At 41.3% G+C, this 125,580-nt stretch overlaps 1 protein-coding gene, 1 long non-coding RNA gene and 1 other non-coding gene across 11 annotated transcripts; 2 read left to right on the top strand and 1 right to left on the bottom strand.

The window, feature by feature from the left end:
• Positions 1–10,766: 10,766 nt before the first annotated feature.
• Positions 10,767–16,706, bottom strand: LOC144610670 (uncharacterized). The gene is made up of 3 exons (XR_013549443.1): positions 16,570–16,706; positions 11,946–11,977; positions 10,767–11,159 (listed from the first exon to the last, which is right to left on the bottom strand). It is a non-coding gene; the product is annotated as an uncharacterized LOC144610670 (long non-coding RNA).
• On the top strand, positions 12,101–12,174 carry trnai-aau (transfer RNA isoleucine (anticodon AAU)). Its single transcript has one exon. It is a non-coding gene; the product is annotated as a tRNA-Ile (tRNA).
• Positions 16,707–16,865: 159 nt separating the features above from the next.
• On the top strand, positions 16,866–104,442 carry LOC144608045 (cAMP-responsive element modulator-like). 9 transcript variants are annotated; one of them, XM_078425305.1, is made up of 10 exons: positions 16,866–16,966; positions 61,436–61,591; positions 62,879–62,953; positions 63,121–63,247; positions 69,393–69,539; positions 76,004–76,104; positions 81,835–81,977; positions 82,366–82,554; positions 98,418–98,574; positions 101,554–102,102. In XM_078425305.1, exons 3-10 carry the CDS (start codon positions 62,940–62,942, stop codon positions 101,696–101,698), a joined length of 1,023 nt encoding a protein of 340 aa, XP_078281431.1. In that variant the 5' UTR covers positions 16,866–16,966; positions 61,436–61,591; positions 62,879–62,939; the 3' UTR covers positions 101,699–102,102. The 9 variants fall into 9 exon arrangements, with proteins under 9 accessions (XP_078281431.1, XP_078281460.1, XP_078281414.1 ...); XM_078425334.1 differs by having other exon boundaries at positions 16,875–16,997; positions 101,962–104,442; XM_078425288.1 differs by having other exon boundaries at positions 16,875–16,997.
• The last annotated feature ends 21,138 nt before the right edge of the window (positions 104,443–125,580 follow it).

Here is a 125,580-nt window from a genome sequence, read left to right as displayed (position 1 = left end):
AATCTCGGGAGACTCATGATTGTTATTAGTTCGATTCAACGCAGGACAGGATTGATTTTTTAAAAAATGTTCTAGATTTGAATATCACTGATGAGGCCGCCATTTATTTCCCATCCCAAAATGTCTTTGAGAAAATGGCGATGACACTTTTTGTACTGCTGTTCTCCAGGTGATGGTGCTCCCACTGTGCCATTGGCTTGTGAATTTTCAAATTTAGACCCATTGACAAAGGGACAATGAGATATTTCCAAACTGGGTAATTTGGAGAGAAACCTGCTGGTGGTGGTCTCATGCAACTCATGCCTTTGTCGTTCTGCAGGATAGAGATCATGGGTTTATGTTTTAAAGTTTCAATGAGTCAGATTCCCCAGAAAATGCTGAGCAAGAGTGTCTTCATTTATATGCAATTGCTTAGAGTCATAGAGTAATATAGAAAGGAAACAGGCCCTTTGGCCCAACTCATCCATGCTGACCAAGATACCCATCTAACCTAGTCCCATTTGCCTTTGTTTGACCCATATCCCTCAAAATCCTTCATGTCCATGTACCTATCCAAATGTCTTTTAAATGTTGCTGTTGTACCTACCTTGACTCAACCATATTCTCTGGCAGTTTGTTCCATAGTTTCCCAAAGTTCTGACAATTTTTATTATGATTTTTAACTCCTAACAATTCTTTCACTGTTTATTAATATCAGAAGTTTCTGTCGGCTTTGATAGGCAAGTCCTTCTTTGTGAGCTATCCTTAACATGCCTTGTTTCCACTCCAGTTCTGTGGGTTCTGAAGTAGCAATGAGACAAATGTGAAAGCCACAGACTCAAGTTGGGCAGATTGTGCTTGACAGGACAGATATGTTGGAGGTGGTAAATTCCTTCGTACTATTTACATTGGGCTTTTGTGGGATCCTGATGAAGAAACTCAATGCCATCCAAAGGTTCCTTCTCCAGTATGAGTGGTCACAGGCTGGTTAGTATCACAAGTATGTGGAATGTTTTGAAGGCTTTGAAAACATTCCTGACTTTTTTTTCTCCCCCTCTGAACTCTAATACAGAACATGGAACAGACTGTTTGTTTCGAAAACAAAGAACTGCAGATGCTAGTTTATACCAAAGATAGGCACAAAGTGCTAGAGTAACTTAGCGGGTCAGGCAACATCTCCGGAGATAAAGGACAGGCCACATTTTGGGTCAGGACACTTCTTCAGACTGAAAGTAAGGGGTGGGAAGAGCTGGAGGCGAGAAAAGACCAGGACAAATCAGGACCTGCAACAAATGACCTTGGGCAGGATGGTGCGCTGTTAGGCCCTTACCTCACCTTACCTCCTTCCTCCACCCTGGTCTTTTAACCAGTTCCAACGTTCACCACATTATATCCCTCTTGAGATCACACCTTCACTAGCCAACACTTGGCCTACCAGCGCACCACGCTGCCTGAGGACATGGTCTTTTCTCACCTCCAACTTTTTCCTCACAATCCCCTACCATCCACTTTCAGTCTGAAGAAGTTTCCCAACCCGAAACATCACCTATCCTTTCCTCCAGAGATGCTGCCTGACCCGCCGAATTACTCCAACACTTTGTGCTGGGAATGTTTGTTTTGAGAGTCTGGTGTCAGATGCCCAAAAAATGTCTTACCCTTTGGAGCTATCTGATTGCAATTCAGGCCTCATGGTTGGGAGTTTGGACTGTTCGTCCTGACCATGGACTGGAAGGTTTTAATGAGTGTGTTAGTGGCATCTCTTCAGTGCTTTGAGGTACCAGCTATAGATGGTCTATGTTTCAGAATCAGACAGGAGGATCACACGTACCTGATAAACAATGGGTTTTGTGCCAGATTTGAAGTCTTGATCTCTCATTTTCTCCAGATGTGCTGCGATTTGACTGCTGAATTGTTTTTTTGTAACCATGTGGGCATTTAGTTGATTTTGTGCATCTGTGGAGAGTGATTAAGGTAACTTTGGCACTGACTGGAAACTTAGGGTCTCTGCTTTCATTTGAATAACCAATTCTCTCTTCCTCTATTACTCAAAAGTCCTTATTTAATATGATTATCTTCGCTCTTGTGTTTTATGTCTATATTTAAAAAGCCAATCTGCCCTTCCATTTTCAATCAACTATGCACTTATACCCATATATGTCTATAACTTGTGCTCTTTTTAGGTGCTCCCTTGATTATATTGTCTGCCATTCTTCCAACCGAAATATGCCCATCACTTTTTTCAGCATTGAATTTCATCTTCCAACAATCCTGCCCACCTGCCTCTCTCTCTTTGAAGTTGATTACTATTCTCCTCTCATCCATTTTATCAAGTTGAGAGGTAACAGGATATAAATTGAATGTTAAATGAAACCTCATAATTGTAATGGAGTATCATTCCAAATGTATGTTATCAAGTCTCTCCAAAGGAGCCTGAATCCATCACAATATACAAACAAGGAATTGCAGAAGAGTGCCGACCCAAACATTACCTATCCATATTTCTCCAGAGATCCTGCCTGACCTGCTGAGTTAATCCAGCACTTGGTGTCCTTTATAAAAAATCCATCACATCTCACTCAGAAGTGCTACTGTTGGAGCTTGTGGCAATAGCGCCTCTGCGTATTTTAGCAAAAACATATTTGAAAAATTAATGAAATGGCAGATTGTTCAGTTACATTTAAAGGAATGTAATGACAGTACATATTTTAGCAACACTTTTTCATGGAACAGCTGCATTCAAGGATGAATGCTTTATGAGATGGGGCTGATTTGTGAAAAAAAAGCATGCTACTTGGTTAACCAGAATGAGGTTGAAACTCAAGTCACAATTTCTGTGGATTTGCTGCATTCCTCTTTGGATTCTAGCCTTTCATAGCATTGCTTTCCACATCTACCTCCCTTATCCTTCTATAGAATTACAACCAAGAGACGGTGGAGAATTAAATTGCAGTAAATATAACTTAGCTTCTCTTTCCTCTTAGAATCTGCAGTAAAACACAAAGTGCTGAAGTTCATAAGTTCTAGGAGTAGAATTAGGCCATTCAGCCCATCAAGTCTACTCCACCATTCAATCATGGCTGATCTATCTTTCCCACTCAACACCATTCTCCTGCCTTCACCCCATAACCCCTAACATCCTTACTAATCAAGAATCTGTCAATCTCCACCTTAAAAATATCCATTGACTTTTCCTCAATGTCAGGGATTCGTGGCAATATCAACTGTAAGACTGATGAAGGACCTGGGGATCAGCGGACGGGCCCAGCGCCAGGCTATCAAGGAAACATTCGGGGTGGCAGAGCGGAATAGCCAATGGCTCTGGCTGAAGAAGAAAGACCCCATCTGGTCTCCCAAATAAACAGATGCAGAGGGGTGTGGTTCTGGGACACCAGAACGCACCGCTGAGCCTACTGGAAACGTCGTGGGCCCAGTCAGCGAAATGTTGATGAAAGTAGGTGCCCACTTGATAACCCCAATGACGTGTCTGCCCAGCCTTTCTCAACATTGGAGGAGCATAGGTGAGTGCATAAGCCTCCCATCACCACCGGGAGCAAGTTGACATTTGGCACTTTGGATTTTAACATCACGTCCTGTGTATTTGAAAACCTCCACAGCTGTCTGTGGCAATACATTCCACAGATTCACAACACTGACTAAATAAATTATTTCTCATCCCCTTTCTAAAAGGAACATCCTTTTGTTCTGAGGCTATGACCTCTGGTCCTAGACTCTCCAACTAGTGGAAACACCTTCTCCACATTCACTCTATCCAGGCATTTCACTATTCGGTAAGTTTCAATGAGGGCCCCCCTTATCCTTCTAAACTCCAGCGAGTACAGGCCCAGTGCTTTCAAAAGATCATTGTTTGTTAACCCGATCATTCCTGGGATCATTCTCATAAACCTGTGGATGGTGAATCTCTGGAATTCTCTATCCTGAATGTTTGAGGAAAAAGTTTAAAAAGTTGCAAACTAGATTTTTTCATATAATTTTTATTACAAGAAGATCACTAAAGTTTAAAATTAACATTTCTTAATTAAATTAGGCGGTCAGGCTATAACAACATATAGGACGCCGATTCGTCATAGACACCAATAGCACAGATGATATGCGTATTGGCACCTTATTTGTCCGTACAAAGAGCACAGTGTGCAGCCCTGATCCCCCGCTTTCTTTGAAGACTGCAATTTAAAGCCCTTGATAAGTTTGTCAGACGCTTGCCAGTTTCTAAATTTAACACAGCACAATGATTGCTATTTTTAGTCACCCCGGTGCTGCACGGCTTGAAGCACCATTTAGTACTGCACTCGTCCATAGGTGAAGCTTATTCTCATTGTGTCTACCATGCCTGGAGCTTTCCACAGTAATGTTGACTGCTGATTTGAGAAATAGATTACCACTTGTTGGATACACCAGATGTAATTCTTGCATAACATAATTAATTGCAAACTTTTGTCAGTGTACGATAAATAGCACAATTCCTAATATGTTAATTATAGTTTTTAAATCAAAAACGACCTTTGATTATTTAAACACTGTGAACAAATTCTCCATCTCCCAAGTCCTTGAACATGCTATAGTCTCCCAAATTTGTATCCATCTTTATTAAAATTTCTTGTTTGAATCTCTGAAAACGGATTTCTGTCGTGTAACGGTGCCATGACTGCTCAAAGTCCCTCACAATTTCTTTACTTGGGCTACAATTTCGGACCAGAACTTTGCTTGCCACTTGTAGCTACGACCACACTGTGTGTCACTTAGAAACATAGGTACACTTGCAGAACCTGCGATCAATTTTGCAAGACCGACTAGATAGAAGACTATAAACCACTTACCAATAATCACAGTGAAGCCTGCCTGGGGTTCAAGCAGAAGATAAAGAAGGAATGGATAACTGAAGACACATGGCAAACCATTAAAAATAGGAGAAAATTAAAGAAGCAAATAAATGAAACAAAATCCAAACGGCTGCAAGAAAGATACAAGATGCAATATCAAGAAGCAAACAAAGCAGTTCAGAGGAAAGCTAGAGCTGACAAACGGGCGTTCTGCCAATCAAGCAGAAGATGCAAATAAGAAAGGAGAGCAAGGGAAGGTCTACAAGATAACCAAAATAATCTGTGGCAAACATCGTTGAACCACTGAGACACCAATTGTTGACAAAAAGGGCCGATTCCTAACAACAGAAACAGAACAAGAAGCCCGCTGGGTGAAACACTTTAATGAAGTATTGAACAGAACACCGCCCATAATAGAGGCTAACACCCAACAAGCAGAGGATGACCTAGATATTAGCACTGAATCACCAACTAAGGAGGAAATTGTTATAGCCATTAAGTCCCTCAAAAGTGGAAAAGCCCCTGGCCAAGATAACCTCAATGCAGAACTGTTTAAGGCGGACCCAGAACTTGCAGCCACTTTTTGTACCAAGTATTTGTACCACTTTTCACAGCTATTTGGGAAAGAAAAGAGATACCTAATGACTAGTCAGAAGGAGTCATCATTAGGATACCAAAGAAAGGCAACTTAAGAGAGTGTAACAATTGGAGAGGGATCACTCTTCTATCAATTCCAAGCAAGATTCTGGCAAAGATTATAATACAACGTACCTCAGAAGCAGTAGACAAACAGCTCAGGAAAGAGCAGGCAGGATTTTGTGGTGGGAGGGGATGCATTGACCAGATATTTGCCGTGCGTAACATTATAGAACAGTGCCCAGAGTGGCAGAGACTTGTTTGATGATTTCGAGAAAGCATTTGACAGCATCCACCGGGACAGTCTCTGGGGCATATTACGAATTTATGGGATCCCACAGCACATAGTCGAAGTAATTAAGAGCTTCTACGCCAACCTCTCTTGCAGAGCATGGAATAGTACCCACACATTCCAGGTGAAGACAGGAGTTCGACAAGGGTGTGTGATGTCAGCGCTACTCTTCAATATTGCTATTGACTGGGTGATGCGTCAGACAACCGAAGATCAAGCAAGAGGCATACGATGGACCCTCTTCTCAACATTGGAAGACCTTGATTTTGCTGATGACATAGCTCTGGAATCCCACACTCACAAACACATGCAGGAAAAAACATCCCGTCTTAGTGACTTTACACATCAAATTGGCTTGAAGATAAACCAGAAAAAATCTGAATTAATGACACTACAAATCCAAAACCCCTTACCAATCCAAGTGAATGGAAATGACCTTCCCATAACTGAGGAGTTTATTTATCTTGATAGTAAAGTCAGATACGATGGCGGAGCACAAAATGACATTACGAAACCGGCTAAACAAAGCTAGGAAAGTTTTCAGAATGCTAAACAATGTATGGAGATCCCAGCAATACAGCACCAAGACCAAGCTGAAGATATACGGGAGCTGTGTCCACTCCACCCTCTTATATGGCTCGGAATGCTGGAGAATGACAGCGAGTGACATCAACCAGCTGTCAGTCTTCCATACTAAGAACCTGAGAAGAATCCTTAGAATATTTTGGCCAAACACCATATCCAACCAAGATCACCTTGCTCAATGCCAGCAAGAAAGTATGGATATCATCATCATGAGAAAGCGCTGGAACTGGTGTGGCCATATACTGAGAAGAGAACCAGACAGCATCCCAAGAATAGCCCTGCACTGGACACCAGAAGGGAAAAGGAAAAGAGGGAGACCCAAAACCACATGGCGTCGAACTGTGGAGGAGGAAATGAAAACTATGGAATTGACTTGGGGTAATGTCCAGAAACTAGCCCAGAACAGACAGGAGTGGAGGACCTTCGTTGTTGCCCTACATGCCAGGAGGCATAATGGGCAGTAAATAAGTAAGTAAGACTAGATAGAAGACTATAAACCACTTACCAATAATCACATGCACGCTGCCAACATAACTTCTTTGATTCATTGATGATTGATGTGAAAACTCTTGGTGACGTTTCGCGTTCATATCCCTTTTTCAATAGGGTTGCATTGACTATTGACTATTGATTGTTACCTTAATCCTAATTCCAAAAGAGGTAACGTGTGAGAATAAATTAAGAACTTGAAGTATTTTCGAGCTTTTACAATACTGGCCATCTTCTGTCTTCATTTAATTATTTGAACAAAATTATTTTACCCTTTTGGCCATTATCTTAGGCAATTATATCTGTAATAAAATTCACTCCTCACTCCCGCTTTACTTTTATTCGGGCAGAGGGTGTGAGTTGCATTGTTAAATCTCGGGTGACCTGCATAATTGAATATAGGGAGCCAGTGTTGATGCAAGGCTAGGATATTCCCAGTATACTGCAGGTATATATTTCTTTTGGTTAGGAGACCAAAGTTAGAGACAATACTTTACTTGCAATCTCACTAAGACCCAACAAAATTGTTTAGTCTTTAACCTTATTCAAGCATCTTCTTGCAATTAATTCCACCATACTATTTGCCATCCTAGCTACCTGCAGTGCCTACATGTCAGGCTTCTGTGATATGCATACAGGACACTTAGGTTTCTTTGAATGTCAATATTTCCCAATCTTTTACAATCTATCGTTGCACATCGATGTTTCTACAGAAATTGAAAAGGCACCTTTTTCCACATTATACACTATCTGCTTTCTGTTTTTCCCACATTGTACTCTACCAGTGAGTGGGAATGGAGCGCAAAAATGGGGCCTGAGTGAATTTAAACAGAGATTGCAAACATCACCAGGTGAGCCTGACGTTGAACCATTAAAATTCCTGAATAGGATCCATTGATTCCTATTCTTTATTTGCTATTGGCTAACCACCTCTCAAATCACGCTGGTACATAATACCCAAATTTCATTAGTCCCTTTTTGTTTACCAATCTGCACTGTGGGATTTCATAAAAAGTTTTCAGAAAATCCAATATTGAAATCCAAAAAACCCACAAATATTGTAATTTCACTACTCCCCACCAAATCCTCAACAGTATCTTGACAAAAACTCTAGAATTTACTTGAATATAATTTATTTTTCATAAGTTTATTTTGCTCAATATTATCATTTTCATATTTTCATATCACAGCCTTTATTATCGGTTCAAGCATTGTCCCAAATGTCAATGTCTGGTTCAGAGATCAATAGTGCATTTCTCTCAATAGTGCATTTCTCTCAATAGTGCATTTCTCTCAATAGTGCATTTCTCTCTCAATAGTGCATTTCTCTCAATAGTGCATTTCTCTCTCTCTCTCTCTCTCTCTCTCTCTCTCTCTCTCTCTCTCTCTCTCTCTCTCTCTCTCTCTCTCTCTCTCTCTCTCTCTCTCTCTCTCTCTCTCTCTCTCTCTCTCTCTCTCTCTCTCTCTCCCTCCCTCCCTCTCCCTCCCTCTCCCTCCCTCTCTCTCTCTCTCCCTCCCTCGCTCCCTCTCCCCCTCCCCCTCACTCTCTCTCCCCCTCCCCCTCACTCTCTCTCTCTCCCTTTTCTTGAAATAATTGGGTCTTATTTGCTATCTTTCAATTCACAGTGAGTACACTCCAGGAAGTATAGAATTTTGGAAGATGCTAACTGCAGAATTCATTATTTACACAATTACCTCTGTCAAAGCTTTGTGAAATGAATTTTCAGGACTTTGGTATTTATCAGTTTTCGGTATCGTAAACTTATTTAGATTTTTTGTTTAAGCTTATGCTGTCATCTTTTATTTCCTGTTTGCATTTGGCACTAGTATATCTGGAAGTTTTTTCATGCCTTCTTTACTAAAGACAGACATGTTATTTGTTTAATAGCTCTGTAATTTCTTTATTCCCAGTGAAAATGATCCCTCCTCTGGACATCATCTCGACAAGCCCTTAAAGAATTTTTAATTTCAATACGTGCTCTTCAGAGCTCGTAGGCTAAGTTTGCTCAACTCCCCTCATTCAACCAACTTCACATATCATTCTGGTGAACCTTTCATTGTGTCCCTTCCATTGCGTGACACAGAGCTATATCAATTACCTGTTTGTTATCTAAACCAACTATTAACAAAAAATAGGCCAAATGGTCATCAAGCAAGCAGAGACAAATTAAATGAATAATTTGTTTACATGTCTGTAGGCTTGCAGTAAGAAATGAATGAGTTGACATGTGAATTCCACACCAGTACTGCAGATTTCAACAGAGTGGATTAGACTGTGAAGGCTGACTACTGTCAAGAGTTAATGCAAAGAATGGATGGAAGCAGTGCCCCAAGGAAGGCCGTGAAGATAGATTTGTGCACCATTCTGCCCTTTTCACCTGTTGTTATATTTTATTGTCATTTTTATCATCACCATATTGGTTCTGTGAGCTATATGTGAACAAGGAATTTCATTGCACTCTGGTGTATATGACAATAAACTAATCTAATACTATCCAACCCTCTCACCTTCTGAATTCATTTTCCAATGCAGGCCTCTTGAGACTCCCTAAATGTATTTGATCCACTTCACAAACAACACCAAAAACTGCTGAAACTTGAAGGTCTGGAATTCCATTTCTAACCATCTCTATCTTGCTATGTTTTTGAAGCTGCTTAATAACAAACTCTTTGCTGACATGCCCTAATCTTTTGGTGTATGGGTCAAATATGTTTAAAATATATTTTTAAATCAATACATATAAATGGAAGATGTTGTCATGTAGTCATTGTACCTTAGATCCAGTGCACCACTTTACCCATTTTGTATGAAGCTGTTGCAAATAAATCACTATATTTTAATTCACAATGTGCACAGCTCTGAAATGGTGAGCTCTTAAAAAGAGTGTGTTCCTTCGACCAGTCAAGGTTATTAAGCCAGTCAGAAATACCAAAGTTTTTCAGGAGTGTTGAGATTTTTGATGTTTTCACCCCTTCTAAATTATACTCCAATTATTCTGACCAATCTCATGAGCTCCAAATACCTCATGACCCTTCATCACTTGTTCCAGAATTCAGCACTTACCATTTCACCACATTCTCCAGATATTCAAGAGCCTAACGAGTCCCTGGGAAATAATGGCTGGATCACGTTCAATCTCACTCACTTCCCACAACTTTCACTACAACTACCGTGTCACCTGCAGAATGGGCAATGCTGCAGGCCCTCCACTTTGCAGCCCTTCCGTGAAGCACAGTGGTATACAAATTATGATCATGGTTCATTCAGTTGAGATGGCTCTGTCGCAGCATGCTGCTGTCAAAGGCAATTTTCAAAGACATTAAAAATCGGATGAAATTGAATGAAATCGGACAAAAATAGATGTGATTATAGTACAAATATTTTAAAGTAAGTTATTTTAAAATTATGCTGCTATTGAAGATTCATAACGTCTTGAAATAGAAAGGTAACAAAAATAAGTTAAATACAACTTTTCCCTGAACAATCAGTGACTCATTCACACAAAAGGTATCACAAAATGCTGGAGTAACTCAGCAGGTCAGGCAGCATCTTGGAGAGAAGGAATGGGTGACCATTCACACAAAGGAGTCTGATGAAGGGTTTCGGTCCAAAACGTGACCTATTCCTTCTCGCTAGAGATGCTGCCTGTCCCCCGAGTTACTCCAGCTATTTGTGTCTATTTTCGGTGTGAACCACCACCTGCAGTTCCTTCTTGCACACACTAAGGAGTTGATGCTTGTCAGCAGCCCATGCTTGGAATAAACCACAGGGGGGTCATTAGAAAGTGTATTCATCTTCTCAGCTCAAAGTACAATACAATACAATACAATACAATATATCTTTATTGTCATTGTACAGGGGTACATACAACGAGATTGGGAATGCGCCTCCCATACGATGCAATAATTTTATTAGCTAGTCAGTATTAATTTAAACAACCCAATGAAACAAATTGTAACAGTTTTAAAACAGAATAAAGTGCAAGTAGATCTGTGCCGGATCACTGTGCGATGTGACCATCCGGCTCAGCAGGACCGGTTCATGGCAGTAATGGCCCTGGGGATGAAGCTGTTCCTGAGTCTGGATGTGCGGGCGTAGAAGGCCTTGTATCGTCTGCCCGATGGTAGAAGTTCGAACAGACTGTTGCAGGGGTGTAAAGAGTCTTTGTGGATGCTGGTGGCTTTTCTGTGGCATCGTGTATTGTAGATGCCCTCCAAGGCTGGTAGCTGTGTCCCGATGGTCCTCTGAGCTCTATGGACGACCCTCTGAAGAGCTTTCCTCTCTGCCTCCGTGCAGCTGAGGTACCACACTCTAATCAGCTTCTCAAATGTTTCATTTGCTGGGAAGTTTGGAGAAGAAACATTCTCGATTTTGACACTTTGCTACTATATGTGTTGAATTACACGTTACTATGTACGAGCACGATGAATGAAAATAATGTCATTATACTGCAAATGTATTTCTTCTGTAGGTGTTTGTTGTGATATTGCTGGGACTACTTTGTTGTATCACAAGGTCTGCTTTGTTTGCCTGTGTAGTAATGTGTATATAAGAGGTTGGTGTGATTAGGTGGTCACTCTGGTTCCAGGTGGCCACGGAATAAACAGCTTGGAGTTAAGCTCCAGCATTGTAACCTTTCACACACGTGTACTCGTGGTCCGTCCAGGGTCATAACAAAGGTACAACAGATACCGGACCACGAAGTACAACAGTGTTAAGAATTGGATATCGTTTTGGGAAAAAAAAGCATTTCTTATAAAACTCAGACGGCTGCAATTCGGTATTTTTTGGGGGAAAAAAAGTTCTGAGGTCAGTATTGGTGCAAGTAGCAGAGAGTTGGTGCTTAACTTTAGATGTGTTCTGTACTTCTGTGTGCACAAAAACAGATGTTGAACAGTAGAGGGCACAATGTAGATCTGCTACTCACAAAGCAGCACACACACACTGCGTTCTGCAGCAACATTACATGCAATCAAATGGAGAGTCGTGCATATTGGAAATGAATTAAGCAGAAAATAACAATAGCATTTTAAATGCCCAATGTTTGCAAGATTACTATCAATGAAACTGTCTGGAATATGAACTGGCAATACAACAAGAGATAAATAGCGTGTACTTAGCTTACCGTGTACATCGTTACCAGCAGATGGAGAAAGTCTGGGAACCAAAAGAAAAAAATGTTTTATTCTAATTATTTTTCAGACCTTTGCAAAAATAAGTTTGCATCATACATGAACTGATTTGTATAAATTGATTCAGATTGAAACGCTCGCATGCATTGGCCGGTTAGCTCAGTTGGTTAGAGCGTGGTGCTAATAACGCCAAGGTCGCGGGTTCGATCCCCGTACGGGCCAATTTCATTTTTCTTACGAGTCATTCAACTGGGTCAACACACATTAATAAAGAATAAAACAGGGTAACATAAATAAAGAACTGCATATTCATATGCATATAGTCGTTTTTATTTTGCTGATAAGCAAAAAATCACCCGCCCTTTCCAGTCTTATATTTCAGATGAGTTTTTATTTTCCTCTTCTCGTAATTTCCTGGAATGCATATGGAGTATAATAAGGGGATGGAAATGCAGCCTTGTATTTAGTGATGAGAACTATTATGGAGGATGTTTTGTCACCTATCTTTTTACTGATTGTGATCTGTGGGTTAAAAACTCAAGGATCTAGTTGCAGAAGGGGTGCCAAGACATAGGTCCAGGAGTTTGGAGATGAGTTTGTTGGTCTGGCTTGGTGTCCTAGTTAAACTAGTAATCGAATTGCAGTGGATAAAGGCTGCCTGGGAGGATGGAGCTGATGTGTGCTTTGACCAACCTCTCAAAAGCACTTCATGACAGTGGATGTCACAGCCACCAGACATCCACCAACATTAACATAGTTTTATGATTACATCAAAGCAGATTTCTGCACTGCTCATTCAGTAAAAGATGCTTGAAAACTACACGATATTTGTTGTAATGTACATTGTGCAGCTCTGAAATGGTGAGCTAGTCTTAATGTACTGTTGAACTTTGGGAATTATCTCTGGAGTTTATGGTGATAGAAGAATCAAACCAAACCTATTCCTAATACTGATAATGCTACTAACGTACACATCTGCAGTGTTTCACTCGGATGATGCTTGAATTACAGAGTATGAGGTATAAGGGGAGAGGAATGCTGGAATCTGGAGCAACAAATAATCTGCTGGAAAAATTCAACACCCAAGCAACATCTGTGGAGGGAAATGGGCAGTCAATGTTTTGGGATGAGACCATTCATCTGCACTGGGAAAAGTCGAGATGAAGGGTCCTGACCTGAGCATCCACTGTCTATTTCCCTTTACAGCTGCTGCTCAGCCAAGTTCCTAAAGCAGATTGTTTGTTGCTCCAGGTGCAAGGGGAGGTTGGACAAACTTGCTTCAAATACCAACTAAATAGTTTGAACAGCAAACTACCTTGGTTCCACTAGCGACTTTGGGCTTTTGTTTTGTTTTGCACAATATTGTGTGTTTTTTTATTTAATGAGCTTTTATTTTGTTTATTATGTCATTTATTGAGTACTGTGTTTACAAACCTCGAGTGCTACTGCAATTAAGAATTTCATTGTTCTGTTTCGGTGCATATGCCAGTTAAACAGTCTTGCCTCTCTTGATTGTTTTTCATTTGGAGCATGACAGGCTGAGGAAGGGAACTGACAGAAATATATTAAATTATGTAAGTCATGGTTAGGTTTGATATTCAGAGTCTTTTTCCCAGGGTGGAAATATTAAATACTTGCGGGCAGATCTTTGTAATGAGAGGGAGGAAATTAAAAGAATTGAAAGGCAAATTTATTTCACAGGTGCCTAGAAGATACAAAGGGAGGTGGTGGCAGCAGGTACAACAGCAATTTTTAAGAGTAATTTAGGCAGGCACACGAACAGGGAGGGAATAGAGGGATAGTAGACCATTTGCAGGCGATGGAATTCGTTTAAATTGGCATTATGGTTGGCATAAACATTGTGAACCATAGGTATTTATTTCACAAAATGCTGGAGTAATTCAGCAGGTCAGGCAGCATCTCAGGAGAGAAGGAATGGGTGACGTTTCGGGTCGAGACCCTTCTTCTGACTGATGTCAGGTGGGCGGGACAAAGAAGGATATAGGTGGAGACAGGAAGATAGAGGGAGAACTGGGAAGGGGGAGGGGAAGAGAGGGACAGGGGAACTATCTAAAGTTGGAGAAGTCAATGTTCATACCGCTGGGCTGCAAGCTGCCCAAGCAAAATATGAGGTGCTGTTCCTCCAATTTCCGGTGGGCCTCACTATGGCACTGGAGGAGGCCCATGACAGAAAGGTCAGACTGGGAGTGGGAGTTGAAGTACTCAGCCACCGGGAGATCAAGTTGGTTGAGGCGGACTGATCCCCCTCCCCACTCCGTCCCCCCTCCTCCCTCCCTAGGAGATAGATTTAAACTTTAAAATGTGAATAACTTAAAAAATATAACACCAATTTCAATGAAACTTCTTCCATTGGCACCAAAGGGCCGACGGTGAATAAGGTTGGCCTACAATTGTTGCGCGATCGTGTACTGTTTTGGCTGTAGTTCAGGAACAGAGTATTAGTATATAGATATAGTAGCAATCACACATCTGTTCAAATGAGTAATGACTCAAACAATTAGATCAAATGAGCATCAACCTAGAGGGGCTTGGGTATCCTTTAAAGTTAAAACGTAAGTATAGCAAACATTTAGAAAGGCAAAACGTGTTTTGGGATAGGAGTTTTATTGTACAACAGATTCAACAAATTAAAAATGCGAAGTGGTTGGCCTAAAACATATAAAGATCTTAAGAAGACACAATAGCCTGCGGATGCAGGAATCTTGAGCAAAAAGCAAACTGCTGGAGGAATTCAGCATCTGCGGTGGCAAATTCAGGTCAGGACCTTTGATCAGACCTGAAACCCCGTCCTTCCATTTCCCTTCACAGATGCTACTTAACTGAGTTGCTCCAGCAGTGTTTTGTTCTTAAGATGATCTACACCCTCAGACCCTCTAAGCAGTCTCTTGGGATCAAGGATGACCGAGATTGTTCTGATTTTTGAGTTTGTTAGATGGCTAATGAGGCCAATGTAGGAACTACAGACTGTTTCAAAGATGAGGCAAACAGTAGGTTTGAACAGTTTGAAGAAGGGTCTCGATCCAAAATGTCATCTATTCCTTTTCTCCAGAGATGCTGCCTGACCCACTGAATTACTCCAACCTTTTGTGCCTGTCAAACAGTAGATAACATTGTTGACAGGGAGATGGTTTGTGAAGTGGTGTGCTTCTATTGCTGCTTATGGCAGGCCTCATGTTCAAATGCATGGCCTCTGGGTTGTCAGTACAATTATGACTTAAATGATTGCTTTGTTAGAAATCTGTAATAACTTCTGACAAAGGGCTTTTGGCATGACATGTTAACGGTGTTTCTCTTCCCATGGTTATTGGCTGACCTGCTAAACGTTTTTGATCCGCTTTCGAATAAGTGAAGCGAGTAGCTGCTCTCAGTTTGTATGGACCTTGAAGTGCAGGACGAAACAGAAATATAGAAACATCAGTTTATTTTTCCAAAACAAGCAAACATGGACCGAAAGCAGTGAAGCTGCAATTGTAATTAAACCAATCATGTTGGTAAAATTCAGCAATTGCAAGATCTTCATTAACACCAGTTTACCACGTGGAGGTGTCCACATTTCGCAGCGTGCCAATGTTGTGCGACATTCAATGTCACATTAAAAAATCCAGGACTCAACAAAGGGGAACTCAGCCTGTCAATTCAGTTGCAGATGAACCAGAACTTTTAACACCCCAACCACAATCTAACCCAGTAAACGCATGTCCCCTCATACAATGGAATTAAGGGCCTTCAATCATCTGTCACAGGGTTTTGCAAACGCCTATCTTTCTTGAACATCTCACACTGGGCGGGGAGGAAAAAATAAGTTTGCATCAATGTTATAACCAATTTTTTAAAAAACAGACGTTTCAAGCTCACATCCCACCACTTACTGACCACAGACGGACACTGAATAGATGGATAAGAGCTGTGATTGTTGCCCCCTGTTACGACAAGGGTGAGAGGGGATCTTTTTGTGTCCTATCTTCGGTTTGAACCAGCATCTGCAGTTCCTTCCTACACATTGTCAAATAAATGGACTTTGAAACGCAATTGACATATATATTTTTCTAAATCACAAAAACTTTTTTTTCGCTTTCTGTGCGCTCTCACTTCATCCTCAACCGCCCCACCCCTCATCATATCCTCTTTTTAAAAAAATAATCAAAATATAAACTTTATTCAAGTTTAAAAAAAAAGTACAATACAGGAACTGTGCAAAAAAAATAAAATCTTCTGACATTCTCGGCCGAGGCAATACATACGTTCGATTCGTCGTTATAATATGTGTAAGAAAATAACTGCAGATGCTGGTACAAATCGAAGGTATTTATTCACAAAATGCTGGAGTAACTCAGCAGGTCAGGCAGCATCTCAGGAGAGAAGGAATGGGTGACGTTTCGGGTCGAGACCCTTCTTCAATACAATACAATACAATATATCTTTATTGTCATTGTACAGGGGTACAACGAGATTGGGAATGCGCCTCCCATGATGCAATAAATTAATTAGCTGGTCAGTATTAATTTAAACAATCTAAATGAAACAAATTAGAACAGTTTTAAAGCAGAATAAAGACCCTTGTTCACACACGATTTTTACCCCCACACCCTGCCTTGCCTCCTTTTTATTTTTCTTGTTCTTCTGTCGTTATTGTCGTTGTTGTTGTTGTTACCCCTGCAGTGAAAACGGTGCCAAAGCAGGCGGCAAGAAATGAGATCCGGGCACGGGCGCAAGGGGAGGAGGAGGCGGAGTGGAAGCGAGAGCGCGGGGGCGGAGCGGGACCAATGGCGGGCGGGGAGCGTTTCGAAAGGCCGGGCCGTTGGGAGGCGGCGTCCAATGGGGCGTCGAGTTGCGGCGGCGGCGGCGGCGGGCGTCGGTGGCGGAAGGATCGCGGGTGCCTGCGCGCCGGGTGCTGCGGCCTCGCCTGGTTTGAGGGGACTGGAGGTGACGCTCTCAGTGCATATCTTTGACGTGGCGGCTACGTATCAGCACGGCCATCCACGCCTAGCGCACCGTAAGCAGTGACGAGTAAAACTACGTAAGTGGTAAGTGGAGTGAAAGAGAGAGAGTTGGAGAGAGGGAAAGGAGACGGAGGGAAAGAAAGAAAGAGAGAGGTCAATCGAGAGGCAATAACAGCACACGCACTACTGTGACTGCATGCACGTAGCATTAATGCAAAGAAGAGAAACACGAGCTGGGGAATAGAGAGGAACATAGACGGAGAGAGAGAGGAGGAGACGGTGACACTAACAGCACACACACACACTACATGCACGTAGCATCAATGCAAAGAAGAGACACACGAGCTGGGGAATAGAGAGGAACATATACGGAGAGAGAGGAGGAGACGGTGGCACTAACAACACATACACTACATGCACGTAGCATCAATGCAAAGAGAAACACGAGCTGGGGAATAGAGAGCAACATAGACGGAGAGAGAGAGGAGGAGACGGTGACACTAACAGCACACACACACACACACGCTGCAAAGACGATGAACCGACCAGAGCTGGGAATAGAGATAGGAGATGGAGGGAGAAGAAGTCAATTGAGAGGCGGTAGCAATAACAGTACACGCACGTTGCATTAATGCCAAAGACTTGAAACCGACCCGAGCTGGGAATTAGAGAGAGAAACTGCAAGAGAGAGAGAGAGAGTGGAAAAGACGTGAAGGAGGCACTGCTTCCTTTTTTTTGAGGGGGTTAATTTTAAGGGACTGGGATGAGGGCCGATCGGCTGGTGACGGGAGCAGAGTTTGTAGCCTTTGATTTTGTAGAGTCTGATCGAAGGAACCTGTACTTCAACCCACTCCCTCTCTGAAATGTAATTAAAATAAATAATAGCCAGTTTCAGATCTTTTAAGCGGCGGAGAGAGTAGGGTGGGGGTGACAGGCTGAGATGAAGTGTTATTTGGAGAGTCACTCTCTCTCTCTTTTCCCCCACCCTCACAAGTTAGTGCTGTTTTAAATCGTAAAATTGTTTGATTTGTGTTGATAAATTCAAAGAAACATATGTTCTCTCTGGTGTTTTATTATAGAGCAGGATTAATAACAAAGACTCCCCATCATCGCGGGAGCGGATTTGTCTTTCAGATGTTTTAAAAAAAAAACACATATAAAAATTGTCAGCTTTAATCTCTTGCTCGAAACCGCAAATTGCAAGCAAGACATTGCAAGTTGCATTCTGGCGTTTTTTAAATTCCTTAAATAGCCGGAGATAACGACAGCTCCGGAACGAAGACAAGGCGCACCCCGTGTGTTTTTTTGCAAGACCAAATGCACGATATACTTTGTTTTTGTTTAAATTTAACGCTGCCCTAATCACCCGTAATCCAGAAATACACTTAACATTGAAAGAAGTGGGCTGTTTTGCCTCTTAAATTGCATATAATAATGGCGAATCGCTCTTTACTCCCGCGGTTTGGATTTGCTTTCACCCCCTCTCCCTCCCTCCCCGATTTGTGCCGTTGTCAGAGTGGTTATTACATGAATATCTGTGAGTATTTCTCCCACCTCCCAACCTTGTAAAGATGACAGAAGAGGTGCTTGCCGTGTCTCCTTTTATTTTAGCCGCCCATTTTTTTGTATGTAAGCTCCTGACGTTTGTCCACTTGCGACAACATGATCTGCTACAGTGTAACAACATGACGTTATCCTGGTTAGACTTTGTCACAGAAAATACGACCGAGACTTGTCGGTGTGTGCGTGTGAGTGAGTGAGAGGGAGACGTAGAAAATTTATTTAAAGGGAGTTTGAAGGCGGGAGAGAGACATGCGAGTCTCTCTCTGCGCCGTCTGTCCCGCTTTGCCTTTGAGGAGACTCGGGTCTGGGAGTGACTTCGGTGGCCAAACCAAAACATGTCGGAAAAAGGACAACACGAAATTACTCGGCGCCTGGACACAGAATCTTTCAGAAAACTATTCACCTCGGGATTGTGCTTCTCCTCTCTATTATAAAACATCTCGCTTTATTTTTAATCGATTTTTTTTTTGTTTTGTAAATTCGAGCCAATGGTGGAATATAACAGCAATAATGTGCCAGGAATCTATTTCTTTTTTTTCTTTCGGTGTGGTCTTTTTGAGAAGTTTTATCTCGGGGGGGGGAGGGGGGGGGTGACGGATTTTATTTTTTTGTATTGCTGTTTTTTAAAACGCGTTGGAATTCGGAGCTTGGACTATTTTGCATGGCGCTTTCGAAACGGTTTCTCCAAGTTTTCAATTCCGTTCAACGGAACTCGGTGCCAGGATCTCTTTATCCAAATATCGGGTTCTCTTAAATGGGGGGTGTTCATGCATGAAGCCGTTCACCCTCGATGCAAAACTGCCCGCCGTTTATTGATACAAAAATCCGGGGCTGCAGTTTGCCCGGGGGGGGGGGGGGGGGGCATTTTTAAAATTTTCGAAAATGTAACTGCAACCGCAACAGGGCAGTGAGATGTTTAAAATTAAAAAAAAAAAGTAACGGCATGTCGACACCCCACACTCGTTTCACAGCTTAAACGTGTTGGATTTATTTTTCTCTCTCCGGGATGGGGTGGGTGGGGTAAAATGAGAGGGGAAAGTTAAAATAGTGCACTTATTTCGGGAGGTTCTCTCTGATTAAAATGGCGGCGGGTTGGTCTGCGGTGGAAGGTTCTAGAAATGGCGCAGTGTCTGTCTCCTCCAAGCGGGGTTCGCCAGCACCCTCCTACTGTAGTCAGCCCGTGCAATTGCAGTGGAAATGTACTGATGCGGTTCAGATGTAATCATGCGGTGGAAATGCAGCAGATTCAGAGGCGTCCATTTCTTCCCTCCTCCCACAACCCTTATGAATTGAACGTGTGAAGGGGGAAACTGGCGAGAGAATGATAGCTTTCGGGAACTGATAGACATGCACCACTACAACCTACGACTCCTCCAATTGCACTCCCCTTTTGTAATCATCGCATCGGCAATTCGCCTTATTCAAAGCCTTAAAAAAAACGTTCGTGTTGGAGTGATCAGTACTTTTGTCACCCGGCTCTGAACAACGAGGTCTTTCAAATTGAAGTTGTCACTTTACTGTTTATTCTCATTGGAGATAGAGGGGTGATTTCACAGAAATCTGTTGTGGAGTTTAAATAATAGTGCTGAAAGGAATGCTTAAGATTTAAGAGAGTGAGCAAAACACTCCGACAATTCAAGGCTTGGGTTATTGCAAATGTTTTGTCTGAAAGCAGAATGGAGCAGATTTATTATTATCTTTTGAAACGGCACTAAATAAATACTGCAAAGGGAAGGGGAATTATAAATCCAATAAGTTTGGAACTAATTGACTTTGAAATAACTGATGTAGGTTATGGTCCCCGATGTTCCCGTTTGTGCGATTTTCTTTGGCGTGAATACGATAACTTTATTGCTGAGTAGTATGTCCTGCAGGCGATTTAGTTTAGTTTCCAAGTGGGTGTCACTGTTGGACCTCTTATAATGTTCAGGGCCGAGCGTAACATTATTCTCTCTTTTAATAAGCAAATATTATTCTCTCTTTATTCCAATCCAAATTTTTAAAAGATTTAAAATGTGTTTCATTGTAAAATACGGAGACGCTCACTGCGGAAGTGATTGATACCAGACCTCCGTGACTTGTGATTTGGTACTTTTGGAGGGAAGAGGGAACATTAATTCTAAACTTATGGCAATTGATCATTGGAAACGTTTTTTTAAAAATTTGCTGTTCAAATTGCTATTGGCAGTGGGAGAAATTTGGTAACATTTAAAAATATTTCACTTGTATCAACATGTGTAAATAGTAATATATCATGTTTGCTGGCAGAGGTTAGTTTATACAGCCCCTCTTGGTGAAGTTAAATTTGAGTGCATTGAAACAGTTTCTTACGTGCAAATTCAGTCCGAGATCGTTTCTAAGATAATGGTAGCACATGGGCACAGATTTTTCTTGACTAAAATTGTTTTTTAAAGATATAAGCAAGATATAGAGAATTATGTACGTTTAAATAATTGAAAGGGATGTGGTGATTCTATTCGGATCACCTTGTATTTTGAACGGCAGGCTATATTCATGCAATCCTGTGTTTAATTGTTGAGTTTCTGATTCCAGCAATTTTACCCTTCATATTTAACCAAAACGGACCAGTATGCAAATCATTTGCTGTTTTTAGCCAAATAACAATCATAAATTGTCACTCTATACATTTAACAATAACTAATTAGGACATCTATGGCTTTACTGTGTAGTTTTTTAATGGGAGAGAAAGAATAGGGATAAAAACGATAAAGATCATGTCAGTAAATTATTCTTTAATATTGAGTATATCACCACTTAGAATTTGTCAGTGCCAAATGATAACTTTTAATTGTATGATTTAAAACAATTAAATTAATCTGTAAAAATTGACATTAAAAGGTGAAGCATTAGTGGTTCTTGACCCGAAACGTCACCTATCCATGTTCTTCAGAGCCGCTGAGTTACTCCAGCACTTTTTATTATGTCAACCCCCAACTTGAGTTGAAAGACAATAGTTTCTGTGCTCTTTGGCAAACTTGATCTCTAAACCATAGAGGAAAATTCTCAGAATTTTTGATACATTGGATGCATGTGCAAATAGATCAGTGTTGATCAAGAATATTGGGATACCATCAAGGTGTTCACTGACTTTAGCTCAGTTCGCTCAGAATATTGGTTTAATGTTACCAACTGCGATGCGCATAACCCATCAAGTTTAAACCTGCGTCTTCGGTTTTAAAACTTCGATTAAAACAGCATCTGCAGTTCCTTCTTGCACAACCCATGTAGTTTAGTCAGTTTAGAGATATGAAATGGAATCAAGCCCCATCAGCCCACAGACTCCACCTCAACCATCGATCACCGGTTCACATTAGTTCTATGCTATCCCACTTTCTCATTCACTTACTACACATGAGGGGCAATTTACAGACACCAATTAACTTATGGCTTAAATTGCTTTCAATGGCTTTCATTGTGGAAGGAAACCGAAGCACCCAGAGGAATCCAACGCGGTCACAGGAAGAACATGTAAGCTCCACACAGACTGCACCCGAGGCTTGGATCTAACCCAAGACTAGCGCTGTGTGGCAGTAGCTGTGGTTCTGTGCCCCCCTAATCTCATGAAAAGAATTAGTCTTTGCAGAATTCTAAGTAATCGAGTAGCATTTAAATAAAGTATGAGAAAATCATAGATGGTGTTAAAATGTTATAATGGTGTCACCAGTAAATGCCAGTAAATTTCAGTTTAGATTGCCAATTTAAATGCCCTAAATCTAATGTGAATTTCGTATCTTCCCCTGGCTAAAGTTGTCCTCGCCAGAAATTTGTTACATTTTATATTATATCTTATGGATGAAATTTATTTCTGGGGGAAAAAAAGTCATAAATGAAGTAATATTCAACCCAATTAATCCATTCTGGTGTAGGAAGGAACTGCAGAGTTTGGTTTACACAGAAGAAAGACACAAAAAGCCGGTCAGCGGGTCAGGAGTGTTTTCCGCTCTTCTAGCGCTCTTGATCAACCATCTCGATATTAATATATTTGAGGTTGGTTGTGTTTACAATGCCTTGTATAATGTTATGAGGTAGTACAGTTGAACTTGTTGCTCTTTGGAATGGCAATGATCTGTTCGTGCTCTCCATATGTAGATCTGTATTCATCCCTATAACAAGTTATTAATCTTGGGTGTTTATTCACAAAATGCTGGAGTAACTCAGCAGGTCAGGCAGCATCTCGGGAGAGAAGGAATGGGCGACGTTTCGGGTCGAGACCCTTCTTCAGACTGATGTTAGGGGGGCGGGACAAAGGAAGGATATAGGTGGAGACGGGAAGATAGAGGGAAATCTGGGAACGAGAGGGACAGAGGAACTATCTAAAGTTGGAGAAGTCGATGTTCATACCACTGCAAGCTGCCCAGGCGAAATATGAGGTGCTGTTCCTCCAATTTCCGGTGGGCCTCACGATGGCACTGGAGGAGGCCCATGACAGAAAGGTCAGACTGGGAATGGGGAGTTGAAGTGCTCGGCCACCGGGAGATCAGTTTGGTTAATGCGGAACGAGCGCAGGTGTTCAGCGAAGCGATCGCCGAGCCTGCGCTTGGTTTCGCCGATGTAAATAAGTTGACATCTAGAGCAGCGGATGCAATAGATGAGGTTGGAGGAGGTGCAGGTGAACCTTTGTCTCACCTGGAAAGACTGTTTGGGTCCTTGGATGAAGTTGAAGGGGGAGGTAAAGTGACAGGTGTTGCATCTCGTGCGGTTGCAGGGGAAAGTGCCCGGGGTTGGGGTGGTTTGGGTAGGAAGGGACGAGTGGACCAGGGAGTTACGGAGGGAACGGTCTCTGCGGAACGCTGAGAGGGGAGGGGATGGGAAGATATGGCCAGTGGTGGGGTCCCGTTATAGGTGACGGAAATGTTGGTGGATGATTTGTTGGATCCGCTGGGTTGTGGGGTGGAAGGTGAGAACGAGGGGGATTCTGTCCTTGTTGCGAGTGGGGGGGGGGAGGGGGAGCAAGAGCAGAGCTGCGGGATGTAGAAGAGACCCTAGTGAGAGCCTCATCTATAATCCGCCATAGTGAGGCCCACAGGAAATTGGAGGAACAGCACCTCATATTTCGCCTGGGCAGTTTGCAGCCCAGTGGTATGAACATCGACTTCTCCAACTTTAGATAGTTCCTCTGTTCCTCCCCTCTATCTTCCTGTCTCCACCGATATCCTTCCTTTGTCCCGCCCCCCTGACATCAGTCTGAAGAAGGGTCTCGACCCGAAACGTCACCCATTCCTTCTCTCCCGAGATGCTGCCTGACCTGCTGAGTTACTCCAGCATTTTGTGAATACCTTCACTTCATTTACCAGTTCAATGATGGGCGTTTTAACTGATACTAGTCTGGGCATGTATATTCCATTCGTGCCTCCGATCAAAGTCAAATTTTTGGGCAACCCATGATGTACTTATTCTAGTTAGCAAAATGGGCTTGCTGATATAATGTTGAATATCAGTGCGTGTGTTGCTTTGAATGCAATAACTCTATAGACTGAATGGGTGGAATTATAAACCTGAAAGCAGAAATAATGGATAGGTTGTAGAAAGAATTGAATTTGTGCTTCCGGTTTCAAAATATATAGGCAATTAGAAAAAAAGATTGGCTTTGTTCTGCCCCTCCTCTCTTCCAACTTTCACCCCCCCCCCCCCCCACCCCAATTAGTGTGAAGGGTGAAATGACACTATCCATCTTCTTCAGAGATGCTGTCTGACCTGTTGGGTTACTCCAGCACTTTCGATACTAATACGCAATTGCTCAATACCATATCTCCATTATCCTTAGCCATTCCATACACTGAAGTGTTACAGCGAAGTACAGATTCCTGTACGATCTTTATTGGACTGGTTTGCTATAATGGAAACAATTGAATGAAAAATCTTACCTTTGTTAAATCTTACCTTTGTGAAACCCATTTAATCTTTTTCTTCAAAAATTTCTCCTTCATGCATGACCACATCTGACATCACCGTTATTGGATGAATTACAGATGGTAATGAGTCAGAGTATAGAAGGGGAAAGTGCCCGGGGATGGGGTGGTTTGGGTAGGAAGGGACGAGTGGACCAGGGAGTTACGGAGGGAACGGTCTCTGCGGAACGTAGAGAGGGGAGGGGATGGGAAGATATGGCCAGGGGTGGGGTCTCGTTGTAGGTGACGGAAATGTTGGCGGATGATTTGTTGGATCTGCTGGCTGGTGGGGTGGAAGGTGAGAGCGAGGGGGATTCTGTCCTTGTTGTGAGTGGGGGGAGGGGGAGCAAGAGCGGAGCTGCGGGATGTAGAAGAGAGCCTCATCTATAATGGAGGAGGGGAAGCCCCGTTTCCTGAAGAATGAGGACATCTCTGATGCCCTAGTGTGAAACACCTCATCCCAGGCGCAGATGCGGCGTAGACGGAGGAATTGGGAGTAGGGGATAGACTTTTTGCAGGGGACCGGGTGGGAAGAAGTGTAGTCCAGATAGCTGTGCGAGTCAGTGGGTTTATAGTAAATGTCCGTCACTAGTATAAGAAAATAACTGCAGATGCTGGTACAAATCGATTTATTCACAAAATGCTGGAGTAACTCAGCAGGTCAGGCAGCATCTCGGGAGAGAAGGAATGGGTGACGTTTCGGGTCGAGAACCTTCTTCAGTCCGTCACTAGTCTGTCTCCTGTGATGGAGATGGTGAGGTCCAGAAACGGGAGGGAGATGTCGGAGATAGTCCAGGTATATTTAAGGGCAGGATGGAATTTTTGAAGTGAAGTGTATGAAGTCAGTGAGTTCTGCATGGGTACAAGAGGTAGCACCAATGCAGTCGTCGATGTAGCGGAGGTAGAGATCGGGGATGGGGCCAGTGTACGCCCGGAACAGGGATTGTTCGACGTACCCGACAAAGAGGCAGGCGTAGCTAGGGCCCATGCGAGTGCCCATAGCTACGCCTCTGGTTTGGAGGAAGTGGGAGGAGTCAAAGAAGAAGTTGTTGAGGGTAAGAATCAGCTCTGCTAGGCGGAGGAGAGTGTTGGGTATCTTGGGTATTATAGCTGGCCAGTGGAGCCCTATAATCTGTAAACTTTAGGCAAAGCTTTCTATGATATCTACTTAGACAAATTACAGCATATGAAAGCTGAACTTAAAAAGTTAAGATAATAACACTGAACATTAGTGCTTAAAGATGCGTTTTTCACTTTTGTTTATGTAAAGTGATTTTTGAACCCAAATCTTGGGTTTGAGGCTGCAGTCAATTCTGCTGGCATTGTTACCTGAATACGCAAGATAAATGTTTATTTTCATTCAGTCTTTGCTGAAAAGAATACCTCATGCTGATGCTGACAAGGAAAGAGATGCTCTCTGAAGAAGCATCTCTTGGCTTTTCATTTTGAAGTTTATTCTTGCAACTCAAGAGAAAGTTTTGTTTGTTTGAGGCTTAGTAACAAGCATTGATTCATTCAACTCCAAAATACAACAGACAATAGGTGCAGGAGTAGGCCACTCGGCCCTTCGAGCCAGCACCACCATTCAATGTGGTCATTCGTGGCTGATCATTCTCAATCAGTACCCCGTTCCTGCCTTCTCCCCATACCCCCTGACTGCTATCCTTAAGAGCTCTATCTAGTTCTCTCTTGAATGCATTCAGAGACGGCCTCCACTGCCTTCTGAGGCAGTGAATTCCACAGATTTACAACTCTGACTGAAAAAGTTTTTCCTTATCTCCGTTCTAAATGGCCTACCCCTTATTCCTAAACTGTGGCCCCTGGTTCCGGACTCCCCCAACATTGGGAACATGTTTCCTGCCTCTAATGTGTCCAACCCCTTAATGATCTTGTATGTTTTGATAAGATCCCCTTTCATCCTTCTACATTGAGCATGGCCTGGTCAACATAAGGTACACTTGTCTTTTAATATTTTTGACTGTTGTACTTTCAGGCTATGAGCATATGAAGAATCTACCATTAAAATAAATATCTAATGTTTTGAATTGTTTCGTTAAATCTGGAATAATGCTATCAGTCTTGTATGATGGAAAATGCTTAATATTGCACTGTTATATATTCATAAACTGATAAAATGATCTACTTGATAAATTTCTGTTTTGTCTTGATTTTTCTCCTTTCATGAGATATTTATTCCATGTTATTAACCTACTTGCCAAAAGGAATAATTGTGACTTAAATGCTCTCAAAACCTTTGATTTTATGCACATTTGTTTAAATCTCCACTTGCAAATTGCTGTGTAGAGAACAATTCCGAACAATTCCAGCTTCCCTAAATTTGGCAGATTAGTGAAGTAGTTCATTTCTTGTATTTGGCAAATTCCTGGTGCATCTCCCTGTACACTTCCTGAGGGTATTTATCTTGAAGTAAGGTGCTCAGAATAGTTCTGTTATGCCATAACCAGTGATGTGTAATGATTCAGCATGATATTTTGTTTAGCAAAGCCAATTATTCTGTTCATTTCATCCACGCCTTAGTCTTCAAAGAGATGTACATCTATTATATTACTAAAACTCTCATCTTGTTTGTATGTTTGTATATTTGTATGTCTATTCCCGAAATACAGCCAAAACGGTACACGATAGCGAAACAATTTTAGGCCCACCTTACCATTGTCCTGCGGTGTTTCGTTAATTTTTATAGGCAATTAAGGTTATAAACTTTAATGAATCCGCTCCCCCCCCCCGCGCAGCAGCGCCCCCGGCAGCCGCGCCTGCGCAGTGCGCTCCCACTTGCAGGACCAGGCAGCCTCGCTTGCGCAGTTAAAAGAAGGTGGCCGCCGGCAGGACCACCATGTCGCAGCGCCTTGCTGCCGCTCTCCTGTTGCTGTCTGCCTGGGGCCGGGATGAGTCGCTCCCTCTTCCCTGTCCTCTCTCCCCCCCCCCCCTCCACTTACCGCCAGGTGCCCGCGTCCACCCAAACGCTGCGCCAGCACCGTGGTGCCGGTGGAGCTGTAGAAGCTAGCTTGTGGCAGCCTGGTGGGTGGAGGCTGCAACAAGCCGCCGCACAGCCCGCTCTGCCTGCTGCTCAGTTAATAAAGAACCTTTGCAGGAGAGGTTTGGACCCAGCGGGTCCACCCTATCTTTAATAAATCAGGCTTTCAAGTCTTTTTGTTGTCCACAGAATTGTGATTATACTGTCTATATTCTATTTCCAATGTGCTCAGCTTCCCAGTTCATACTATTGTAGCTCCTCATCATTTTGTCAATGGCGAGGAGTGAGCTGGATGGTGCCAAATTATTTTGTGACCTCATAACTTCTTTTACTCGTGTTCAGATTATTCTATTTGTTCCAGTAAACCCTTGGAACTATACTGCAGTCTCCTTTCCAGTCAGGTACACAGCCATTTCAACATTGGCTCTTAAGCCATAACCAAATATGTTACAAGCTACCACTGTCTCATTAACACTAAGTTCTTACATTTTCCATCTAAGTGTTAGCCGGTTTTCTAAAATTTCATCCAGATATTTTATGTATGCAGCATTTATTGCACTAACGTAATCAGCCCTTTCGTTTAGTTCATTAAATATCATAATTAAGTCAGTCAGACGTGACATTCCTTCAACAGAATGGTACTGATTTTTTAAAAATGAACACTGAATCCAAATACCATCCCACTCCATAAATATCCCTTTCAGATTCCACCACAAGAGTGAAATTAATTTACAGTAGGCTATGGTTTGCCAGACAGAGCAGTGATAGGAATGTTGTGCAGAGGCCATGCAGTTACAAATACCTAGAACTAAGAAGCCATTGAATAGGTAAATGCATTAAATGTAAGAAAAAGAAGCAAAGACAACCACTTTCAAGGTATTCACATTGCATTAAATTATACCATGGAAAAAATGAAATGTTAGAGGACCATTAATGTTTGGATGGATGTGATAATAAGGCAGGGCAATTGATGGCCCGAGCTTTTAATTCTAATACCTAGTGACAGTTTTGTGATGCTTCATTGGATATATTATGGATGAGCACAAATAATTAGAATTCCCTCTAATTCCTCAAATTTCTTAGTTGAGATGCAGTTGCAATTCTAGGGTCGACGAAGTTCTGTGAATCTTGTGCAAATTCAAGGATATCACTTTACAGCTGTAGAGATCAGGAGCATTCATAACTGGGCAGCCTCTTGTAGCATCCTCATGAAAGGCCTATGCTTTGGATTGTTTTAAAATGATGCAGATATTACATAAATATGGGTCTGGAGATGATTGACAATGTGGAAATTCAAGGAGATGTGAGGGGGCTGGTAAGTGGTATGGTATATTATCCATCAAAATATCATGGGTATAAAATGAATGAATGAATAAGTTTATTGGCCAAGTATGTGCATATACAAGGAATGTGCCTTGTATATGCACTTTCCTTGTATATGCACAATAAACGCACATATATGCACAAATACTTATAAACATAGAAAATAGGTGCAGGAGGAAGCCATTTGGCCTTTCGAGCCAGCACCGCCATTCATTGTGATCATGGCTGATCATTTACAATCAGTAACCTGTGCCTGCCTTTTTCCCTTATCCCTTGATTCCACTAGCCCCGAGAGCTCTATCTATCTCTTTTAAATTCATCCAATGAATTTGCCTCCACTGCCTTCTGTGGCAGAGAATTCCACAAATTCACAACTCTCTGGGTGAAAAAGTTTCTTCTCACCTCAGTTTTAAATGGCCTCCCCTTTATTCTTGTCCCCTGGTTCTGGACTCCCCCAACATTGGAACCATTTTTCCTGCATCTAGCTTGTCTAGTCCTTTTATGATTTTATATGTCTCTTTTAGATCCCCTCTCATCCTTTTAAACTCCAGTGAATACAAGCCTAGTCTTTCCAATCTTTCCTCGTATGAGAGTCCCTCCATCCCAGGGATTAACCTCGTGAACTTACGCTGAACTCCCTCAACAACAAGGATATCCGTCCTCAAATTAGGAGACCAAAACCGCACACAATACTTCAGATGTGGTCTCACCAAGAGCCTCTACAACTGCAGAAGGACTTCTTTGCTCCTGTACTCAAATCCTCTCGTTATGAAGGCCAACATGTCATTGGCTTTCTTCACTGCCTGCTGTACCTGCACGCTTATTTTCAGTTACTGGTGTACAAGGACACCAAGGTCTCGTTGCACTTCCCCTTGACCTAATCTGACACCATTGAGATAATAATCTGCCTCCTTGTTTTTTCAGCCAAAGTGGATAACCTTACATTTATCTACATTATGCTGCATCTGCCCACTCACTCAACCTGTCACCCTGCAACCTTCTAACATCCTCTTTCCAGTTCACACTGCCACCCAGCTTTGTGTCATCTGCAAACTTCCTAGTGTTACTTCTAATTCTATCATCCAAATCATTCATGTATATTGTAAATAGTTGTGGCTCCAGCACCAAGCCTTGCGGCGCTCCACTCACCACTGCCTGCCATTCTGAAAAGGACCCATTTATTCCTACTCTTTGCTAACTGTCTGACAACCAATTCTCTATCCATGTCAATACCCTACCCCCAACACCATGTACTCTAATTTTGCTCACCAAAAGTAGTGGTACCTTATCGAAGGCTTTCTGAAAGTCTAGATGCCCTACATGCACTGGCTCTCCTTCATCTATTTTACTTGTCACATCCTCAAAAAATTCCAGAAGATTAGTAAAGCAGGATTTCCCCTTCATAAATCCATACTGACTTGGACCAATCCTTTTACCGCTATCCAAATGTGCCGTTATTACCTCTTTAATAATTAACTCCAGCATCTTCCCCACCACTGATGTCAGGCTAACTGATCTATAATTTCCCTGTCTTCTCTCGCTCCTTTCTGAAAAAGTGGGATGACACTAGATACCCCCCAATCCACAGGAACTGATCCTGAATCTATTGAACATTGGAAAATGATCACCAATGGTCCACGATTTCTTGAGCCACCTCCTTGAGTATCCTGGGAGGCAGACCATCAGGCCCTGGGGATTTATCAGCCTTCAGTTCCATCAATCTACCCAATAATATTTCTCGCCTAATGCAAATTTCTTTCAGTTCCTCCCTTGATCCTCTTTGTCCACTAGTACATCTGGGAGATTGTTTGTGTGTTCCTTGGTGAAGACGGATCCAAAGTACCTGTTCAACTCTTCCGCCATTTCCTTGTTACCCATAATAATTTAATCCGTTTCTGCCTTCCACATTTGTTTTTACTAATCTTTTTCTCTTAACATACCTAAAGACACTTTTAATGTCATATCATATCATATATATACAGCGCGGAAACATGTCCTTCTTTATATTCTTTATATTCTTGGCCAGCTTTGCTTTGTACCTCATCTTTTCAGCCCGTATTGCCCTTTTTGCTATCTTCTGTTGTCCTTTGAAAGTTGCCCACACCTCCAGCTTCCCACTACTGTTTGCTATCTTTAACATCTTTTCTTTTAGTTTTATTCCATCTCTAACTTCCTTTGCCAGCCACGGTTGCCTCTTACTCCCCCGAGAACCTTTCTTTCTCTTTGGAATGAAATGATCCTGCATCTTCTGGGTTATGCCCAGAAATTCCTGCCATTGCTGCTCCACTGCCATTCCTGCTAGGATCCTTTTCCAGTCGACCTTGGCCAGCTCCCCTCTGATGCCTTCATAGTCCCCTTTGTTCATCTGCAACACTGACATTCCTGGTTTAACCTTCTCCCTCTCAAATTGCAGATTAAAACTAATCCTATTAGGGTCACTACCTCCAAACGGTTCCTTTACCTTGAGTTCCCTTATTAAATCTGGTTCATTAGACAACACTAAATCCAGAATTGCCTTCTCTCTGGTTGGCTCTAGTACAAGCTGTTCTAAGAATCCATCTTGGAGGCACTCGACAAACTCCCTTTCTTGGGGTCCAGAACCAACCTGATTTTCCCAGTCTATCTGCATATTGAAATCCCCCACAACTACAGTGGCATGACCTTTGTTACATGCCAATTTCAACTCCTGCTGCAACTTACACCCAAAATCCAGGCTACTGTTTGGGGGTCTGTAGATAACTCCAATTTGTGTCTTCTTACCTTTACAATTCCTGAACTCTATCCACAGTGACTACATCATCAGTCCCAATGTCACCCCTCGCAAGGGACTGAATTCCATCCCTATTATTCCTATACTCTTTTTCCCTTTAACTCCATCCTTGTCTATCCAATTTGAACCACCCCTCCCCCCCCCCAACTATTTAGTTTAAAACCACCCGTGTAGCAGTGCCAGAATGCTGGTCCCCCGCTTGCTGAGGTGCAACCCGTCCCTTTTGTACAATCCACCCTTACCCCAAAACAGATCCCAGTGGTCTAAGAATCTAAATCCCTGCTCCCTGCACCAGCTCCTCACCCACTCATTCAGGTCCCATATCTCCCTGTTCCTGCCCTCACCAGCACGAGGAACTGGAAACAAACCGGAGATAACCACCCCGGAGGTGGTTATCTAAGCTAAAGGAATATTATCCTTTGCATCTCAAGGACTGAAGTACAAACCTAACCTTTTAAAATTAATGGTTAGACAAGCCCTTGAATTGAGTTTAGTTCCAGTTGAAACACTTCAGAAACCAATCCATTCCTTAAGGTAACAAGATCTGATTTAGTCAAGAGCTGCTCAATGAAAAATAAGATTCCTGTTGCACAGATATTGAGTAATAGTCTCTAACAAGCTTTGTCTTCAAGTTAGTTTTCTAACCCTTGGTGAAGTCAATGGCTAATCAGCATTGGCTAATCGGAAACGTAACTTGACCAGCTGCATAAATATCCGTGCTCTGAGGAGGTAATGTTCTTTTGAAGAGTCACTGATTTCCCCAAAGCTTTTTTAGCATTTGTAAGGCACAAATCAACATTTTCTACTTGGCTGGATGAACGCAAGCTCGCCAGCATTGAGGATGACCCATCAGCTTGATTGAGACCATATCTGCTCCCATGCCGTTCAGTTTTTTCCCTCTGGCTGTGACATCTTCCATTTACAAATTGTACTGCAGGAACTTGTTAAAGCTTCTTTAACAAAAGTTTTTAATTTTTAAAAAAAATCAACTGAAAGCCCAAGGGGACTTGGAAATGTATCATATTTTCATCACTGAGTGAAAATCCTGGATCATCTATTTTGTTTCACTGTGGAATGCTTGTTACCTTTGGAATGCAATGGGTGGAGAAAGTGGATTGTGACTTCTTTCAAAGGGATTATGTGCAGTCTTTGGTAGTAGTTAATATTTTTTAATTACTGGGGTTAGTGGCCTGAGGTTTTGCTGGATTGGAAAATGGGAATGAGTACTCGTCAATTTAGTTTATTGTTATATGCACAATTACAGTGAGGTAGTTTACAAGGAAAATCTTGCTTGCATCACACAGACACATAGTTTGAAGAATTTAGGAAATTGGCAATATGAATTTATGGAAGGCGATAAGCGCCTAATTGTAAATGAAAATTGTGTAATCGAGCAGGAGGGACAAATTGATGTAGGGACATGAATATGACCTGAAAATCCATGTGACAACACCACATTTCTCAAATCTCAGTATTGCCAAAGTGTAAATGTTTTGGATTGGTTGTCCCATCAATTTTGATACTGGGGATTCTCAAATGTTATGTTTGCTTGCTTTCATGGATGGCATAATGAGTGCATGCTACAAGCTTCCAGCAACCACTTATGTTCTATTATTTCTGATTAACTGCCATTCAGGATTAATGTTAGTTGATAAGATCAAAATCTGATCTCAAGTTTTAGTTGAAAAAGAGAGGTGGGTATGGGTAGTGTAACAGAAACACATAATCCATTTTCACGAATAGGGGAAGTTCAGAATAATTATTAAGGAGGAGCATGGAATTCTTTAGTTTAAGTTTATTTATTTCAGCAAGATGAAGGAGCTAGTTATTGACTTCAGGACGCACGGTGGAACACATGTCCCAATCAACGTCAATGGTGCGAATGTGGAAATAGTTGAGAGCTTCAAGTTGCTTGATTTGAATATATACAAATGATCTGTTGTGGACCAACCACATTATTGAGACAGCCAAAACGGGACAACAACATCTCTACTTCCTGAGGAGAGAGGAAATTTGGTATGTCTGCAGTGACTCTAACAAACTTCTATAGATGCACCAGAGAAAGCACACTGTCTGGTTGCATCACAGGTTGGTTCCGGTAAGGCTAGTGTTTTAGATGTAGCCCCGTCCACCAAACAGACCATGCTTTCCATCATTGACTCCCAACATTTTACATTACCATGGAAAAGCAGCCAATGTAATTTAAAACTTGTCCCAGACCGGTCATTCCTTCTCCTTGCATTTGGCAGAAGGTACAAAAGCTTGAAAGTGCACATAGCTAGACTTGGAAACAGCTTCTTCCCCTCTGCTATCATGTTTCTGAATGGTCCTTCCATAAGCTAGGGTACTGTCGATTCACCTCTAACCCATTAAGAACATGAGACTTTGGTTATGGAAATTATGTGCTACAATGTTGAGAATTATGTTCTGCACTCTATCTTTCCCTTTGCTCTATTGTACTTGAGTTATAACTGATTATGTCTGATATATCTGATCTGTTTGGATAGCATGTAAAGCAACATTTTTCAATGTAACTCAGAAGATGTGACAATAATAAACCTAAATCGTTAAAAGCAAGACAGTTTAAGCGACAAGATGATATTGCTGAGTTGTTAAGATGGGCAGAGCAATGGTAAGCGGGGCAGAAATAGGGTAGAGAGTAATCAATTTTTTTCCCCATTGCCTAGATGTCCAAATATAAGTGGCTGGAACATTCAGAGGGGGATCTAATTCCATTCTGCGGTCTGTCGTATCCGTGAAGGGAACATCCTGGACCTTGTTGGGAAATGAGCCTGGCCAGGTGAACCTGGCTGATGTTTCAGGGAAGGAGCATTTGGGGGATAGTGATTACAACTCTAACTTTTAAGATTGTTTTTAATAGGGAGAAGACTGGTCCTTGCAGGAAGGCGCTAAATTGGTGTAAGGCAAATTACAATGTTATTAGCCAGGAGCTCGGGAGTGTACAGTCGGAGCAATTGTAATTGGGCAAGTCCACATCTGACATGTGGGAGTTGATCGATATTCAGAACCGGCGTGTCAGGAGGAAGGATAAAGATGGCAAAGTAAGGGAATCTTGGATGACAAAATTAGTCAAAAAGAATAAAAGGAGATGCATGTGAGGTTGGAATCAGACTGGGTCTTTGAGGAAATAAAGGAAGGAGGAAAGAACTTAAGTGGGCGATTCGAAGGACCAAAATAGGCCCTAAAATGCTCTGGCAAGTCGGATTAAAGAATGCCTCGGCTACCCCCTGTGGCAGCTCGTTTCATATACCCAGCACCCTCTGTGGAAATTGATGCCCCTCTGGTTCCTATTGTATCTTTCTCTTCTCAGCTTAAATTTGTTTCTTGATTCCCCGACTCTAGGTAAAAGACTTGTGTGTATTCAACCTAACTATTCCGCTCATGATTTTATACACCTCTTTAAGATCACTTTTCAGCCTCCTGGATTCCAAGGAATAAAATAACACCATCACAACTTCTATACTCAATGTGCTGACTGCTGAAGGCCAGTGTACCATGAGCCTTCTTTACTCCCCTATTTACTTACAATACCATTTTCAGGGAACTCTGTTCCCACACTCCTAGATTCCTCTGCTTTACAATGTTCCCCATGACCCTTCCATTCACTGTGAAGGTCCTGTTCTGGTTTAACTTCCCAAAATGTAACACCTCACAGTTTTGTTTTAGTCATCGGAGCAGAATTAAGCTATTGAGTCTACTCTATTCAATCATGGCTGATCTATCTTTCCTTCTCAACCCCGTTCTCCTGCATCCCTTCCTTCTCTCCCCCCCCCCCCACAATAACACCTGACTCCCTTTCTAATCAAGAATCTGTCCATCTATTATTTGCATTAAACGCCATTAATTATTCATCAGTCCATTTCCCCAGCTGATCAAAATCCTGCTGTAACTTTTGATAACCATCTTCACTATCAATGATACAACCCACTTTAGTGTCATCTGCAAAACTTACTAATTATGCCTTGGACATTGTCATCCCAATTATTTATATAAACCACCAACTGCAATGGGCCCAACACTGATCCTTAAGGCACACCACCAATGGCAGGCCTCCAATCTGAAAACCAATCTTCCGCCATCACCCTCTGCTTTCTTCCATGAAGCCAAATTCTCGATCCGGTTGACTAGCTCTTCCTGGAACCTGACCTTCCAGAGCAGCCGACCGTAACTTTGATAAATGTCTTGCCATAAAGACAATGTCTACCATTTTGCCCTCGTGAACCTTTTTGGGTTATTCAAAAAACTCAATTAGATTCTTAAGACACGATCTCCCATGTATAACGCCAAGATGATCATTCCTAATCAGGTCCTGTCTATGCAATGTCTTCCAATTTTACATACCTCTGTTGCACCTCTCCTCAGCATTGTCTGCTTTGGGGAAAATAAGGCCACCTTGTTTGATCTCTCCACATTACTAAAGTCTACACAATGCACAGTACAGTCTCAGCCACACTTTAAGTTATAATGTTACTATAATCTCTCAATTTTTAAAATTTGGTGACCTGACCCATGAAAGCAAGCATGCCACAAGATGCCTTAATCTTTCTATCTACTAGTGATGCCATTTAAGGGGAGCTGTAATCTTGAACCTGAAGATTACTCTGCTCATTAATATTTCTTTCTACCCTACCATTTACATCCTACTATTTGGCTCCCCAAAATACATAACCTTAAACGTCATGGAATTAAATTAAACTGCCAATGTTTCATCTGATTTATATCCTACTGTTGCCATGGATGACCTTTCTTGTTACAATAGACAATAGGTGCAGGAGTAGGCCATTCAGCCCTTCGAGCCAGCACCGCCATTCAATGCGATCATGGCTGACCACTCTCAATCAGTACCCCGTTCCTGCCTTCTCCCCATACCCCCTCACTCCGCTATCCTTAAGAGCTCTATCCAGCTCTCTCTTGAAAGCATCCAACGAACTGGCCTCCACTGCCTTCTGAGGCAGGAGAATTCCACACCTTCACCACTCTCTGACTGAAAAAGTTCTTCCTCATCTCCGTTCTAAATGGCCTACCCCTTATTCTTAAACTGTGGCCCCTTGTTCTGGACTCCCCCAACATTGGGAACATGTTTCCTGCCTCTAATATGTCCAATCCCCTAATTATCTTATATGTTTCAATAAGATCCCCCCTCATCCTTCTAAATTCCAGTGTATACAAGCCTAATTGCTCCAGCCTTTCAACATACGACAGTCCCGCCAGTCCGGGAATTAACCTAGTGAACCTACGCTGCACGCCCTCAATAGCAAGAATATCCTTCCTCAAATTTGGAGACCAAAACTGCACACAGTACTCCAGGTGCGGTCTCACCAGGGCCCGGTACAACTGTAGAAGGACCTCTTTGCTCCTATACTCAACTCCTCTTGTTAGGAAGGCCAACATTCCATTGGCTTTCTTCACTGCCTGTTGTACCTGCATGCTTCCTTTCAGTGACTGATGCACTAGGACACCCAGATCTCGTTGAACATCCCCTCTTCCTAACTTGACACCATTCAGATAATAATCTGCCTTTCTATTCTTACTTCCAAAGTGAATAACCTCACACTTATCTACATTAAACTGCATCTGCCATGTATCCGCCCACTCACACAACCTGTCCAAGTCACCCTGCAGCCTTATTGCATCTTCCTCACAATTCACACTACCCCCCAGCTTAGTATCATCTGCAAATTTGCTAATGGTACTTTTAATCCCTTCATCTAAGTCATTAATGTATATCGTAAATAGCTGGGGTCCCAGCACCGAACCTTGCGGTACCCCACTGGTCACTGCCTGCCATTCCGAAAGGGACCCATTTATCCCCACTCTTTGCTTTCTGTCTGTCAACCAATTTTCTATCCATGTCAGTACCCTACCTCCAATACCATGTGCTCTAATTTTGCCTATACCATCACCAATTTTTGTGTCACCTGGAAATTATATCCAAGTCATTAATATATATCCCAGACAAGAAAGAGCAATGTAGTACACTACTTACAGACTTCAATCAGAAAAACATCCTTTCACTCCGACAATGTGCCTTTAAATCCAATTAGCCAGACTGTGCTTTTTGGACCAGCCTACCATGTCGGACCTTGTTAATACATTAGCAAAGTCCATACAGACAATATCTGTCTCCAACCTTCAACAGTTATCTCAGTCACCTGTGAACCTCTGTCTCAGCTGGAAGGACTACAGGGATCCCTGGAAGGAGGTGAGGGAGAAGGGTTATAGGGGGAAAGTACCTGGAGAAGAGGCGGTGGGTGGGAAGGGACGAGTGAACCAAGGAGTTGCAGAAGGAGCGGTCTCTGGAAGGCATGGAGTTGGGAAGATGTGACTGATGGTGGGATCGCGTTGGAGGTGATGGAAGTGTCGGAGGGTGATGTGGTGAAAGGTGAGCATCAAGGAAATTCTCTCCTTGTTCAATCTGGGGGAAGGGGGAGCAAGAGCAGAACTGCGGGACACGGGAGACGAGGGTGAGGAATTTTTCCATTACAGAAGGTAGGAAACCACATTTACTGAAGAAAGGATACCTTGGATATCATAGAATGGAAAGCCTCATCATCTGAGCATATGGTGTAGGTGGAGGATTGAGAGTAGGGAATAGTGCCTTTGCAAGAGGAAAGGTGGGAGGAGTAGTCCAGATAACTGCGAGTCGATAGGTTTATAGTAGATGTCTATAGTCTGGCCCCTGTTATGGAGACGGAGAGATCAAGAAAGTGGTCGGAGGTGTTAAGAGGTAGTTCAGGTGAATTTGACGGCAAGGTGAAACTTAGTGGTGAAGTTAATGACGTCCATGAACTTCCTTCCTTTATGAACAAGGGAATGGCATTAGCTGTTTTCCTGTTTCCAATTTCCTCTTGGAATTATCTTTTTTTTCCAGAATTTCAACCAGCAAATTCACTGCACTATCACTGCAGCCTTTCCTTAATCTCGGGTGCATTCCATCAGGTCCTTGTCATTTGTCTACCGTTACAAACAGAACAGTATAGCACAAGAAAAGGCACTTCAACCCGCCATGTCTGTGCCTAGCATGATGCCAAGACCATAACCTATTTTCCTGCACTTAAGACATATCCCTCCATTCCCTGCATATCAATATGACTATCCAAAAGTCTTAAATGCCACTACATATGTAATTCACTGGTCTTAATGGCTACAGGCCTGTCGCACTGACCTTTGTCGTCATTGAAGACCTTTGAAAGACGTGCTGGCGCAGCTGAAAAACATCACAAACCCCCTGCTGGACCTTCTGCAGTTTGCATACAGGGCCAGTAGATTGGTGGATGACGCAGTCAACCTTGGCCTGCACTTCATCCTCCAGCACCTAGACCGCAAGGGGACCTATGCCAGGATTCTGTTTGTGACCTTCAGCTCTGCATTTAACACCATTGTGCCAGAACTACTACACTCCAAACTCTCCCAGTTGACTGTGCCTGAACTCTGTCAGTGGATCATCAACTTCCTGACAGCATCATGGAATCCAGGAAGCAGCATGTGAGGCTGGGAAAGCACATCTCGGACCCGCAGATCCTCAGCATAGGAGCACCGCAAGGCTGCATACTCTCCCCTCTCCTTTACTCTCTACACCAACGACTGCACCTCCACAGACTCCTCTGTAAGCTCCTCAAGTTTGCGGATGACACAACCCTGATTGGACTGATCCAGGATGGGGAGGAATCTGCCTACAGACGGGAAGTGACACAGCTGGCGTCCTGGTGCCATCGCAACAACCTGGAGCTCAATGCTCTTAAGACAGTGGAACTAATTGTAGACTTTCGAAGAGCTCCCCCTCCCCTCCCCCCACTCACCATCAACAATACCAAAATCACATCTGTGGAGTCATTTAAGTTCCTTGGAACCATCATCTCCAAGGACCTTAAATGGAGGCCACCATCGACTTCACAGTCAAAAAGCCCCAACAGAGGATGTACTTCCTGCGGCAATGAGGAAACACAATCTGCCACAGGCAATGATGATCCAATTCTATACTGCTATCATTTAGTCCGTCCTCACCTTCTCCATCATGGTCTGGTTTGGCTCAGCCACCTAGCACGACATCCGGAGGCTGCAACGGATCGTTCGATCGGCTGAGAAGGTTGTTGGCTGCAACCTTCCCCCCATTGACGAATCACTGCAAGGGCCAGGAAGCGAGCGGGCAAGATCATCTCTGACCCCTCTCACCCTGGCCACAAAATCTTTGAAGCACTTCCCTCTGGAAGGCGACTCCAGACTGTCAAAGCAGCCGCAGCCAGACATAAAAACAGCTTTTTTTTCCACGAGTAGTAGTTCTACTCAATAACCAAAGTCTGTAGCCTCTTTTTTTACTCTGGTTTATTTTCCCCCACATGTTTAGACCGTAATGTTGTATCCTTATTGTTTTGATGTGTTTATGCTTTATTCGTAATTGTTAACTGTATATTTGTGTTGTCATTTGTGAGCGGAGCACGAAGGCACATTCCTTGTATATGCACATACTTGGCCAATTAAGTTATTCATTCAACAACTATCTTCGGCAGTGCGTTCTAGGCACTCGTCTGTGTAAAAAAAGAAATTGTCCCACACATCTCCTTTAAACTTTTCCCCTCTCACCATAAAGTTATGCCGTGCAGTATTCCTTTTTCCATCCTATTCCTTTTTCTACCCTATTCATGCCCCATATAATTTAATATATTTTTATCGGGTCTCCCCACAGAGGAAACAACCTAATTCTCTTCAACCTCTCCTTGTCGCTAATACCCCCCTCATCCAGGCATAATTCTGGTAAACCACCTCGGCACCCTTTCCAAATTCTCCACATCCTGTAATGGGGGACCATAACTACACACAATTCTCAAAATATGGCCTAACCAAAGTCCTAAAAAGCTGCATCACTGCTCGACCCTATAACTTTCTGTAATAATTTAGCCCTTGTGATTGGGATTTTTATACATTCTACTTGTTATTTGCAATTAACCCATCTGTTATCTAAGTGTTATTTGCAGCTTCCTCCTCTGTGAAGACTGATGTAAAAATTTGATTTGGCACATGTGCCATTGCTTTGCTTGTTATTAATTCATCAGCATTGTTCTCTGGAGGTCCCACACCTACTTTTTTTGACTGCTTTCCCGTTGAAATATCCATAGAAACTCTTGTCATTTTGTATGCCCTATTTTTTAATTTAACATTATCCTTGACCTCCTTTGTAAACTACTGATTGTGACTTTCTCATGGAATCCCTCTATATAATTGGGATAAATTCCCAAGTGCCATAGCGAGGTACGTGACTCTCTGTCCCGCTAATCGATTGATCTGTTTATTAGCTTACAGGTCAGTACTCATTAGACAATTCCATCTACATACCATTATACTTTCCCTGAAAGTGGCATCACAGGTTAATGGAGTGGTAAAGAAGAATTTTGGTTCATTGGTCTTCATCGGTCAGGGTATTGAGTATAAAAGTTGAAGACCCCTCAGTCTGAAGAAGGGTCTCGACCCGAAACGTCACCCATTCCTTCTCTCCTGAGATGCTGCCTGACCTGAGTTACTCCAGCATTTTGTGAATAAATACCTTTGATTTGTACCAGCATCTGCAGTTATTTTCTTACAATAAAAGATGGGACGTTATGTTACTGTTATGATGCACCTGGAGAATTGTGTTCCGTTTTGGCCACCCTGCTTTTGGAAATATGTAATTAAGCTGGAAATAGTGCAGCGAAGATGTTGCTAGGACTTGCGGGCCTGAGCCTTGGGGAGAGATTGTGCAGGCTAAGACTTCATTCATTGGAATGCGGGAGGCTGAGGGGTGTATAAAATAATGAGGGGAATATGATGCAAAAGTGGGCACTTGGAACTAGCTTGGGTGGGGCATCTTGGTTAGCATGGACGTGTTGGTCAGATGCTTGTTTAGTAGCTTAAATAATGAATGTAATAATAATATAAATTGATTTAATCTAATGTATCTTGTAATTATGCTCATTTATAATTCATTGTCCACCATCCAACTTTGACACTGTGTACATAGCAGTTTTTTTTTTACACAATTCATTTTTTAAAAAAAATTGCAATTATAACTAGACTTCAGAAAGATACAGAGGTGACTGAATTACTGATCATGTAATGCAGATGCGAGACCAGAAATCCAGAGAGCTGAATTTAAGTCTCACAGCAGTTGGGGAATTTAAATCCATGTGAACCGATGCACTGAAGTTCACAAAAACATTGTCATTTTGCAGAGAAAATCTGCTTAATTCATTTAACTAGCACATTTGTAATGCATTTTTAACTGAAATGCAGCTAAAAATAGACAATAACTGTTGTCCTTGCCACTGAGCTTTATATACAGTAAACCCTTGTTATAACAAACCATAGGTGAGGGGAATGATGTCAGTTATTGTCGATTGTCAGCTATAACATAGTAAGGGACGTATTAGGGTACTTCTGGAGCCCCATGATTTTTAGAAATGTTTGCATTGAACTTCTACCAACCCTCTGTTCCTCTTCCTAATTGAACAATTCATACAAAATGTGGTTGAAATTGATTATTGTCTAGGGGGTCCACGAGCCAATCAAAATTGTATTGCAAGTTTATTATTTTATGCAAAAGGCAGCTATATTTATGCAATGAGTTACTCTGAAAAATAATAGCTCCTGTATAATCATTCTGCATATTTGCCCTATTTAAGGTTACGCTGAATCATTTCACTGTTCATATCCACAAAATTAAGCACGAGGCAGCTATTTGATAGATATTGACATAATTAAAGAATCGCTGCCTTATGTTTTATTTTCATCCGAGTTGCCAATGGCACTAGTTTTGGTGATTTTAATATATTGTGTGGAATGAAGGCAGTTGTTCCAGTATAGGTGCGACGATGACTCCTGGGGCTACTAGATGAAGATGCAGATGTACATTGTACTCTATCACCAATACCAGTCATGTTATTTTCACTGCCACTGTCTTCACTGCTACTGAATCTCTGAACTAGTTGAAGCTAAACCAGCCATCTCTTGGTGAGCTTTTTCCTTTTTGCTTCAGCACGTGCTTCCTTGCACTGCATTCTTCCAGCAAGTACCTTGTCACTAGATCCGAATGATGCGGTACGATCTGTCTTCGTTGAATGAAGAAATTGAAGATCTTCTTGATTTTTTATCAACTTCTCAGAGTTTAGCAAGAGTAACTGGTGCTGTTCTGCGTGCAATTGGTATGGCCCTGATTTTTGCATTTTCCTCTTAACAGTTTTATCATCTTCTGATAAGCCTTGAACTCAGAAATCACTGAAATGTTTGCTTTTCCATAAAATGGAAGAACTTTGCAAAGAACAATTTTTGCAGCTTCAGTTCTAGTTCGGGATTCTGAGACTCCCTTCTGAAGGTAATACATCAAACAGCGTAGTACTTGGTGACATGTTGGTAGACGTGAACGTGTGATTTCTGCATCTGAAGATGTAATTCCACTTCCAAGACCAAATATTTCAGCTGTTTTACGTGTCACCTTTGCAGCAGATAGAGGTGTGCTAGATCGTTCTGATGGTGGAGTTGACAGTGCTTGACTTCCAGTTGATTGTTCATCCATTTTCAGCTGTGTAAAACTTTATTTCACAATAGGCAAATGAAAGCGAGTAGGGTCACAAGATGCAAAAGCAGGGCTGAAAATGATAAATAATCCCAATTCACTTCAACACAATAAGGCTTGCAGACAGTCCCTATCACTAAAAATAGACAGGGGACTTTCCACATTCATGCAATTAGATATTCCCCTTGTCAAGCTTTTGGAAATGTACTTTCCAGCACACTAAAAATTGACTTGACTTAATCTTTCACAAAATTGGAAGAGAAACCAAATATCACCAATTACCAATTTGTATGGGAAAGCACCAACTGTAAAACCACATGTATTTCTATGAAATTTGCAAAAAAATATATATGGCAGCTATTATTGTGCACATATTTAAACTCCAAAAAAGCTGCCTTATATTGTTTTAAACATATCTAAACAAAAAGGACTCACTAGAACATAGCACTAATATGTACAATAAACACTAAAGGCAGCTAATATATGTTGCATTCATTAATGGATCCTATTCGAAAGGCTGCCGTATGCACATAGTAGATGACATAGCCCTCCAACTTTGGGCTACCGATGGACCCCCTAAACAACTTCCGATTTAATTTAAATTTCACAGAGGTTATTATTTTCACTAATAGAACATTTTAAGACTAGGTAGAAGTTAATTGCTAGATAGAGCTCTTAAGGATAGCGGAGTCAGGGGGTATGGGGAAAAGGCAGGAACGGGGTACTGAGTGAGAATGATCAGCCATGATCACATTGAATGGTGGTGCTGGCTCGAAGGGCCGAATGACCTCCTCCTGCACCTATTGTCTATAATTGCTTACTACGAGGGCTCCAGAAGCACTCTAGGATGTATATATGCACAGTATTGGAAAAATAGCCAATAAGCATTCACTAAACACGATACACAAGCAGAAGAAGTGAATACAGATGGAGACAAGATTCTCTCTGTTGCCAGTCTGACATTCTTTTGATGCTAAAGATAGACACAAAATGCTGGAGTAACTCAGTGCGTCAGGCAGCATCTTTGGAGAAAATGGATAAGTGACGATTCGGGTGGGTGTCCTTCCCCAGATTCTTTTAATGCATCAGAACCATAGTTACTATCAGTGACAGAAAGCAAGATGCGATGTGTGCCAGCACCTCTAAAAAGTTATAAACTAGAGAACAGAAAAAAATCGAGCTTTTCATCATGCATGTCATTTGATACTTCGCCCTGACTACCTGCACTTAATCTACCTCACATGGAGGATTGAATGTAAGTATGGAAAGCCAAATGTCAAAGGAATTTTAACAATTTATTTCATTAAAAAATTATTCAAACAATATGAAAATCAAGATGATGAAAACATTAAAATGCAAGTTTCAAAACACTTAAAATTAAGTCAAATAAGCAAAGCAACTATCTACAGTGAAGCTATTTCCACTGGGCCAGTAAATCTAATTATTTGAGTGGGGTACAGGTATGTCCATCCTGATATAAAGATGAAGGCAAAATGGTGAAGTCTCGAGGTGTGATTGCTGATGGTTCATTAAGGAACCATGGACAAGCAGCTGTTCCAATGTCTATAAAGAATTTATCACGTTCTGAAATGGTGCTGGATAATGCATAATCCATATGTAATCTATGTTGTGCCAAAAATGCTGTCAGACAATGCATATCAATAATCCTCTTGCTGTCCAATTTGGGTTTTGCTGGAACTACTTGATTCTACACTGTCACAGACTTGGCAAAACATGGCCCAAATAAATCAATTCCCACAGTGAATTCAGAGTGATGGTTCTTGGCACATTCGGAAACGTAATAGATTCCAGAAGTTGAGGGGACTTGAGCATTCCAATGGCTGGTTCAATCTTGTGTAAATGAAGATGGTTGAGGGTCTTCATAATCTTTCATCCTAGCCCTATGCCATAAGTGCTGAAGTGTCGCGGATGTCCGAGGTCCAAACGATTTTTAGTTGCTTCATCATTGACCTCCTCTCATAAGATCACATGTTTATTGATCATTGCATAATATCTGATTTCATTTGCAGCTATTCAAGTTAAGTAGTCTTTTCCCACGTGCAATAAGACCAAGACGAAAATCAGTTAGTCTCTTTAAAATTCATGGCAGAAAATTGCTAGATAGTAATAGACTGCATGAGCCGAACTTCGCAAATGTGTCCGGATTTTGACTTTCGTGACCCATCTCTGGTATCTACTTGAAATATGGCACAGATTTAGATTAAAATCATTGGGAAGGAATTCATAACTCGTCAGTGCAAAAGGTTGCACACTAATTAATTAAGCTAATTAGAAAAAGTCAGCTACAAGCTCTGTCGATCTGCGAGACCCCGCTCTGGCCTGCTCCGGTCCCGGCTTCTCCGCGACTTTCCGGGAGCTCAGGGAGAATCCTGAACAAGCACTGCAGGGTTTTGCCAGTCTTTACTGCAGAGATATTCTGTTTGTGTTGAAATGAAAACTAAATTGGACAGAGAACTTCTTAATCTGTGAATTTGCATTCTTAAATTGGTATCGGTGAATGCACTCTTTATTTAAAACATTAATTCAAGGGATGTGAGCATCACAGGCTGTGCCAGCATTGAATTACTCATCTCTAGATGCTCTTGAGCAGGTGCAGGTGAGCTGCCTTCTTGAATTGCTGCAATCCTTGTATTGTTCGTGAGTGAGTGAGTTCCAGGACTTTGACCCATCAACAGTGAAGGAACAGCGACACGTTTCCAAGTGGGGATGGTGTCTGGCTCGCAGGGCAACTTCCAGGTGGTGGTGTCCCCATGCTTTAACTGCCCTAGTCCTTCTTATGGATTTGGAAGGTGCCTTCTCAAGGGTTTCAGTGACTTGCTCCAGAGCATCCTGTAGATGGTGCAAACTGCTGCCACTGTGTCAGGGGTGGGGTGAGTGGATGAATGTGAATGGGTGTCATTTAAGTGACCCACTGTGTCCTGTTTGGTATCAAGGCTCTTGAGTATTGTTGAAGATGTGCTCATCTGAACAAATGGAGAGTATGCTATCATGCTCCTGACTTGAGCTTTGTCGATGGGGGACAGGTTTTGGGGAGTTAGGAGGGCAGTTGCTTGCTTTAGTTTAGTTTAGAGATACAGTGTGGAAACAGGCTCTTCGGCCCACCGAGTCTGCACCGACCAGTGATCCCCGCTCCTCAACACCATCCTACACACACGAGGGACAATTTACTTTTACATTTATACCATATCATTAACACTATCCAACACACACTAGGGACAATTTACATTTATACCAAGCCAATTAACCTACAAACCTGTAGGTCTTTGGAGTGTGTCCAAAGATCTCGGAGAAAACCTACGCAGGTCACGGGGAGAATGTACACATCCCGTACAGACAGTACCCATAGTCGGGATTGAACCTGGGTCTCTGGCAGTGTTTGTGCCGTAAGGCAGCAACTCTACTGCTGCGCCACCCTGCTTGCCGCAAGATTACTAGCCCCTAACCTGCTCTTTTAGCCACTTTGTTAAATAACTAATCTAGTTCAGTTTCTGGTTAATGATAATCCCCAGATATCTATATTGCGGATTTGGTTAAGTAAATCCCAGTGAATGTCAGAAAATGGTGTCAGGAGTGCCGCAAGGCTTGGTGCTGGGGCCGCAACTATTTACAATATATATTAATAATTTGGATGATGGAATTAGAAGTAACACTAGCAAGTTTGCAGATGACACAAAGCTGGGTGGCAGTGTGAACTGCGAAGAGGATGTTAGGAGGTTGCAGGGTGACTTGGGACAGGTTGAGTGAGTGGGCAGATGCATGGTAGATGCAGTATAATGTAGATAAATGTGAGGTTATCCACTTTGGCGGAAAAGACAAGGAGGCATATTATTATCTCAATGATGTCAGATTAGGTAAAGGGGAAGTGCAACGAGATCTTGGTGTCCTTGTACACCAATCACTGAAAGTAAGCATGCAGGTACAGGAGGCAGTGAAGAAATGGCATGTTGGCCTTCATAACGAGAGGATTTGAGTACTGGAGCAAAGAAGTCCTGCAGATGTACAAGGCCCTGGTGAGACCACATCTGGAGTATCGTGTGCAGTTTTGGTCTCCTAATTTGAACAAGGACGTCCTTGCCATTGAGGCAGTGCAGCGTTGGTTCACGAGGTTAATCCCTGGGATAGAGGGACTGTCATATGAGGAAAGATTGGAAAGACTAGGCTTGTATTCACTGGAGTTTAGAAGGATGAGAGGGGATCTTATAGAGACGTATAAAATCATAAAAGGACTAGACAAGTTAGATGCAGGAAAATTGTTCCCAATGTTGGGGGAGTCCAGAACCAGGGAACACAGTCTAAGAATAAAGGGGAGGCCATTTAAAACTGAGGTGAGAAGAAACTTTTTCACCCAGAGAGTTGTGAATTTGTGGAATTCTCTGCCACAGAAGGCAGTGGAGGCAAATTCACTGGATGAATTAAAAAAAGTGTTAGATAGAGCTCTGGGGCTAGTGGAATCAAGGGATATGGGGCGGGCAGGCACAGGTTACTGATTGTAGATGATCACCAATGAATGACAGTGCTGGCCTCCTCCAGCACCTATTTTCTATGTTTCTATGATAGTTGGATTATCTGTGGAGTCATAAATGGAGCTGAACATTGTGCAATCATCAGCGCACATCCCTCCTTCTGACCTTACGACTGAAGAAAGGTAATTGATGAAGCAGCTGAATGTGGCTGAGCCCTGGATACGAGGAACTCCTGCAGAGATGTTCTGTGGCTGAGATGACCTCCAGCCACCACAACCATCATCCTTTGTGCTAGTGTGTAGGAAGGAACTGCAGATGCTGGTTTAAACCGAAAATAGACGAAATACGTCATGATCCCAGTGGGCTCCCTGCCTAGCTAGCCTGAAACAAAGCACGTGATTGGTCAATTGGCGTCCGACTCAATGACAAATGTGCTTTGATTGGACAATTACTACTCGGGAAATTTACAAAATTTTGAAGGTTTTTTCCATATTTTTAAAATATGTGCAGACTTTGTTCTTGTCAAATTTCAGATCTAATTTCTATAATATTTTTACACAATATGTTATAAATACAGGTAGATATGGAATGTGGGTCACGACATGAAACGTAAAGGCATCTCGGCCCACGGTCTATAACCATCTCAAGCAATATAATTTTGACATTCAATCAAATGCCTGTCTCTGAACTTCATGATCAATGTTCTGTCACTCGCCACTTATTAGAAATGTAATTAGAACTGCCACATAAATATGGCTATAAGAGCAGATCATAAGCTGGGTATCACTTTGCAAATGGCTTTTCTTCTGGCATAACAAAACCTTTATTGAATTGAACCGTGGCGATCATGGAGCATGATGGGATATTATTCACATACCAGGTGAACATAATTGCAATAATAGAATGTCATCTAGGACAAACAAGCTCCTTTGTCTGCCATTCAATTCATCACCCTGAGCATTACTTACCTTTACCTCTGATCTCGCAGCTGGAGGTTTCGTGTCTGCAAAGGCAGCGATATGTGGGAGCATCACCACCAGAAGGATTTTTCTAAATGTTGCACATGAATCTTTCTTGGAAATATATCATCTTTTCTTTGTCATTGTTACATTTAAATTTTGGAGCTCCCTACTCACAATCCTCTGAGAAGTAGTTGAAGTATGTTGCTGCAGAACACCAGCATCCGATCAAATTAATAATAAAATATAAATTTATAATCCCTAAAGTTGAACCTGAATTGAGTCCGTGTGAATTCAGCCAGCATTTGCTACTGTTAGTCTCAGGAAATATTGAGTGTTCATTGTATGGTGGGATGTTCTAGATTCCACAGCAATGGATATAAGAGTGATGGGGAGAACGTACAACCTCCATACAGACAGCACCTGTAGTCTGGATCAAATCCAGGTCTCCGGCGCTGCAAGCTCTGTAAGGCAGCAACTCTATCGCTGCACCACGGTGCCGTTGGAAACTCATTCTATTAGAATGTTGTAATTTTTGTATAATTTGTCTCTGTGTATTTGTCTGAGTATTGACCTGTCATGCTGCTGCAAGATTTTTTACTGTACCTGCACCTCCCTGTACTTGTGCATATCACAATAAACCTGAACTTGAATTATCAGTTATTCTAGGTAAACCAGATCATGATAATGCATGCCAAAGTATGTAGTGCAACCTTAGTAGTGCAAAGACCATGCATCGAAAACAGTGTTGGAGTAACTCAGCGGGTCACACTGAAGGGTCCCAACCTGAAACGTCGCCTACCCATGACCTCCAGAAGTGAGTTATTCCAGCACTTTGTGTTCTGCACAAGATTCCAGCATCTGCTGTTTCTTGTGTCTACAGTACAAAGTCCATAGTAGTTTTATGCTGAAGTAGGGTTGTGGTTGGTTGTACAGTAAGTATTGTACAGTAAGAGCCTGTACTTGAACCCAGAGGGTCGATGGGACAGAACTGTTCTTGAATCTGGTACTGACATTTTTTAGTCTCCTGTACCACCTTCCCAATGATACCAGTGAGTTGAAAGTGGCCAGGGGGATGTGTGTCTTTAATGGTATTAGGTGACTTCTTGAAGCCTGTTGGTCCTTTTGGTGGGGAGATCAATAGGATGGATTGGATAGTGTCCACCACGTTTTGCGGCTTCTTTTCATTGTTGGGCGTTCAATTTGCTAAACCAGGATGTGAGGCATGGTGTTGATACGCTGTCTACCATACGCTTATAGAAGTTTGATAGAGACATGTCAAATCTCCTCAAAATTCCGAGGAAGTCAAGGGCAAATTTCTTTGTACCTTCATCAATATGCTGGACCCAGGACAGATAATAAGTGATGTGTACAACCAGGAATTTGAAGCTGTTGACTCTTTCCACCATTGTGCTGCTGATGGAGGCTGGTGCGCTGTATCTCGGATTTCTCTTACGAGTATGAACTTGATGCAGTTCACTAGCTGAATCTGTGACAGATTGCAAAGAGAAAGATGAATATTTGGAATAATTTATAAATTAACTGTTTGGTTAAATGTTTTAAATTGTTTTATTTTCATTGAGTTACTTTTATGATGGGGCAACACAGTTGCACAGCTGGTCGAGCTGCTGCCTCAGAGCCGGAGAGGCAAATTCGATCCTGCCTTTGATCCTGTTGCTGTCTGTGTGGAGGATACACGTTCTTCCTATGACTGCATAGGTATCTTCCGATTTTCCAGTTCCGGTTTCCTCCCACATCCCAAAGGCGTGGGGTTTGTAAGTTAATTAGCCTCTGCAAATTGCTCCAAGTGAATAGAGGTGTAAATGAAAAAGTGGTATAACATAGAACTAATGTGAATAGATGAGTGTTAGTTGGCGTGGACCTGGTGGGCCAAAGGGCCTTTTCCAAGTTGTATCTCCAAAAATACACTGACAAATGGGTTGAGGAAATGTTTTGATCTTTCTTCCTGATAGCTGCAAATGAGTTGAGAAGTGTTTGCTTTAACTCATTTCCTAAGGAAGCAGTTCTTCATGTTAAACATTACATCTTGATTATGCCACCTCTTTATCTTTCTCTTTTCCAGGGAGAACAGTCCAAACATTTCTCATTGTTATGAATGCTAGTCATCAATCATTGCTGGGAAGCCCCCGCTGTACCCGTTCTATGAAATATGTATCTTTACAGAATGGTCATTTAATATTTTGGTTGCAATATTACTCGTGCCCCAACTATTGCACAAATACATTTTTCTTTGTCTATTATATTAGTAGATGTATATAATATGATTTTTATGCACAATGCCCTGCTGTGTGTTTACATATTTACACATTGGGACACCAGGAATTGCAAAATATTGACATTCATAATGTGAAAAAAGACACAAGTGCTGGAATAACTCAGCAGGTCAGGTCGCATCTCTGGAGGATATAGTTAGGTGAGGTTTCTGCTCAGGACTATATTTATGGTCAATATTTATAGTATGCTGTTTTCATGTTGGATTATCCAAAATTTCATATTTCTCTGCATTTTAATTCTACTTTCATTTTTTTCTGACCATCTTGACAAACTTTCACTTCAATTTCCAAAATTACCCGTGGCATTATCTGTAATCTTTCCTGGTTTCTTGACATCTCCAAATTGTAAAATATTATCTCTAAATCTGAAATAGTTTTTCAGTGTTTTTAGTTTCTTTAATTATGTTCAAATTTCCCCCCCATTTTTTAACTGCTCTAAATTCCAAGGGTAATTGAAAGACTTTCAGATCCTTGATTGGTTTAACATTTGGCAAAGCCTGGATGAAAGAGTAATATTTTTCCAAGTCCCGCAAACCCTTCTTGTCTTCAGCCAAATCCCTGGAAGACTTTGACCCCAGGACTGTGTGGCGCAAAAGTTTTTACAACAACGGAGAGGACAACACACACCCCATTTTGAAACCACCGGGATTTGACCTCCATCGCAAGCAATGGCTAACCCTGAACAGGATCCATAGGGGAGGGTGTGGGGGGGAGGGGGGAAGGAGAGGGTGCTGCACCAATGCAGAAGAGGCAACCATAGGGGGGGAGGGAGGGGGTAGTAGGGGAGGAGAGGGTGCTGCACCAATGCAGGAGTGGTTTGGGCCCAACGGGTCCACTTGGTCTAGTCATATTTAAATGGTTAGTTTAATTAATCTTTTGATTAGTAGTGGTGCCCACACCCAGCCATTGAACAACTGATGGCACAGATTGTTGAATGTCAAGCTGGTTAATCATTTATTCTTCACAATTGTTAGGCCTCAATGAAATACTGTATACATTTTTGATTGTCTCTTGCAAATATTTGAGTCATTGGAAAACCTGTGATATAATATCACCACGTGATAACTGGGCTAACGAGATACATTTTAGGATTATTGGTTTGCACAGAAGGACCATTCAGTTAATTGAATCTAAATCTATTGCTGTATTTGCAGTAGTAACAAAGATTCAATTGACTTTAATAAAAGTCAAAGTGCCCCAAGGTGGTGGTGAAGAGTGTTATCAAAAATATTTAGCTTGAAACAAAGAGGTTAGTAGATAGACACAAAAAGCTGGAGGAACTATGTGATCTCCGGGTTGCCAAACACTTTTAACTCCCCTTCACATTCTCATACTGACCTTTCTGTCCTGGGCTCCTCCATTGTCAGAGTGAGGCCAAATGCAAATCGGAGGAATACCACCTCATATTTCGTTTGGGCAGCTTGCAAACCAGCGTATTGATTATCGATTTCTCAAACTTCAAGTAAGTCTTGCATCCCCTCTCTCTGCCATTCCCCCACACTAGTTGTCGTTCTAGTTTCATTATCATCCTGTTGAGTTTCATTGTCTGTATGACTCGTTATCACATAGGCCGCCAAGTGGATCAATTAAATCTGTGGATGGTCAAATGGTGAGAATTGGAGTGAATTTATTTTGGAGATTTGTATAGTTAGAGGAGAATATCGGAATACTGAGAGGGTAGGACCTAAGAAGGAACTGGAATAAAAATATGTTTTAAAACTTATTTGTTGCATGACCATGTTAAAGGATCAAGGATCGGCCATACAGCGCTCCATTGTTTCATCAAATTATGGCTACTCCTGTACTTCGTTGATTTTTCCCATCCCACCTATTTACAGATCTCTTGAGGCTTCAGTAGCCAAATATATACTGCTCAGTCTTAGCAACTGTGATCCCTTGTTCAAGAATTCTTTGGGTTTGCAGCTTTCTGAATGAAGACATTTCTTACTTCAGTTTTAAATGGACATGCTTATTGTAAACTTTCCAGTCTCTTGAGCATCTGCCCATTGTTTTCTTGCTGAACCTTTTACGTTTCAATGCTACCTTCGCAGTAAAACCCAGTTGAGTCTTCATCTCTCTTTTATTGAACAATTATAGGACAATTGATCATCTTTGGATTAATAGTGAATCCTTGTTGAACTGCCTCTTGAGGCAAATAATTTGCTTGGCTACAGAATCCAAGTTCAGCCCTTCTCCAGACTGAGAGTCGGGGAGGGAGACACAGACGGGTAAGGTGTGAAATGAGACATCAAAGGAGACGATGGTCAAGGAAAATGTAGAATAGATCATTGTTAGCTGGGGGAAGGTGACAACGAAGCATACAAAGATAAAATTTAACCAAAAGAACAGTCAAACTGGTCGGAGCACTGGGATGGGGGAGGGATGGAGAGAGGGAAAGCAAGGGTTACTTGAAGTTAGAGAATTCAATATTCGTAGCGCTGGGTTGTAAATTGCCCAAGCGAAATATGAGGTGCTGTTCCTCCAATTCGTGTTGGGCCTCACTCTGACAGCGGAGGCCCAGGACAGAAAGGTCAGTATGGGAGTGGGAGTTAAAGTGTTTAGCAACTGGGAGATCATGTAGGTTTAGTCGGACTGAGCGGAGGTGTTGGCGAATTGATCGCTGAGCCAGCGCCTGGTCTCGCCGATATATAGGAGTCCTTTCTATCGAACTCTGCACAACAGTCGCCAAATAAGCTCTGAACTACATATATATGTGTATAAATATGATACTGGGACATAGAAGCATGACATAGACACCCAAAAATTAATTGTTGCAAAAACCAATGCAAACACATTTATTTACAAGTTTGACAACCGTCTGACTCTATCAAAAAGAAAGAAGATAGTTCCACAACTGCAAGTAGTCTTTTCAGGTAATGTAAAATTTACCACACAAGTGTTAACATATGTAACATGGTGTCTCAATGGCATTTGATTGCAAAGGTAGAACTTCTTTTTTCTAATTCATTAAAGTGTAGTTATACATCCTATCCGTGGCGGTCCACAATGAAATTGGACAGTAAACCAATTTATGTACCGTCGGGACATTTGACAGGTAGATTGGAGGCGACAGTTTGACAGCACGGGAATTTTCGCGATGTTTTTGGCCTCAGCCATTACATTTAAAGTGGGCTCCAAACCCAGATATTCAACCCAGAAACCAGATATGCATCTCCCGTACATTTTCAAAGAATGCCCACACACTTTTCACAAAAATCCACTGAACCACCTTTAAAATTTTTTTTTTAATTACAGCTATTAGTAAACTGGAAGTAAATCCAGTTTATTCCTTGTTACAGTGAAGCTTGGTTTTTAAGTAACCCATACAAGGTGTTACAGTTCAAAACTCTCAAGTACTTACCGACTTGTCAGTGATTTCAGCGAAAATTAGGATGCCGGAGAAGCATTGACAGCGTGGGAATTTTCGCGATGTTTCAGAAGACGCTGTAATCTCGACCTGACTCGGCTAGTATTTCTCCCAAAATACATTTAAAATACAAACAAAATCTAACCTTTCAAAACGCAGACAGGCTGGTGTCCGATGGGCTGCGTAAATGCTTTCATTAGGAAGATAACGCTGGACAATTGAACGTCTCCTGTACGTAACCAGCAGACGTTCCGAAGACACGAAGGGTCATCTAGCTGCAACACCGTCAGCAGAAAACTGACAAACTACACTTACCCGCGGGTTCTTTCATGACAGCAATGTAAATGTTTTTATAAGTTGACAGGTCCACCAGACATGAAAACAGCGGGTTAATGATGCCTGCTTATGTACGTAACGATTTGGACACGGAGAACAAAGTAAGCACAGTATGTCTCCTTTGCTTTAAAGTATGTTGAGTTAAGAATTTTTGGACATGTATTTTGTTTACTTGGCTTGAGCATCATAGAAACAAATGAATATCGATCCGAAAAATATTCATTTTTCATGAATTTCAACGGCATCTTACGTACGTAACTTTCAGGACATGATGAGTTACGTAGATGAGCATGATATTTTTGACTCTCCCACATGAATATGTGCAACTAATTTCTCCAAGCAAAGTCGGGTTTGGAAAGGCATATCAAAGGTCCTCAAAAAAAATGTGTCTAGACAAATGTAGGTCATTACGATAGGTATATATTTTCACATAAGTTATGATGTGTCACATTTTCGTGTCCAATTATGGGTAAAAATCAAATACAAATTTTAATTTCACAACAGTTGAAGAAAGTCTGGAACCATAAGTTTATATTATGTATTACATGGCTATATGAAGTACCACACACAAGCAAAACTCTCCCATCAAGTAAACAGAACACACTTTTGCATACAAATGAAAATAACATTAAAAAATCTCTCCAATCTCATATTTTTATACATATATACACATACTGAACTATTTTTTCCCCTTTATTATATTGTTATGGAGTACTATGTTTACATATTTTGTTCAGCTGCTGTAAGAACTACCTGGGACATATGACAATAAAATATTCTTGACTCTTGGACGATTTATTTACACGGGTGGGTTTAAACTAAACAATGGGGGGGTGGAGTCAACAACGTGCAAGCATATGCGTGCAGTTAACGGGAAAGAGAGTGTAGGAAAGGTCACATTTAAACTAACAGGGCAGGGGAATGGGAACCAATGCAGGGAGAAAGAGGGCCATAAAAGGACAGAAGCAAAAGGTAGAAGGGAGTAAGAAAAACAAACCTGAAAGCTTTGTGCCTTTATGCGAGGAGCATTCGTAATAAGGTGAATGAATTGAATGCGCAATTAGTAGTTAAGGGATATATACAGATGCTCCTTACGATGCTTCGACGTACGATATCTTGACTTTGCGATGGTGCAAAAGCGATACATATTCAGTAGAAACCGTACGTTGAATTTTGATCTTTTCCTGGACTCACAGACCTGTCCACTGCTCAGACTGGCAGTGTCTTATGCAGTACAATTCTCGTGATGCTGGGCAACGACAGCAAGCCGCAGCTCCCAGTTGGCCACGATTGGGAACTGCCACGGCTATGATGTTTGGTAGGTTAGGTGTATTAAATGCATTTTCGACTTACAATATTTTTGATTTATAATGGGTTTATCGAAACATAACCTATCGTAAGTCGAGGAGCACCTGCAGTTGGAATTACGGAGACATGGCTCCAGGGGACCAAGGCTGGGATCTAAACATGCAAGGGTATTCAATATTCAGGAAAGATAGACAGAAAGGAAGAGGATTTGGGGTGGCATAGCCGGTTAAAGAGGAGATTAATACAACAGCAAGGAGAGACATTAGCTTGGATGCTGTAGAATCGGTATGGGTAGAACTGCGAAAAAACCAAGGGCATAAAACGCTTGTTGGAATTGTATACTGAGCACCAAACAGCAGTCGAGAGGTTAGGGATAGCATCAAGCAGAAAATTAGGGATGCGTGTAGCAAAGGTACAGCAATTATTATGGTTGACTTTAAGCTACATATAGATTGGGCCAAACAAATTGGGAGCAGCATTGAGGAGGAGGATTTCCTGGAATGTATACGGGATGGTTTTTAAACCAATATGTAGAAGAACTGACCAGAAGGCAGGCCATCCTAGACTGGGTACTATGTAATGAGGAAGGGTTAGTTAGCGATCTTGTACAAAGCCCCTTGGGCAACAGTGACCATAATATGGTGGAATTCTGCATTAGGATGGAGAGTGACACGGTTAATTCAGAGACGAGAGTCCTGAACTAAAAGAAAGGAAACTTTGAAGGTATGAGATGGGAACTGGCTAGCACAGACTGGCAAATTATGCTTAAAGGGTTGACAGGGGAGATGCAATGGCAAAGATTTAAAGATCGCATGAATGAACGCCAAAAATCATTCATGCCTGACTGGCGAAAAAAAATAAATGGGAAAGGCGGTTCAACCGTGGCTAACGAGGGAAATCAAGCATTGTGTTAAATCCAAGGAAAAGGCATATAAATTGGCCAGAGGAAGCAGCAAACGAGGACTGGGAGAAATTTAGAACTCAACAAAGCGGTTTATTAAGAGGGGGAAAACGAGCGTGAAAGAAAGCTTGCGGGGAATTTAAAAACTGACTGTAAAAGCTTCTTTAGATATATAAAAAGGAAAAGATTAGTGAAGACAAATGTAGGTTCCTTACCAGGGACAGGTGAATTTATAATGTGAAACAAGGAAATGGCAGAACAATTCAACGAGTACTTTGGTTCTATCTTCACTAAGGAAGACACAATCTCCCGGAAATACGAGGGGACTGAGGATCTAGTGGGAGGGAGGAATTGTAGGGAATCCACATTAGTCCCCAGGGCCTGATGGCCTGCATCCCCGAGTACGCAAGAGGTGGCCCTAGAAATCGGGGATGCATTGGTGATCATTTTCCAATGTTCTCGTGACTCTGGATCAGTTCCTGTGGACTGGAGGGTAGGAAATGTAACTCCACTTTTTAAGAAAGGAGGGAGAGAGAAAACGGGGAATTATAGACCAGTTAACCGTACATCAGTAGTGGGAAAGATGCTTGAGTCGATTATTAAAGATGTTATAGCAGTGCATTTGGAAAGCAGTGACAGGATCGGTCAAAGTCAGCATGGATTTATGAAGAGGAGATCATGCTTAACTAATCTTGTGGAATTTTTTGAAGATGTAACAAGTAGAATGGACGAGAGAGAGCCAGTGGATGTGGTGTATCTGAACTCAAAAAGCCTTTGACAAGGTCCCACACAAGAGACTAGTGTGCAAAATTAGAGCACATGGTACTAGTGGTAGGGCATTGAAATGGATAGAGAACTGGTTGGCAGACAGGAAGCAAAGAGTTGGAATCAACGGGTCCTTTTCAGAATGGCAGGCAGTGACCAGTGGGCTCGGTGATAACCCCAGTTATTTCCAATACATATTAACGATTTAAATGATGGAATTAAATGTGACATCTCCAAGTTTGCAGATGACACAAAGCTGGTGGTAGTGCGAGCTGCAATGAGAATGCTGTGAGGCTGCAGGGTGACTTGGATAGGTTGGGTGAGTGGGCAGATACATGGCAGATGCAGTATAATGTGGATAAATGTGAGGTTATCCACTTTGGTGGCAAGAATAGGAAGGCAGATTATTATCTGAATGGTGTCAGATTAGGAAAAGGGGAGGTGCAACGTCCTGGGTGTGCTTGTACATCAGTCACAGAAAATAAGCATTTAGGTACAGTAGGCAGTGAAGAAAGCTCATGACGTATTGGCCTTAATTGTGAGAGGATTTGAGTTGAGGAGCAAGGAGGTCCTTCTGCAGTTGTACAGGGTCCTGGATTATTATGTGCAATTTTGGTCTAATTTGAGGAAGAACATTATTACTATTGAGGGAGTGCAGCGTAGGTTCACCAGATTAATTCCAGGGATGGCGGGACTGACATATGATGAAAGAATGGGTCGACTGGGCTTGTGTTCACTGGAACTTAGAAGGATTAGAGGGGATCTTATAGAAACATATAAAATTCTTAAAGAATTGGATAGACTAGATGCAGGAAAAATGTTCCCGATGTTGTGGAAGTACAGAACCAGGGGTCATAGTTTAAGAATAAGGGGCAGGCCATTTAGGACTGAGATGACGGAAAACTTTTTCACCCAGAGAGTTGTGAATCTGGAATTCTCTGCCACAGAAGACAGTGGAGGCCAATTCATTGGATGTTTTCAAGAGAGAGTTAGATTTAGCTCTTAGAGCTAAAGGAATCAAGGGATATTGGGAACAAGCAGGAATGGGGTACTGATTTTAGATGATCATATTGAATGGCAGTGTTGGTTCGAAGGGCTGAATGGCCTACTCCTGCACCTATTTTTCTATGTTTCTATTCAGTACTTCTATTAGTGCACATCAGGCAAGCAATGGCTAACCCTGTGCAAGCAATGGCTAACCCTGAACAGGATCCGCACCCTTCATGCAAGAACAGCCCATCACCTGCACAAGTGGGGGATGACGGGCAGCACTCCTTGCGACTACGGATATCCAGACCAGACCATCCCACACATCGTGAATGACTGCGCACTGAGGCTTTTCCCTGGTGGCATCAAGGCCATCCACCCAGCAACTAATGCTGCCCTGGCCTGGATGTCTACCCTTGACCTACAACTTTAGGCTGTGCACGCCATACGCATGAAGAAGATTCAGTACTTCAGGTGTGACTTTGCCAAAGCCAATTGTAAACAAAACTTCCTTACCCTTGTAATAAAGGTTCTTTCCTAATTGCTAATTAATATTTACCTCATGTGATTAAAGGCATCTGGAATCTGATAAATAATATTATTTAATCTATATATATATATATATATATATATTATATAACTAAAAGTCTCATCTTATATTTATATGTGTGAGTATGTATGTATATGTATGTGTGTGTATATGTATATGTATGTATCCGGATTACAGCCAAACGGTACATGATAGCGCAACAATTTTAGGCCCACCTTACTCACCATTACTCACCTGTGGTATGCAGTATTAAGTTTTGTTATATTTTAAAAGTAATTTACTTTATAAACTTTAATAAACTTTATACTGTGAATGGGACGTAATTTTGATCTAACTCTTCCGTGTTTGGCGTCATAATGGGAACCCAACAGGTCATATATGAGATTGCCATTTTGAGATCGCCGTTTTGATATAAAAAAGCGTCACAAAACCGGGAGGACTGGCGCCCTTCCTGGAGTGCCCCGCGCCTGACCTTCCCCCCGTGGTGCAGCACGGTGGCAGAGAGAAGGTCAAAGAAGATGGCTGCCGGCAGGGCGAACATGGTGCAGCGCCTTTCGGCCGCTCTCCTGCTGCTGGCCGCCCGGGGCCGGGGTGAGTGGCTCCCTCTGCCCTTTCCTCTACCCCCTCGCCCGCCCCCAGCTCTGGGGAGATTTCCCGGCCGCTACAGCCTTGGATATACCCATGGATCTTTCTGTGCTCTTTTGAAGTTGGGGAGGGGAGGGTGCTGGACCAATGCAAGAGAGGTTTGGACCCAACGGGTCCTCGGGTTGTAGATTATAAATTTCTCGCACTGTAAAATATATTGCCTCCTCTTCCTTCATGTATTCCATCCTGCTGGTTCACAGCTTATCTGTCACTCCTTGGAATCATTTATGCCTTCACAACAGCTTATTTTCTACCTATGTCAGTAAACATACTCATTAGACACTGCCTCTGACATAATAAACTATTATGGATGTTCTATTTATATCTATTGTATTTTTGCACTTGTGAAGAACAAATTTCTACGTGAAGTTTCGCACACAGAATAACTACATATAATAGAGCCTGAGCCTTAAATGCAGGATTGAATTTCTCTTCCTTGGGTGGGATTTGACCTTTTATGGAACAATTTTAAAAGTGTGAATCTTGGGGGAAAAAAATTCTTAGACTTTGACAGCTTTGACTCACTTAAGATATTGTAAGGTATTTTTAGAGTACCATTGTATTTTTACTTGAAACAAATGTGTGTACAGGTCATCCCCAGGTAAAGAACCAATTCCTTTTTTACAAACCTCTAGAAATTGATTTCATTCGTAAGTCACAAAATGTACAAAGCCCCTTAACCATACCTCCGCTGTATTATAATGACATTAAAAGTGCACAAGACTGATAAGAGAACAATTAGGAGAAGTCGAGGGAAACAAGAAACTATTTCTTCTGTTCATAGAGGCAAATGTTTTTATGTATGTCAGACTTTTGAATTTAATAATGTTATGGGAAGTTGTGTCGGTATGTCCATAAATTGGGTATTCATAACCTTGGGACAACCTGTATTTTTTCTTTCAAGTGTGATGAGTTGCTTTATAATCAAGTGGACCACAACATTTTACTAAACTAACAAATTTCCAATACCTCACTGTTTGATGCGTGATGTATTGGGAGAAAGTAAGTTACTGAATATCTCATTTTCTCCCAGTCTGGCAGAATAACAAAGGTTATCGCACAGAAGGAAGCCATTGGTCCTGTTGAGTCCAGGCTGGTTCTATCATATCATATCATCATATCATATATATACAGCGCGGAAACAGGCCTTTTCGGCCCACCAAGTCCGCGCCGCCCAGCGATCCCCGCACATTAACACTATCTTATACCCACTAGGGACAATTTTTACATCTACCCAGTCAATTAACCTACATACCTGTACGTCTTTGGAGTGTGGGAGGAAACCGAAGATCTCGGAGAAAACCCACACAGGTCACGGGGAGAACGTACAAACTCCTTACAGTGCAGTACCCGTAGTCAGGATCGAACCTGAGTCTCCGGCGCTGCATTCGCTGTAAAACAGCAACTCTACCGCTGCGCTACCGTGCCATGTGGTCCATCCTTTCTCCATGTTTTTTTAAGTTTCTCCCTTTCAGTACTTCTCCAATTCTTGTTTGAACTTAGTAATTGAATCTGCTTTCATTTCTTGTACTTCAGTACAGTTCAGATTCTTGCAACCTGCTTAGATTTTAAAAATCACTTTTCCCCCCTGACACTTTAGGTTCTTTAATTGTTTAAATTAGTGCTTTGTTTTCTATTTTTTGACCATTAAGAAAAGGTTTTGGCTACACCATATGATTTCAAGTACCTCTGTTAGGCATCTAACATCCTCTGTTTTGAGGAGGACCATTATAACTTATCCAATCTGTACATGTTACTGAATTCATCCCATGAATAATACCATGTCTTCTTATTTTCTTGAAGGAAACAGCTGAAGGCCTCTAATGTTTGAAGATGACAGGATATCATTGCTGTCTACGTAGCTGATTCAAGACAAAATCTGTAGCAATTCAGAGTGGAAACACTGTTTCCTAACTAGTTGGACAGCACTTATAAACGCTTCAATTTTGGAAGCACATGGTGAGTTTTTGAAATTTGATTTGAAAAGTACATATACACATGAAACACTTTGGAATCATGGCTGCAATAACAGGAGGTTACTTTGATTTCAGTACATAAATTGGTTTGAGGCCAAATGTATGTTAAGGTAGTTTCATTAAAGCCAAATAGCAATAGTGCATTGCTTCCAGTCTTTCAGTAAATTGTTTAAGTAGTCTTTCATCTATGCAATCGTTGGAATTTAACGTAGATTCCTCAAACATGGACCCGTTAATAAATGCATGGTTGCCACTCAGCAGTCTACCCATCCGATCTTGACAAGTATGATCAGCAGTAAGTATAAACAAGGAATTGACTGATTGGTAAACTTTGCTGTCATGCCACATTTGCTCACTGAGATCTGGAAACTATAACTACAAGCTCCTGTTTATTATAAAATGGCAATGGCGGATGTTTTATGTTCAGTTGATTCGTAATGTAGTCAATGGTTGAATTTAGGATAAGGATACATATTTTCAAATGTGCAAAAACTGCATTGGTATAACTTAATCAAATTGATAATTTAAACTAGATTAGTTATAACACTAAAAATTATCAATTAAATAAAAGTCAATTGGATCCAAGAGAAAATCGTAATTAGATCAAAAACTGTCTCACTGACAGAAAAAAAAAGTTAAAGGCATCTTGTGGCAATGAAACTGTGATCACCAGGTCATGTGGTGATGAGAAGTTCCTCAGTCATTGTGCTATGAGGGCTGGTTTTGGCAGGTTGGGGTGGGTGCTGTGGCTGTTCAATGCTGGGATGTAGTGCTTGGGAGTGCCCTAACTCAAATGGTGAATGGGGATTGTTGGAGGAGACTGGCAGTGGCTGCTTCACTTGATGACAATTCACTGGTGTCTTTGGATGTGATGAAAGGCATTGCCACCCCTCTCTTTTTATCACTACGTGGCTCTCCCCTGCATGGAGATATCTGTATTTTCACAATTCCATTTGTACCTAGCAATATCCACCAATACTCTGACAGCTTGGATACAGACTCACATCTCAGCTACCAGCAACTCCATTAACTAGGCTTGGGTTGTCCAGTACCAAACTTCACGGGCAGCCATTACACATTGCCTCAGAGGCTCACTCCACGGAGGATAATGAGATCACTTTTGTTTCATAGTTGAGGGTGTGCCAGTAAATTCTACAAACAGTAGCTGGGACAGTAGTATCCCTTAGCACAGCAGCTGTCATTAATATGTAGTCATATAAAATACTATGTCCTACTGATTCCATTCGTGCTCTTTTTTTCTCCATTACAGCTCATGGAGTACAAAAGGCATGATTGTTTTTTTTTTTGGATTTTGAGAGAATGCAGATGCAATGCAAAGGCTCAGGTAAACTGGAGTTTGTCAATAATCGATTTCCCTGAATGTTTTATTTTGACCCCAGTAAAGAATATGCAGGACAGATTTTGCATTAGTCATTGAACAATTATCATTATATTTTATGAACAAGTGTTTTATTTTTAAATTAAGCAACTTTCATGTCTTTCAATTTTCAGACAAATGACCATGGAATCAGTTGTTGAATCTCATCAAGATGGTAGTGTGACGGATTCAATGACCGACAGTGAATCTATCCAATTACAAGCTCACAATTCCCAGATTCAGATCCCCACTATTGCACAGGTAACAACAGGAATCATTTAACATATAAAGGAGATTGAATTTGCAGAGTTAGCGTGAGAATGGGATGTGACCACAGGGAAAAACCTGCCCCCATCACTTTCTGGTTATATAAAAAAAAACATGTGATGCCAGAAAAGCACTATTATACAGGAATATGCTAAATATTATTTGAGGGAATCTATTTTATTCTGCTTACTGAGGTTACAGTTGTACTCTGAGGTATTCAAGAAATATTTTAGTGTTTTGATGTATTCACCCCCTCTCCCCATCCATGTGCCTTGAGGCACCCTGGTATCCCTTGATGCCCCGCCCCCCACCCCACCCATTTACTTTTTTGCATCTTATTTTCTATTTATAAAGCAGCAATGTGACCCAGAAGGGTCACAATCAGTTGCAATTAGAAAATCAATGCCTGTTATTAGGGAACATTGCCATCCATTTCACTTACTCTAATTAAGAAGTACATGAGATAATAAATTGAATGCTACCTTACAGCGAATTTTAGGCTTATTATTGGCACATTTACCGAGGTAGAGTGAAAAGCTTTGTTTTGTCGGCTATCGAATCAGATTATACTATAGATAAATACAATCTAGTCAAACATGGGTACAATAGGTAGAGCAAAAGAGAAGATGTCAAATTTAGTTCTCGGCATCGTAACAGTTCCATGGACAAAGTCCAATGTCCACAATGGGGAAGCAATGAATCGGACAGTACCTTAGTTTGTGGAAGGACTATTCAAAAGCATAATAATAGCCGGAAAAATGGGAGCAGGGAGAAGGAATGACTGGGGTGGGACAAGTCCTTGGCTGCTTGTCCGAGCCAGCCTTAAGTGTAGATGGAATTGGAAGTGGGAGTCTCGTCTGCAGTGATGGAAATGGAGGGGGTACACATGGGGACGGTGTTCCCCTAGTTTTCAATTTCCAGCTTGGGTTTAATGAATACTGTCTCTCTGCTCTTTGCAACATCTTGGAGAATTCCCTCAATTGGATACACACCACCCAGGGCCGCCAGCCAATCAGACACCGCCGCTCCCACGTGGGGTTCCGAGGTCACCCACCCCCCTCGGCCAATCGGAGGTCGGGCCGCCGCCGATTGGTCGGCCGGAGCCAGTGGCCGGTGGCTGGCGGGAGTTGTAGTTCCACCTCGGGACGGTCGCAGCCGCACAGGCGGCGGGGCGGACTACATCACCCGGCGTGCACCGGGCACGGCCGTCGGCGCACACGCGCGGCGGAGTTCCTGGGAGGAGAGGCGTCGATCAAAGTAACGTGGGGCATCTTTGCTCGGGCCCGGCCCACTGGCAGGTAGTTCTGCATTCTTGTACTCTTACATGGGTATGACTGCACATAAAAAAATCCCCCCCCCCCCCCCCCTTCCTTCCCAACCTCAGCCTCACGGACCTTAGAGTACCCCTAGTTCCTAAAACTCATTTCCATCACTGCTCGTCTGTGCGTTGGGCTGGATTACATCTAGAAATCTGCAATTTCTTGTGGTGTTGGGTAAAACTGTTCCCAAACCAAGCTGTGAAGCAACCCGATAGTATGCATTCTATGGTGCATCTTTTGAAGTTTACATTGGAGACTAGCCAAATTTCCTCAGTTACTTAACTTGGTAAGTTGTTGTGCTCTCTTAGCTGTTGCATCAATATGGTTGGTCATTACAGATCGTTGGCAATATTAATGCCAAGGAATTTGAAGCTCTCAACCACTTCCACTTCCGCACCATTGATGGTGATTGGGGCATATACTCCACAACGCTTCCTGAAGTTGATAACAAGCTCCTTCATTATGCTGACGTTGAGAGAGAGATTGCTGTCCTGATACCATGTTATTAAATTCTCTCTTCTTCCTGTACTCTGTATTTCCTTCATATATTCCAGCAATTCGAAGATTCAAATCAAAATACATTTATATTCTCCTTTAGAATTTGTGGCATTAGGTTATGTATATTTTCAATAATCCAGAAAGATGCACATGCTGGACATCTGAAATAAAAAATTGAAAATACTGAAAGCACTCGATAGATCAGGAAGGAATTGTGGAAAGAGGATTAGAGATTAAGTTTCAGGTCAAATATTCTCAGTTGAGAGAAAACAATGTAGTTTTAAGTTGCAGGGATGGTTGGTCAGGACAAAGGAAATATATCTGATAGGATGAGGTCATAGTTGGTCTGATGTATTGTATATAATGTACACTATGTATATTATATATAGTTTATATAATGTATATACTGTGTATATATAGATACATAATGTACATTATACATGGCATACAGCATATAATGCAAATACAATACATAATGTATGCATTATTATACACATTATATCATCTACCAAATAATGAATCTGGTTATTAATGAGCTTGGTTAAAGAAAACCAACAGAGATATGCAACAACTTTGAAACACAGTGAGAACTATTGTAAAGAACTGCAATGAAAAGGTGATTATTAGAAATGCTTAGGAGATAAAACATGGTCTGTGACGAGGAGGAGAACTGAGTTAATATTGCAGATGAATAATCTTGCAGCAGAACTGGTCGGTTTTGATGAAAGCAAAGATGTTGAGTTACCTGAAATTGTTGAATTCATTGATGAATTTTAAAGGCTGCAATGTGTCCAGATGAACAATGATTATTGTTCCTCAAGTTTGTGTTGTGCCGCACTGGAACAGTTTAGGAGGCTACAGACAGAGGTCAGAGTGGGAGTGGAATGGAGAATTCAAATAGAATTGGCAAGTGAAAACTCGGTCAGCCCGGCAGACTGAAAGAAGGTATTCCATAAAGCGCACACCCAATTAACTTTCCAGTGTTTTTACTTGCGTGTTTTCTTTTTTACACTAAACTAGACTATGTGTTGGGCCCAAATATGTATTAGGCCCAAACCTCTCCTGCATTGGTGCAGCACCCTCTCCTCCCCCGCAACCCCCTCCCCCTTCGCCCATCCCCCCCCTCCCCCTTCCCCTGCTACTCCCCTCCCTCCTCCCTCCTCCCTCCCTCCCACCTTCCCTCCCCAGGAGATAGATTTAAACTTTAAAATGTGAATAACTTTAAAAATATGACACCGATTTCAATGAAACTTCTTCCATTAGCACCAAAGGGACAATGGTGAGTAAGGTGGGCCTAAAATTGTTGCGCTATCGTGTTCCGTTTTGGCTGTAGTTCAGGAACAAACAAACAAACAAACGAGAGTTTTAGTATGTAGATAACAACTCCTTTTAAAACTAAAAGTATTATCTTCCCTGAAAGGTTTACAAATATTAAGCTGGAAGTAGCTTGTATATAGAGATTGCACCTTTCACGAAGTTTGCTGCTGGTTGTAAAATCAGAAGTGTTAAAAGCAATGTTGGTTGTTTAATTTTATAGCTTTTGTTTTCTGAAGGGAGATTTGCTTTGATAGACAAAATGCTGGAGTAACTCAGCGGGTCAGGTAGCATCTGTGGAGCAAAAGGTGATGTTTCGGGTTGGGATGCTTCAGACTGAAAGTAGCAGGTGGGGAGGTGGGTGAAGGGACGAAGGCGAGAAGAGACCAGGACCTATCGGGGTTGACCTTGGGCAGGGTGGTGCCCTGGCAAGCCCATTGTTGGCTATGGACGATGTGATCTCAAGAGGGATACAATGTGGTGAACTGTGGAACTGATTAAACGACGGGTGATGGAAGGAAGCATGGGGGGGGGGGGGGGGGCATGTGGGGTGGGGAGTGTAGGTAGAAGTTACTTAAAAATAGAGAATTCAACGTTCATACCACTGGGTTCTAAGCCACCCAAGAGAAATATGAGGTGCTGTTCCTCCAATTTTGTTTTGGCCTCACTCTGGCAATGCAGGAGGTCCAGGACAGGAAGGTCAGTATGGGAATGGGAAAGATGGTGAATTGGTTGGCAACCGGGAGATCCCGCAGGCCTCGGCGGATTGAGCATAAGTGTTCAGCAAAACATTTGTCGAGTCTATGTTTAGTCTTGCAGATGTACAGGAACTCACATCGGGAACACCGAATGCAGGAGAAGAGGTTAGAGGAGGTGCATGTGAACCACTGTCTCACCTGTAAGGACTGTCGGGGTCCCTGGATGGAGTCATGGGCGGAGGTATAAGGACAGGTGATGCATCTCCTGCGGTTGCAGGGGAAAGTACCTGAGGAGGCAGTGGTTTGGATGGGAAGGAATCAGTGAACCAAAGAGTTGTGGAGGGACTGGACTTGGTGGAGGGCAGAATGGGGTGGAGATGGGAAGATTTGAATGGTCGTGGGATCCCAGAGGAGGTGACAGAAATGTTGGTGGGTAATGTGTTGGATGCAGAGGCTGGTGGGGTGAAAGGTGAGGACCAGGAGATCCTCTATCTATCCTTGTTTCATCTGGGGGAGTGGGAGTGACAACAGAATTACAGGACACAGAGGAGATATGTGTGAGGGTCCCAACTATGATGTCCCAGTGTGGAACACCTCATCTTGGGAGCAGATGTGGCAGAGACAGGAATTGAAAGTAGGGAATAGCATCTGGCATGGTGGGAAGACGTATCATCCAGGTAACGGTAGGAGTTGAAAAGTTTGTAATAGACATCCGTTGATTGTCTGCCTCCGGTGATGGAGATAGAGAGATCGAGAAAGGGAAGCGAGGTGTCCAAGATAGTTCACTGAATTTGAGGGCAGGGTGAAGTTAGTGGTGAAGTTAATTAAGTCCATGAGTTCTGCTCGGCTGCAGGAGATAGCCCCGATACTGTTGTTGATGTAGGGAAGAATGAGTTGGGAGACAGGGGCAGTGTATATCTGGAATAAGGACTGTTTGACGTACACGACAAAAAGGCAGGCAAAGCTGGAGCACATGCGAGTGCCCATGGCTACAACTTTGATTTGGAGAAAGTGGGAGGAGTCAAAGGAGAAGTTGTTGAAGGTGAGGACGTTCCGCTAGGCGGAGGAGAGTGTTTTTAGAGGGAAATTGGTTGGGTCTTTGTTCCAGTCCTGGTGGGGGATGCAGAGGGGCTGAACGTCCATGGTAAAGATGATTGAATGGGGACCCGGAAAATTAAAGTTATTAAAGAGTTGAAAGGAGTTGAAGATTTGCTTTGATTCATTTGTTAAAACGAAGTTCATGACTGACTTTTGATGTGAACTGAAACTGAGTTTTGACATGTCCCTGCTTTGTACTCTGTTTCTTAGCATTTATTACCCATTGAAAACACTTCTGATGAAAGGTCATTGACTGGAAATGCAGACTCTGTTTCTCTGTCCACAGAAATTGCATAACCTGGTGAATATTTCCAGCATTTTCTCTTATCTGCGGTATTTTGCCTTTGAATACAAATTTAATTCTGATCTAGTACTTTTCTATTTGATCTGATTATTTATGGTTTTGCTGTTGTATTTCACGTTCAATGAAGGAAACAATTTTTATGATGCTGATTATTCCTGTGTTTCTGTGATATTTTTAAAAAACATTCTTAGGAAATGGTAGAGTTGCTGAGAGATACAACAAGGAAACTGGCCCACTGAGTGCGAACCAACAATTTATACTAATTCTTAATTAATACAAGTTCCCTCAATTAATTCAACTCCCATCCCGATTCTACATACAAACTTGGGGCAATTTACAGAGGCCAAGTAACCTACTGACCAGCACACCTTTGTGTGGGAGGAAACAAGCATCCAGAGGAAACTCATGCTGTTACGAGGGGAACATGCATATGCCACACAGTCCCTGAGGACAGGATTGAACCTGGGTCCCTCGTGCCATGAGGCAATAGTTCTACTAGCTATGCACTGTGCCACCAAAATAAAGGAAGGATTTGCACAAAGAGTGTAAATTTATTTTATTTTACTTTAAAATAATCTTTATGAACTTTTAGTTGAACTCTCAAGATAAATGTTTATAAAAAATAATTTTGATGTTAAAATGTCAACTTTGAACAGGTGGTTCTGCGATAATGTAATAGTTGTGTTCCTATAAAACTTTGTGTTGTAGAAAATAAAAAAAATGTCAATTTTGAGAAATTTTGTCAAATTGAGAGATCAATTTAGCCCATGTAATAAAATATGTTCCCTAATTTATCAATCTGGTTTTCTCCAAATTGCTTTTGTAGAAGAACTACATTTACATTTTAATGCAATTTTTAATACTTATCTAATAGTTATTCGACCTATATTTTCTTACCTTTTTTGCAGGTATCTGTTGCTGGTAGTCAAGTTGCTTCAGGATCTTCAGCTGTGACTGTTGTACAGTTGCCTTCTGGTCAGACTGTGCAGGTCCAAGGAGTGATTCAAACTGCACAACCTTCTGTGATTCAGTCGCCACAGATACAAACTGTTCAGGTTAGCTATGGTTTTACACCACTGAGTCTTCACTTTGAAGTTTGATTCTTGCGAAATATGAACATTTTCAAAATATATAATTTTGGGCTAAATTTTCACACTCGAAATATTGGTGATTTAAACTGTTAGATTAAAATGCGAATAAAAAAATTCTTGCTCTAAACCATTCCTAACTAGGGGATATAAAGTCAAAGTAAGTAAAATATTCACTAATAGCTTAAATGAACAGTAGAGAATTAGAGTATGAGAAAAGACAGAGCTTGGCTTACAGTCTTAGCCGTCTTCTGCCATTCCATAACTTCATGGTTGATATTGTACCTCAGCGATATTTTCCTGCAGTAACCCCTTTCTCTCCACTTCCATAATATTTTAAAATCTATCATCCCATCATATTCAATGATCGAGCCTCAGTTGCCCTCTTTGTTGAATTCAAAATATTTCAGAACATCTGAGTTGTGGTTTTCTTCTCATCTCTCCCAAATTACTGACCTTTTTGTTTTAAGTGTGTGAGCTCTGGCTCCAGATACCTCAGCCAGGGAAAATATTAATTTTATATCTACCCTTCAAGCCCCTTATGAATTTGAATGCAAATACATTTCATTCTTCTGAGGATTTTTCTCTAATTGGAGCATGTTGCAGCTAAATACTCTTACAGTAAAGGCTAATGTACCAATTGTCTTTTGTGACTGTTAAATTTTAATTCTTGAACATTCAGTTTGCACTATTGAATAAGATCAGGACTTATCAGGCCTTTGGTTTCAGATCTCCTTATCCCTTGATATCCTTAGTGCTCAATAATATTTGATCTCATTCTTCAATTCACACAATACTGAGCACCCACGGTTCTCTGGGGCTGAGAATTAAAAATGTATTCTAGTTTCATGTAGATTCTTCAATAAAAAGAAAACGGCTTGTTCTGGTTAGTTGTATGGAAATAATTTCCTCCACTATTTGATCAAGTAAATATGAATATTAAGACAGTATATTTTCAGAAAATAATTTCATGGTAAGCTTGAGAAAAACAAGTAGGAAAACCCATTGAAGCAACAGCCAACACAGCACTCCATCACCTCAACTTCCTCAGGAGACTGTGGAAATTCAGCAGGTCTCCAATGACTCTTACAAGCTTCTACAGATGCATTGTAGAAAGCATAAACTATTGGGATGCATCACAGTTTGGTTTAGGAACAACTCTGCCCAAGACTGCACAAAATTGCAGAGGGTTGTTGCCTAATCCAATGCACAAACCAGCCTTCTCACCATTGATTCCATTTACACTTCACATTCTTCAGAAAAGCAGCCAACAATCAAAGACTTACACCGCCCCGGTCAATCTCCTTCTCCCCGCTTTTATTTGGCAGAAGATTCAAAAGCTTGAAAGCATGCACCATCAGACTTGGGAACATCATCTTCCCCTCTGTTATCAGGCTTCTGAATGGTCCTTCCATAAGCTAAGGTACTGTCTAATTCACCTCTACTCCGTTGCAGACATTGGACTTTGCCAATGGAACTGGTGCACTGCAATGCTGAGAACTATATTGTGAACTCTATATCTTCCCCATTAATACTTGAGTTTGGCTTGATTGTATTTATGTATGGCTTTATCTAATTTGATTGGATAACATGCAAAACGAAGCTTTCCACTTTGCATGACGACGATAAACCTAAACCTGAGACCAGCCGACTTCTGTTGAAAGGAGAAAATTAAGAAAGAAATAATCGAATTGTGACCAACCAAAATTACATTGTAGGAAAAAATGAATTAATAGTAGAGATCTGGACGTGAGTTAACAAAAACAGTGGCAGTTGCTGTGAGTGCAAATGAAAATTCACAGAATCTTGATTAAGTACTTATTTGCATAATCAAAAACACTGGATTGAAAAGGAAGGTGGCAGTTGATAATGCTCAACCTGTGATTTCTCGGAGTTAAAAAGAGAGACAGGATTAATTGAAGACCAAATTTATATTATAATGCTTGGAAAAAGATTAGAAAGATGATAGTCACTGCAATGTAAACAGTTGGTGGGTGGAAATCGCTGAAGTAACTAAATTGAAGGAAATTTACACACATTCCAGGAATACAAAGAAACTTCAAGATTGGAAATAGAAATATTAAAATTATAATGCAAACATAAAAATGGGAATTGGAATAAATTGGAAACCTTCCAGAAGTCAAACCTTCCACTTTGCCCCATTAAAATTCATTTTCCAAGTTTTTTTTCCTCCCACTCAGATTTTCTGTAGTTTCCTCAAAATTCCTTTTCCTTGGTACCTTACCAATCTGTTTAGTTCAAACAATTATCAGATTAAAATCACTACCACACTTTTACTTTCCTTGATTAGTAACACTTCTGCATTATTTCCCTTTTTGCCTATTCCTTTGGACTAATGAATACCCTGGAATATTGATTTTGCAATCCTGTCATGCCTTCTCTGTAAAAGCTATTAAATCAAATCATTTATTTCTAGTTATGTCTTAAACTCGTATTTTTTGTTGGTAACACTGCATGCAATTGGATAAAGAGTCCTCAAGTTTGATTTTTTTCCCTGCTTATTCGTGGTTCCAATTTCTGCTGCACACTTGCTTCTGTTTTCTGCTTCCTGTCATGTTGTAATTTTTATGTAATGCTTTGCCATCCTATGCCATCACCCTCACCTTTTCCACATCATGCCATTTGATCCCTACCTAATCCCCTCTGCCAGTTAATTCTTTCTTTAACCAAAGTTAAATGACATGCCAAGGTTCCAGCACAGTTCAAATGAAGCATAATTATCAACTCTCAAATTATTAACTCTCCCTTTCCTTACTGATAACATAACATAACATAACAACACTTTATTGTCACTCGGCTTTTTACACCGAACAAAATTTGGTGCTGCTACTGCCCATAAATCATAACCCATTTCTCTCACAATTATATTTGAGCCATTCATTTACTTCTCTGTTTTATTTACCCTTTGCAAATTTGCACACAGCTCAGGTTGCAATCTGGAGGTTATTCATTTTGCCGTTCTTTTGCAACTTTGTCTGAACTGCTCAATTCTTCTGTAAAATCTCCTTCCAAGTCCTACAAATGCAGTTAGTTTCTACAAAACCATGACAAGTGATTCCTTCCCTTCACACTCCTGGTTCTTCTTTCGTCCAGAAGAGATTACTTTAACCCTGACGATTAATGTTCTGTTGCAGTAACACAGCCTTTGTGATGTTTTTTGTTTGGTGCAGAGAGCTATGTCAGTTCCCTGATTTGTGTTATCCCTGAAGATGAATTGATTTCTCGTTATTCCTTCCACTGCTCCTCTCTTGCAAACATCTATATCCTTTTCTCAAAGTTAACGCAGGATGTAGTGGCATTTACGGATACTTGCTTAACATTGGAAACTATTCATAGCTCCTCAATCAATGAAATAACCCAGACTTACTGTGGTAACTTGTGGAAAATGTTTAGGTCTCAAATTAATAAGTGTTAAGCATGTTTCATTATCACTCAGATGGCAGATAACAAATGCCGCTTAAAGAGGATGTATCATTGCATCCCACCACCGGAATCTGATATTGACGACAAGTTTAGTGGGATCACTAATGTTGAATTGTTTCGAATTGTAAGTACAATATCAATATACTGATGCCAGATAACGTGGAAGGGGAGAGGAGGTGATTAACTAACCCGGAGGGGGAACACGCACACCGGGAGACGGACAATCGGTACCATGGAACCATCTGTCACCAAAACCCAGGACTGGTGCGATGAGTTTGATTTCTCTGCTCTTTTTTTTCCACCAGTAAAACTCTTGCCTTTTCATCTACACGATATGTCAGGAGTGGTATGGAATACTCTCCACTTCTACTTAAATATTTAAATTTTTTAACCTGATTGTTTAACTAAATGTTTCCACACCACCCCTGATGTCTCATTTCTGGGTCAGCAACATATAGTGCGATGATCTTGCTGGCGATGCTAAACATTGTGTGCAGAATTGCCAGCAAGTTTCGGACGAATAGACCGATTGCAGAATTGCCATTCTTTAGCACCAAGTTATGGTCATTTCCCAGCTGTGTCCGTCATTGATCTCTACATCTAAGGTGAGGAATTTGCTTGCAGAACCTGTTGACATTTAAGGGCCTGTCCCACTTAGGCGATTTTAAGGCGACTGCCGGCGACTAGGCTGTCGCCGACAGTTCGCCGTGGTGTCACGGGCATGATCGTGAGGTGTCTTCCAAGAATCTTAGTGGATCTCAGCGCGTCGCTGAGAAATCATCCGGAGTGAAATTTCTCGGCGACAGCTGGCTTGTCGCCAGGTATCGTTGCTTATTGCGGGCTCTGTCGCATGCTGTCCCCAGGTTTGCTAGTTTCTCTTAGATGCATTTAGAAGCACATAATATTAAAATGTAAAGTCATTTCAAGATACCATAAAATACTTGTGTTTAACCAATTTATTTACCGTCAGGACATTTGACAGGTAGATTGGAGGCGACAGTTTGACGGTCAGGTAAGCGTGGGAATTTTCGCGATGTTTATGGCCATCAGCGATCACATTTAAAGTAGGCTCCCAACCCAGATATGCAACCCAGAAACCAGATATGCATCTCCCGTACATTTTCAAAGAATGCCCACACACTTTTCACAAAAATCCATTTAACCACTTTTAAAATTAAATTTCTTAATACTGCCATTAGTAAACTGGAAATCAATCCAGTTTATGCCTTGTTACCGTGAAGCTTGGTTTTTAAGTAGCCCATACAAGATGTTATAGTTCAAAACTCTCAAATACTTACCAACTTGTCAGTGATTTCAGCGAAAATTAGGACACCGGAGAAGCATTGACAGCATAGGAATTTTGCGATGTTTCCGAAGACGGTGTAATCTCGACCTGACTCGGCATTGTCGTGGTCATTGTCGTCGGGTAAAAGAAAATTTCAGTGATCTACGACTTTGACAGTCGCCTAAAAAATTGCCTAAGTGAGACAGGCCCTTTAGGCATGCTGTAGAATCTGTAAACGTTTTTACCTGAATGGTGAGGAATGGCTTCAAGGAAGGATTACAACTTCAAAATTTTGCTTATTTTAATATTTTTAATTATTAATTCCTTCGGATTATTTAATTGTATTTTGAAAACTTGACACCTGGCAGAGTTGGACTTTTGCAGCTTTTTTGTGAGTGAAACTTCCTCTTTCCCATGTTTTTTCTACATTTCATTACACTGGGACTTGACAATTAGGTTTTCAGCACTGATGTTGGAGCAGCATAAAATAAGTGTTTTAGTTTATGTCACTTCTTATTGAGTCCACATCACAAGTTTAGAAATTGTTCAGCCAGAGCTGAACACACTTCTCGGCATCTGCATGCAATGGCATCTTGTGCTTCTTGTGCGTAGTGGTAGAAGGATTGGTGGAAACAGTGGACGTGAATGCTCTTTCCTTGACCCCTTTTAAGTCCCTGATGGTGGCATATCTGGTTATCCCAGGCAAAGTTTGACCATTGTATCTCTTCACAGAGCAAGTGATGATCATTCATTGCCAATGTTAAGTGGATGTTATTGCTTTTAAATTAAATTGACAATGATGGAACTTTCTGGCTCCTCTCTGCATGTATTTATACCCCATGCAAGCCTTTGAACTCCACTTCATTTAACTTTTTCAGTATGTCCTCCGTTTCTTTCTTGTGCTCATTGGGGTTTTCTCTAATTGTCTGTGTTATTATCCTTGGCACTACTTATGATATATAAGTTCCACTTTGTTACCATTCTGCTGTGTGGGTGGAAATTAAATTGCGTTTTATTAGATTACATCTCAATCTGTTTTCTGAGAGTTTATTTGGTTTTCACAATAAGTTCTGGTTTATTGCTGTGAATCCTTTAAAAAAAATCCATGGCTTCAGTGCCTCATTTATGATACTTAGACCAGGAATATGAATAACACTTCCAAGTCAGTGGCAGTTTTGATCCATTGGAAAATATTTTGGCAGAATACAGCTTTATTGAATCAGCAAGGAAACTTTACGATCATTTTGGCTCCCATGGCCTTCTTGACTTTTCTACTTTTTGGATATTAATGGGAATCAAGGAATAGGAGAATAATGCAGAAATGTGGCAATCTTACTGAATGGCATTGCAGGTGTGATTAGTCTATGGCCGACATTTCCTTATGCTCAAGAAGATTACTTTGAGTGCCTGGTAATACATGTATCAATGTTATATTTTTCAATATTATGTACTGCCAATCCTCCATACAGTTAAGAAATGTTAATATAAAATTAAAGGCGCCATTATAAACCTGTTTTCATGAAGAATGACTTTGGGATTTCTTTGAGCATAATTTGATCTTTGCTTGAACCACAAGTCTTTGGGTTACAAGGACTTTAAATGGAGATTCCTCTAAATTTTGGCTGTGTTTTTTTTTTTACATGCAAAAAGTTTATTCTAAATGTTTGTTACTATTATTGTTGATTTGCATCTTTGTTCACAGGTAGCTACAATAGCAGAAACGGACGAATCGGGAGATTCTGTTGAGGTTGTGACTGATTCTCAAAAACGAAGAGAAATCCTATCCAGACGACCATCTTACAGGTATGATTTTTTTAAAAGTTGATCCCGTTGCTACTTCATTTCTAGATATCTGCCTTGTTGTCTCAGAGTCTTTTATTTGTGTGCAAAGTAAATGAAGGCTCCAAGCTGGTTCTGTGGTGTTTGAACTGTAATTTCCAAATGGGAATATTGCAAATTTGATCAATGTGTATGATAACTGTATTTATTTTTGAGAAGAATCTTTTTCTGAGTTCTGAAGAATGAAAGCTGCCTTATTCTGGGCCACTTAAAAGTTGAGCTTTTTTTTTGTTGCTAAGAATGGCTTTCAGAGTTTTGTAAGAACTGTTACCAAGATCGCTTTTCAAGATGTGGTTAATTGTGTGTGTTCAGAGAGGTTAACAGAATTTTTTAAATCACTGAATTGCTCAGTAGATATCAATAATACATTGATTCACTTTGAAGCTTTTCACACAATGAAACCTGACCACTGCAATTTACTGGTGAATTATCAAGCACAATTTGCAAATGAGTCAGAGCTTGGTCAAAATAGATGAAGTTCAGCAAGAAACTTCCAGAGTTTAGAGCCCAGGTGTATTAAAAATGAAGTTATGTTAAAACATAGATCTGAATTCTAGGCCAGAATTAGTAGAGGGCCGGGATTGTGGAGGCCTGTAACAGTAGATCGGTGGGATCCTATAGTTCACTTGTCGCGGCTGGGTCCATTGTTATTTGTTATTTATATAAACTATTTAAATGCAAATGTGGATGGAATGGTTAGTAAGTTTGCGGATAACATCAAATTGGTGGTTCAGTGGTCAGTGAAGATTATTATCTATGATTACAATAGGATCTTGATTAACTGAGGCAATGGGCCATGGAATGACAGATTGAGTTTAATCTGGATAAATCTGGACAAAATATTGCATTTTGTTAAGAAATACCAGGGTATAACCTACATATTGAATGGTAGGGCCCTGGAGTGTGTAGAACAGAGACCTAGACGTGTGCAGGTACATTGCTCCATAAAGATGATAGCATGTGTGGTCAGGGTGGTGAAGAAAGCATTCAACATGCATGTGTTCATCGGTCAGGGTATTGACTACAGAAGCTGGGCCACATTTGGAGTAGTATGTTCTAGTCTGGTTGCCCTGCCATAGGAAGGATGTCATTAAGCTGTAAAACGTCAGGAAAAATTACAAGGTTGTTAATGGATCAGCAGGGTTTGACATAAGGAGAGGTTGGAAAAGCTAGGTATTTTCACCTTGAAGCGTGGGAGGTTAAGGGGTGACCTTATAGAGTTATATCAAATGACGAGCATAGATCAGGTGAACAGCCACTGTCTTTTTCCCAGAGTAAGACAATCTAAACCTAAAGGGCATTGGTTTCAAGTGAGACAAAGATTTGAAAGGGACCTGAGGGGCAATCTTTTCACACAGAGGGTGATGCATACCTGGAACGAGCTGCCAAATGAATGGCATTAATGAGATGGGATAAAGAGCCTGTTTCCATCCTATACAGTGCTATGACTCTTATCACCCTACTAATTACTAACTAATCATAATAATGGCACAGGATAACGAATATATAATACCTTTGGTTGATTTATATTTGTACCAAAGAAGGCTGTGAAGGCCAAGTCAGTATTTTTTGTTTAAGGTGGACATTGAGAATATGGATGTCAAGGGTTATTGGGAGAAGGCAGGAGATTGGGGTCGAGGGAGAAAGATAGATCTGCCTTGATTGAATGGCAGAATAGACTTGTTTGGCCGAATTGCCTAATTCTGCTCCTAGAACCTAAGAACATTACCAGTCAAATGATGACATTTAACATCGATAGTATGGATAAAAATCTCATTGTCTTTTAGTAACCATTTGTTATTGGAATTTGGCAATAACTAAATCAATGTAAATTTGAACACACGATTATTTCTGAAAATATTTGTGTAAATTGACTGAACATGAGCTATGCATGTCAGGTTCCACTCTGAAATAATAATTGTATCAATCAAAGGAGAAAATGTTGCCTTCCTAAATCTGTAATTTAATTGAAAGGAGTATTGCACAAAAATATTATGTGGAACAAAAATATCTTGTTTAAAATGTGACCTGATCAAAAGAAAAAAAACAACTATTTCAGTTTTGTCATTAAGCAAGTCTTCCAAATTCATTAAATTCATGATGTGTTAGCAAAAGTAAATTGGGTCCTGCATGTTGCTGATAATGTACATGATTTAAGAATGGTTTTGGTGACCTCATAATAACTTCCAGTGTACATTGATGATGTGTAACAATTGATCATTTAAACCACGTTAGAGATTCTTAACAGTCAATCTGCAGTGCTTCAGGACCGTACTGGGACGAGAGAAAATTCATCTGTGTTACATGAGGTGTGGAGCTACAACTATTGTATTTGGAATGAATTCTAGAACAGGAAGATGATCCGGCTGTATATATATGATATGATATGATATGATATATGAACAGTTGGAGGATGATACATCCTAGTTTTACATTTATATAGTGCGCCCTTGGGATGTACAACTTGTTCTGCTCTAAGTTGATTACAATAGTTGTGAAGCATTTGGATAGTAGTAACAGGATTGTTCCGAGTCAGCATGGATTTACGAAGGGGAAATCATGCTTGACTAATCTTCTGGAATTCTTTGAGGATGTAACCAAGAAAATTGACTGGGGAGAGCTGGTGGATGTGGTGTACCTTGACTTTCAGACAGCATTTGACAAGGTTCCACATAGGAGATTAGTGGGCAAAATTAGAGCACATGGTATTGGAGGTAGGGTATTGACATGGATAGAAAATTGGTTGACAGACAGAAAGCAAAAAGTGGGGATAAATGGGTCCCTTTCAGAATGGCAGGCAGTAACTAGTGGGGTACCACAAGGCTCGGTGCTGGGACTGCAGCTATTTACAATATACATTAATGACTTGGATGAAGGGATTAAGAGTACCATTAGCAAATTTGCCGATGATACAAAGCTGGGTGGTAGTGTGAACTGTGAGGAAGATGCTATGAGGTTGCAGGGTGACTTGGACAGGTTGTGTGAGTGGGCGGATGCATGGCAGATGCATGGCAGATGCAGTTTAATGTGGATGTGTGAGGTTATCCACTTTGGTGGTAAGAATAGGAAGGCAGAATATTATCTGAATTGTGTCAAGTTAGGAACAGGGGACGTACAACAAGATCTGGGTGTCCTAGTGCATCAGTCACTGAAAGGAAACATGCAGGTACAGCAGGCAGTGAAGAAAGCCAATGGAATGTTGGCCTTCATAACAAGAGGAGTTGAGTATAGGAGCAAAGAGGTCCTTCTGCAGTTGTACAGGGCCCTAGTGAGACCGCACCTGGAGTACTGTGTGCAGTTTTGGTCTCCAAATTTGAGGAAGGATATTCTTGCAATTGAGGGCGTGCAGCGTAGGTTTACTAGGTTAATTCCCGGAATGGCGGGACTATCATATGTTGAAAGACTGGAGCGACTAGGCTTGTATACACTGGAATTTAGAAGGATGAGAGGAGATCTTATCGAAACGTATAAGATTATTAAGGGGTTGGACACGTTAGAGGCAGGAAACATGTTCCCAATGTTGGGGGAGTCCAGAACAAGGGGGCACAGTTTAAGAATAAGGGGCAGGCCATTTAGAACTGAGATGAGGAAAAACTTTTTCAGTCAGAGAGTTGTGAATCTGTGGAATTCTCTGCCTCAGAAGGTAGTGGAGGCCAATTCTCTGAATGCATTCAAGAGAGAGCTGGATAGAGCTCTTAAGGATAGCGGAGTCAGGGGGTATGGGGAGAAGGCAGGAACGGGGTACTGATTGAGAATGATCAGCCATGATCACATTGAATGGCGGTGCTGGCACGAAGGGCCGAATGGCCTCCTCCTGCACCTATTGTCTATTGTCTAATATAGATTATGGACATTGTGCAATATTTGTAACCCAACCTTCAGTGCCTTTAAGAAGGACGTTGTAGACCACCTCCTTGAATCATTTGCTAAAATTGCTTCCACATTGCTGTTATGCAAGAAGTTTTAGGATTATGTAGGATACTGTAACAGAGGAAGCATTTTCTTTGAGTCCTGATGAATTGGGAGTAAAACTGTCAGGTACTGGTAATCCTTGGGTCTAATTGTCCTTGTTTGTTCAGCAGCATGTTTGAGAACCTTATGTAAAACCAAGCAAGGAACTGCAGAGCTGGTCCAGACCAAAGATAGATACATAGCGCTGGAGTAACTCAGCAATTCAGGAAGCATTTCTGGAGAAAAAGGATGGGTGATGTTTCTGGTCGGGCCCGTCGCCCATCTTTTTTTTCTCCAGAGATGCTGCCTGACCCACTAAGTTACTCCAGCACTTTGTGTCTCTGTTTGAGAACTTGACTGATTTTGTGCAGTGCATGCTTTATAACTACCGATTTAAATATAAATTTATGCTGCCCATTTCTAAACTCATGCTGTCCTATTCCAATCGTACTTGACATTGAATTTTACTGGTTTTTCAACTTCTGTGTTTGAATACTCCAAATTGCATATTTATCCTTATTTTTGGAATCTATTCCAGCCAAATGGCCATTTACAGTCTCTGTACTTTATAATTCTGCCACCTTATGCATTTCTGATTTTCAAACCTTAACCAGTGAAGGCAATGCTTTCAGCTATGTTGTATCTAACTTTGAAATTGCTTTCCATTGCATTCAATTTTTCTAAATGTGTTCTTTAAATTCATAATTCTGAACAAACTTGCAGACATCTCCCATGATATCTTTTGGTTTAGTTCAGTGTTATTTTGTTTGTTCATGTTTATGTGAAGTGCATTGAGATATTTTACGTAACTACCTGTATAAATGCAAGCTTTTGTTGCACCATAAAGTTCTCGGTTCCTGTTAATGTGGATTACTGTCATGATTAAGGGATTTCAAATCATGATGTGGACTATATTCAATCACTTTGTTCTATTGAAGAGCAGGGAGATTCAACTGCATTGAATCTCCCTTCTCTTCAATAGCAAGAAGTGAATGAAATTGTGACAGTTTATTGAATGCTTCTGTTTTGGAAAAATCTTTATATTCACTTTGATCATATATCTTTTCCTCAGTTAATATTGTTATTTAAAATTGTTTGTGTAACCATGTGAACATCTAGTGCTGCAAGACCACACTGCAGTAGAATCCACAAAATTAGATTGGTAGCAGTGTTATATAGCTGTAAAGATGCATTTAGGCTAATTCAGTGGCCATATTTTTATGGTTGTCTTTCATCGTAACTAAAATCATACCACATTCAGTTGAGAATAAAACCAGACAATCGGTCGATTAAGCAAGAAGTGGAGATTCTTCCATTGCCAATTTTAGTTATGGAAGAATGCAACATGAATGCCAGTAATTAAGCTTAAAATATCAACTACCGGTTTACTTTCTTGTGTTATCCTTTCCTGAGAGTCAAAACTTTGATTCAATGCACTTTGTGAATTTCAGATCTTTTCCAGCTATTGGAAACAATTATGTGTGTTTGGAACCCTTTCACTGTCTGAACTAAATTGTACTGAAACAATTTGCTCAGTGTATTATGCATCCTGGTCACTGATAAAGTTAAATGCTGAGAATCAATGAGTTAGCCTTATTAGTTTCATGGGATTGAACATTTGTTTATTTGTAGTTTTGGCATCTTGTTTTGTGGAATTGTGATAAAAAACCATAGTTATGATTTAATAATGAATAAAATTGTTAAGAGTTCTTATATCATAATGTTATGATAATGTTATTTCAGAAAAATCCTAAATGAATTATCTTCTGATGCACCTGGTGTTCCAAAGATTGATGAAGAAAAATCTGAGGAAGAAGGAGCAACAGCTGCTATCACTACAATGGCAGTACCAACTTCTATCTACCAGACGAGTACTGGTCAATACAGTATGTACTGCTATTTTATCTCACTATCTTTTTTAATATCTTGGCGGTGAGATGCGAGGCGAGTGGGGAAGTGGGTGGTGACCTATACATAATTGATCTCATTCATAGTCTGATAAATATCCTGCTGAGAAATAAAATCAGATTGCAGTTCCATCTCCTCTTGGAGAGTTTATGCCAGTTGAGGTCATGGTTCTCGTATTTTAGATAGCATAATCTACAGACCATTAAATGTGGGCTCATATTGTGATTATTTGTTCAGTTTCATAGTTATGTAATATATATAGATCAGAATTCCAGATTGTCATGAAAATTTCTCTTGACAAATTCTTTGACATGCCCTGAAAATGTTTCTACATATCTCTACTTGTTTTGATCTGTTTTGTTTCAGTTGCAATCGCACAAGGTGGAACTATTCAGATTGCAAATCCAGGAGCTGATGGAGTGCAAGGATTACAGACACTTACCATGACAAATGCAGGAACACCTCAGCCTGGGACAACCATTGTGCAATATGCTACACAGTCAGGTGATGGGACACAACAGTTCTTTGTTCCAGGCAGCCAAGTCGTTGTTCAAGGTACGAGAAATTGATTTATTGGACAAGATGATAATGTGGCGTTTCATTTGTTTCTCTTCAGAAACAACTCCTTACACATTCCACCACTCATCTTCATACCAAGGGCAACATACTCTGACCAAATTAGTCGATACACCAACACATTTTTGAATGTCAGAGGAAACTAATGCCCAAAAGAAACCCAAATCTTAAGAGGGAGAACATGCAAAATCTACAGACAGTACCCCTAAAGTCTGGGTAGACCACAGGTTGTCGTAGTTGCCAGACAGCAATGGACAGCAGAAATTCCTGACGTTTAAATCTTTTATAGAAACATAGAAAATGGGTGCAGGAGTAGGCCATTCGGCCCTTCGAGCCTGCACCGCCATTCAATATGATCATGGCTGATTATCCAACTCAGTATCCCGTACCTGCCTTCTCTCCATACCCCCTGATCCCTTTAGCCACAAGGGCCACATCTAACTCCCTCTTAAATATAGCCAATGAACTGGCCTCAACTACCTTCTGTGGCAGAGAATTCCACAGATTCACCACTCTCTGTGTGAAAAAAAACTTTCTCATCTCGGTCCTAAAAGACTTCCCCCTTATCCTTAAACTGTGACCCCTTGTTCTGGACTTCCCCAACATCGGGAACAATCTTCCTGCATCTAGCCTGTCCAACCCCTTAAGAATTTTGTAAGTTTCTATAAGATCCCCCCTCAATCTTCTAAATTCCAGCGAGTACAAGCCGAGTCTATCCAGTCTTTCTTCATATGAAAGTCCTGCCATCCCAGGAATCAATCTGGTGAACCTTCTCTGTACTTCCTCTATGGCAAGAATGTCTTTCCTCAGATTAGGAGACCAAAACTGTATGCAATACTCCAGGTGTGGTCTCACCAATGCCCTGTACAACTGCAGCAGAACCTCCCTGCTCCAATACTCAAATCCCCTCGCTATGAATGCCAACATACCATTCGCTTTCTTCACTGCCTGCTGCACCTGCATGCCTACTTTCAATGACTGGACCACAACACCCAGGTCTCGCTGCATCTCCTCTTCTAATCGGCCACCATTCAGATAATAGTCTGCTTTCCTGTTCTTGCCACCAAAGTGGATAACCTCACATTTATCCACATTATACTGCATCTGCCATGCATTTGCCCACTCACCTAACCTATCCAAGTCACGTTGCATTTTCCTAGCATTCTCCTCACAGCTAACACTGCCCCCCAGATTCGTGTCATCCGCAAACTTGGAGATGTTGCATTCAATTCCCTCGTCCAAATCATTAATATATATTGCAAATAGCTGGGGTCCCAGCACTGAGCCTTGCGGTACCCCACTAGTCACTGCCTGCCATTCTGCAGCTAAGCTAATAAGACTGTAAAACTATTGGATTGTTTAAAAAAAATACCCAGTTAACAAATGTTTTTCAGAGGAAGGCATATATTCTCTTAATATTTTGACCGGTGTGTAATCTCAGACCCATCATGACTGACTTTTAATTATCTTTAAATCACAGTTATGCAGAATAGAAAGTGGCGCTTCAGCCCAAAATATTTATGTGAGGTCATCCACTACCTATCTGCACCAATCTTATTTTCCGGGTCTCAACCTGTAGCCTTCTATGCTATGATGTTTCCTCGTGCTTATCTCAATACTAATTTTGAGAAGACGTAGACACAAGGAACAGCAGATGCTGTTACCTTGTGTAAAACACAAAGTGCTGGAGTAACTCAGCAGGTCGGAGAAGGTAGGTGAGATTAGCTTATCTTGGGATCATGTTTGGCACAGACATTGTGGGCCTGTCCCTCTTCTGTACTTTTCCATGTTCTATCAACACTGCCTATAACCAAAGATAACTGTCTTCACTATGAGAAATGCTATCATATTTCTTATCTGAGAACTTGCCAACCAAACATCCTACATTCTCATTTAAATAATTACTATATATAACAAACAGCAAGGGTTGCAATACTTATTCCGGTGATACACCACTGATCATGGACTGCCAATGGCAAGAATAAAGCTCAACAGCAAAATCACTTTGTCTTTTGTTACCAATCCAATTTTGGATCTAATTCGACAAATTTCTGTCTCCTACTTTCATAACGTGGGATTTTGTCGTGTAGACCGTATCAATGACATAGCTATCATGGATAAACCTAATTACTTCTGAAAAATGCTGTCAAATAAATCAAACAGGATATCATCCTGGATTGGTCTTGCCTTTCCATGTGAGTTAATACTGATCCTTGTGATGTTTTCCCAATAATTTCACGTGTAACTGTTGTTAGACCTGTAACCTGCCTTATTCCTGCTGGTCTTCTTGAATGAAGATACCACAATTACTGTTCTCCAGTATCTTTAAATTTAACATCTCTTCTTTGATCAGGGGAAATTTGACATTTTCTGAGATACAGCAATGACCTCACCGGCCTGATTATGGCTGCTAAATAAATCTTAAGTCCACTTTCTTTTCAATGGTAATTTGTTCTACAATTCTACCTTCACCCTCCTTGAATTCTCCAACAGAATTTCTTCTGTTTTGTGAACACAGGTGAGATATGTTCATTTAAGACCTCGTCTTCAAGTTCCCAACTTCATGAACATTTGCTACATTGATGCCTTGCTCGTTCCCATTAATCTCTCCTAAAGATATTCTTAAAATTCTTTTGGATTTTCTTTAACTTTTCCTGCCATTCATATTTAATGCCCTCTCTTTACCCAGCTAATTATTTTCAGCCTCTTCCCTCTACCCTACACATTGTATACTACTTCTGAAATGACAGCCCGTAGGGAGGTAATTTGGGATGGGCGACAAAAATGCTGACTGAAACAGTGACATCCACATCTTGCAAAGAACAGCAAAAATCTCTCTACAAAAAGGACTCAAGTGATGAAATTTAAGAACACTTTCTTGCTTGATTTATGGTGCCATGTGTTGTCAGGAATGTTGAGCTTCAAATTGGCAGCATTGGTTTTAAATTATGGGCTATTTGTTGTCTACGTTATTTTTTATTCTTATCATTTTATTGTAATGTGCAACTTTCCCAAGAGATGCCCTTTTGAAGTGTAGAGTTCAGTAACAAGTTCCTTTTGCTAAATTATAACTAATCTTTTTTTAAACACATATAGAAGCTGCTTTTTGCAGTAAATGCTTCCATTGATTAATTTTTTTCAAAATGTTCTTTGCACAGAAAGATATAAATGCAGAGAAGACTTTCTTCTCTGTTATTCTCTGTTATTCGGTGAAGCAGGCATATTTTGTCTTTTGAAAGGAAATCCTGATAATGTATTACCACTTTGAATGTGACTCACAGCTACGTAGGCAACTTATTATTTGTGACCTTTATTGCATCGAAAAGATCTAGTCAGGAATCTGCTAGTGACGTCACTTTGATGTAATTGTTTCTTATTTTAATCCCATAAATGCAAATTGATTAAGAACCTTTTATGTAGAATGAGCAGAAAGAGATGAAAAGCAGACTGCAAAATAGTGATGCAAGATGAGACAGAAACAGGTAAAAAAAACAGCAAGATCTGGATGTTTTTAGCATAATGGAGGCACTTAACATTTTCAAATACTCAATTAACAGATAAACCTTTTTTATTTACAGCACTGCAATCTACATTTTGATAATAAAATATCAGCAGGGATGATACTGTCTCTTTGTTAATATTTGTTACCAAGCAGGATAGCATAAAAGTTGCAAGTAATGAAATTAAATGTTTCCATTTTGGAGGGCACAGTTATTTTTTTCAAGATTTTTCGAAGGTTTGACCATCTGAATCAATGTGTGAAGATAGTTTCCTATGTCTTGTCTTAGTTAATTTGCCGATATTGATTCAAGGTATTTTATTGCATATCATTTTAATCCTATAAAGCAGATGAATATGTCTGCCATAGATTAACTATGGTTTGTCTTTATTGTTCTGGTGAATTCTGTAATAACTCTGGAACCATTTGCAGAGGTAAAGTACAAGTGTAAAAACAAAGATTTTACTCTTGTGCTTAACCTTTTTGAATATTTTAGATTGAGGATTCCATAGACCATTCAGTTTAGCTTTCAAGAATCATTAGGTTTTCTGGCATTTGTTGTCAGCAGGGAAATGTAAATATTATGAGTAAAGGAAAACAATTATTGACATTAGAATAAAATTACAATTTTCTGATGGTATTAGTATTAAAGTCTCACCATTTTTTAAATCTTACATTGGTTTGGATAAAGTAACATAGAAAATAGGTGCAGCAGGAGGCCATTCGGCCCTTTGAGCCAGCACCGCCATTCATTGTGATCATGGCTGATCATCCACAAACCCGTGCCTGCCTTCTCCCCATACCCCTTGATTCCGCTAGCCCCTAGAGCTCTATCTAACTCTCGTAAATTCATCCAGCGAATTGGTCTCCACTGCCTTCTGTGGTAGAGAATTCCACAAATTCACAATTCTCTGGTGAAAAAGTTTTTTCTCATCTCAGTTTTAAATGCCCTCCCCTTTATTCTTAGACTGTGGCCCCTGGTTCTGAACTCCCCCAACATTGGGAACATTTTTTCCTGCATCTAGCTTGTCCAGTCCTTTTATAATTTTATATGTTTCCTTAAGATCTCCTCTCATCCTTCTCGATTCCAGTCAATTCAAGCCCAGTCTTTCCAATCTTTCCTCATATGACAGTCATGCCATTCTGGGGATTAACCTCGTGAACCTACGCTGCACTCCCTCAACAGCAAGGATGTCCTTCCTCAAATTAGGAGACCAAAACTGCACACAATACTCCAGATGTGATCTCACCAGGGCCTTGTACAACTGCAGAAGGACCTCCTTACTGCTGTACTCAAATCCTCTCGTTATGAAGACCAACATGTCATTAGCTTTCTTCACTGCCTGCTGTACCTGCATATTTACTTTCAGTGACTGGTGTACAAGGACACCCAGGTCTCGTTGCACTTCCCTTTTTCCTAATCTGACACCATTGAGATAATAATCTGCCTCCTCGTTCTTGTCCCCAAAGTGGATAACCTCACATTTATCTACATTATACTGCATCTGCCATGCATCTGGCCACTAACTCAACCTGTCCAATTCACCCTGCAACCTCCTAGCATCCTCTTCGCAGTTCAAACTGCCAGCTTTGTGTTATCTGCAAATTTGTTAGTTACTTTTAATTCCATCATCTAAATCATTAATATATATTGTAAAAGTTGCGGCCCCAGCACCGAGCCTTGCGGCACTCCACTCGCCACTGCTTGCCATTCTGACAGGGACCTGTTTATTCCTACTCTTTGTTTCCTGTCTGCCAACCAATTCTCTATCCATGTCAAAACTCTACTCCCAATAACATGTGCTCTAATTTTTCCCACTAATCTCCTGTGTGGGACCTTATCAAAGGCTTTCTGAAAGTCCAGATACACTACATCCACTGGCTCTCCTTCATCCATTTTACTTGTCACATCCTCAAAAAATTCCAGAAGAATAGTCAAGCAGGATTTCCCCTTTATAAATCAATGCTGACCGGACGAATCATTTTACTGCTATCCAAATACGCCGTTATTACTTCTTTAATTAAGTATTTCTCGCCTAATGCAAATTTCTTTCAGTTCCTCTGTCTCCCTAGATCCTCGGTCCTCTAGTACATCTGGGAGATTGTGTCTTCCTTAGTGAAAACAGAACCAAAGTATCTGTTCAACTCTTCCGCCATTTCCTTGTTCCACATCATAATTTCACCTGTTTCTGCCTTCAAGGGACCCACAATTGTCTTTAATGTTTTTCACTTATTATACCGAAAGAAGCTTTTCCTATCCTTCTTTATATTTTTGGCGAGCTTACCTCCCTCCGTACTTCATCTTTTTACCCTGTATTGCGCTTTTTGTTACCTTCTGATGTCCGTTGAAAGTTTCCCAATCCTTTGGCTTTCCCCTACTCTTTGCTATGTTATACACCTTCTCTTTTAGTTTGATACCGTCCCTAACTTCCCTTGTCTGCCACGGTTGCCTCTTATTCCCTTTAGAATCTTCCTTCCTCTTTGGAATGAAATAATCCTGCATCTTCTGGATTATGCCCAGAACTTCCTGCCATTGCTGTTCTACCGTCATTCCTGCTAGGATCCTTTTCCAGTCGACCTTGGCCAGCTCCTCCCTCATTCCTTCATAGTCGCCTTTGTTCAACTGCAACACTGACACTTCTGATTTAACCTTCTCCCTTTCAAAAAGCAGATTAAAACTTATCATATTATGGTCACTACCTCCTAGCGGTTCCTTTATCTTGAGTTCCCTTATTACAAGGGTTCCCAACCTGGGGTAAATTTCACCTACCCTGGGGTAAATTTGTTGATTCTGGATTTGTACATATTTGACTGACTGTAATTGGTCCTGGTATACATTAGTTGTTCATAAATAAGTGAAATAACATTGTTATGTGCTATTATTATTGTTATTTGAACTTAAAATAATAATGTTTAAAACAGTATTTTAAAATTTCCCGTTTGTCGGTTGCTTTATTATGGTAGAAGTGTAAACTCAAATTACTGAACAAAACAGGGTGGGGGTAAATTTACTTTCGAAAAGTTGCAAAGGGGTAAACGGGATGAAAAAGGTTGGGAACCCCTGCCTTATTAAATCTAGTTCATTAGCCAACACTAAATCCAGAATTGCCTTCTCTCTGGTAGGCTCCAAGCTGCTCTAAGGCACTTTACAAATTCCCTTTCCCAGTCTACCTGCAAATTGAAATCTCCCATAACCACAGTGGCATTACCTTTGTTACATGCCAATTTTAACTCCAGCTGCAACTTGCACCCTATATCCAGGCTGCTGTTTGGGGGTTTGTAGATTACTCCCATTAGTATCTTCTTACCTCTACAATTCCTCAATTCTATCCACAGCAACTATATTATATATTTATATTACATATTTACATTACTTATATTATATATTTATATTATATATTTACATAAACAACACAGACTATAATTTTATGTGCTTTAGCAATAGGTTAAGTTACGTATTGAGTTTTTATTTCTTGCACTGCAAATATATATTTTGCTTAAGTTGAAGTGCAAGTTTTGGTGTGGTTGTTTTTGTTCAGCTTGCTTTGGGAAGTTGTGTCTGTGGCACTTGTTCTGTGGTAGCAAAATTGAAACTTCATTTTTTCTACCTTACAAAGTATAGAATTCTATATTGTGTTATTTTCTTTTTTTCAATATACCTTGTTTGGTACTTGGGATGTGGTTTCAGAAAAGATAGTGTTAATGGAAATGGTACAACAAGTGGTTATTGTAGAGATGTTTATTACTTACTGTGTTACTGTGTTGGGGGTCTGGCACAGATCCTTTCTTCTCCCACCCCCCTGCTGTCTTGAGAACCTGGTTGAACACTCATCCGTCTGCTGGCACAATGCAAAGTAAAACTTTTAAATTGATATCCCAAAGATCCCCAACTCTATCCATGACCTTAGTAATTTTGTATACCTCAGTTAGACTCTCCCTCACTCTTCCTTCCTCTGCCTGCTTTATCCCAAGGACACCAAACCCAGCCTATCTAGTCTATACATAACTGAAGCCAATCTCAGGCCATATCCTTGTGAATTTCCTCTGCATCCTCTCAGATCATTTTTCCTCTGCACCCTCTCAGATCATATCTACTATGACTTTGTGCAGAGCCCCAACTGTAGCCTAATCGATATTTTGCCAACTTGCATCATAACCTCCTTTCTCCTATCTTGCCGAATATAAGCAAGTATCCTACATTTCTCCACCACTGTCTGTACTTGTACTGCGTTCTTCCTGGATTCTGGGATAAGGACAAAGTCCCTCTGTTCATCTTTGCTGCATAGGGCCTTTCCATTCATTCTCCATGTCCTACCCTTATTAGTTTACTCATCAAGCTTCATCTGATGTTCATCAGGATTACATTCTATTTGACATGCACTGCCCATCTTACCAAATAAATCATTATTATTGTCATGTGGCTTGAATCTCTCTTTTTCACCATCAACAAGAACACATTTCTTATCATCTGTGTACTTGCAAGTCATACATCCTGGCACTTGAATATGCAGTTTATGGACTTTAAGATGAGAATACTATCAGATAAACTATAGCTGTCGAAATGTCAACACCTACATAATTTGGCATTTTTATTTCCTCCTGAATGGTAGCAGAGAATTGTACCGATAGCATATTTTTGTGCATGCATGACAACAGTCTGAAAGTGAACCAATGTGTAGGAAGGAATTGCAGAAGTTGGTTTACACCAAAGATACACACAAAATGCTGGAGTAACTCAGGGGGACAGGCAGCATCTCTGGATAGAAGGAATGGGTGACGTTTCGGGTCGAGAACCAAACTGCTTGCATTCTTGGTTTCTTTTTTGAACTCACCATGAAATTTGTTCAATGAAGTTATGCCATGACTTAAGACCATCTATTTCCAACTCGGTAACTTTCTCAACTCTGCCTTTTACTTCATTTGACCTGTGTCTGTCAGTGAACAACTCATCTATCCTTGACTCATCTATCAATGATCCCAATTCCCCACTCACAATGTTTCCATCTCTTGCATGGGAGACAGGTCAGGAAGGACCCAGAGTGAGGTAGCATCCAGAGTGAGGTAGCTGATTTGGATGCAAGATGGGCTTGGTGGAAGTATTCAGAGGGTTGTTCTGGTGAATTGTTTTCAGATTGGATGCCTGTGACCAGTGAGTAGTCTGCTGCAGGAAATATGTGCTTGATCCACTGTTGTTTGCAATCTGTATTACTGATTTGGCAGAGAACATAGGTGGCATGATGAGTAAATTAGAGGATGACATCAGAAATTATGTGGTGGACAATGAAGAAGGTTGTCAAAGATTACAAATGGTCATTGGAATTTTATTTAGACAAGTGCAATGTGATGCATTTTGGGAAGTTAATCCAGGGCTGTATTTACGCTGTAAATGATAGGGCACTGGAGAGTGGTCTAGAACAGTGAGACCTAGGAGGACATGTACATAGTTCCCTGAAAGTCGCCATGCTGGCAACAAGGTGATAAAGAAAACATATGGCATGCTTGCCTATATAGATGGGGCATTGAGTCGAAACATTGAGAAATCATTTAACAACTGTTTAGAATGTTGGTGAGTGCAGCTGAAAGATTGTGGGCAGTTCTGGTCACCATACGGAAGGATGTGATTAAGGTGGAGAGGGTACAAAAAAGGTTCACAAGAATGTTGCAGGAACTGGATGGCTTGAGTTGTAAGGAGAGACTGGATACGTGAGGCTGTTTCTTTAAAGCAAAGGACCACTTGACTATGACTCAACCTTTCCTGTCCCCCAGCTTCAGTGTAGGAGTCCAAATTTGCCTCCACCCCCACCACAATTTGATCAATTGTTGGAGATTTACCTATATGCATAGAGTTCACTCCTAGCATCCTGCTGGCCTTTTGATCTGGCCAGCCTCTTGGTAGAACATTTTTCATGTTTCTATGTAAAATGTTTTTACAATTATAAAGAAATCCTGACAGTAAATATTACAGTACTTTCACACACTTGACCAGAAGCATGCATCTGAAAATTATTATTCATGTTCATTATCTGTAAATATCACCGGTGTGGGACGAATAAAGGAATATATTATTATTAACTAACAAAATGTTATGCTGAAGCAATAAATGTCAGTCATTCAGGTTTGAAATGGCAAGATGTTTGAAAATAAATGCTGTTGTATTTGTCAAGACTGCCCAATTCTAGACCATTGGTAGTTTTGATTTTGTTTTTAAATGACACCGGAGGAAGTCAATATAACACAACTGTCTTGTAACAACTGCTCCCATGAGTGAGCAAGAACAATTCTCAAAACAATATACCTCAGCAATTCTCAGCCTGTGAGCACACGTTTTTGGAAGTTGCATGCAAATTAATTTTTAAAAATTGTGAAATGGGCTTGCAACACTTTAGAAAAAGAAATCTCAGTTGGCAAAAAAGCTTAACATCAGTGGTTATATTTTTTGAGGGGTTTGTCAGGTCCAGGAAATACATACTTTGGAAAGTCAAGGACTGATTAAGGATTGTCAACCACAGGAGGTTGGTGAGATCCTCAATGAATATTTCCCTTCTGTTTTTACCATGGAGAAAGACATGAATACTAGGGAATTTGCACATTGAACTTGTTCCATATACCCACCACCATGTATGAAAAGTTGCACCTCGAGTTCTGAGTAAATCTGCCCCCTCATCCTCCTTTGTTCCAAGGAATAAAGTCCTAGCCTGCCCAACCTCTCCCAGTAGCCCTCTAGTCCTGACAATATCCTTGCAAGTCTTCTCTGCACTCTTTCCCAGTTTAACAACATCTTTCCTATAACAGGGTGACCAAAACTGAACACAATACTCCCAATGTGGCCTCACCAATGTTTTGTACAACTGTAACACCCCCTACTCATACTTTTTCTCCAGAGATGCTGCCTGACCTGCTGAGTTACTCCAGCACTTTGTTTCTATCTTCTGTACTCAATATCCTGACTGATGAAGGCCAATGTGCCGAAAGCCTTCTTGACCACCGTATCTATAAGTAATGCCACTTTCAAGGAACTATGTACCTGCACTCTTAGATCCCTCTGCACTATAATGCTCCCTGGAGCCCTGCCATTTATTGAGGATCCTGTCCTGGTGTGACTTCTCAAAATGCAACACCTTACATGCATCTACATTAAACTCCATTAATCATTCCTCAGCACAATTGAACAACTGATCAAGATCCTGTTGTAATTTTTGATAACCTTCTTCGCTATTTATGATACCATCAACTTTACTTCTGCGAATTTACTAATCATGCATTGTACATACTCATCCAAATCATTGATCTAAACCACAAAGAGAGCAAAAGGCCCTACACTGATCCCCTGTGACAACTTGTCACAGGCCTCCAGTACGAAAAACAACCTTCCATTTTCACCCTCTGCTTCTTTTCATGAAGTCAATTCTTTATCCAGTCAGCTAGCTCTCCCCAGATCCCATGAGATGCAACCTTCCAGAGCAGCCTACCGTGCGGAACCTTATCAAATGCTTTGCCAAGGTCTATATAGACAACATCTATGACTACCTTTATCGATCTTTTTGATTACCTTCAAAAAACTCACTCAGATTCATGAGACACGACCTCCCATGCACAAAACCATGCTGACTATTCCCAATCAGTCCCCGTCTATCCAAATGCACATTTATCTTATCCCTCCGAATACTCTGCAATAACTTGCCTACTACAGATGTTAGGCTCACTGGTCTACAGTTCCCAAGCTTTTCCTTGCAGCCCTTCTTAAATAGACGTGCAACATTCTGGCAACTCACCTGAATCCAATTATGATTCATCTCAGCCAGGGCGCCTGCAATTTCTTCTATGTGTGGTAGGTAAGCTTTTGGAATGGATTCTGAGGGATAAGATACACATGCATTTGTAAAGACCGGTTGATTAGGGATAGCCACCAATGGCTTTGTGCTTGGGAGATCACATCTTAGGAATTTGAATTTTTTGAAGAAGTAAGCAAGAAGGTCAATTATGACAATTTTGTAGATTTACTATTAGTGATCCATTCAATTGGAGGGAAGTTAAAATCTCCAACTAATACTATCCTATTTTTCTTACAACTGTTTGCGATTTCCCTACACATTTGCTCTAATTTCCGCTGGCAACTTGAGGACCCCATAATACGGTCTCATGAAAGTGATCAACCTCTGCTAGTTTCATTTGGAAATGAAATCGGGAAGGTGGTGGACGTATGTCTAAGATCACCAGAAGAGCAACCTAAAGGGCAGACAACAATTTGCATGCTGGGGTTTTGCTTGGTGTAGAGGTTAGAGAGAGATTATCTTAAAAGGGGATTGTCAGATGGCAGTTGCATTTTGGGCCCCACATCTGAGGCGGGATGTGCTTGGAGAGGGTCCAGAGGCTTACAAAAATGAACCCATATATAATGAGTATTTGACGGTTTTAGGCCGGTACACACTGGAGTTTAGACGGATGAGAGGGGATCTCATTGAAACCTACTGAATCATGAAAGGCCTAAGGAGAGTGGATGTGAAAAGGTTATTTCCAGTAATGGGAGAGTCTTGAATTCATAGCCACAGACGACTGTGGAGGCCAAGTCTTTGGGCATTTGTAAAGCAAAGATTGGCAGGTTCTTGATTAGAAAGGGTGTCAAAGGTTACAGGGAGAAGGGGTTGAGAGGGAAAAATTGATCAGCCATGATTGAATGGTGGAGTAGAGTTGATGGGCCGAATGGCATAATTCTGCTCCTATGACTTATGAACGTGAACTATTCCTGGATCCTTCTGTTCTGTAACATTCTCTAGTGCCCTACCATTTACTATGAAGGTCCTGCCCTGGTTGAATTTCCCAAATGCAGCACTTCACACTTATCTAAGTTAAGCTCCATATGCCATTTCTCTGCTCACTTGCCCAGCTGATCAAGATCCCCCTATATTTTGTGATACCCTTCTTCACTGTCTGCGGTACCACCTTCTTTAGTGTCATCCACAAGCTTACTAAGCAAGCTTTGTACATTCTGATCCAAACTGTTGATATGACATGTAGCAGTGGACCAGCCCCGATCCATGAAGCACACCACTAAGCAAAGCTTCCTGTCTGAGAAACAACATTTCACTTCACACTCTGCTTCCTACCATTAAACCAATTCTATGTCCAGTTAGCTAGCTCTTCCTGGATCCCTAATGTTCCAGAATAGCCTCTCTTGCAGAATCTTATTAAAAACCTTGCTGAAGTCCGTATAGATTATTTCATTAACCTTTGAGATGTTTGAAGAAGTAACCAATGAAATTCATGAGGCAGGATCTCCTACGCACAAAACCATGCCAACCATCCCTAATCAATTCCTGTCTATCCAAATGCACGTATATTGTATCACTCGAAAATCTTTCCAATAGCTTTTCTATCATAGATGTTCGGTTTACTAGTCTATAGTTCCCAGGATTTTCTTTGCAGCCCTTCTTAAATAGAGGGACAACTGTCGTAACCTTGCCCATGTCTAACGATGATGCATATATCCAAGGCTCCTACAATTTCTTCCCCAGCAGCTTCCCACAATGTCCTCCCCAAGAGGTTCTCCGCAGAGGAGAAAATGAAAACACTTCGAAGATATATAAGTTGTGTGCTCCAGGGATCTGCATTAGCATCTTTAATAGGTTTCATCAGCTACTAGATTTAGAAATGCAATAAACAGGTATCATATTTGTAGTAGCATATCAATGAGAATAATGCCTATTCATAATTACCAGTTTCTTGAACTGTCTGTAATCTATAATCTATGTTATTTTTGTTAGGTTAATATTTTAGAAGTTAATTGCTTTAACTGCTCAACCTTAAAAGTTAATTGCTATCAAAAGACATGTTCAATTTAAATACAGTTATTATTAAATCCATGAGCTGGAGGAAAAACCTGTGTTTTTGTTTCTGTGGGGCACCATTCTCACTCGTTACCCTGTCCCCCTAAACATACGTATATAGAGGGGGGATGGGGAATTAATAACAAGACATTTGATGTTGTCATACAGCACAGAAATAGGCCCTTTGGCTCGACTCGTCGTGGCTAACTAAGTTGCCACATCTATGCTAGTCCCATTTGGCCACATTGGGCTCGTATTCCTTCAAATCTTTCCACTCCATGTACCTATCCACTTGTCTTTTATATGCTGTTATAGTACCTGCCTCATCTAGTGAAGGGGAAATCATGCTTGACTAATCTACTGGAATTTTTTGAGGATGTAACTAGGAAAATTGACAGGGGAGAGCCGGTGGATGTGGTGTACCTCGACTTTCAGAAAGCCTTCGACAAGGTCCCACATAGGAGATTGGTGGGCAAAATTAGAGCACATGGTATTGGAGGTAGGGTACTGACATGGATAGAAAATTGGTTGACAGACAGAAAGCAAAGAGTGGGGATAAATGGGTCTCTTTCAGAATGGCAGGCAGTGACTAGTGGGGTACCGCAAGGCTCGGTGCTGGGACCGCAGCTATTTACAATATACATCAATGACTTGGATGAAGGGATTAAAAGTACCATTAGCAAATTTGCAGATGATACAAAGCTGGGTGGCAGTGTGAGCTGTGAGGAAGATGCTATGAGGTTGCAGGGTGACTTGGACAGGTTGTGTGAGTGGGCGGATGGAAGGCAGGTGCAGTTTAATGTGGATAAGTGTGAGGTTATCCACTTTGGTGGGAAGAATAGGAAGGCAGATTATTATCTGAATGGTGTCAAGTTAGGAAAAGGGGACGTACAACGAGATCTTGGTGTCCTCGTGCATCAGTCACTGAAAGGAAGCATGCAGGTACAGCAGGCAGTGAAGAAAGCCAATGGAATGTTCGCCTTCATAACAAGAGGAGTTGAGTATAGGAGCAAAAAGTTTGCAGTTGTACAGGGCCCTAGTGAGACCGCACCTGGAGTACTGTGTGCAGTTTTGGTCTCCAAATTTGATGAAGGATATTCTTGCTATTGAGGGCGTGCAGCGTAGGTTGACTAGGTTAATTCCCGGAATGGCGGGACTGTCATATGTTGAAAGACTGGAGCGACTAGGCTTGTATACACTGGAATTTAGGATGAGAGGAGATCTTATCGAAACTTATAAGATTATTAAGGGGTTGAACACGTTAGAGGCAGGAAACATGTTCCCAATGTTGGGGGAGTCCAGAACCAGGGGCCTCAGTTTAAGAATAAGGGATAGGCCATTTAGAACGGAGATGAGGAAAAACTTTTTCAGTCAGAGAGTTGTGAATCTGGAATTCTCTGCCTCAGAAGGCAGTGGAGGCCAATTCTCTGAATGCATTCAAGAGAGAGCTAGATAGAGCGCATAAGGATAGCGGAGTCAGGGGGTATGGGGAGAAGGCAGGAATGGGGTACTGATTGAGAATGATCAGCCATGATCACATTGAATTGCGGTGTTGGCTCGAAGGGCCGAATGGCCTCCTCCTGCACCTATTGTCTATTGTCTATACACTCTGGCAGCTCATTCCATACAGCCACCACCCTCTGAGTGGAAATGTTGCCCCTCAACTTCTGAGTAAATCTTTCCCCTCTCACTGAAACCTGTGTCGTCTGGTTCTTGATTTTCCTACCCTGGGTAATTGACACTGCATTCTTTCATTCTTTACCTGATTTTATACAGATAAACATAAACTTGCGTGAGTTTATGTTGCTATTCATGTAAAAAATGGACCTGAAAAGCATGTTGTATCAGTTATAAAGTGTCATTGTGAGATGGGGTATTGGAATAGTTTTTGCCTTGCATACACCTCAAGTTAAAATATTTGTACTTTATCCCCCATATTCTTTTTCCTTGGAGTTGAATGGCCTCCTGTATCGGGAAATATTACTGTCTGCTCTCCTATCCATCATAATGACTGCAATTATTCCTACTTCACCATAGCTACTTTTAATAGTATTATCCCCACTACAACTAGCTTCAAATGATTTGCAACTTTGCCACCATCAAACACGGCACTTCATTGAATTTGCTAGGTTTTCTATTGGTGTTACTTTTTTTAAAATCTGCCTGCTCAGCATTTGTAGTCGTCACTTAAGATGCACACTGCTCTTTTCAGTCTTTGGACTTTGAATTCTTGCAAATTTCACTGGTGTGCCAGCAACCAGAGTTACATTGTGGAATTGAAAAAAAAGGTTTCTGACACTAGTACTTAAGAAAGAGAAAATACAAGAAACACTTGACAATAAGAACATAATAATGTTGAAGGTTGCTGTTATACACTGTTGGATCAGATTAGTTGGAAATAATAAAATGGGAAAACATGGGTGCGGAATGTAATATTATGTATGTGCATGATGGGAAGCTAAATAAAGTGTTTTGTTAAAATTGAAAATTTTAATTATTCAATATTTATTCTCATGCAGCTGCAACAGGAGATATGCCAACTTACCAAATCCGGACTCCAACTACCACCCTACCTCAGGGAGTAGTGATGGCAACTTCACCAGGGACATTGCATAGTCCACAACAGCTTGCAGAAGAGGCAACACGTAAACGGGAACTCAGGCTAATGAAAAACAGGTAAGATTTCAGAAATCTTTATAAAATGATCATGTGCTGCAACTAAGGAAGAGGGTGGTTTATTTAACAACAACATTTATTTTCAATATCCAATTTCTAATTGCTTCATTTTTAGACTTTTTAATTTGGTATCAAAACCTTCTCATGCCGTCAGTGAAAAGTTTAATTTTGCTTCAAAAGTCTATTGCCACTGAATTAAAACCGTGCCATGACATGCATTTTTTTTTCAATAATCTTTCATCTTGACATATATTTCTCACTCCCTCTGAGAGAGAATTATGATTCATTTGGGACCTCCTTCAGCAGCATATGGGGCACTTATTTTAAGGGTTGCAGACATATGCTTGTATGCATATATGATTGCGAGCTGAGGATTGTTCTATTCTCCACAAATGTTCTTGTGTTGACTTCAGTTGAATCAAATAATGTTAAGGTAAATACAATTGACATCCAATATCCTCCTTTTTCATTTGGTAAAAGATCAATTTCTCCACTTGACATTCCAACTTATGGAACCAATCTATTTTGAAGAAACTGCAGTTAATTTCCTGACAATAATGTTTGTGTGAAATGTTTTTGTATTGTGGTAAAAATTCAGGTTATGTGTTGATCACCATTTGCAACAGCCTTCAAGTGCAAACTTATTTTTATGTGCTATGTAATGAATCCTGCTATGCAGTGATAGTGATCACTAAAATTTCCAACAGGGCTTTCTTTTTGTAGTACTATTTTAATGTACAAATGAAAATTCAGATATCTGCTTAATTTTGTGAAATAAAAATATGTTCATCTTTTTTGACAGTTTGTCTGTATTTGATAAAATATTAATATGACATTGATACAGTGTATTTTAGAAAAATAACGAGGTCAATTTGCATCAGTAGGAGTTTTATATGTGTAGATTGGGTTCCTCACTTCATGTAGCAGTGTTGGGTGTTTGAATCTTTCCATGTGCCTGCTACATGCAGTCTAGTGGAGGTCAGTAGCATGCCCTCCCCCTGGTATGTCCTGGTTTTGCTTTATCCTCATGCGCAGATTACTGGCTGCTGATGGTTTCCTTTTCTTCTGCATGACTTCTTCAATGACTATGTCTGGTTGGTTGTATTGATCTGTTTTGAGAGAGGTATCTTGAGCCTTTTGAGTCATTGCTGTTTGAGTATACAAGAAAAAAATATTTACCTTGCCTTCCAAGGAAATTACATGGAGCTGCTTTTAGGACTGACTCTACATTTGCTGCTTTGAACATATCGCAGATTCTCCATCATGCAAGAAGTACAGCTTGAACATACAGCTTGACAAATGCCAAGGGAAAGCTACACATCAGGCTTGCACTATTGTATATGAACAAAAGCTGGTTTAAAAGATAAACAAAATGATTAACTTAAATAATTTGATAAAGCTATAGCATTACAAAGATTGGCAGTGAATAGCTACTTGAAAGCTCCAGAATGAAATACTTCAAAAGATGCATATTAAGTTGGCAAAATATCCAAGCTTGGAGAGGTTAGGGTTCAGTTAAGATAATCAGTATCAATATGTATTTGTTCATCCTGTGGTATATTTTTTTCAGTTACAAGCAGTAAGGGAAACAGTATTTCACAAAAAACATTTAAAATTTTAACTTTGAACATTTTTATTGTTGCAATCAACTTCCAAAATTGATGAAAGCAAACTGCTGGTGGAACTCAATGGGCCAGGTAGCTTCTGAGGTGGGAAATGGACAGACAACATTTTGAATTGGGACCCATCTTCAGACTGATCATTCTTATCAATGGTCTCAAATTGAAACATCTGTCTATTTCCAGCGTTTATTTTTTTGCTGAAGATTCCAGCATCTATAGTCTCTTGTGTGTACAAAATTGATAACGTTGATTATAAATATTGGTCATTAAAATGATTTTGTGTATGTTACAGTTGTATTAAGTTGATTACTTAGAGCACATTTTAACATGTAAAATGTTTACTTCAAGGCTTGCATTATGATTGCAGCTGACAAGTATTTTCATTGTAAAGTAATGTAAAAAAAACATTTTCAGAATATTTTGTAGTGAAGTTCAGTCCCGAATAAGCCACTCTGTTTATCTTCTTGCTAATTTTACGGAAAAATATACAAGTAGACAATGGGGGAGACCCTTTTACATACACGAGGATTGGAAAAGTAGCTTCAAACACTTGAATGCCAGAGGCTATGCAGTGGAGTTGGGAAAGGAACATTTTTGGCTAAAATTGGCAATTAGATGACTAGACAAAATACTACATTTCCTTGCATTTTAAATGTTTTGCTTTAACTTTCTGAATACATATGAGTGCATTTCATATTTTTGTGAAAGGTGCACCTAGAGGAAAATATAAATAATTCATTTAGTGTATGGAAAATTGGTTGACAGCTTTTTGGCATTCACTTTTTATTTGTATCTTAAGTAACTGCCTGTTTTGAATATTTGTTTCTTTTTAAAAAAGTCTTTGGTTAACAAGTTTGGACTGATACAAATTTCAGGTTTTTTTTACAAATTGTACTTTTTTGTTTTCATTTTCTTGCATGATTATGCACATATTTATGCATTACAATCTTAAAAAATGAAATGATGCTTCCTGGAGCAGTGGTCCAAATAAATGTTTCATTCGTGTGACTAAATACTTCAAGCGAGACAGAAAATTACATCTGAATGCAACACTTCAGTTTAATATGGTGTGCCACCTATCAAAAGTCGTTCGATGGGGGTGAATCAACTGCCTTCCGTTCCTGAGATTCAGACTGGTTGGCTGCAAATAATCCCATAAATATGATATAGTGTTGAAGGGTTTTAAGGGATTCAGCAAAGCCAGCAGCTTCTGATTTGGTTGGTGCAAGCCGTAGCTCAAGGACTGGGGATCCGCAAGTGGCACTCTAAGGATGGCATTACAAAGACAAAGTATACAGATTAGTCGGTTTCTGCCCTTTTTCAGCTGTCGCTGTGATGTGCCTTCTGTTAATTCCAGGGAGGCTGCTCGTGAATGTCGTAAAAAGAAGAAGGAATATGTCAAGTGTCTTGAAAATCGAGTCGCTGTGCTTGAAAATCAAAACAAGACTCTTATCGAGGAGCTCAAGGCCCTAAAAGACTTGTACTGCCATAAAACAGATTAACAGCTTCAAACTGCCACTTTCATACTTTTTGAACTCTGACCCAGGCATGAGATGTTGCAGTTCCATGGAATACCAGGTGGAGTTGGGACAGGGACACTTTTGAGTATGATGTACTCCAATTTGCTTTGAATTTTAACCTAGCCAATCAGTTTGGGAGGGTGGGGAGAAATCATGACCTATAATGCTGGAATTGTTCCAGAAGCCCTGATGTTGCATAGCATATCAAGTTTTTCTCGTTCCTTTTTTGCTTCTGCTGTTTGCAGGGAGGCTGCCAAAGAATGTCGACGTCGAAAAAAGGAATATGTAAAGTGTCTGGAGAGCCGTGTTGCAGTGCTGGAAACCCAAAACAAGCAGCTAATCGAGGAACTCAAAACTTTGAAAGAACTTTATTGTGATAAATCAGAGTAGTATTTGTAATGAGTCCTGACCAGTTTGATGTCTACAGCATCGTTCTTTGAAGATAAAGCCTCTGCAGCTTCAGACTGCTTTTAATTTTTTGCTTTGCAAAACTACGTAGAAAACATCGGAACCTTTAACCTGTAACATTTCTCAAAAGTTATTCACAGTAATATATTTTGTTAAGTGTTTGTTGTATAACTGAAATTTTGTGGAAAAAAAATGAACAAAAAAATCTTTTGTAAAAACAATTAGTTAAATGTGTATATACATATACTGTACCCTGTTACAATGTAATGCAGTACTTGCTAAGTTCTATTTGTTAAGCATTTGCATTTAAGATTTTTATGTGTTGCTCATATGCTGTCCTGAAGACACATTGTAATATTATTTTTACATGCTTTTAGTGCCCTATTAAATATGAAAACAAATAGAAAAGTATGCAAGGTAATTGAACTAAATAATTCAGAAATTTGACCTATATGAAAAGCATCGACCTGTAAAAGAGGGAATTTAGAGAGAAAAATGTATGTTATTGATTAATTATATGTAAAGAGAGTGTTATATTCAGTAGCATCACACAACAAATGGAATTTATAGTTAATTTCTGACTTTTATACTTTTCTTTTGTGAAATGTAGCACTGTACTGCTGTCAGTCTATGCTTATGTAGTTCAAGAATCAAAAATGGATTTTAATAGAACCACATTGGTTAAAAACACAGACACTTCTGGTTGTTACTTGAGTATTTTAAAAATGTACAACTTCAGTTGCCTTCATTCGTCAATTATCCTCCGAAGAAATCATTTTGGTTTGTACAGTAACCTATCAAGAATGAAATGAATGCATTAGATTTTATTTCTTTTTGTTCTTTTCTCTTCTGGTTGAGTTTATAGCCAAGATGGAATTTATTTTGGTTGGTTGTGAAATGTGTTCCGCAGTAAGATTTTTTTTAAAGGCCTCAAAAGAGATTTTTTCAAGGTTTTTCTGCATGTAATTTTCTAGGTCAAACATAAAATATAATTTAAAATAGGTATCTGCATGAAGGACTATCGTGCAAATTCATTCATCTTCATAACAATCGCATTAATTCACTCTGAAAAATTATTTTTAGGGACCATGCTCCTTGAAATTCTCAATTGAAATATTTACATATTGCAACTTTATTTTTATTTTTCCTGTCAAGGGGCAGTTCATACTTTCAGCTACCACATACGATAAATGATTCTTTATATTTACTTTTTGAAATTGGTGTATCTTTTATTCACTTTATTGAATTCTGTTATTCTTGAAGCAAGTATATCAGCACTGTTACCATCCAGTTGTATTTTTAATCCTCACGATTCTGGCTATATTTTGAAGTAGCCATTACCTTTTTTAATCTGTTCCTTGGGCATAGAGATTTTCCTGTGTTGAACATGTATCAGTCTTTGCTAGTTTCTTCTATTTAAAACTGACAGTAAGTTTAGAATATATGACTTTGTTTTATTCAATTCATCTTGCTTTTTCGTGAACTCCTTTCTGCTCAGCAGCTCACCCTTTGAGAAAAAGAGAGGGAATATGCAAGTGCTAATCATTTAGTTAATTGTCTTATTTTGCAGAACTAAAACCTCATCCTGTGCCAAAAGCTTAACAAGATATCAAATTATAAAAGCTGTGCATTTGCATTTGTCTGATTTACTATGGTGCATGCTTCATTGCGGCAGGGGAACCACTATTCTACAAGCAAATTCAGGCAAGATGTTTGCTGTTTTGCCCCTCAAAGTGGTCATGATTACAATTTCATTGTTTGAAGTGCAAGTTTGTGTGCATGGCAAAAAACTAAAGTTCCACTTATAAGGCCTCTCAAAATATTAGTTTTGACCATCAATCCTTTCATTATTTTGACAGAAAATTGTTGCCTCGGCTGTAGTTAGTAAATTTCTCCAATGATCTTTCATGCCAAGTACTGAGGAAAATTATTGTGGTTGTTGAAAGCCAATCATCTCACCTGAGGGCATTGAAAATTTTTCTTAAGGTACTGCCTCAAGGAAATTAACAAAATCAGAGATGATAAGAAGAAGCATAATTCTTAGGTCATAGATCTAAGCCACTTATCTCTGCAATTGATGCTTTACTTGCTATTTCTGATTTTTATGTACTATATGGAACTTAATTTTCACGAAAGTAGTTGTAATCTAAAATGCACTGTCTGTGGAGCAGATTAATTTGCGACTCTGCAATAAAAATGGATAAGTTTTTGAAATGAAGCCGAATCAGGGCTATGAGGGAAGGGCTGGAGAATGGGACTAATTGCTTAGGTTTTAAGATTTGTAAAAAATGCTGTATTTTTCTATCAAACAACAAACGTGAAACTGATCTGTTGAATTTTTTTAAAAAATTGAAAATATTACACTGTAATGAGCATTATTTGTGGGACATTTATTTGTTTTAAAACTCAGCACCGTTCAAAACCATGATTCTTGCCAGCGAGAAAGACAAAGGTAGCTTAAAGTATGAGAACACTTCCACCTGAAATCTAGCCTCCATACTGTAGACCATCATGACTTGGAAATATATTGCCGATCCTTCACTTTTGCTGGTCAAAACCCAGGAACCCTCTCTAAGCACACTCAAGGACTGAAGTGGTTCAAGGAGGCAGCTCATCACCTTTTCCAGGGCAACAAGAGATGCACAATTAAATGTTGGTTCATCCTTGATGTCCACATTCCTTGAATAAATAAAAAATGATGAATATGTGGTTATTAAAGTTAACATTCCCAGTCACCAGGTGATGGTGATATTGAATAATTTAGAGCATGCCATTAGACAATAGGTGCAGGAGTAGGCCATTCGGCCCTTCGAGCCAGCACTGCCATTCAATGTGATCATGGCTGATCATTCACAATCAGTACCTCATTGTTTGAGATCTGTACATATCTGCATGCATTATCTACAATTAGGATAGTTTTGAGGATAGCCCAGAAGCCAGCTCCCTGAAGGACATTGTGGCCAATAACTTGTACTGCAGAAGCTTCACATGAGCAATTTGGGAGAGGCTCTGGAAGAAACCTGTTGGGAATACATAAGGCCAGAAAACATACATACCACGTCAAGGGGCGTAACAGAGTCCAGTGTCAACTTTCTAAAAACCTTTGCCAGGATTTGCACAACAACCAGTGGTCCAATGATCTGCTTTGACAGATTGCTGTGGGGTTACCTTGAGATGGTCTGACCAGATTTGAGCTTTTCAAAGTTGTTCTTGCAAGTGAGCAGTTTTCCATGAGCCACCTTGTACGACTAGATTACACAAAATAGAAACAAGAAAAAACCCCACAGAAAATAGGGTCAAAGAGAACACGCGTGAATAGGTTGTGTTTGGTTTCAGGCACAATTTATTGCAAATAATCAACTTGGTTTGGATATCTGTCATTGTGTTTGTTGTATTGTGACAGTATGGTAAGCAAGACGGAAGTTGACATGGAGATGGTTTGTAAACAGGGATCTTATTTTTGTCATCCGTATTGTAGGTTGATCAGTTGACTAGGCAACTTGTCATGAAAGGGGCCATTTTGTTGCCTCCTTAATTTGCTCTCCCTTTCCCGTCTTCTACTTTGCAGCCTTCCACAGTTCACTTGGTGATCATGGCTAAGCCTGCATTCAAAACGATGTGCAACAAATAGCGGAATGGCACAATTTCATGTCCTCTGATGAATAGTGTAGATCTCCTCTATGGATGAGGACCAGGTCAACTCCAGTGGGAGAGGACTATGTTTCTTGATATTTTCGGCACTTCTGATTTCACCCTATCTTCCCCCCTGGAAAGTACAGGGGATTGGGTTCTCTTAGTTAGCTTTTTCCCCACCAGCCTTTGCATCCAGCACATCATTCTTTGACATTTCTGGCGGCTACAATGTGATCCCTCCACCAATCGCATCAACTTTCTGCAGGGACCACTCGCTTCTTGATGTGCTCCCCACCCATACCTGCCCTTTCCCAGGTATTTTCCCCTGTGACCATTTGAGCTGTAACATATAACTACACCATCCAGAAATCCAAACAACTCTTTTGGGTGTGACTGATTCATCTGCATCTCCTCCAACCTCATCTATTACATTTGATTCTCAACGTGGCCCTCTCTACATTGGTGAGACGAAATGTTACGAGAAAGCAGCTTGACCAAGCACCAATGCAGCTGTGGCTGTTGTGACTTATGAACAGAGTCACTTGGAGGCACTGAAGTTGTAGATATTAAGTTCTTTATTCTGCAGGAGAAGCAAAAATTCTCGTTGAGACTCAGTAGAATCTCACTGAACTCGTTCTTCAAGTTTGTTTATTGCGAGCAAAGATAACAGCAAGCGATTCAATACAATTGAATTTCAACAGCTATAGTTGACTTCGATATTTTGGTTGGTTGGTTTATGTGTACCAAGATATAGCAAAATACTTTGTTTTCTATGTTATCCAGGAAAGTCATGCCATAAAATCAAGCTATTCATGAGTGCAACAGGTAGTGCGAAAAGGAAAACTAACTTAGAGTGCATGAATAGTGTTACAGCTATAGAGAAAGTGCAGTCAAAACATTGAAGAATCACAGTGAAGTAGATTGGGAATACATCCTTATATTAAGAGAGATCCGTTCAAGAATCTGGTAACAATGGGAAGAAGCTGTTCTTGAATCTTGGTAGTACATACTTTCAAGCTTTTGTATATTCTGCCATTGGGAAATTAAAGAGGGTATGACCGGGGTCTGAGTCGTCCTTGATTATAATGGCTGATCTCCTGAGATACTGTGGTGCAGATAGAGTCGATGGGAAGAGGCTGGTTGACAAAGCAAGCTGTGATACACCCTGGTAGGATGCTTTCTATGGTGCATCTGTAGAAATTGGTTGGAGTAATTGGAGACATGCTGAACCGTTGCCTTCTGAGGAAGGAGAGGCATTCCAAAAGGAGAGCTTTCCTAACTTGTACTCAATAAAACAAGGCGTTTTTGTTCACTGTCCTTGAAGTATGTTTATTACATTCAGATCAAGGCGAGGATCTGATATTGGCAACGAGGATGAACTAGTTCAACTTTTGAAGCAGATATCATAAGGTCATGTGATAGTAGAATTAGGCCTTTCGGCCCATCAAGTCTACCCCGCCATTCAATCATGGCTGATCTATCTTTCCCTCCGAACCCCATTCTCCTGCCTTCTCCCCATAACCTCTGACACCTGTACTAATCACAAATCTATCTATCTCTGCCTTTAAAATATCGAAGGACTTGGCCTTTATAGGCTTCTGTGGCAAAGAATTCCACAGATTCACCACCCTCTGACTAAACTTTCTCCTCATCTTCTTCCTAAAAGAACATCCTTTAATTAAGATTGGCCTTTAAAGAAGCAGCTGGAATTAGAAGTTTGAATTCATTCGACCCAAACGGGGAGGTGAGTGTGTGAGTAAAGTTTGAGGCATGGCTAGAGCATTTGACTCCGATGCAGATAGCTTAGGTCCTTAGGTCTGTTTGTTGAAGGAGCAACACTCACACGATGGTGAGCAGTGTTGGAGCTTTAGTTCGGGAGACTTTCAAACCAATTCCAGAGACTGGAGGAAAAGCAGATTATGCAATGGCTATTGCTGCTTTGAAGAAGCATTATGTGGTGCAAACAAATGCTACATTTCAACGACATATATTTCGCCAGATGACAGGGATGCCACAAGATTGCGTCAAGTTTCTGAGGGCTGCAACGATGGAACTGAATTTGAGAATCAAATCAGGGATCAGGTTGTACAAAGTTGCAAATCAAATAACTTGAGACGCAAGTTGTTGGAGAAAGGTGACACGCTAACATTAGGAGAAACAGAAAAGTGCCTATTCATTTGAAGCCATAGAAACTCAGTTTCAGACCATGAGATTGGATGGAGGAAGCCAAGTTAACAAGGTGACATCTGGCACTCGCAAGGGACATGGATATGCTAAGGGTCATTCCAAAGCTGAAGATGACTGAGTGTTTTAGATGTGGGAATTTTGGACATTTTGCCAAGGATTCATGCTGCCCTGCCAGGGGTCAAATGTGCAGAATGTGCAGGTATTGGGGAAAAAAAGACTATTTTGCAAAGAAGTGTTGAATCCCAGGCAAACCAAAGAGAGATGATGGAAAAACAAATTAATTTGGAGGACGAAGAGGGCAGAGAGATGGATATTATCAAAATTAACACAAAGTTGATGAATGTTCGAGTGAATGTAAATATGACATCAGTTGCCATGACATTCCTCCCTTATCAAACAAAAAGGATATCCGCATCACCACATTTCAACACAAATTAGGATATGGCATTCGTTACATCGATAATGCATAATTTCCACAGTCCTCATATCTCTTTGGTGGTCTTCTCTGATGTTTTGGTCTGAACTCTGCATATGCCTGTGCTGGTACTGGATTATCATATCATATCATATATATATATACAGCCGGAAACGCCTTTTCGGCCCTCCAAGTCCGTGCCGCCCAGCGATCCCCGTACATTAACACCTACACCCACTAGGGACAATTTTTACATTTACCCAGCCAATTAACCTACATACCTGTACATCTTTGGATTCTGATCTGTCATGTTCTGTTGCACCAGTTTATCATCTCGATTCTGGTTTTGCCTAGTCTCGTTAGACTCATGCATTCTTGGCTCCTCAATTTGGTAGTCTTCAGTCTGATCCCTCACAGTCTCAACTTCAGTTTGCAGTGGCCCTGGACTATCACAACGGATATTCACGTACGATGTGTTTATATTTGACTCCTGGCGATTGGCCCGTCACCTTATTTCCTTGTCTGGATACCACACACTGTGTATGGTTGTGGAAAGAAGTGTGTCTATTTTGCTTGGACTTTCTCTCCTCACTCGTACCTCATCTCCTGGCATCACATCTGATGGTCTAGCACCTCGTCTCCTGTCTGCATAGAGCTTTGATGCCCCTTTTCTGCATCAAGATCTCTCACTTCTTGATCTTTTACCATGTCACTAGCCCATGGTATCTTGGTCCGGATTTTCATTCCAACCAACAATTCTGCCGGACCCTTCCCAGGTGTGTTGTGTGGTGTAGCTCTATCTGCTGCTGCATATGGTAAGAGTTTATCCTTCCAATCTTTGCCTTTTGCTTGGGAAATTCTCATCCTCTTCTCGGGAGATTGGTTCTGACTTTCCACTTCTCCATTAGCATGCGGCCACTTTGGTGTAACTTTAAGATGGTACACCTGGGTTCTTCATGTAGTCAGCAAACTTCTGAGAAATGAACTGAGGCCCATTGTCTGAATATAATGTCACTGATGCGTAGATTGTGTCTTGTGAAGATTTCCAAGGCACGGAAATCTTGGATGTCTTTTCTGATGTTGTAGACTTCTGCTGTTGTAATCAATCACAACTAGTATTGACTCTCCTGATGGAAGTGGGCCTAGAAAATCTACAGCAACATCTTCCCATGGCCCCGTCGGTAACAATGTGCTTCATATTGGCTCAGATGGATTGGGTTTGCTTACCATCTGACATCCATGGCATGATCTCGAATGTCGTTCCAGATCTTTTCCATCCTTGGCCACCATACTTTTTTACGAAGATTTTGTTTAGTTCCAACAACTCCTAAATGTTCCTCATGAGCAGATGCAATCATCCTTGACCTCAGCTTTGTTGGCACTACGATCCTGTTTCCTCCCAGCATACACCTTCCAATTGTGCAGAGTTAATCTCCGGTAGCTGCATATGTCCTGTGTGGACATTCCTCCCAGTCATCTCTTTGGATCCGTTCTCTAATATCTTGTAGTTCTGGATCCTTGTTCGACTCTTCTATTTTTCTTGTTCGCATTGCTCAGTGTAGAGTGTACTGCAATAAATCTTACAAATGATTCTGCTTCTGTCTCCAGTGTAGTCCCTTGGATAAAGAGTCAGCTATATTCTTTCCAGTGATGTGGATCACTCTGGATTTGTACTGTTGGAGTCTAAGCATCCATCTTTCAATCTGGGCACATGGTTTGGATTGAGCGGAGTACATTGCCTCCAGCGGTTTGTGCTGTCCACAACTTAAACTCGATGCCATACAAGTATCCATGAAAGTGTTCACATGCCCATACCAAAGCCAAAACCTCTTTTTCTGTCTTGGAGTATCTTCTTTTGACTTCCGTCAATGACCTGCTTGCATACCTGAGAGCTATGACTCTCGATTGTCCCACATGCTTCTGTACAAGTACACCCGACGAAGGCAAGCATACCATATGTCTTCTTTACAATAGACAATAGGTGCAGGAGTAGGCCATTCGGCCCTTCGAGGCAGCACCGCCATTCAATGTGATCATGGCTGATCATCCACAATCAGTACCCCGTTCCTGGCCTCTCCCCATACCCCCTGACTCTGCTATCATTAAGAGCCCTATCTAACTCTCTTGAAAGCATCCAGAGAATTGGCCTCCACTGCCTTCTGAGGCAGAAAATTCCACAGATTTACAACTCTTGAGTGAAAAAGCTTTTCCTCATCTCTGTTCTAAATGGCTTACCCCTTATTATTAAACTGTGGCCCCTGGTTCTGGACTCCCCCAACATTGGGAACATTTTTCCTGCCTCTAGAGTGTCCAATCCCTTAATAATCTTATATGTTTCAATAAGATCCCCTCTCATCCTTCTAAATTCCAGTGTATACAAGCCCAGTCACTCCAGTCTTTCAACATATGACAGTCCTGCCATTCCGGGAATTAACCTAGTGAACCTACGCTGCACTCCCTCAATAGCAAGAATATCATTCCTCAAATTTGGAGACCAAAACTGCACACAGTACTCCAGGTGTGGTCTCACTAGGGCCCTGTACAACTGCAGAAGGACCTCTTTGCTTCTATACTCAACTCTTCTTAACATGAAGGCCAACATGCCATTAACTTTCTTCACTGTCTGCTGTACCTGCATGCTGACTTTAAGTGACTGATGCACTAGGACACCCAGATCTCTTTGTTCTTCCCCTTTTCCTAACTTGACACCATTCAGATAATAATCTGCCTTCCTGTTCTTACCACCAAAGTGGATAACCTCACATTTATCCACATTAAACTGCATCTGCCATGCATCTGCCCACTCACACAACCTGTCCAAGTCACCCTGCATCCTCATAGCATCCTCCTCACTGTTCACACTGCCACCCAGCTTTGTGTCATCTGCAAATTTGCTAATGTTACTTTTAATCCCTTCATCTACGTCATTAATATGTTTTGTAAATAGCTGCGTTCCCAGCACCGAGCCTTGCAGTACCCTACTAGTCACTGCCTGCCATTCTAAAAGGGACCCGTTAATCTCTGAACTATGGACTTGGATCCCAAAATCCCTTTGTACATCAGTGCGGTCATGGGTCCTGCTGACAAACCTATGTCCTCTGGTTCTCAATTCCCCAACCTTAAGCAAGAAAGTCTGTGCATTTACCTGATCTATTCCTCTCATGATTTTGTACACCTCTATGAGACCACCTCTCATCCTCCTGCGCTCCAAGGAATAGAGTCATAGTCTGTTTAACCTCTCCCTATAGCTCAGGCCCTCAAGTCCTGACAACATCCTTAGTTAGATTTAGCTCTTAGGGCTAAGGGAATCAAGGGATATGGGGAAAAAGCAGGAACGGGGAACTGATTTTAGACGATCAACCATGATCATATTGAATGGCGGTGCTGGCTTGAAGGGCCGAGTGGCCTACTCCCGCACCTATGTTTCTATGTTTATTATGATTTTCTGCATCTTTCCAGCTTGACAACATCTTACCTATAACATTAGGCCGAGAACTGAACACAATACTCTAAATGTGGCCGCACCATTGTCTTTTGTAACTGTAACATGACCTCCCAACTTCTATACTCAGTACTCCGACTGATGAAGGCCAATGTACTAAAATACTTTTTAACCACCCAATCTACCTCTTGACGCCACTTTCAAGGAACTATGCCCCTGTTCTCCTAGATCCCTCTGTTCTACCACCTTCCCATTCAATGTGTAGGTCCTGTCCTTGTCTTCTCAAAATGCCACACCTCGCATTTCTCTGTATTAAAATCAACTATTCCTCAGCCCAACTGATCAAGATCCTGCTGCAGTTTTTGACAATCATCTATTATCTACAATACGATCCACTTTTGTGCCATCTGCAAACTTGCTAATCATGCCATTTATGTTCTCATCCAAATCATTGATATAGATGACAAACGGCAATGGGCCCAGTGCTGAACCCCGAGATACAACCTTCCATCACCTTCTGCTCCCTTCCACGAAGCCAATTTTCTATCCATTCAGCTATCTCTCCTTGGATCCCATGCTCTTTAACTTTTCAGAGCAGTCCACCATGCGGAACCCTGTCAAATGACTTCCTGCAATCCATAGATACATCATATATCAATATATGATCACAATGATCTCGCTATTCTTCATATTCTTCTTCCAGGTGAATGCTGATGCAAAGTACATGTTTAGTACCTTGCCTACATCCTTTAACTCCAACCATAAATTCAACCATAAATTCTCTCTACCTTGAGTAGTCCTACCCGTTCCTAAATTACCCTCAATTCATTCTGTAGAAAATGCCATGGGATTTCCTTTAAGACAACTTGTCAAGGCCATAATGGCCCCTTTTGGTCTTCCTAAATCTCTGCTTGAGTTATAACTTGCTTTCTTTAAATTCATCGATTCAGCTTCCTTTGTCTATGCTTCCTTTTTTTGACCAAATTTTCAACCTCCTTCAAATTCCAAGTTTCCGTAACCTTGCCATCCTTGTCTCTCCTCCTTACTGGATCATGTCAGTCTTGAACTCTAATCAGTTAGTCGTTGAACATGTTGGACATGGACACCCATTAACAGCTGCACCCAATTTACTATCCCGAGATCATGCCTAATAATATTGTAATTCGCCCTACTCCAGTTTAGAAACAGCCTAGAAAGCATTTTATCAGGATGCATCACATCATGTTTTGGGAACAGCTTTATCCAAGGCCACAAGAAATTGCAGAGAAATGTCGACGCAGCCCAGACCATCACACAAACCAACCTCGCTTCCATTGATGGACACAAAATGCTGGAGTAACTCAGCAGGACAAGCAGCATCTCTGGAGAGAAGGAATGGGTGGTGTTTCGGGTTGATACCCTTCTTCAGACCCCCCCTTCCATTGACTCCATTTAAACCTCACACTGCCTCGGCAAGACCACCAGCAAAATCAAGGATGTGTCACACCCTCGCCACTCCCTGTTCTCCCCTCTCCCATCAGGCAAGAGGTATAGAAGTGTGAAAACGCTCACCTCCAGATTCAGGGGCAGTTTCTTCCCAGCTGTTATCAGGCAACTGAACCATCCTACCAACAACTAGCTAGTAATCCTGTGCTACTCTCTGCCTCATTGGATACCTTCTGCTATCTTTGATTAGACTTTACCTTGCACTAATCGTTATTCACATTATTCCCTGTATCGTGTATCTGTACACTATGAATTGTAATCATGTATTGTCTTTCCGCTGACTGGTTAGCATGGAACAAAAGCTTTTCACTGTACTTCGGTACACATGACAATAAACCACTAGTATTTTTCCCCCAAGTCCCTGATGTATCATTCGTAATTATCCTAACACTTAAGGAATTGTGATGTCTGTTCTCAAAATACTTTCCCACTGAAACACCAGTCACATGGATAGGCTGGTTTATCAATATAAGGTGAAGTATATCTTGTTGGACTATCTACAAACTGTTTCAAGAAACCTCTTGGATGTACCTGACAAATTCTACTCCACCTAATCCTCTTATCATAGTCATGGTCAAATTGTAAAATTCACCCACTGACAATCTGCTGCTTTTACACCCTTCCATAATCTTTCTTCATATCAAATCTCTATCCCCCACTGGCTATTGGGAGGCCTAGAGTATAATCCTGTTGGACTGATTCCATCTTTCTTATTTTTGAGCTCTATCCATATTGCCTCAGTGGACATAGACACGAGGAACTTTAGATGTTGGAATCTTGCTCAGCAAGATCTAACTCAGCAGATCAGGCAGCATCGCTGAAGGACATGCATAGGTGACGTTTTGGGTCGGGATCCTTCTTCAGTCTGGAGACCTATCCATGTGCTCCAGATTCTTGCTGAGTTATGTTGCCTCAGTGAATAATCCCTCCAGTATGTCCTCTCTGAGTGCAACTGTAACATTCTCCCTGATCAGTAATGTAACTCGTCGACCTCTTTTACCAACCCCCCTCTATCACATCTGAAATAGTGAAACCCTGGAATGTTGAGCATCCAGTCCTGTCCCTCTTGCAACACCTTCTCTTTGATGGCTGCAACATCTTTGTTCCATGCACTGAACCAGGTTTTAAATTCATTTGCTTTATCCACAATATACCTTGCAATGAAATGAACATACTTCAGACCATCAGTCTCACTATGTTCATTAACCTTTCCCTGCCTGTCCTTGCTTTCAGACATATTAGGCATAACTTCTACATTCCAATGTCTAAGGACTCCGACAGTCCTTTTAGATGAGGCAGAGATTCACTTCCACCTCCAACCTCAACTACTGTATCTGCTGTTCTAGGTTTTGACTCCAAAATATCGGTGAGATCAAGCACAGACTGATCGATTGTTTCACTGAACACCTTTACTCAGTCTGCCTTAGCCTACACAATCTCCCGGTTGCCAAACACTTTAACTCCCCTTCCCATTCCCATACTGACCTTTTGAGATGCTGTTCCTCCAATTTGCGTTGGGCCTCACTCTGACAGTGGAGGCGGCTCCACTGTCAGAGTGAGGCCCAACGCCAATTGGAGGAACAGCATCTCATATTTCGCTTGGGCAGTTTACAACCCAGTGGTATGAATATTTATTTCTCTCACTTCAGATAACCCTTGCATCCCTTCTCTCTCCACCCCCACCCCCACCCGACTCATTGTACTAGTCTCACTGTATCATTCGTTATCACCTTCTCCACAGCCAACAATGGACCATCTTTCCTTGATCATCTTTGCTAGTTTGGATTTGTCCTATTGCACACGGTTCGTTCATTTTTTCTATGAACCTTTACATATCTTAGATTCCTTCGCCTCTGACTCTCAGCCTGAAGAAGGGTCTCGACCCAAAACATCACCTATTCCTTTTCTCCTGAGATGCTGCCTGACCCGCTGAGTTAGTCCAACCTTTTGTGTCTATCTTCTATTCAAACGAATCCCTCTACTTGCTGGCCTGCTGCTTTGATTCCACGTACCTGTCACTCTGGTTTAAACCCTATTGAGTCGCAATAGTAAACCTCCCTGTGAGGATATTGGTTCCCCTCTAATTCAGGAGCAGCTCATACCTTTTGTACAAATCCCATCTGCCCTGGAAGAGAACCCAATGATCCATATATCTGAAGCCCTCCCTCCTACACCAGCTCCTTAGCCTTGTTACTTAATTGCACAATTTTTCTATTTTTTTCGTCGCTGGCTCGTGACATGGGGAGTAATTCTAAGATTACAAACCTTGGAGTACTTTTTTTTTGACCGACTGCCTAACTCCCTGAATTCTCTTCCTTGTTACCTATGTTATTGGTACTAAAATACAGTCATAGAGTCATTCAGCATGGAAACTGGCCCCCCAGTCCAGCTTACCCATGTTGACCATCTACACTAGTCCCAGATGCCCATGTTTGGCCATATCCTTCCAAACCTTTCCTATCCATGTCCAAATGTCTTTTAAATGTTATAGTTTCTGTCTCAACTACAGTATCTCCTCCAGCAGCTCATTCCATAAACCCATCATACTTTGTGTGAAAAGTTGCCCATCAGATTCCTTTTAAATCTTTCCTCATCTTAAAAATTGACCACAACTTCTGGCTGCTCATGCTCCCCTCACAGAATGTCCTGGGCATGTCCAAATACACCCTTGACCCTGGCACCAGGGAGGCAACTCTATCCTGGAGTCTCGATTGCAGCCACAGACATGGCTGTCTGTCTCTGTGATTATGGAGTCCCCTCTCACCATTGCTTACCTGGAATCACCCCGACCCTGCTGTTCAACAGAGCCAGATATAGTGCCATTGTCTTTCTGCTGCTGCTGTTTCCCCTGAGAAGCCACCTTCACTAACAAAATCAAAAATGGTACAGATGAAATGTGTAGGAAGGAACTGCAGATGCTGGTTTACATTGAAGATAGATACAAAATGCTGGAGTAATTCAGCAGGACAGGCAGCATCTCTGATAGAAGGAATGGGTGATATTTCAGGTCTCGACCTGAAACATCATGCATTCCTTCCTTCCAAAGATACTCCCTGTCCCGCTGAGTTACTCCAGCATTTTGTATCTATCTTCAAAAATGGTACACTTGTTTGAGAGGGAGATAGAACCTTTTCCCTTTCAGAAACTACTGCAATGTCTACCAGCCTTTTCTGCTGGTTACCCATCTATCTATCTGGATCTTTGGTGTGGCCGCATCCTCAACTATTGTCTATAACCCTCTCTGCCTCCTGTATGCTCCTAAGCGTGTCCAACTGATGCTCAAATTAATCCATGTGGTCTGAGAGGAGTTGCTGATGGACACATCTGCAGACTTGGTCATCAATGACACTTGACTACTACCTTATTTCCCACATCTGATAGAAGGAGCATACCATTCCGATGATTGCTCTAATCACTGCCTTAATACACACTCAAAAATAAATCTAGCTGACATAAATAAATTTTAAGCATCTTACTTTATCCTTACCTTTTTTTTCTGCTAGCCCTCTTCACTGAAGCCCAAGTATTCACGTACTTTGACCTTTCAGCAGCACTTCCACTTAAAAGCAGTCCCCATAACAATAGCTGCCCTGTTCAGGCCTGACTCCCTTTTATTTGTTGTGAAGGCTGTTCGGCCTAAAATCCAACAATACCTACCTGCAAAGAAGCGTTTAAATTGCTCTGCTACCCAGCAAAGGTGTAAAAGCTCAACCCGACCAACCATATGAATATTTTGGCTGTTCTTAATCAACTTGCATTTATGGGATGAAAATAAGAAACAATGACATCAACGTGATGTCATTGCTCTTCAACAGCAGATTCCTGACTAGATCGTTTCGATGCAATGAAGGTCAAAAATAATAAGTTGTCTACCTAGCTGTGAATTACATTCAAAGTGGTAATGCGTTTATTAGATTTATCAGGATTTTCTTTAAAAAGACAAAATATGCCTGCTTCACCGAATAACAGAGAACAAACATGAAAGTCGTCGCTGCATTTATATCTTTCTGTGCAAAGAGCATTTTGAAAAAAATGCATCATTAATCAATGGAAGCATTTCCTGCAAAAAAAGCATCTTCTAGATGTGTGTTTTAAAAAAGATTAGTTATAATTTAGCAAGAGGAACTGTTACTGAACTCAACATTCCAAAAAGTCATCACTTCTTGGAAAGTTGCACATTACGATAAAATAGAATAAATTAAAAATAACGTAGTCAACGAATAGACCATAATTTAAAACCAATGATGCCAATGCTGAGCATCCTTCAGCAAGTATCTCCCTTCCTGACACCCCAATGTTTTTCTAGCTTCAACTAGACACGAGTCACAACATGCCTGATGGATTCAGTTCCAACAACAGTGAAGAGGCTCATCACTTAGCAAAGCAAAGCATCCCAATTGACTGGCATACCTTCACAGCTGTCCACATTAATTCCCTTTACAATCCACACATAGAATCATAGAGCTGTGCAACACAGAAACAGACCCTTTGACCCACTTTGTCCGTGCCAACTAAGTTGGCATATTCACCAAATCCCATTTGACTACCATTGGTTGTTATATGTACCAGATACAAAATGAACTGCAGTCACTCACTAAGGCTATGCTACAAAACCTTACAAAACCACAACGTCTACAATAAAGAACAAGGGTGGAAAATGCATGAGAGCATTACCATCTATAGGTTTTTGTCCATCATAATACTATTCTGACCAGGGAATATATCTATGTTCCTTTATGTCAAGTCATCTAACTCCTGGAATTCCTTATCTGGCAGCATCACAGGAGCACATTTACAAGAAGAACTGTGGGGTTCCAGAAGATAGCTCACACTAGCTTCTTAAGGGCAATTCTTAAGTGATGGTCAATAAAGGCATGCAATTTCTACAAATGGAAAAATAAATCAAAAGAGCCCTGTGGTATGGTCACCAGAAGTGTATAAAGTACTCTGTCGGAGAATGTTCTTGCATCTAATTTATATACTAAAACTCGTTTGTTCGCTTGTTCCTGAACTACAGCCAAAATGGTACAGGATAGCGCGACAATTTTAGGCCTACCTTATTCACCGTCGTCCTGTGGTCCTATGGAAGATGTTTCATTGATATCAGTGTTATATTTTTAAAGTTATTCACATTTTTAAGTTTAAAATCTGCACATGCGCAGTTGGGGCTCCGTTGATCTAGTACTTATGATGGCTGCTGCATCCGTGCATGCGCAGAACAAACTCGTCCTCATCTGCGCAGTTGGGGCCCGTTGAGCAGGGCTTGGCTGTCTATCTCTTGGGGGCAGGAGAGCCAGGCCTGGTGCCGGGGGAAGCAGCCAGAGCCTGGGCCTGGACCTGGAAGTGACCGGGTAACTGCGAGCCTGAGGTAGGCCAAGGGGAAAGACGGCAGCAGCTGCAGCAGCGGCGGTGAGGCCGGGCGTTGTTGGAGGTGGAGGCTGAGGCCTGGGCCTGGCGCTGGCCTGGCCTTGGCTCCCCCGTCTCCCCTCCTCTCCCCGGCGCCCAGAGTCCAGCGGCTCAGCAACAGTGGGAGAGCCGCCACCGTCTACCACTGAACATCCCCGCACCGGGACAGGACAGGACTTTTCCCCTCCCCTCCCCCCACCCCCGCTCCACCAATGGTGGCCGCCCGGGTCGGGAGACGGGTCGCTACGACAACCGTGGGTTGCTCCATGGAGGGAGGGGTAGAGAGAGGAGGGGAAGGAGTGGGGGGGGTGGTGGAGGGAGCGTGACGGAGGGGGGAGAGGGGAGGGGGAGTGGAGGGGAAATGGGAGGGGAAATGGGAGGGGGGAGGAGTGGGGCAGGAGAGGGTGCTGCATCAATGCAGGAGTGGCAACCCGGAGGGGAGGAGGGGAGGAGGGAGAGGGGGCGGGGAGGGGAGTGGGGGGAGGGGGTAGTGGGGGAGGAGAGGGTGCTGCACCAATGCAGGAGTGGTTTGGGCCCAACGGGTCCACTTGGTCTAGTCTCTTATATTGCTCTTTTGGTGTTGCCAATTTAGTACAACTATCTATATTTCTTAATCAACTTCTGTCCTACTGCCTTCAGGCATCTGCGAGCATGCCTAAGATCTCCCTGCATTTCCATTCTGTTTCCTATTGTACCATTTATTGTCTATTCCATTTCATTGATGGCATTCCCCCAATTCAATACCTTACTTTTTTTCTGGATTGGTTTCCATCTGCGACTTTTCTGGTGACCCACCCATTGGTTCCTTTCAGCGACTAGAAACATTTTTTACCACAATGCAAGATTTAATATCCGCAAAATCTAATTGTGGCTTCAAACTACAAAAAATAGGAAATGTTGCACTGAGCAGCACACTGAGATCTCATATCAAATAGCCTTCCAAACGTTGAACTTCCATATAAAATTACATTTTTCTGCCATATTTGGATCCAGTCCGCCACTTTTCCTTGCATAGTGTGGGCTTACATTTTCATGATCAGCCTGCCATGTAGAATTTCATGTTTACTTCTCTCCGGAGATGCTGCCAGTCCCATTGAGTTACTCCAGCATTTTGTGTCTGTCTAGAATTTCATGGATTTGGATTTGGCTGTTGTAATATCTTTCTAATGTCTTCTCTTGAAAGGCTCAACATATTTCTAAGAGGTGCCATAGATTCTGGCCAACAAAGAACCAGACATCAAAGACCTAAAAACAGCAACATGAGTGTGCATTGATGTGGGATTGCAATTACTGTTTGGGATTTGGCTACAAACATTAATGCATTCCAAGATGTAAGAAACATTGTTCAAAGTCATGACTTTCTAATTTAATATATGAAAATATGCAACCATGGGGCATTCAGAAGCCTGTGAGCTCATATCTTGGCAGCACTGCAATGGAAGAATATGAGCAGAAATCTGATGAATTTTCCCCGTTCCAATAACCTAGAACAAATTCTGCTTTATTTGCATATGGTAGAACAGCAATTTACTTGTTGACAGGTGGCATCTGTCTTCTTCTTTCTAGTCATAGAGCGACACTGCATTGAAATCGGCTCTTTGGCCCAACTCATCTATGCCGACCAAGATGCCCCTTCTAAGCTAATCCCATTTGCTCGTGTTTCGCCCACATCCTTCTAAAGCTTTGTTATCCATGTACCTGTCCCAGTGACTTTTAAATGTTTAGTTTAGTTTAGAGATACAGCATGGAAACAGGCCCTTTTGCACACTGAGTCCACACGAACCATCGATCACCTGTCCACACTAGTTCTATGTTGTCACACTTTCTCATCCACATGCTACACACTGGGGCAATGGATAGAGGCCAATTCACCTACAAGCCTGCATGTCTTAGGTTGCGAGAGGAAACCCGGAGCACCAGGAGGAAACCATGCGGTCAGTGGGAGAACGTGCAAACTCCACACAGACAGCACCCGAGGTCAGGTCAGGATTAAATCTGTATTTCTGGTGGTGTGAGGCAGTGGCTCTACCACTGCACCACCCATAATGCATGCCTCAATTACTTTTTTTGGCAGCTTGTTCCATATACGAAACAGGGGTTATGGGGCAAAGGCAGGCAAATGGGGTTGAGGGGGAAAGATAGATCTTCCATGATTGAATGGTGGAGTAGATGGAGGGCTAAGTGGCCTTATTCTGCTCCTAGAATTTATTAACTTATGAACATGCTCTGTGTGAAGAATTTGTCCCTCAGGTCCCAATCTTTCCCCTCTTACCTTAAACCTACACCCTCTTGTCCCTGATTCTGCAATGCTGAGAAAAGAATGGCGGTACGGTGGCGCAGCGGTAGAGTTGCTGCCTTACAGCGCTTGCGGCACCAGAGACCTGGGTTCGATCCCGACGACGGGTGCTGTCTGTACAGAGTTTGTGCGTTCTCCCCGTGACCGCGTGGATTTTCTCCGAAATCTTCGGTTTCCTCCCACACTCCTAAGACGTACAGGTTGTAGGTTAATTGGCTTGGTATAAGTGTAAATTATCCCGAGTGTGTGTCGAGTAGTGTTAATGTGCGGGGATTACTGGTCAGCGTTGATTCGGTGGGCCGAAGGGCCTGTTTCCGCACTGTATCTCTAAACTAAATTAAACGGTGTACATTCACCCTATCTATGTCCCTCGTGATGTTATACCCTCTGTAAAATTACCCCTCATTCTCCTGTGCTTCAAGTAATAAAGTTCTAGTCTGTTCAACCTCTACCTATAGCTCAGGTCCTTGAGTCTTCTCTGCCCTCTTTCCAGCTTAATGGTAACTTTCCGATAGCAAGGTGATCAAAAACGAACACAATACTCCAAATATGGTCTCACCAACATGTTGTCAAATTTAACATAATGTCCAAACTTTTATCCTCAGAGCAGGCCCTGCAACAGCCTGGGGCTTACCTGGATTGGGAGCTGCTCCAGTATATCGAACGTGTGGACCGGACTTCGGACTTTTTGTAAATGGCGCCAAAATATGGCGACTCGTGCAAGCGTGATCTATGCAAAAATAATTTCACTCTGCAGTGCACATGTGACAATAAAGCACCATTGAATCATTGAATTCCCTGACTGATGAAGGCCAGAATGTCAAAAACCTTTACCACCCTATCTACCTGTAAATCACTTTCAGGAAATATGCAGGAGTGAGAGGAAGGCATGACCTGGATTGTGGGATCCCTGATGATGGATGCTGCCTTCTTGAGGCAGTGCCTCACATGGATTCATTTGATGAAAGAGAGAGCTGTGCCCATGATGGACTTCGCTGAGACCAACATTCTCTTCAGCCTCTCGCGTTCTTATGCTTTGGAATGACCATATCAGGCCATGATGCAACTAGTCACTAGACTTCCCACAGCACATCTGCTGATGTTTGTTAGAGTATTTAAAGACATACTGAAACTCTTTAAACTTTGAAGAAAATAACAGTGCTGGCTTACCTTCTTCATGATTATGTCGATGTGCTGGCCCCAGGGGGTAGGTCATCGAAGTTTTTAATGCCCAGGAATTTGAAACTGCTAACTCTCACCACCACTAATCCACGAATGAGCATGATCTCCCAACCTCCCTTTCCTGAAGTCAACAGTTAGTTCCTTGGTTTTGTTGATGTTGAGCGAGAGGTTGCTGTTGCAGCACTGCTCAATCAGATGTTCTATCTTGGATAGTCCTCTTGGATTCTCCTTGCCATTGGATCAAGACCTTGCTCCATGAGGCCTGAGTGATAGCTGATGTGCAACATCTACCCCATGTTAAAAGAAACCATGCACAGGCAACATCCACTCCGTAATATATAGTTCAGGAACTGGAATGTCAGAACCCTAAAGGACAGGTTGGCAGGGCAAAGAAGTGGCAAATCAGAAGTTAACGAAAATATACTTCATAACTTCATAAGTCATTGGAGCAGAATCAAGTATTCGGCCCATCAAGTCTACTCTACCATTCAATCATGGCTGATCTATCTTTACCTCGCATCCCCATTCTCCTGCCTTCTCCCTGTAACTTTTGACACCTCACTAATCAAGAACCTATCAATCTCCATTTAAAAAATACCCAGAGACTTGGCCTCCACAGCTGTCTGCGCCAGTGAATTCCACAGATTCAACAACGTCTGGCTAAGTAAACTTCTCTTCACCTCCTTTCTAAGGGCAAGTCCTTTCATTCTGAGGCTGTGCCCTCTTGTTGTCGACTCTCCCACTAGTGGAAACATCTCCACATCCACTCTATTCAGGCCTTTCATTATGCGGTAAGTTTCAATGAGATCCCCCCTTCATCCTTCTAAACTGTAGTCCATGAGAGTAAGATCAGCAGATAGGACAGGCAGGTACACGGCGCAGAGAAAGGAAAGATCGATAATTTAAACTGCATTGTTTCAATACAAGAGGCATGATAGGTAAGATCTCAGAGTGTTGAACTGACTCAGGGAACTGGGATATCAGAACAATGGCTGAGAGGGCAGGAGTAACATCTCAGTGTTCCAGGTTATAGGTGTGAGAGAAGCAAGGAAGAAAGAAGGGTGTGGGGGGTTATCTTTTTGATTAGGAAGGACATAACTACAGTGCTTTGAGGGGATATTCTTCAGGGATTATCCAGTGACGCTGTATGGATAGAACTTTAAAACAGGAAGGGAATGATCACCTTGATGGGACTATTTAGGCCTCCCAATAGTCAGCAGGAATAAGAGAAACTGATGTATGGGGAGATTGCAGATAGCCATAAAAATACTAGGCTAGTATTTGTAGCAGATTTCAACTTTCTTAATATTGACCGGGTCTCCCATAGAATAAGGGGCTTGGACAGGCTGGAATTTTATTAACTCTGTCCAAAAGAGCTTCCTTAATCAACATATACTGAGGTACACAAGAGAGGGCAACACTGGATCACTTCTTAGGGAATAAGGTAGGGCAAGTGACTGGAGTGTCAGTAGGGTAACACTTTGGGACCAGTCATCATAATTCTATTAGTTCTAAAGTAGTTATGGAGAAGGATGGGACTGGACCATAAGTTAAAATCCTAAATTGGGGCAAGGCCAATTTTGGAGGCCTGAGGTGGGGACTTGCAGAGGTTGATTGGGAGTGTTTGTTTCCAGGTAAGGGGAAAGCTGTCAGTTCAGTTCAGTTTGGTTTAGTTTATTGTCACATGTACCAAGGTATAGTCAAAAGCTTTTGTTGCGAGCTATCCAGTCAGCAGAAAGACAATAGATGATTACGAGTGAGCCATTTACAGTATACCGATACATGATAAGGGAATAACGTTTAGTGCAAGGTAAAGCCAGCAAAGTCCGATCAAGGATAGTACGAGAGTCACCAAAGAGGTAGACAGTAGTTCAGCACTACTCTCTGGTTGTGGTAGGATGATTCAGTTGCCTGATAACAGCTGAGAAGAAACTGTTCCTGAATCCAGAAGTGTGCGTTTTTTTCACACTTCTATACCTTTTGCCTGATGGGAAAGGGGAGAAGAAGGAGTGGCCAGGGTGCGACTCATCCTTGATTATGCTGCTGGCCTTGCCGAGGCAGCGTGAGATATAAATGAAGTAAATGGAAGGGAGGTTGGTTTGTGTGATGGCCTTGGCTGCATCCACAATTCGCTGCAATTTCTTGCGGTCTTGGATGGAGCTGTTCCCAAACAAAGCTGTGAGGCTTCCTGATACAATCGTGCAGCGTAGGTTAATTCCCGGAATGGCGGGACTGTCATATGTTGAAAGACTGGAGCAATTAGGCTTGTATACACTGGAATTTAGGATGAGAGGAGATCTTATCGAAACTTATAAGATTATTAAGGGGTTGAACACGTTAGAGGCAGGAAACATGTTCCCAATGTTGGGGGAGTCCAGAACCAGGGGCTCAGTTTAAGAATAAGGGATAGGCCATTTAGAACGGAGATGAGGAAAAACTTTTTCAGTCACACAGTTGTGAATCTGTGGAATTCTCTGCCTCAGAAGGCAGTGGAGGCTAATTCTCTGAATGCATTCAAGAGAGAGCTAGATAGAGCTCTTAAGGATAGCGGAGTCAGTGGGTATGGGGAGAAGGCAGGAACGGGGTACTGATTGAGAATGATCAGCCATGATCACATTGAATGGTGGTGCTGGCTCGAAGGGGCGAATGGCTTACTCCTGCACCTATTGTCTATTGTCTATTGTCTAATGCTTCTTATGGTGCATCTGTAGAAGTTGGTGAGAGTTGTCAAGTGGGAGGCTTTCAAACGAGGGAGGTTTGTAAACCTGAGAAAGCAAGAGTACAGGAAGCACGTTCCTCTTAGGGCAAAGGGCAAAGCTGGCAAGTTTAAGGAACACAGGTTGGTGAGAGATTTGAGGCTCTGGTCAGGAAATAGAAGGAGGAATATGTCAGATTTTAGCAGTTACTCTGCCAGTTTAAGAAGCCTAAAAAGTGCAGTTAAAACCCAGGGGGGAAAAAAGAGGACATGAAATGGATCCCGCTGAGAACATTTCCACATCCCCTTCCCAGAGGTGCTGCCAAGTATTCTCATTTATTGGGTTATTCCGTTATTAGATTTTTTTTTGCCCTACCTCAAATAGCACTACAGTCTTTGCATTATATTTCTGTTTCGCAATCATCAATGTTGTATGTTTCATTATCATACATACTGTTTCCTCTGAGCTTCATATGAACAAGGAATTTCATTGCACCGTGGTGTGTATATGACAGTAAATTAATCTGGATCGGATCGTCATATCTTGGAAGAAAGTGTTCTCAGTTCTTGAGCTCTGGTGCTCAGCCACTGAGTCACAATTCGTGGAAAAGCCTTCCCAGAACTACCACAATCTGGCAGCCCTTTGTCCCTTTTCTCATTTACCGCATTAAATCAGGATGACCAAGGCATTAGTCAGGAATCCTGTTTTGAGCGT

The sequence above is a fragment of the Rhinoraja longicauda genome, chromosome 2 (genome assembly GCF_053455715.1).
Source record: "Rhinoraja longicauda isolate Sanriku21f chromosome 2, sRhiLon1.1, whole genome shotgun sequence".
In the NCBI taxonomy this organism is placed as follows: domain Eukaryota; kingdom Metazoa; phylum Chordata; class Chondrichthyes; order Rajiformes; family Arhynchobatidae; genus Rhinoraja; species Rhinoraja longicauda.
Note: the sequence above shows the minus strand (reverse complement) of the source record. Positions and strands in the feature narration are given on the sequence as shown.

What these genes read in the sequence shown, in the direction of transcription:
- LOC144608045 (XM_078425334.1), top strand. An exon ending in AGATCCCCACTATTGCACAG is followed by an intron (nt 63,248 to 69,392) that starts GTAACAACAGGA and finishes CCTTTTTTGCAG; the next exon opens with GTATCTGTTGCTGGTAGTCA. An exon ending in CTCAGGCTAATGAAAAACAG is followed by an intron (nt 98,575 to 101,961) that starts GTAAGATTTCAG and finishes TGCTGTTTGCAG; the next exon opens with GGAGGCTGCCAAAGAATGTC.